This window comes from Amaranthus tricolor, chromosome 9 (genome assembly GCF_026212465.1).
Source record: "Amaranthus tricolor cultivar Red isolate AtriRed21 chromosome 9, ASM2621246v1, whole genome shotgun sequence".
In the NCBI taxonomy this organism is placed as follows: domain Eukaryota; kingdom Viridiplantae; phylum Streptophyta; class Magnoliopsida; order Caryophyllales; family Amaranthaceae; genus Amaranthus; species Amaranthus tricolor.
Window position 1 is genome coordinate 27,005,590 of NC_080055.1, and position 129,667 is coordinate 27,135,256.

General features: G+C 31.9%; 13 protein-coding genes and 1 non-coding gene across 18 annotated transcripts in view; 8 read left to right on the forward strand and 6 right to left on the reverse strand.

The window, feature by feature from the left end:
• LOC130823886 (ras-related protein RIC2) overlaps positions 1-2,215 on the forward strand; it is a 3,711-nt gene extending 1,496 nt beyond the window's left edge. Inside the window, exons 2-3 of one of the 2 annotated variants that reach the window (XR_009046651.1) lie at positions 359-865; positions 1,940-2,215. Coding sequence is in view for 1 of the 2 variants with exons in the window: in XM_057688710.1 (XP_057544693.1) it covers positions 359-791 (433 nt within the window). In the remaining variant the exon portion in view is untranslated. Of the gene's footprint in view, positions 1-358; positions 1,130-1,939 lie in introns of those variants that run through there. The other variant, XM_057688710.1, reaches the window with a different exon arrangement.
• Positions 2,216-2,393: 178 nt separating this feature from the next.
• Positions 2,394-6,195, forward strand: LOC130824036 (protein FAR1-RELATED SEQUENCE 9). Its single transcript, XM_057688905.1, has 3 exons — positions 2,394-2,769; positions 3,316-4,775; positions 5,680-6,195. Exons 2-3 carry the CDS (start codon positions 3,324-3,326, stop codon positions 5,845-5,847), a joined length of 1,620 nt encoding a protein of 539 aa, XP_057544888.1. The 5' UTR covers positions 2,394-2,769; positions 3,316-3,323; the 3' UTR covers positions 5,848-6,195.
• Positions 6,196-15,581: 9,386 nt separating this feature from the next.
• On the forward strand, positions 15,582-28,294 carry LOC130823896 (uncharacterized). Its single transcript, XM_057688726.1, has 11 exons — positions 15,582-15,888; positions 18,731-18,827; positions 20,072-20,133; positions 20,250-20,306; positions 22,333-22,392; positions 22,621-22,677; positions 24,045-24,087; positions 25,599-25,676; positions 26,683-27,007; positions 27,294-27,444; positions 27,546-28,294. The coding sequence occupies exons 1-11, from the start codon at positions 15,784-15,786 to the stop codon at positions 27,633-27,635; spliced, it is 1,125 nt and encodes a 374-aa protein (XP_057544709.1). The 5' UTR covers positions 15,582-15,783; the 3' UTR covers positions 27,636-28,294.
• Positions 28,295-29,519: 1,225 nt separating this feature from the next.
• On the forward strand, positions 29,520-31,175 carry LOC130823902 (receptor-like protein 51). The gene has a single exon (XM_057688733.1). The coding sequence runs from the start codon at positions 29,603-29,605 to the stop codon at positions 30,917-30,919; it is 1,317 nt and encodes a 438-aa protein (XP_057544716.1). The 5' UTR covers positions 29,520-29,602; the 3' UTR covers positions 30,920-31,175.
• Positions 31,176-32,691: 1,516 nt separating this feature from the next.
• Positions 32,692-35,214, forward strand: LOC130823898 (rho-N domain-containing protein 1, chloroplastic). Its single transcript, XM_057688728.1, has 3 exons — positions 32,692-32,850; positions 34,085-34,438; positions 34,643-35,214. The coding sequence occupies exons 1-3, from the start codon at positions 32,781-32,783 to the stop codon at positions 34,963-34,965; spliced, it is 747 nt and encodes a 248-aa protein (XP_057544711.1). The 5' UTR covers positions 32,692-32,780; the 3' UTR covers positions 34,966-35,214.
• A 128-nt stretch (positions 35,215-35,342) lies between these two features.
• LOC130823897 (probable LRR receptor-like serine/threonine-protein kinase At5g45780) lies at positions 35,343-42,166 on the reverse strand. The gene is made up of 11 exons (XM_057688727.1): positions 41,931-42,166; positions 41,686-41,821; positions 41,283-41,354; positions 40,274-40,417; positions 40,127-40,198; positions 39,986-40,045; positions 38,812-38,888; positions 38,590-38,733; positions 38,161-38,499; positions 37,068-37,459; positions 35,343-36,354 (listed from the first exon to the last, which is right to left on the reverse strand). Exons 1-11 carry the CDS (start codon positions 42,019-42,021, stop codon positions 36,049-36,051), a joined length of 1,833 nt encoding a protein of 610 aa, XP_057544710.1. The 5' UTR covers positions 42,022-42,166; the 3' UTR covers positions 35,343-36,048.
• Positions 42,167-45,036: 2,870 nt separating this feature from the next.
• Positions 45,037-47,399, reverse strand: LOC130824273 (60S ribosomal protein L30-like). The gene is made up of 4 exons (XM_057689210.1): positions 47,194-47,399; positions 46,964-47,069; positions 46,342-46,443; positions 45,037-45,335 (listed from the first exon to the last, which is right to left on the reverse strand). The coding sequence occupies exons 1-4, from the start codon at positions 47,212-47,214 to the stop codon at positions 45,229-45,231; spliced, it is 336 nt and encodes a 111-aa protein (XP_057545193.1). The 5' UTR covers positions 47,215-47,399; the 3' UTR covers positions 45,037-45,228.
• Positions 47,400-48,853: 1,454 nt separating this feature from the next.
• Positions 48,854-50,832, reverse strand: LOC130823964 (CBL-interacting serine/threonine-protein kinase 20-like). The gene is given in 3 exon segments (XM_057688804.1): positions 48,854-49,736; positions 49,739-50,082; positions 50,489-50,832. Coding segments are annotated over 3 exon segments (717 nt in total). The 5' UTR covers positions 50,650-50,832; the 3' UTR covers positions 48,854-49,524.
• Positions 50,833-52,510: 1,678 nt separating this feature from the next.
• On the forward strand, positions 52,511-53,576 carry LOC130824008 (protein DOG1-like 4). Its single transcript, XM_057688871.1, has one exon. The coding sequence runs from the start codon at positions 52,579-52,581 to the stop codon at positions 53,323-53,325; it is 747 nt and encodes a 248-aa protein (XP_057544854.1). The 5' UTR covers positions 52,511-52,578; the 3' UTR covers positions 53,326-53,576.
• Positions 53,577-69,856: 16,280 nt separating this feature from the next.
• Positions 69,857-75,048, forward strand: LOC130824534 (plant cysteine oxidase 5-like). 2 transcript variants are annotated; one of them, XM_057689583.1, is made up of 6 exons: positions 69,857-70,106; positions 70,572-70,783; positions 73,218-73,384; positions 73,493-73,640; positions 73,719-73,922; positions 74,590-75,048. In XM_057689583.1, exons 2-6 carry the CDS (start codon positions 70,684-70,686, stop codon positions 74,718-74,720), a joined length of 750 nt encoding a protein of 249 aa, XP_057545566.1. In that variant the 5' UTR covers positions 69,857-70,106; positions 70,572-70,683; the 3' UTR covers positions 74,721-75,048. The 2 variants fall into 2 exon arrangements, with proteins under 2 accessions (XP_057545566.1, XP_057545565.1); XM_057689582.1 differs by lacking the exon at positions 69,857-70,106 and adding an exon at positions 70,190-70,475.
• Positions 75,049-75,758: 710 nt separating this feature from the next.
• LOC130824533 (uncharacterized) lies at positions 75,759-81,731 on the reverse strand. 3 transcript variants are annotated; one of them, XM_057689579.1, is made up of 4 exons: positions 81,576-81,731; positions 79,118-80,369; positions 76,369-77,166; positions 75,759-76,275 (listed from the first exon to the last, which is right to left on the reverse strand). In XM_057689579.1, the coding sequence occupies exons 2-4, from the start codon at positions 80,285-80,287 to the stop codon at positions 76,231-76,233; spliced, it is 2,013 nt and encodes a 670-aa protein (XP_057545562.1). In that variant the 5' UTR covers positions 80,288-80,369; positions 81,576-81,731; the 3' UTR covers positions 75,759-76,230. The 3 variants fall into 3 exon arrangements, with proteins under 3 accessions (XP_057545562.1, XP_057545561.1, XP_057545563.1); XM_057689578.1 differs by lacking the exon at positions 81,576-81,731 and adding an exon at positions 80,676-81,200; XM_057689580.1 differs by lacking the exon at positions 81,576-81,731 and adding an exon at positions 80,467-80,908.
• Positions 81,732-93,646: 11,915 nt separating this feature from the next.
• On the forward strand, positions 93,647-95,465 carry LOC130823924 (uncharacterized). Its single transcript, XM_057688751.1, has 2 exons — positions 93,647-93,800; positions 93,877-95,465. The coding sequence occupies exon 2, from the start codon at positions 93,955-93,957 to the stop codon at positions 94,510-94,512; it is 558 nt and encodes a 185-aa protein (XP_057544734.1). The 5' UTR covers positions 93,647-93,800; positions 93,877-93,954; the 3' UTR covers positions 94,513-95,465.
• A 6,290-nt stretch (positions 95,466-101,755) lies between these two features.
• On the reverse strand, positions 101,756-112,973 carry LOC130823973 (protein LIGHT-DEPENDENT SHORT HYPOCOTYLS 10-like). The gene is made up of 2 exons (XM_057688825.1): positions 112,283-112,973; positions 101,756-102,071 (listed from the first exon to the last, which is right to left on the reverse strand). Exon 1 carries the CDS (start codon positions 112,821-112,823, stop codon positions 112,284-112,286), a length of 540 nt encoding a protein of 179 aa, XP_057544808.1. The 5' UTR covers positions 112,824-112,973; the 3' UTR covers positions 101,756-102,071; position 112,283.
• A 7,514-nt stretch (positions 112,974-120,487) lies between these two features.
• Positions 120,488-120,595, reverse strand: LOC130824696 (small nucleolar RNA R71). Its single transcript, XR_009046787.1, has one exon. It is a non-coding gene; the product is annotated as a small nucleolar RNA R71 (small nucleolar RNA).
• Between the last annotated feature and the right edge of the window lie 9,072 nt (positions 120,596-129,667).

A 129,667-nucleotide genomic window follows, 5' to 3' on the forward strand; every position in this document is an offset into this window, starting at 1 on the left:
TTTAGTATCTGTTTTCCTTGACTGCGGTTTCCATATTTCATGTGGACTAAATAGCCTATTTTATGAAGTAATAACAAGAGGAAACTGTATAACTGAAGGCAAGAAGCGTATTCCTATAGATTTGCGATTGGCCAGACTTGCATACTAAGGATTTGAGTTCATGACTAGCTCCTTTCTTTTTTCATAGTTACCATGGCTAGTTTATCTATCTTGGACATTATCCCACTACCAAATCTGAATTACCTGTTGATGCTGGGTCTTTGTTATCAGCTTCTTACAGAATGCTTCTGGTCTGTGATCAAATTCTAGGGCACTTGCCATTTACTATAATGATGCTCATAATCTTATTTTAATTTAGGTATCGGGCTATTACAAGTGCCTATTACCGAGGAGCTGTTGGTGCACTCCTTGTGTACGATGTCACTAGGCACGCCACATTCGAAAGTGTGGAGAGGTGGTTAAAGGAGCTAAGGGATCACACTGATCCCAACATCGTAATTATGCTCATCGGAAACAAATCAGACCTTCGTCACCTTGTTGCAGTTCCAGTTGAAGATGGGAAAACATTCTCTGTAACGGAGTCCCTTTATTTCATGGAGACTTCTGCGCTGGAAGCAACCAATGTGGAGAATGCCTTCACAGAAGTTCTTACTCAAATTTACCGCATTGTCAGCAAGAAGGCTATGGAAGCCGGAGAGGATGCAAATGGTTCAGCCGTTCCTGCCGGTGAGAAAATAGATATTGGCAAAGAAGTGTCTGCAGTGAAGAAAGGTGGCTGCTGCTCTAGTTAAGGTGCTTGTGGAGCTGCACAGTTTTTCTGTACACCTTGATATGGGCCATTTTTTTATATGGACCATCTTAGGAGGTAGAGTATGTTTATTTCATTTTTTTTGAGTGATCTTAAAATGTAATCTTTCATTGAAACTCCAAGAAACTTGTTGAGTAATCAAGTAGATGGATCCTTAACCAAAACTCTCATTATGTTGTGTTATTTTCGTCTCTTGAGTGGAATTTAGTATATGGTGTAAAGACCGACGATGTGTTGCGTTCCGTCTACACTTTTCGGCCCAAAGGACACTCGTGTAAGAAAACGTGATAGAATATATACAACATCCTAAGACTTCAATTATAAGTTTATACTTTTAAGTTGAGTTGATTTCTTGACAATAACCGTAGTAGTGAATAATAGGGCAAGTCTCCTTTGGCATGGAGCCAATTGTGCGTGCATGATGCATCTGCATTCTCAGCATGCCAAAGGAGAATCGCACTGTTATTCACCAAGCCCACATTTTGGGCATTGCTCTTGGTTTGGGCTAGAGATTTGATGAGGGTGCTATTTAAGCTGCTTAACTTCCTCTCCCAAATGGGAATGTGCCAAGATGATGAGTATATGCTGAAAAAAAATGCTGGGAATGTTCCTTCTCTGACAACTCTATTTTCTCCTTCATTATATCTAGACGTCTAGGGAAACTATATATGTTTTTAACTAAGTTTACATTTGTGAGAAATCGTCGTTTGAAGTGATTTTAAATTAAGGATTTTATGCTAATATAGTTTGTATTAATTAGACTGTTTACATTTATGTATGGAATACATTTTATAATAAGATCCCTTCATACAACGATTTATGGTGTTATTCCTTTTCTACATGTTAGAATTGCCATAAAATACAGAAGCATATGAATATCTATATGAGGAATAATATGCCATTTGACTTTATATTGGCAGGAGAAACAAATGGCATATGCTAAGAGACATTCAATTTTAAGGGCCTTTTTCTTGCACTTTAATAAGATTTAGGGGTGTTTTGTAAAAGACTATTTTTCTTCGCTTTTTTATTACTTTTTGACTTAATTTTTGCCTCTTTAACTAGTAGATCATCTAAAAGTGTTTGGTAAATAACTTTTGTTTCTTTTTTTTGGTCTCTCCCTTTTACTAGTGTTGTCCAATTGAAGAGTAAGCTTAGCAAGAGAAAGAGTGCTATCACTTTGATGCTGTGGACTGAGATTTTGTTTTAGATTTGGCTTCAGAGGATTGGACGCATTTTTAATGGATCTATCTTCCTACCTTGTCATGTAGCTAAGAATATCCTTTTTTATGTTGCTTCTAGATTAGATGATGATAGGAAGACTAATCTTATTGTTTAGTTTGTTTGGTGGCTTCTTGTTGTTTGGTTTTGGCCTACTTGTTTTGGCTTTGGTGCTTCCTTTTCGTGTTAAGTGATTTTTTTCCTTTTATAACCTTGGTTGTACAAGGTTTTTTTGGAATTAATAAATTCATTTTAATTGTAAAAAAAAATACTAAAGCATCTTTTTAATTAATTTTTTTGACTTTTTATCTATTTTTTTCCTAATAAATAATTAACAATTTATTTTATTAAATACAAATTTAACAGCAGTCTTACGCAACTAGCTTATGGTTTTCTCTAATCCACAAACAACTCCACAAAAGAATCGTTTGCCAAAGAGAGGCAGACAATCCTTCTAGCCTTCCCAATTCCCATCATGAGTTTGGCCCAAACCTTAAAGACAGCTAAGATCCTTGTGCTTCAGATGAAAAACAAACCCCTTAGACTTCTCCTTCAGTTTTTCTAGTCAAAATCTTCTCTATTCTCTGCCGGTGATTTTGAAAGATTCCGGCGACTTTAACTATGTGGCGGGAAACTTCAAGTGGGTTCCACTGGTTGAATTTCATGAAGAGCTGATGCGGATTACTTTATAGAAGTACTTCTATAATTCTTGGTTGCGGAACCTCGATTTTTCGTAGCAGGTGAGTGAATTCAAGCTCTAAACTATTATAGTAATTTCACTTATTAATTTCTGATGTTGCTTTTAATCATAGTTTTTTTAGGGTTAGTTATATCAGGTTTTGAGAGTTTGAAATTGTTACCATCAAGCATTTCTCCATCAAATTCCGACTTAGCTCATCTAATTTTTCTTAATTTGATGTGAAAGTTTTGAGGAATTTGTTTGAGAATATAGAGTAATTTAAAATATGAACAATGTATGTTTAAAAATGATAATTCTTGATTGGGTAAGTTATTTTTCACCTAATTTCGAATTCCCTTCTGAAAAGTTAAAATCTTTTTTCTGAAAACATGAAGGAATGTGAAAGCTAGAACTGTTAAGATGAACTATGAATTTTTTTACTGCTTGTTGGCTCAGAAATCTCTGTGTTAGAACCTGCAGAATTCAAACTGTTGTGTATTTAAAATGTCATGAAATATGCTTAGTGTTGTGAAGAATTATTTGAATATACCCAAAAAAGGCAAAAGAAATTGGAGAGGTTAACCGGTGTGAAAACGTAATCTTGCAGTGGAGTTGATGAACACGGGCAGTCAAAGGTCGATGGGTGGAGGGGTTCATGATGTATTGGATTGTTTGAAGCGAATGCACTCCGAGAATCCTAACTTTTATTTTGCAATTCGGGGTGATCATGATCCTTCCATTGCCAATATTTTCTGGGCTGATGCAGCTTCCCGGATTAACTATACCTATTTTGGTGATACTGTCGTTTTTGATACCTCATTCCGTAGTAATGGTTATAAAGTTCCATTTGCAACATTTACCGGAATAAATCATCATGGGCAGCCAGTACTTTTTGGGTGTTCTTTGCTGCTTAATGAATCAGAGGCTGCCTACATTTGGCTGTTCCAAACATGGCTTCATGCAATGTCGGGGAGAACCCCAGTCTCAATCACAACAGAGCCGGATGGGTTTGTGCAGAAGGCGGTATCTGAGGTCTTGCCTAATACACGGCTTCGTTATTGCAAATGGGGCATGTTCAGAGAGACTCAGAACCGTTTGGGTCATGTTTATCAATCACATCCTACATTTGAGGCGGAGTTCAAGAAGTGTGTTAATGGGAGCGAGACAATTGGGGAATTTGAATCTCGATGGAGGATGCTTTTGGAACAGTATCATTTGATGAATGATGATTGGATGCGATCAGTTTATGATGCTCGGCGGCAATGGGTGCCTGTTTATATGCGAGACACGTTTTTTGGTGAATTATGTGCCGAAGAATATGAGGGCAGAAACTTGTGCTTCGATGGATTTCTGACTGCTGATACTACCTTGCAAGTTCTGATCAAACAGTATGAAAAAGCCGCTGCTAGTTGGCATGAAAAGGAACTACAAGCTGATGAAGATACGAGTAATGCTTTGCCAATGCTAAAAACCCCTTCACCTATGGAGAAACAGGCTGCTAAATTTTACACCCGGAAAATATTTATGAAGTTCCAAGACGAGCTTGTTGAAACCATGGCTAATTCTGCAACAGAACTTGAGGAGTCAGAAAGTGCCACTTCGTTTCGTGTGGCCAAGTTTGGTGATGGCCATAGATCTCATATTGTCAGCTTTAATTCTTTAGAAACAAAAGCAAGTTGCAGCTGCCAAATGTTTGAATTTTCGGGAATCGTTTGTAGGCACGTACTAGCAGTTTATAGAGCTAAAAATGTCCTTACTCTTCCTTCGGAATACTTATTGAAAAGATGGTCAAGGAATGCCAAAGGTGGGGCTATATTGGATGAGCATTCTATGCAGGAGACAGTTAACTCACAGCAACCCCTGACTATTAGATACAATAACCTTCGACAACAAGCCATAAAATTTGTGGAAGATGGTGCAAAATCTATTCATGTTTATAATGTAGCTATGACCGCTCTGCAAGAAGCCGCAAAGAAGGTTGCTGATATGAAGAACCAAGGTGTTGGAATTACGCAAGGTGGCGCTCTGGCGAATGGTGACCATCCAATGGCATCTGGAAAACCTGTCGTAAGATCAACTAAAACTTTAGAAGCATTATTTTTCTTTTATTTTTAAGTATGAACCATGAATTTAACTCCTGTCTTAAATTCTTAATGGTGTGATTTCATTGCTCTCAGCTTCCTTCTTAGTTTTTGGTTGCTCAAAGATCATCCTACTTTTGTAGATGCATATAGAAAATAAGTAGTCTTTTTTTGTTTTACATTTGTTCACCAAGCCCTGATTAATCATAATGTTCATGATTAAATGCTTTTTTCATACAAAAGCATGTATTTCAATAGTTCTATGACTGGTTGGAAATCGGACACTTATTCGAAAATCTATGTATTATCTTTGATCTTATGTTGGCTGTGTTTTGTGTCACATCACCAACTAGGTTAAGTGATACAATTATAGATGACAACGACATAAAATGAGACCTAAATATAGGGGGTGTTTGGCAAACGGCTAAAACCTGGTAGCTGATAGCTGATAACTGATTACAATGGCTGATTTGACCAACAGATTTTATTAATTGGTTTGACCAGTTGATTTTAAACCCGATGCTATGAACAACTTGTTCAAAAACAGCTTAGTCATAACAATAAGTTGTTTCAACCAACTAGCTTACCAAACATTAGCATTGTCTGGTTCGACTACCTAACCCGCTATTTGTATCAAAATAAGCTAAAATTGCCCAATAAGTTAGTTTGCCAAACACCCTTTGAGTGATAATTTTAGATATAGATAAGATGGGATAGATTAAACTCGAGTGTATCATTTGACAATTAAAGTTCAGAAAATAATGCCATCTTGATATTGCTTTTTCCTTCAACTAAACGAATATCGTTCATGATTCAACGTATGAAATTACACTACAAGAATGTGATGTTACTTTATAATTTCTTGATACTAATCAACTCTTATGCAACAGGAGGAGAAGGTTAAGAAAATACAAGAACTAACAGCTGAGTTGGAAAATACAAATAAACGATGCGAGGTCTATCATGCAAACTTGCTTGCAGTTTTGAAAGATATGGAAGATCAGAAGCTGAAACTCTCTGTTAAAGTTCAGAATGCAAGACTTAGTTTGAAAGAGTAAGTTGCCATTAAAGTTCTTTATAGAATTTTCTTTGACTTATGATGTTGCATCTGCCGATAGTCGAAATCGAGAATATGTTATCAAAATACTAGCACATATTTTAGAAAGTAGGGTGTATTCAGATTCAGTATATCTGTATATGTAGAATCAAAGAAAAGTATAGGGCTATTTCATATTGTAGATAAATTGGCAATGGAGCATAGACTATTGGACTGTATAGCTGCCTTGGGTTTTAGTCTTTTAGGAAGATCAGGGGGTGTCTGATGGAATTCTAGTTGTGTTTCACAAATTACAGTTAAATTTTAGCCACTGATAATATATGAAGCTGTAGAATTTTAGTTGTGTTCGTTTAAGATGGTTTGGACATGTACAGCAACAATAAAGTATTGGCAATCTGATAAGGAAGACAGTAAGTGAGAACTTGAGGGATTTTAAAAGACGAAGAGAAAGACTGAAGATGACTTGAAGAGCAGAATTGGAAATAGATATGAAGAATTTTGATTTATATAAGTTGAGACGATATATAATCGAAATGAACGGGGGAGCATTTATGTGGATAATTACGGGAACTAATCTTTTAGTTCATTTAATCGATCTTAATTTGTTGGAAATAAGGCTTTAACATTGTTGGTGTTTTGGTATTTTTAGATTTGATAATATTAAGAGGCAAGCATGTCATTCAGGACTTGAGGTAGGATTAGGTTGCTACTTTGCAAGTAGACTTTGATCGAGTCAAGTTTGTTTCAATTTTTTAAAGTTAAGTTGACAATACTTTGGTTTATTCGAGTCTATATTCTATAAAGTGATAACTTACAATAAAATATTTTACATTATTTATTACAAAATAAAAATAGAATACTACATTTAAAAAAATAGTTTGTTGGCAACAATAATAGAGTTTCAAATACTACTTCAAGTCCAGATTTTGGATTGGATTAGTTATTGGGTTACTCAATCATATCAATTTTGAGTATATTCTTTTTTTCATGACTTATTTTCTCTACTCTTTTAATTTTACTACACAATATACAAAAAGTTTTTATTTCAATTTATGTAATGTTGCAAAATCTGAGGAACACGGTGTAGTATTCACTTATCTGCTACATAATGTAGAAATTTGTACAAAATAAGCTTTGTTTTCTAAAAAAATTTCCAAAATAAACTTGAGAAAATTTTATATCCCAAAACAAGCATCTCCCAATCCAAAGCCTTTGGTATGATAATGTTCATTGTTTCTATCAGCGTGCGATTACTAAAACTGGGTCAAGAAAGCCAGCCTAGTAATCGCCCGTTGTTACTAACACGGGCTGATTGCTAAGTTGACTTTTTTGATCCAGTTGACTGTCATTGACGTTGGATGTTAATGGTTTTTTGTTAGTATCAGCGGCCAATTGTTCGCATGTACCTTAATTTAAGCTTTTATTTGCATATGACCCGTTGTTAGTGACAATGGGCAATTACTTAAACCGAGTCAAAAAAGTCAGCCTATCAATTGTCTCCTATTACTAATAGGAGGCGAATGTTAGATTGACTTTTTTGACTTAGTTGATTGCCATTGACTTTAGATGTGAATGGTTTGCTGTTAGTATTAGCAGGCGATTGATTTTCCATATACCTTAATCTTAGCTTTTGTTCACATATGGCCCGTTGTTAGTGACAGCTGGCGATTACTTTAATTGAGTGAAAAAAAATCAGCCTAACAATCGCTTGTTGTTACTAAAAGCATGCGATTGTTGGGCTGACTTTTTTGACTCAGTTTAAGTAATCGTCCACTGTTACTAATAACGAACATTACCATACCTCAAACTTGGACTAAGAGACGCTTATTTAAGAAAATAAAAGTTTCTAAAACTCACTTTGAAATTTTTTTTTTTAAAAAAAAAGCTTATCTTATTTAAATTTTCACATAATAATTATCAAAAAATAACTCAATGACCAATATTAAATTTAATATCTTGTGATTGCATTGAACTACACTAATTCAAAGCAAAACATAAAATCTATATAGAAGTTGGTGGAGTAACTTCAAAGTAACTCAAGAAACATCATCAAAAACAAAAAGACAAATGATATGTTTCTCCTATTAATATTAGTTATGTGCATGATTAATTAGGTGGTGCACCCCTCAGCTTTGGGCCTTTGAATGAGACATGTTAACTTGAATTTAGGCCAAAAATATGTAGCAAATCATGTAATCAGCATTGTGCACTATTGTTTTGAGGGATACATAAGTTTATTGTGAAAGGACATAATAGGATAATTAAAACGATACATTTAATATATATAGATTAGAGATAAATCTTTATAAAAACCGTCTGTCTTATATGAAACCGCCTTACGGTGACACGATTTCAAAATAAAAAGCTCATATGCTAATAGTTTCTATTATTTGGCTATTTAACCCAAGTGTGAGGCATGTTTTACGATAACACCTTTTATATTGATCAATAAAGAAGTTTACCTCATATATTTTAACTTAGTTCGCAAAGAATAAGTTTAAAAAAATATGGCAAATAAATTTGGATAAGTCTAATAAATTCGAAAATTTTAAGTAAGAATTTAACTGTTGGGTGAGTTCAATTAACACAAACAAAAGGAAAAATAATTATATTATGTATCTCTTAACTTTTTATTTATTTTTAACTTTAAATAACTTTTAATTGAAATAGAAATAACTATAAATTCTTCAAAACTAAACATAATAAAATAAATCAATAACTAAAATAAGATTAAAAAACCAAAAAAAAACCACTCATAGTGCTTGTTAATATAAATAATAATACATCTTCGTACTTTACTTTAATGTTTTATTTTATCTTTTGACATATTCATATCAAATATATTATTTTTTATTTGTAACTTTTTTTTCAAACTTATCCTCTCATGAAATTCAATTATTTACTCAATTGCTAATAAATTATTATTATTCGTTTTTCCTTTGCTCACTCCTTGCATGTGATGTCATCCCTTTTTCTTAAAATAGAAACATGAAACATGAAACATTAATTAATTAATTCCATTGACATGTGTTTTGACAATAAATTTCAAATTTAATAATTAAAATGGTTACCAAATTACTCTCTTAACAATAATTTTATTTCTAGCAATAGAGACATTGATATTTCAATGCCGATCCCCCACCACGAAGCAATACTAAGGAACGTCCCTTTTATGCTTCCATGCAATGCAATGCAAACATAGAGTAATTTGCTCATCACCTCACATTTCTTTTTTCTTTTCTTTTCTACTTTAATCGAACAATATTATAAATTCTGAAAAAGAGTATAAGCTTCGATAAATGCTTTGTATAATCTTTAAACTTCGGTTAAATTTTTCTCGATAGACCCAAACAAATGCAAATTAATTATAACGACTTTAAAAAAATTTTATCTGTTGCTTAATTCAATTTTAATATATAAAAAAAATTTCAACAAGAAAATCCGTACGGCTACAAGCAAAGAAGACCTAGAATTAATCCAATCAAACTCCTATTATAAGAAATGAAAAAGAAAATCTTCCACTACAAAACTAACACATAATTAAAAAAAAAAATTCTTATGACAAAGAATTAAATTTAGGGCAAAAATACCTAATTTTTGAGCAAGATGACAGCTGGACATTAAAAGGAATAAACTTTTGACATGTGAAGGGCTCCAAAACAACTCGTGCTCAACGTTAAAGTTTCAACTTGATTATTATTATTATTATTATTATTCCATGTTTTAAAAAAGTGGAGCTTATTTGTCACTAACTCACAATACTACTTTTATTTTTTTATTTTACTTTTTGTATGTACAAAATATGTATTGTATAAAATTATAAAAATATAATAATAAAGAAACTATATATTCAAAATTTAATAAGATTTCACATTAATATATTTTAATTATTTATATAAATTTTAATTTTTTAAAATGTTTATTCTAAAATTAACAAAACGAAGCGGCAATAAATTTAGTAATTAAAATGAAATAAAGCCCCAACCAATTACAAATGTAATTCTACCCTTTTCACATTGTCAATTCAAAAATTGAAATATACTCCCATATAATCATTAATCAAATAACACTAGTGGAAAACGTGTAATCAACAAGTAGCTTGTAATTGTTGACATTTTGACTCTCAAAAAGATTCCTAGAACAAACTGGAACTCTAGATAAGTGGAAGTGGACATATATATATATATATATATAATTGGTTGCCATGATATTAAATAATGATAATAACGATATATTTTAGAATTAATTTTCATAAATGAATTATATCATCCTCATTATAATGAACCTAATATTTAAATTTGTGTTTTTGTCTTGATAATGTTTCATCATCATCAAATATCATATTTAATGTAATAATGCAGAAGACTTGAGAATATTTTTAAAAAAGAAAAAAATTATATATTTAATATTTAGGAAAAATTACCTAGAATTTATAATTTTTCTACAATAATCTCATCTATTAATTAACCATGAATAATCCCGATTTTTAAGGTTATTTTTCGAGAATAAACCCGATAACCGAATGACTTGTTGTAGCAAGTTTATTTTAAAAAGTAAGGGTTTTTCTCACTTATACCCACGTACTTTTAAAAATTCTCAGCTGTACCCAATAAATTTATCAATTCTCAATTGTACCCAATAATTAGTGTTAATTTAGCAACAATAACCATTTTTTACCCACAACTTAACAACAGTTATCTTTGGGTTTTGGTGGGAAATTTCTCTCCAAATGTCACGTGACTATAATCCCAAACACTTCATTTCCACCTTCCTTCATCATTTTCAATTTCCTTTTTCACTGAGCAATTCTAAAATGGTTACTGTTCAAAGAGTAATTCTAAAAAAAAAAAGAGTTGATATAAGCCATATTCACATTATAATGCTACTGGTAATGAAAAGCTTTGTTTAGTCATTGATATAAAAATTCATCTGATTTGTCATTAACTTCATATAAATACCATTTACAAAATGTTCAAAGAGTAATTCATAACAATATCCTAAAATAAAGATCAGAGTAGCAAAAAAAGATCAAACACTACAGTTAAGGGAATGAAAGGGTTTTTCCTTTAACCCTTGCTTTCCTTTTTTTAAAAAAAATCAAAAAATATTACTAACGCCTTAAATAAATCTAACTAACTGCTGTTAAGTTGTCATTAAAAAATGGTTATTGTTGCTGAATTAATACTAATTATTGGATACAATTGAGAATTGGTAAATTTATTGGGTACAACTGAGAATTTTTAAAAGTACGTGGATGTAAGCGAGAAAAACCCAAAAAATAAATAAATTAAAATAAAATGTCAAAAAAAGTTTAAAAAATGTTAAAAAAAACTTTTTTGATTTTTTTTATTATTTAGAATTTTTTATGTAAATTTTCAAAATTTTTCTTTAATTTTACATTAATTTGCATTTTAATTGTTTGGTGAATTACCTAGTAGGTCATCGGATTACCTATGTTTACTCTAGGCAAATATGCCATACAGTTAGAATTATTCATGGTTAATCAAAATATGAGATTATTATAGGAAAATCATGAAAATATTGAATTATTCTAGATAATTTATCCTAATATTTATGATCTTCATATTTTTCTACTATAATTTTCTTTAAATAACTTTTTATATTTATGGTATTTATTTTTTCTCTAATAAATTTATTTTTCAGTAAAATAATATATTTACCATCTAAAAAATCATATTTTTTTTTAGGAACTAAAGAAGAGAGGGAGTAACAATTAACAAATAGTTAAATACCATTATGGCATTATGTCTGTTTAAAAATCAGACATTATATACCCTACTTGCAATTGCAATCCTTATTTCTGCTTAATTAAGCATCCCATTATACATTTAGACCCCATTTAACAGCATATTTCTAATCTTTTTCTTGCTCCACTCCTCACCATTCACCAAATAGCTTTCCACCATTAATGGAGGTTGAAGCTTTCTTAAATCTCTTTGATTCTTATTGGTTTCACCTTAATTTATTCCAGACAAAACCATTCAAATCCAAAAAATTTCCAGAAATACCCACATCAAATTTAGAAATTCTAATTTTGCCAACAATTCATACTAAAATTCCCTTTCTAGAAAAAATTACCTCAAATTCCCCACAAAAATTAAGTGATTCTTATTCTTCCCCAAATTCTGTTCTTCTAACATCAAAACTACAAACCATTTTTTCTGGGAAAATATCAGAAGATTTTGAAGATTATTCAAAATCAGAAAAGGAAAAAAACCCAGAAAAAATAAAATCAAAATTGATTTCTTCTCCATTAAAGGGAATAAACCCAGAAATTACCAACAGATCAAGAAGAAAAAAGAAGGGATTAAGTAAGAGTTTATCTGACCTTGAATTTGAAGAACTTAAAGGGTTTATGGATTTGGGTTTTGTTTTTTCCGAAGAAGATAGAGATTCAAGGTTGGTTTCAATCATTCCTGGATTGCAAAAATTAGGAAAAAATGATGATAAAATTGAAAATATTGATAATAAATGTGGTAATAATTCATCAATATCAAGACCATATCTATCAGAAACATGGGAAGTAATGGAGCAGAAAAGAAAGGAAAATAGTTTGTTAAATTGGAGAGTTCCGGATTCAAATAGTCAAGTTCAAATGAAGGATTATCTTAGATCATGGGCTCATACTGTTGCCTCTACTGTTCGTTGATTATGATCGGTATTAAATGGTGGTAATGATAATGGAGACTATTTCAATAATTTTATTTTCTCCACAAAAATATTTATTAAATATATTATCATTTGAATATGTGGTATCAAGTGGTAATAGAAATTTGTGAGAAAACTGAAATTATGTTAATAATATGATATATATCATCAAAATTTAAACAACAAATCAATGCCCGTTACTACTAGTGTCATTAATCAAATAGATGGTAAATAGTTTTTGTTGTCCCTTTGGAGTTGCACCGTATAACATCCGAAGAACTCTCATTTTGATATGCAAGAAACTTGGGAGATACGACCACTGTCACATAATTTACTAGTCTCTTTACGAGTCGCGAATCTAAAAAGCGAATTATCGTTTGGTTTTGGGCTATTTTAGAGTCGTTTTGAACGAATCACAAAATAAAAAAATAAATTAATAGGCGAATTATATTACACCAGAAGGGATTGGGAGTGTTTGTCAAAATACTTGTCGAACAATTTATAAGCTTTATTCTAAAGATGATGTTTAGTAAATTAAGTGGTTAAATTATTTATTTTTATATCTGGACTAATTTACAACAAATTACTTCCAAAAGTATAGAGTCAGATAGTCAAATTTGTCACTCTTGCACAGAGGTTTTAATGTTTGCAGCTTTGCATAATAAGCTGTTTTTATTAATGTTGCTGTTATTTTTCCTTCACAATTGTAAATTAAGAAATGGAGGTTTTTGTTAAATGTAGGAATATATTATTTTCATTAAATTTGTATATTTTTTTAAGGAAAATTTAAGATGTGTAGAATGATTGGTCAAACAGTTGTGAATACCGATGACTCTGCAAATATATACTGTCTTTGTTCTGAATAATTTACATCAAAGAGATTAGTGTTGCTTTTTAAGAAAAAAGTGGATAATGGTAATAAATGAAGAGAGAGTGAATTATGTGGATGAAATTAAAAGATGGTTAAAGATGTATGGATGAGATTGAAAGAAAGTGATAGGCCATAGTCGAAAAATAAAAATGATGCAAAGTAAATGCAACAAACTAAAATAAAAAATGTTACAAATTAAATGGTAGGGACGAAGTATTAGTAGCGTCGAATGGAGATGGTTGAGTGTTGACAGTTGACGGTAACTGATCCTGGATGGCTGGCCATAAAAAACAACGGTACACTTCTATGAGTATATGACAAACTCGTGAATAATGCAGCAGTTAAGCATAAACAAATATTTGTGTTCTGCTAATTTTAATGAAAATGTATAGTAATAAAAAAATTATAAAAAAATTTGTGTGGATAAAATAAAAAAAAAATTAAAATATGCGTTTACAAATGAAATTTAAAAAGTGATGGGTCATTGTCTAAAAATAAAAATAATAGTATGATACAAAATAAGACGAATAATGCAAAATTAAATATAATGCTAAATTAGAAGGATGAAGAAGATACTCAGAGTAAGGGAGTGAATTTGCAAACTCAATTTGTTTTAATTTTCATTTTGGGTTGATTTTACTAATTTTGTAATATTTTCTAACTTAAATATAGACCCCACCACTTAGTCAAGTAACTTAACATCTCAATTACACATTTAAACCCTCATAAAATATTATCCACATAAAGCATTTGCTCTCTTCAATTAATATCATATTTTTACAAAATTTCATAGTACATTTTTTTTAAACCAACTCAGTTCTCTTCTTGATGAGACCATCTAATATCTCGCACTTATTTCATTGCATTTTTTTTGTTTTGTTTTGGATACCTCGAACTGTTTCATCACAATGACAATTATGTCCATTAATAAATATTTATATTTCTTTGGTTTTAAATAATAATGTTCGATAAAAATTACTTATTAAATAATGTTTTTTTTTTTGGAGTTACATGATATTTGATATTAAAGGTAGTGTACATTTGACCTCTAAACTCCACTCAGGGAGCAGTTAATGTTTAATGACTTTGAGGTGATAAGAATATTTTTGTAAGCGTCATAATTCACAAATGTTGGATGTTTACTATGTTTTATTACTTGTAATTAGCCATTTATTACTTGTAATTAGCTTTATTACATTTATCTATTCTTTAAGGGGGTGTTTACTACGTTTTAGAGTGAGAATCTTAATAATTTTTGAAAATAAATATTTTATTTTAAATTATAAATTTTAATTATGAAATCATAAATGAAGAATTTGAGAATGACAACATTTGAGCAGTTATTCTCAAATTTTCAACTTTAACTATTTTAAAAATAATTGTGGAATTTGATCCAAATTCAAATTAAAAAATTTTTAATTTGTCAAATAATAAATTTAAGTCAATTTCAAATTTTTAAATAAAATCATCATTCCCAAACAATACATTAAGGATCTTTCCATTGATTGAATTTTAATCAAGCTTCTACATCAATAAGACAATAATATTGTCTTCTAAATGTTGATCAATTGATCTTGGGATTTTCCCCACCTTTAAAATCTTATTTGTAAATTTTCATTTTGGTTTCAATTTGTCTATGCACTTCGCGTTTGAAATATTCAAAGTTGTTTATTTTTCTCTAACAATCATAAAACTATACAATTAATATCAAGTAAAGAACAGAATAAGGATATTTATACACAACTTTTTAAATAAAACGCGTTTATGGTGAGATTATCTCTATTAGAGTATCACATTATAAGATGGGCATGTTATTACTCACTAGATAAACTTAACACAAACTCTTTTCTTTGAGTTTCCTTACAAAAAAAACTCTTTACCTAGAGTTAATGTGTCAGATTTTCGTTTTAAAATTTTTTTTAAACAATTATACTCTCTCATATTCTTTTTAGTTGTTCCATTTAATTTTGACACACTATCCAATGTATTAATTTAATTCTAAATATATCTAATTGTGCATAATTAAAAATTATACAAATTTGATATTAATAAAACTTACATTGAAATGAATCAAACAAGATTCCACGTGACTATATTTTAACGTTTAAATTAAAAATAAAATAGAAATTAAAAGTGAATATAGATGGGACGTTGAAAAGAACAGGAGGGAGATTAAACCAATCTAACATACGCCGTCTCTCCATAAAAGCGATCTTAAGAAATAATTAATGAATTAAAATTCAATTAGTAATGTATCGATCCACAACTTAGTCTTAAACGTGTCACTCCAACGATGAATTAACACTAATTCTATCTTAGGGTCTAAACTCACTTCTTTTAACCGAAAACTCCATTCCCAATTCTCTGCTCACATCTTTCTCTTCTCACCCATTATTCATGGAGGCTTCAGGGACACCTAGACGGCTGAAGGGACACACTGATGCTGCTACTTTCTGCATTGCTTCGCGCCAACGTCCTGGTGTCGTTTTCACTGCTGCCGAGGTACTTACTTTCCTCGTATTTTTAACACTTCACCCTGGATGTGCTGTTTGAGTGGTAATGTAGATGGATTGAGTTCCTCATACTTTGAATCAAAAAAAATGCAAATTCAGTGTTGGATGATTTGTGGGTTACTTTAGTTTTTTTATATAGATTATTAAATTGTTGATAATGTCATTTGTGGGTTGTTTTTTTCGGGGTTTTCTTGATTTTGGGAAGTTATGAATTATGAGTTTGATTATTGCTTTATTGCTAGACGGGAGTTCAAATATTGGTTTTAATTAGAATGATTAAAACTTTGATATCAAGATCAGATGTTGTGTAAGTTAAGTTGTTTTTTGTAATTGACCAATCGAAGCCGATGTCATTGTGGCAGACGGGAAGGGATACATCTTAGACACTAAAGGTGTGTTTGGATTGAAGGAAATGGAGGGAAAGGAAAGGGAGGGATTTGGAGGGAGAAAGAATTCCTTGTTTGGATGGCAAAATGGGAGGGAAGGGATTTGGAGGGGAGGGAATTGGAAGAATTTGATGGATATTTTTTGTTAACGTTCCAATCTCTCTAAAGTTGGAAAGATTTGAAGGATAACTCCCATCTCCCTTCCTTTCTTTTTCATTCCCATTCCCTCTTATACAAACAAGAGCTATTTCACTTCCATTACTCTTCCCTTCCTTTCCCTTCCTTCCCTTCCCCTTCTTTCTCTTTCTTTTCTCTCCAAAATTATTATCCAAACATAGTGTAATTGCTAAGAAAACTAGAGAAGTATAATACTAGTTTTGGAACTCAAGTCACCTACATTAGATTAAATGGGTGACTTAAGTTCACCGAGAAATTAGGACTTAATACTTAATAGTGAAGGACCCAAGTGGAGTCTTGGGATTGGTCATGGAAGAATAATCATGGTACACATCAAAGAATAATCACTAGAGGATTTAGCCTTGAGGAGCAAGGCTTCAATCAACTTAGGAAAAGTGTAGGGAGAATGTGAAAGGCATTGGGGACCAAAGCAATACGTGGAACAAAGCTGGAAACGAATGACAGGTGCCGCTGCTTGAACAAGCAACAGCCCACAGTGACATTCTGACGCATTTTTTCTGCTGATTTTGTAATCTCGTATGCTGCCCTATGTTGCCCTATTTATAGTATACTATACCCCTAGGTCATTGTTTAGTAAGCCAAAGTCTCATTCATTTGCTTAATTACTCCCTATGATGTATTAGCCTCTCTCCCAAACACACACTTCCCCATTGCAAGTCCTATCAAGTTTGATCTTTGTCTTTTAAGCTCATAAACAATACAACTCTAGCTAAGTCACTAACTCAAGGATTATGTGGTTCACCCAACTCTAGCCTAAGTGTGGATGCAATGTAAGTTGCGTGAACCATGTAATCCTTGTGTTAATGTTGTTAATGTTCTGTTAATGCTTTATTCATCATTCATTTGCATATTTAGTTCATTGATTGCACCATAAACTATCCTTCCTTTATGCAACTTTCCTTCATGTATTTGACACTTCCGCTTACAAAATCTTCATGGAGCAAAATATGCTATGTTTGGATGTGAGAAAATAAAGGGAAAGAAAAGAGAGATAAATGGAGAGATGCCATTTCCTTTCATTTGGATACTGAGTGGGAAAAGATGGAAATGAAAGGAAGTTAATTGAAAGGAAGAGTTCCTTCACATTTGTATTCCTTTCAATATTGGAAATATATGAAATGCAAACACGTCAATCTTCCTTTCCCTTTGTTTTCCTCTCCTTCCTTTACATTTTACATTGTTATCCAAACACACTTAAAGTTGGAGCATTAGTGAATTTGATATCCTAGTTGAGGTAACTATTCAAAAAAAATATTTCATTATCAAATGTCATTAGGTGGCTCCCACCTACACTTTGTTTTAGCGGGGTTGGATTCAACCATCCTCTTTCTTTTCTTGTGGTAACGAAGTGATTGTTTCAGATTGACATTGACCTTTGATAACTTATTTGAGCTAAGTTTTTGGTGAAAATCTTGGTAAGACGTAAAGCCTAATGTGACACCAACCATTTCTGTATAGGACCCAAGTGTGTTTAGTAGGTTGGCTATAATGAAATCCAGTTGTTTTGTAAGCTTTATTATTTCTCGAGAGGAAGAATTAGTTTGAATTCGTTAAGGGATTACCAACCCTATACTGTCGTTAATTATGAGCTACCATTAAGTGTGTACAGTTTTATTTGCAAAACAATCTGACAACTGGCAAAGGTTAACATTGACTTACTTGTCTTTGTTATGTTTTTGGATCATGGGCATGTTGTGAGTTAGCTTGCCTTTAATCGCTTCATGCAATGCCTACATATTCTTTACTTTCTTAGGAATACATAACAAAGGTTCCTATGGTTGGGTTTTCTTTTGGATTTGTTGTCTCATAGAAAAGACATTTTCCCTTATCAAGATATAGGTTTAAACTTTAGCAGCTTTGTGGAAAATAGAAATTCTGATTGGGTGGCATACCTTACTAGCTTTGGTACTGGTGTATGGTGTTGTTTTTGACATTTTTTCTTAGAGGTGTAAACAACAGTGGGACACATTTTCCCATTGACTTGTTTTGGGCGACTCTTTCCCTCTCTACATCATGTACACAAACATTTCAATATGTAAAATAAAGTGTTTGAATTTCTTTTTTTTTTCTTCATTTTTGTTCCTATTCTAAAAAAGAAAAAGAAAGTGAAAAAAAATTAAAGATAGAGGAACAATAATGGCTTATTTTTTTGAACTATTTACATGAACTACAAAGTCATATTCAATGTTTTAGTGGTGGTTTACTATTTCACTTGCATGTTGCCGTTTTTTTTGTTTTTTTCATCAGGATGGTTGCGTGTGCTTGTTTGACTTACGATGTAAAGATGTGCAACTTCTCATGAAGTTCTCGAATGACCCTATATCTTCATTGTGTTTTAAAGAAGGTGTGTCTTTCTAATCTTTGGTTTTCTATCTTTGCTAAAAAAATGAAACAAGTTGCTACAAGTAACTTAGAATTGGGTATGGGTGGACCTCGTTGGTGTTCAAGTTTCCAACTTGGTCGTTTTGTGAAACATTTTGTGATTTTGGCCAAGAATGTAGTGTAAAAGCATCATGCCTATGTTGGGATTATGGAAGACTAGACTTGGATACTCGAGATGGATGAAGATTTTGAGTTACATAACATGACCTCCCCAATCCCCTTAGATGTCTTCATAAACCTCCATTTATATTCTTATCTACCTACAAAAAGGAAATTTAGTTGAATGTATATGTGCCTTTTATTCTGCACTGTCTGTCCTCCCCATCATCCTACAAGCTTGGACCTCGTTTTTATTCTTTAATGTTCAAAGAAGAGATGGTTGGGGAAGGGGGTTAGTGAGCAGGCTGGCATAAAGACATTCCTTGGTTATAATCTTGTGGAGTTGTGGGATAAGCATACTATGCTATTCAAACTTGTGAAAATAAAATGTGTTCCCATTAATATATTGTTTCATCAAATCTACACATCATCTACAAGTCACTTTCTTTTTGCTAGTGTGCTATAGACGTGTAGTTTCTTGTGAAACCACCTTAATGACGTGATGCCAACAAATGGAAAGCCAGTACACGAGTATCAAGAACTCAAGATTATTAGTCACAAGCTCACATTGAAGCCTTAAAGGTGAATGACAAGGCATTGCGAGAGTCATGGTGTTTGTAACTTGAGGTGAATAGTGTTTTGCATATTGATGCTCAAGTTATGAGCCACTTGATTGTGGTAACTAGTGTGATTATTGCGTCTCTTGTGGTTTATGGGTTTGATATGTTAAAGGATTCTAACATAGAGGTGAATTTGAGACAAATAAGTGCCCAACTTATTAAGTGCATTGACTTTGACTTTTGAGCATGCCCTGAGTGACACATACCATGTCTGAAGCATTAGGCTATTTGTATTTTGAAATGATCTACCTAATTGAAGTTAAACAAAAGAAGATACTCATTAGTCCCCAAAACACTGCTCCATCCTTTTTTGGTACTCTATTTTGATTTTCAGCTCTATTAGTGAAGCTCACATTGAGTATCCTATAGATCCACGTAAATATTAGTAATTTTTACTGTTTAAGATTAGCTTTAGATTTTATTGTTTGTGTACTTTTGAAATGTAATTTTATTCACTAATCCCTTATATGATCTTTGAATGACCTAGGGAATGAAAACATGATCTACCTTTCCTCTGGGGCAGAAGTCAGATGCTTTGATGTACAAATGGTACAAATCATTTGTAAAACTTGTGGTTGGAATTTAGAAGTAGAAACTCTTATGTTCCTTGTGTCTTATACTTTCCACATTCACATGGTTGATTTGTCTGAGGCCTTGATATTTAGGCTACATTTGAGAAGCCCTTGGAGAACTACAAATACAACAAAGATGAAATAAACCAGGTAAGACATTATTCTATAATATCTTTGCAACACTTAATTTGACAAGTTTTTGTCAACCACTTCCTTGCATAATAATTTTGAATATTAGAGACTCTTTAGCATTAATGGCCAAGTTCCTATCATATATACTTGTCATGAAAATAATGTATCTATTGTTCATCAAGAAAGTCAGGCTTGTAGCACATGTTGGAGGATAACTATCTGCTACTCGCAAATATTTGAGGATCCAAATTGCAATATGACACCTCTTTTTGACCTTTATCTCCGCCATTTAACTAAAAAAATGGGAAGAGTACTAAAACTTGTTCTTTTTATCACGTTGGCTTCTGATATCATGTCAAGGAATCGAATCAATTAAAAGCTTAGTTAATGGTTGAGAGCCTAAGATATGTTATATATTCTAACACGCCTCCTCACACGAGAGCCTTTGGGTTATAAGTGTGGATGCAACACAGACTTTCCTCTTACCCGACGCTAAATATTCCACTTTAAATGAGGGGTGGTTGAGATTCGAACTCGTGACCTCTTATCACGTTGGTTTTTGATATCATGTCAAGGAACCAACTCAATCAAAAGCTTAGTTAATGGTTGAGACCCCAAGATATGTTATATATTCTAACACGGCCCCTCACACGAGAGCTCTTTGGGTTAGAAGTATAAATGCAATACAGACTCTCCTCATACTTAGCGCTAAATATTTCACTTTAAATAAAGGGTGGTTGAGATTCGAACTCGTGATATGGACCCAACACAACAGGAAACCATGGTATAATTCTTTTTTTCTGTCTAGATTCCATTCTAACAAATTACACATTCCTCTGCTTATGAATTATGATTGAAGAAATCTTATTTGCTTGAATTTTCTGGTACCTTTCATGTATACCTGTATTGGATGATGTATGTGTAGCTTCTAATCTGTTTAATCTATATGCTATATTCAGAGAAATTGGGCAATGAGAGAATTTCTTAATAGGCATTGCAATGAATTGCCAAGCATTTTTGACGAGTTTTGCAGTTCAAAACTGGTTTAAGTCTAATGCTCATGAAATTGAGTTTTGCTGCTTGTAAGTGATGCTAGAAGCCATCACACAGTTTTTTTGCTGACTAGCTTATACTTCATGATTAACCAAAAGATTTAGTAGTAACGGTAACAATGAAAATGATACAACCTTTAATCTTTTTTAAGGTTTAACACTTCCCATTTGTTTTGTTACATTGTTTCGAACTTAAATTCATTGTGTTGTTTTCTGCACTTTTGGTTGTTTTTGATTTAAGTGTATCGGATTCGGACCATGGTATTGTACATTTATGTTAAAATCAAGTTCGTTTACTCTTGGTTGTCGTAACTGTTTACTCCTAGATAACAAGGCAAATGTTTATTAATATTTTTGAAATTAAGCTTTAATTTTTTGTTGTTTGAGTCTAATATGATTTAGGTGCTTTATGCAGTATCAACTTAACTACACATCTTCAACATTATTTAATTTTGTTTATCTTCCCTCTTTTTTGGCAAAGATTCAGTCAGGTATATAATGTTCGGATTCTATGTTACTGCGAAATTCCTACTTCTTCATGTTTAGTGTGTTGGATCACAACATTGAGACTTTATAAAAATAGAGTGAGAAACATAGGTTTTTGCTGTATGTCGAATCCTTTGATCCCTACTTGTGTCTGACACAACATATACAAGTTTGAGTGATATCAGGTCAACTTTTCATACTATGTTATTTATTTGGAGTTTAACACTTACACTTTAAACTTGCAAACTATGTTCTTCAATTTAATAAATGCTCGTCTTTGTGGCTTTTGTATTGAATGTTTTTTTTGTGGCTTTGTGATGAACATTTTTTTTGATTTGCGAGTCTTGTCAATCATTCTGGCTGAATTGTTGGCTATAGGCTTGTTGTGGACTTGTGGTGTGGTGAGGAAGTTATGCCCCAAAACCTTATCACTTTTAGCCAAATGTATAGATTGTAATAAATTCAATCTTGGAGCGGTAATAACACATCATTTTTGTCATATACAGATATCTTGCAACTCAAAGTCTACATTTCTTGCTGCTGCAGATGATAGTGGTGATGTGAAGGTACTAACCTAGTCATATACCACTCGATGAAGGTCATATATATTAATTGGTCTATGATTTAATCCCTGTTTCATATTTTTTTGCTACTTTATATCTTAGCTGTTAATCTTGAGTACTTGTGGTTTCGTTAGGCTGTTCTGAATACTAGTCAAGAATCCATTTATACCAATCATTACAGCTTTTTTTGCCACATCAGATCTTAGCTTCTGACAATGGTACTTATGGCAGATAATTGACATCCAACGGAAATGCCCTTTCAAGACACTGAGATCTGGTCATGCTACTGTATCCTTGCAATTTTATCTTGAAATCTTTTGGTTCATTTGTTGTATGCTTTTGATGAGATAGGTGTACAACTAAAGAGGCATACAGTATCATTATACAGTGATGCCCATACTCACCTTCCACCTTCTGCCATTTTGGTGTCCGTATGACATGACCCAGATATGGATCATGGATGAAGATTATGGGTTGGCATTGTCTGGGTGAAAATGGGCTTGTCGTCCAAAGAAGGGGAACATATGTGAGGGTTTCCTAAACCCTAGATCTATAAATTAGGTACCAAGCCTAAAGGTAAGAATAATCTTATAGTGAAGAGCATGAACCAGAGACGAGGAGAAAGAGAAAGGGGATTTAGAGAGAAGGGGAGGGAGAATGGTGATGAGAGGAGAGAGAGAGACAGAGAGAGAAATGAGACCCAATGAGAAGAGGAACGCCAAATAGAAACTGGGACATGAAAGTTTTCATCAAAACTTTTGACTTCCTTTTTTTAGTCTTAAATACAGAACAAAATCAGTGGATCTGATTCGATCAGAACTTTTGAGCTTCCTTTTCCAACTTCACATTACGCCATCAAACCTTTTGAACTTTCTCGTTTGATTTTTATGTGTTGACAAATTACCCTTTGGACTTTAAAGTCATTCAAAATTTGTCAACCAACTGTTTACCAGACTGTGCATTACAGCCGAAAAGCAAAATAGCTCCAGCATAACCGTACTGTGACCGTATTCTAAAGGTTTTTGAGCCTTCTACGACCGTAGGACTTGGAAACCCCAAAACCATCCTCAGTGACTGCCAAAACTGCTTTGCAGCCGTTACCACTACCGCGTCCGCTTCAGAGAATTTGCACAGAGATTACGACTCATTTAATATTCAAAAAAAATTCATTCTTTTTTCCCTCTCCTTCACACCTATATCCTAATGAATTTGTCATTCTTATATTCCATGTCTACTCTTATTTAACTAACTTTGTTGTTTACTAGTACAGAAAAATATTTAATCATCTTTATTGTTAAAAGAACTCAAAAAGAATATAATATAATAAAAAAAGCAATGTGTTATTTTTGTTGCCAAGTTCCAATCTGTATTTTGGACCCTTCTCAAGCGAGTCTTCAAGTCCTCAAATTTAGAATTTGACATGTCTGATACTTGAATCCCTTACTCGAATCCAACACCTATACCCGAGTCTGAGTGACAATTTATATATGCATTTGTTAACTTTTGTCTAATAGAGGGTTTGAGGTTGAATTTTGTATTTGACACATTAATGTTCTTTAATCTAACTTGAGTTTCCCTTCAATTTATTGATACCTCACTTATTCTTCTTCCAATAAGTTTATCTGAAATTTTATGACCTTGACCCAGCATTCTAGATATGTAGCAGTGCACAATTTGTTCCTTGGAAGCCTTGGGAAGGTGAATGTTGACTAAGTTCAATTTTTTCTTGGTAATTTAGAGGCTGCAAAACCTCTTTTTTGCATCATCTAAATGTAAATATCTCTTTTGTTTTAGATGTTGAGAGGTGCAAATCCAAATTTCTACAGAAGCTTTTGCTTTTACTGTAATATGTGGTCTGATCTTCCTATAGTTTGTAAAGTATATTAATGAGAATGAAGCTAGCTATAGTGTCCACAACTCTCAAGTCTTAACAATTATATCATACTATGGAATTAGAGAAGATTTCTCAAGCCAAAGTGGTTTGTTAAAAGGACAGTAGTTTAGTGTTTTCTGTTAAATGTTGGAGCCATTTGAAGCTTTGACTATTCACATACAAATGATTAGATTATTATCCAAGAAAGGTAATCATGGAATTTTTTGAGATATGTATGAAATAGCTTGGGAGGACAGTATGTGCCTTGGAAAAATTTGTTTTGGGGGATGAGATCTGGTCTGTGAGCTTGCTGGTGTATGAAGGAGGGTGAGTAGGTGTCAGGCTGCAATGAACTAGTATTATGGATAATTAGTTTACATAAGGGTAATTTAGGTAATTGCTAGGTTAGTGAAGACTTGAAGATTAAGTTATGTTTTATTATAAATAGGTGCAATCAGGGAGTTATTAGGTGTAACACTTTTAATACTCATTCGGGAGATCTCAAGCTTCTCTAATTGCTTGATCTATCTTTTCTTTTATTACTTTAGTATTGTAATCTTCCTTTTATCATCCAATTTATAATATAACTTCTCTTTTGTTCTTTTAATATTCATTTCCAGTGGTGATGTATTTTAAAACAAATAATGTTTCTTTATGTATCTAGTTCAAGAGCTTTAATTAAAGTAGAATTTTTTATTCCAGTGGTGAGCAATTTAAATTGTAGGTTGTCAAACAAAGCCTATGTATGAATGGAGCATTCCTCTAGCTTAATTTTATGGTTTAAGTTGAAAATCGTCAGTTTACTGTAGCTTTCTTGATTCATACTTCCTCTGTCAAAGGATGCAAGTGTGCACTTTGGTTTTGGTCATGAATTAAGGGGAGTATGCTCACAAATGCTCTTCACCTTAGTGGGATAATTAGGTTCCTACAAGCTGGTAATCCATAGTAGTCTTATGAGAGGTCAGGCAACGGTGTCATTTAATGGGGTAACCCTTGTCAATATAGGAAACTGTTGCATTCTTTTAGAATCATTCTGCAAAGGAAAGTGTTGCATCCTTTATGTGATGAAGGAAGTATATAAAATTTAAACTTTTTGAGTTTATATGACAGTCTAACTTCATATCGATGAGTGAAAAGCAACATTTAACTTGTGTTACAGTCACTTGTCATCACATTAGCATCTGATATAATTTAAAAGATGTTATGTGATGTCCATTAGAATTCAATGCAGAAACATCCCTTTTCTTGCAATATCTTGTTAGTGAAAGATCTTTTTTTGCATGCTTTTACTTGTTTATTTTTGCAAACTCTTAGTTACATACCTTACTTCCTGCAGTTATTACCGGTGGTCTGGATTCCAAGATGATCATGTGGGATTTCTCCAAGGGACGTCCATTCCTTGTGGTGGATTTTGGTACTAATATTCTTGGCATTCCCTTTATTGACCCACTTATTTATCCTTGTCCTCTACTATATAATTCAGTAAGTCAATGCTATTTGTTATATATGTTCCTTGAATGAATACTTCTTTTCCACCTTTGTATCCTGGGAGTTTGCCTAGTTTGATATCATTTCTTGCATATACCTTGCGGACATGTAATTATCTTGCTAAATTTCTTTTATTTTTTGGTTAATGGAAAAGTGTTGAAGATTATTCTTAATTCATCTTCTTCTGTTAAAGAGAATTGAAAACGATTTTAACTTGTAGAGTTTCATATCGAGCTAAATGATTAAAAGGGCTTTGATGCTTGTTATATATCTAGACCGAATACTGTTGCTCTGTTAAAGTTATTACTTCGTAGAAATTAACTTCTCAAATCTAGGTTGCTTCATTGCTAAGGTTCCATTCTTTTTGGTCAGTTAGTGTTTAATACATCGGCGATTTTTCTACCTATATAAATATGTATTATCTAAAGCCTATCAACGTGTATTTACTATTTATGAAGTAGATATCTTAATAACTATACATGTTTAGAGAAGATCTTCCTTCATTCCTCAACTAGTTAAGCCCACGTAATATTGGTAGAAGATTAAGAATTGAGATTGAACTCACTTAATACCCTAGAAATACAGTAACTTTTGAAGTAAATTTAAAAAAAAATTGAGCGCCTGCCTGCCTGGTCAGCATTTAGCATCAAAAGAAAGTCTACGTGCTGTAAACTGATGAAATTCTTAGGTGGCATGATATGCTATTTGTAAGTGGTGATCTGATGTGATTGCTTTTCCCTCCTCTCCCACTCCCCATCCTGGCATCCCAATCCTTTTTGGTTGTAAAAATTGGGGTTGCAAATTTGGGGAGGATCTGAGCAATGGTTCAGTGGTCTGAAGTTAGGCTTTATATCATTAAATATCAAATTGGAGTGAAGGCGTCCATCTGCTATTTAAACTCCACATTATGAGGATACTCTTTTGTGTTTCAGGGAACCAGGAAGAAATAAGTGGAAATACTGGACAGTTTTACAACCCAGCTTTTATTCATGCTATAGCCGTTCCTGAAATGGATATGTTGGACAAGTTAGGAAAGGCCTGTGCTGTTGCTAGAGGAGACGGGATTATCAGCTTACTTAATTTAGAAGCAGAACTTGCTGCTGTTAAGCCAAAAGGTGCCTCTAAAACCCAAAAAAGTCTAGGCAGAACAAGTAGTGCTGCTTCCGTACCAGATGTTAAGGCTGAGAACCAAAATGAGGTGCAAAGGTTGCATTTGGATCACACACTTGGAGGCCATTCGGCAGCAGCATCATGCGTGTACGTAATTAAACTTTGTTTTTAACTTTTCATCCTTTTAATCTATAGTAGTTTAACATAATTCTCCAACTAATTCGTTTTTTGGACTCTCTATTTGCTCAAAATGACCAAAAATAGCCCAAAACCGTAATTTGCCTTTTCGATTTACGATTAGCGAGGAGATTTTTGCGAATCATGTGACATTGGTCTCTAGAATAGAACAGCAGCAATCACGGGACACTGGTTTTGGCAAGATCCAGTATAGGGAAGGGTAATCTTTCTAATGTACTTTCACTTAAAATTTCAGGACATTTTCATCATTTGGAGAGAAAGGGAAGTTCGTAATCTCCGGAGGAAATGATAAATCAGTGAAGATCTGGGACTGGTCCCAGTGTCGTGATGAAACAGAAACGAGTTCGAACAATGCTGCTGTCTCCAGCATCAATTTGCCAAAAAAAGTAATATAGCTTCTTATGTGGTTCTTTTCTCGGAAAACTCTGCTCATTTATATATGGATAAAAATCCAAAATTTAAGAGTGAAATCGACTTTTCTTGGCAGGTTAATTGGCTATGCACTACCCCGACTGATACATCGAATCTTGTTGTATGTGACACATCTAAAGTTGTTAAAGTATATACCATTGCTTGAGTTTAACCGTTGGCATCGAGTCAGTGGCAGTGAATTGTAGACGAGAAATGGGTTGCACACGTATAGAAAGTTATCTCTAAAGCTCGTGCTGCTTGAGTTTAGGATATCATAGCTGCTATATAAGCAAGTTTTGATCAACTAATACCTGTGGACAACCGTGTGGCTGCCCGCTGCTGTCATTTTCATGAAACAAACGGGTATTTTGCTTACAGCTAATGCGGCCGTAGAGTTTGGAGGCCTTCAGCAGCTATGCCATGTACTTAAAGCGAGTCTTGGGCTCGTAGTCTGATTGTAGTTCGTCCTTTGTATCTTTTTTGCGATTTATTACATATATTTTTGATATGTAAGGCACCTAAAATGCCAATCTCATATTTAGGTGAAGGTTTTCCAAAGCACTATTTACACGAAACTTATATTAGCACATATATTTTCTTAGATTGTAGGTGAAATATTATTTTTCTTTGCAATAGTGAAAATTGCTAAGATTGTTAGTGTTTTTTAATGATTTTATTTTAAAATCACCAAGAATATTAATGATTTTACTTAATTTAGAAACTTGGTTTCTTTTATTCCTATTTCACTAAAACAAGGAAACTATAGGCACCTTTAATTTACCTCCTATGTATATTGATTAGATGAATAAAGTTTTGTAAATGTGTGCATATTGGAGTAATATAAGTTAGTAACTGTATTGTATGTCCTTCCAATACTCAATTTTTATATTTCTATTTACAAGTTTGCTAGTCTGTAAATTATTTTTTTTAATAAAAAATATAATCAAATGAAATTTTGTTATATAGTTCTTATAAATTAACTATTTTAATTTTTACTTTTTTTTGAAATTTTTGTTATTTTTCACCTATGTCTTATATAAAGCAAGAATGACTTTGACAACTTTCTTATAAATTAAGAGATTGTTATACTTTTTTAAGTTCGTTCCTCTTATTATTACAAGTCTCATTAGATCAAAAAAATAGTGGACTAAGTCAAGCCATGCCAAAGACCTAAATTGATAAAAGAGGAGTTGTGTCAATTGTGTGTTGTGTCAAAACTAGGCACAACACCTGTGCCTCGTGGATTGTCATGCTCACTCATGCACAACCTACGGCTACACAATTATAAAAGTACCTGATTTCTTTGTTCTATTAAAAGTTGCTACGTAATTGACTTGTAACGTGAAAACGTCCGGGGACATGAAGTATTTAGGACCATCACGAGGAAGGATAAGACATGCATTAATTCTAACTTGGGACTTGGGAGTATGAGATAATCCAAATTCCATACCACATCAATTCAAATCTTACAATACTTCCAAACTCTAGTCCAAACCCCCCAAAAGGCCAAACATTGATACTCCTCCTAAACTGAAAATTTGAAACTAATAAGTATTTTAAACAAAAATAAATAAAAAAAAGTGAACTTCAGATCTAACTTAATTTCAAAAATAAGCATCTTTATATTCGAGTCTAAGGTCAGATATGTTCGCAGTTACTAACAGCGAACAAAAAAATTGGTCAAAATTGTTTGTTCGCAATTATTAACTGCGAACAAAAGAGAGACAATGTCATAGCGTTAGATAGGAAAAAAATAGAAATTATGTTTTTTGCGGTTAGTAACTGTGTGCCTACCTTTTTCCGTCCCATTCAACGTATGACATTGTCTCGTTTTTGTTCGCAGTTAATAACTGCGAACAAACAGTTTTGACTATTTTTTACCATTTTTTTGTTCGCTATTAGTAAGGACGAACATACCTGACCTTAGACTCGAACATAAAGACGTTTATTTTTTAAATTAAGTTTACTTAAAGCTTTTTTTTTTTTTTTTTTTTTTTTTTTAAACTACCTATTTGTTTCAAATTTTCTCCTAAACTCATCTTCCTCACCACTAGACTGACTCCCCCTTCTCCTAGAAAACCTCAAAATCTCAGAAATCTCTTCTTCTTAGCTACATTCTTCCCCCATTCTTCCATGGAAGAACCTCCATTTTTCATCCCCATTTTCCTACTTTTCACCCTTCTCTTAAACACGCACCCAACACAAACTCTATCCCCTCCCATTTCCCCTACTAAACCCCCTTCAATTTCACCCACACCACCATCTTCTTCTTCTTCTTCCTCTTCACCTTCATCAACACTTGACCCTAAACAACTAAGAGCCCTTCAATCCCTCAACATCCCCACCACAAAAGACCCATGTTCAACCTCCAACTCAATCCATAATATCATCCATTGTGACAATTCCAAACCCTTTAGACATCTAACTTCACTTCACCTTATAAATTGCTCAGAAGATGTTTCTCTATCATTTACTGCCCTCAAATCTATATCTTCCCTTCACGATCTTCAATTCATTAACTGCCCAATTTCCCCCATTTCTTTCCCACCTGAATTAGCCTCAAATCTCAAGTCTTTCGCTTGTTTTAACAGCTTAAGAAAGTTAACAGGAGTTTGGCTTAGCCATTTGCAGAATGTTACAGATCTTAATGTTACTGGTGTTCTTGTTAAAGCTAGTAGCCCTCTTATTATTGTGGCCCACTTGAAGAAAGTGAACAAATTCATCATTTCTCATGCTAATCTTACTGGGAAATTACCAGGAAAATCATGGAATTCTAACATTTCCCACATTGATTTATCAGGTAATCATCTTAAAGGAAAAATACCCAATTCAATTACTCATCTTGAGAACCTAATTTCACTTGATTTATCCTCAAATCAGCTGATTGGAGAATTACCCACTTCAATTGGTGACCTAATTGAGCTGAAAAACTTTTCAGTTTCATCAAATTCATTATCTGGGTCAATTCCTGAATCTATTGTTTCAATGGCATCTTTGGTTTATCTTGATCTTAGCTCAAATCAGTTTAATGGGAGTATCCCTAAATTTTTAGCTGATATGAAGAGTTTGAAGTATTTGAATCTTGAAAGGAATAATTTTCAAGGGATTTTGCCCTTTAATGTATCATTTATTAAGAGATTAGAGGTTTTTAAGATTGGGGAAAATGCTAATTTGTGTTATAATCATACCACATTGTCTTCAAAGGTGAAACTTGGTATTTCTCCTTGTGATAAGAATGGACTACCAACGTCTCCTCCAATGAAATCGTCACCTTTGGGTGGCAATGAAGGCAACGATTACGACTACGATAGTAGCTCGGAGGATTCCACCACCCAAAAAAGTGGTGGACATCATGGTCCTAACAAGGTTGTTCTTGGAGTTGCTATTGCTCTTTCTTCTATTGTTTTCTTGATTATTTTCTTAATTTTATTATCAAGGAAATGTGCATGAAAAAAATTAGAGATTATTATTGGTAACTAAATTAGGTTTCATTATTTATTAGATTAGATTGAAAACTTGTTTATTTGAACAAAGAAAAAAGGGATTTTTTGTTTCAAGTTTATTAGTGGAATGGAGTATACATTTTCCGAAAAAAATTGGAAAATTGTTAGGAAAAAAGGGGGGATTTTTATTTTTCATCATTATTTTTTCCCACATTGGTGTAATTTGTTGGTAATATAATGGATTATTGGGTGTATAATTATTAGTTCATGTTATAGAAAAGTACTTCTCATTTGAATTTGTTACAAAAGGATGCACTTACTCTATGGAGTTTTACTTAAGAGTTAAACGTAAAAAAATGTGTTAGATGTATTTATTGTTGTTTATACAAGTTGTTTACTATCAAAGAAAAAGAAATGAGCATATCATTTAAAAAACTTAAAGACTAATTCTTGTTAGTAATGAATTTCATTTGGACTTGTAACTGAATAAATATTTTTCCTTATTATAATTGTATGGTATAAGTTGTAACAATGTAAAAAAGGAAAAACCAAGTTAAAGACAATGAACAAACATAAATAAATCATAAAATAGGTGAAATAAAAAATTAAAAAAAAAAAGAGAATTATAGGTGTTGCCTTGTTGGGTTGGCCCAAAATCAAATGGGCATGATTGATAATAATCTTATTGGTGAATGTATATTGTATAACAAGCTTTTTGTTTTAGATTGCTTTGACGTCTACCAATGTTATTGTTCTTTACGAAGTACTTTCTTGCAAAGTACTCCTATGGCTTAAAATATGTTCACTAATTAATTGGGGAATGTGGTGATAATGAAAAAAAAATAAAGCTCAATTAAAAGCTAAAATTGCTTTTAATTTGTATCGCTTCCGTTATAGGTGTAGTTTATCGTCTTCTATCTAATCATAACTTCTATAAGCAAAATCTTCTAAATACGACAAGATAATTAATTAACAGTGATGGAGATATATTAAACAAGATTTGAACAAGTTTCTTTTGTTGATTACAACCTTGAACTTTGGTTCATTCTGTTGGAAAGAATGAGAAGAGCCATAGCAAAAAGGCGACGGGGGAGTTGCATAGTGGACACGAGGAGTAGATGGGACGGAGTTTATATAACATATATATCGGAGTCTCAATAATTTGTTTAAATTTTTAGTTGAGAACAAAAAGTTACAATTTCAAATTTCACTCACCTTTCATTTAAAGTAGAATATATTGCAATATATTATTTTTTTTTTCTTTCATTTATATAGTAATTTTAATTTTAAAATGATGTTTATGTTGTTTTAATTATCCCTAACACTTCTTAACTTTTTAGGCAAAACTCCTCACCTATAAAAATCAAATGAATTCAGATTTGGAATAAATCTAATATAAGTTTAGTGCACGATTCTTCAATTGCCTTCATTGGCATAGTTGCATAGACAATTCACTCTACACTACAATAACTCACACCTACTTATTCATACTCTCTAAATCTAAGCATAGTATACACTATTTTTAGTGTGGATAAAGTACGCATAAAATCTAATCTCTAAATTTGAAGCTATAGAATTATACTCATAATAAGTAAAATAAAATAAAAAGGATTTTTTTTTTTGAAAATACGGTATTCTCACAATTCACATAAGTGATGAAATAAAACAAAGTACAACTTTTTTGATAATATTTTGAGTTTGATTCTTACCTGAGTATCATCTTTTCTCGGTCTACCGCTATAATTAAAAAATTGATAAAATAAAAAAGTAGAAAAATAAAAGGATTCAATTGAAGCTTGGCCAGTAATGAAGGCTAGATAATCCTGAATTCCTCATCCATCAGGAAGCCTAGTCTTAGTAACTCAGTAATGGATACAACTTCTGTCTCTCACCTCATCAATCCATTATTCACTCATTCCACCTCCATATTACTTCCTGGTAAACCCTTTCTGTCTTTCTTTTTCATTCTTCCTTTTCACTTCTATTTCTTCAAATTCCATGCTGATTTGTAATTCTGTTTCTATAAATTTATATAAGTTAAAGGGAAAATGTTAGAAGATGTTTATAATGTTCATGTGTATTGTTTCAAATCTTGAATTTGTAATGGATATGATTGGAAAACTGATTATGCTGGCTATGTGAAAGGTTTCCGATCGGACAGTCTTAAAAAATAGTTTACACTAGTTCAATTACTTTTGCTTTGATTCAAATGTTTAATTGGGGCAAAGTTGGAGAATCACTACGGTTTTGCTTTACTTTAGTGTAATTACTTGCTTTTTGATCTAGAATTTCGGAAAAAAAAAGTGTTTTTTTGTTCTGTCTCAAATGTTAAATCTTTTGCATCTCTACATGAATAAGTTATAAGCTAATGTACCACCAAAATTGTTTTGCTTGCAACTTACAAGAACAAGTTGGTCTTAGGATGAAAAACAAGTTCCTTGGCAGCTTTTTTTGGGTGTAGGGTAGACCAAGGGAAGGGGATAGCGAGAATGGAACCGTTCCTCTCGTGGGTGGTACATGCTCTAATTGAGACAAGATCTGTTCTCTCTGTGGCAGCTATTGAGCTCTCTCTGGTAGCATTATACTATTAGGATTTTAACTTTTTTATCCTTTAAAAAAAGTTAAATTAAATAATGTTAATAGCTAAATAACCCACGTGTGATCCCACTAGAGAGAATTTAGCTAACATATTAGTTTGATGCGCTTTCCTCCTATAACCAATTGGTTTTAGGATGGAACCTCAATAGGTTTATGTGCAGTCAACTTTCTTGTCATGCAGGTCTTGTTGTATACAAGCTCGATAACATATTTATCAGATGTGCTGCTCATTTTCACTTATTATACGCATAAGAACTTTCATTCTATGCTTGTTGCTACTTGCTTCTCATGATTCTTTCCATCATTAGTGCATGTGAGACAGTCACCCAACAGTAATTGTTAGACTTCAAACACTGATAATGGGCACTCCTACTTGCATCTTCTTATGTGAGATATGTATGTTGAATCAGGGATGATTATCTACATGATCTTCATGCTTGTTTCTTTTCTTTTCTATCTTCAAATATTCATCGTAGAGGCCCATATTCTTACTATCATTCTTTTTATGGTGTATGCACAATCGGGACTAGAATCTGAGTCATCATTTCTTGATGCAGCTTGTTATATTTGGCAGAGACTATATGCAGATTACTGCCTATCGTGTCCTGCAAAACACGATCATTTCACCTTAAAAACTCAACCGTAAGAGCTTACACAAATAAGAGGGAACATAGTCCTTTCTCGAGGAAGAGTGTCCTCGGAAGAGCATATGTAGATGATGAGTTCAGAAGATCTACACCTTCCGACAATAAGTCCATGAACAGGGAGAAATTAACAGTGTTGTTTAAGCGCATACAGACGGAAATCTCTCAAGGGGAATCTGGAACCGGTAATTATGTTGAGAGTTCACAGTCCTCAAATGATGATGATTCTTCTGTTGAAATATCTGTTCTGAAATTCCTTCAGCAATCAAACAGGGATACGAAAGGTGCGGTATTACTTGGGTTTTGTTTTCTTTATCTTAAAACACCTTTATTTGAGCTACCTGAACTCGGTTTTTTGTGATCTAAACTTTGGTAGACCTTACTTAGGCTTTGTTCTTTTCATCTGAAAACCAGTTAACTCCATTGATACTGTTTTGCTTTGAAATCGTGCTTACCTGTGTCGGTCTACAATTTGTTTTTTTTGGCAGATGACACTTCGAAACTGAAGCTTAGTGAAGACACCATAAGCAAGACAAATACCCGAAAACCTCCATCGACCACCAACTTCACTCGTCCAGCTTCCAACTTTGTGAAGAGATCACCTATTGCATCGTCATTGCCATTGCGAATCAATGAAACCGAGGTGAGTAATAGAGAGGAGTCTAGCTCGGCAGCTGATAAAGAGTTTTCGAAGATCGATAAAAAGAAGCTCAGTGAGCTTAAAGGCCTTGCCAAAGAGAGGGGACTTAGAGGCTATTCCAAACTAAAAAAAAGTGAGCTTGTACAACTATTGAAGTCCCAGGTAAAGTAATAACTAAGTGTCTAAAATTGTCACCCATTGCTTATGTTCTAGACATTTTAAGTTCTTGTAAGCCCCAAAGGCCAAAACAGAGGTTAATCCTATATGGACGCAGACCGAAGTTCATTGGTCAAGTTTTCTTTAATATTGTTCATTAATGTAAATAGAGATGGACATGGGTCCAGTGTCTCTTTGTACAATACTGTTCAATCTGTATATCACTCTGATAATGAAATCTGCAATTACCCTTTTGTTTGGCAATGTGTTCTTGTGGGGATGCACTGATGCTCATTTGTTGAATTGGTACTAATTCATTATTGGTGCTTGTGGGTTTGTTGACATCCTGATGGATTACCCTATTATTTGGTAAAGTATTCTTTTGAATTGTGATGATCCTCATTATTTATTGGTAGTATAATCCTTTGTAGTGCATGCCATTTAGGAGTACTATTTACTTCAACTGTCGCTTTGAATTTTCTGCAACTTAGATTCGTCGTAAGTAGTGGTGCTTAATGGGCTGGGTTCCTGCTAAAAGCCCACGACCAGGCCCACCTTAAAAGGGTCAAGCCTTTTAGTTTTTTAACGGGTCAGGTTAATTTTAAAAAGGTGGGGCGGGCTTTTAACGGGTAATCCGCTACATGAAGGAGCATGAACAACAACAACAATGTCTAAGCGCAGCGCCGCAGCGGTATCATCATCATCATACCTAAAATATTCTGCTTATAGGATTTCTATGAGCAAGATTTGGAAAGGGAAGGAAGACGGCAAGTAGTCGGCAACCCATACCCATGAGGACGATACGGCCAAAGAGTGTCTCGACTCAAGAAAGATCGCCAAAAAAGGTGCTTCTTGCGAAATCCCAAAAGATTGGGATCGACCGTGAAGGCTCTTTGAAAAATTGACTCAAGATGTCATATACTAAAACACCTTAACTAAGCTCTGATCCTAACCTGTTGTGCATATAAAAACATCTCAACTACCATTCTACTAAGCCATAAAACCAACAAAAAATGTTACTTCCATATAGACAATAACTTGCTAAACAAATAATTCACAAAATCTTTTGACAGCCAGATGAATAATTACATTATGGAATCATCTTGGCCCAGACAATTCCATATCTTCGAATACAAAGGAATGTTCTTCATCACCATGAACATCACTATAATTCCTAGAGAAAAGAGAGCTTCTGGCATGCAACTCTTCTACGGGCGCAGACGACCCTGTAATATCTTCTAAAACCTTCATAACTTCTGACATTTTTTGCCTCAAGCTTGGATTAGCTTGAGTACAACGAAGAGCCAATTCGACAAGTTTCTCTAGCTCGTCACAGTTGAAACAGCCCTTCAAATCTCGATCTATCAGCATGTCCAGCTTCTTTTCTTGATACAGCGCCTTCACCTATCAAATGGATTAAATAAAAAAATTAAGAGGAAATCTAAGCATGAGCAAGGAGCGCACAAGGCCCCCAAAATTCCAGGGCCTCAAATATAAATGTAAATTAGTTTGTATAATTTTTTATTTAGTTCAAGACTTGTTTTTAGGCCCTAAATTAAAAAATAGGAAAAAATATCAATAGTAAATCAACTTGTGCTTGATCCGTTGAAAATAAATCTATTTATTGTTTATTTTTAAATAAACCCAATTAGGTATATTTGCTAAAATATACTCACTTATTGTTTATAAGCATCTTGAAAGCTTCTTTGTAAGTCAGGCAATTAAGAATAAACAATATTTGAGTTTATTTTCAGCTATTATACTGAATAGGTGGGTTTACTTAAAAATAAACAATAGCTGGGTTTATCTTCAGTAAATCAAGCAAAGATTGGTTTATTTTGACAATTTTCCCATGTATATATATATATATATATATATATATATATATATATATATATATATATATATATATATATATATATAAACAAGGCCTAAAGAAATAGTATATTTTTGCTCCGCTATGGTAGAGAATAAAGGGCAAAGTATATATATCTTCGAATCACTACCTAAATCTCTAATCTCATTACTTCAAACTAAATCATCAAGGTTAAACATCAATTTCCTTGAACTAGTATATAATTTGATCAAAATTGTAAGTGATAGATGTATGAACTTACCCAATCAAGCTTCATTCCCTTTTGAGCTTGACCTTTACCGGCATCTATTGTTTTTTGCCCTGTAATGAGTTCTAAAAGTAATACACCGAACCCAAAAACATCAGTTTTCTCCGAGGATTGCCCAGTAGAAAGATACTCGGGCGCAATATGACCAACAGTTCCGCGCACAGCAGTAGTAACATGAGATTCCCGGCTGTCCAAGAGTTTTGCGAGGCCAAAATCACCCACAACAGCTTCAAAACTCTCATCAAGCAAGATGTTAGCAGCCTTTACATCCCGATGAATAATTTTGGGATTGCACTGCTCATGCAAGTATACAAGTCCACGGGCAGCCCCCAGCGCGATATGCAAGCGCTTATTCCAATCTAGAGTAGGCCTTTCCCTATTTGGGTCTGCAATATATATAGAAAATCGATTGCACAAATCAGCAGCACGAAACCACTCGCACATTTGTTACATATACATATATCCCTGTTGGATACCCGACAATCTAAGCATGAACCCATGTAAGATCCACTAAACGACAGCGGAATAATGAAATATTGTAATCTCGGTTAATATTTAGAGGTATATCTTCAAATAATGGAGATTCCGACTATCTTACACTACAAGCACCCGCAATAGTAAAACTAATACATCGGTCCATGCAACAAAGGTTTACCGAAACAAACGCTCTACTAACTAGAATCCAACTTTGACCGAAAGCATTTAGGAGAACCCTAGATCTGCTCATTAAAGTAAAGTGATGAGAATATCACAGTTATTGCTGCAATTTAGAAGAAAACTGATCATTGGCCATCTCGTAAATTTTGGGGCCCCTCTTATAATTAAGAAAAGGAAAAAAATAAAATACTAGTATATGATAGCATTTCTCTGTTTATTAAAATATTAATATTTGACTCTATTACGTATTTACTCTCGTCAAAATAGTATACATATAACATATGTACGCGGTAACTAAAACAATAAATCAAACAAGTATAAAAATAATTTTTTGGGCCCCTTTGATAACGGGACCCTATGCTATAGATCGCTTTGCACATGATAATCAACAGCCGTGCTGATAAATGATTGAAATAAGATAAACACCAACCTCTAAGCCGATCCGCAACACTCCCATTTGGCATGTAGGGATACACGAGCAGTCTCTCATTAGGTGTCATACAAAACCCATATAGACGTAGAAGATTCCGATGTAAAGCTAAACCGATCATCTCTACTTCAGTTTGAAACTGCACTTCACCAGTGAAACTGGGGTCTTTCAGTCTTTTGACAGCCACCATCGTTTTGTTCGGTAAACACCCTTTATAGACAACTCCAAAACCACCCTGTCCGAGTATGTTTTTGGGATTGAAGTTTCTTGTAGCTACTTGCAGTTCTCGAAATGAGAATCTCTTCACATGACCTATACTGAATTCATAATCTTGCTGCACTGCAAATTCCAAAATCAAAGGCTCACAAATTTCTTATAACCATGTCCAAGCAAAAAATAGTAAAAACGAACAAAAGCGCCAGAAATTACCATATGATGTCGTCAGAAGATGGGACTTGTAATAGCAAACCAATCCAATTACCAGCAATATAAGTACCACAACTGCACAGCCAAAGCCAACAGCGACTGGGACTTCCCATCGACGGTGATGGCTTGCCTTCGAAATACTCGTGTCTGAAGGTGATTAGGTAAACATGTAAATCAGAATTGGAGCGATGCTGCAAGGGGAAGGGGGTAGAAAGAGAGATATACCATTATTTACAGGCTTCACTCCATCCATGCAAATTTCGGGAGATGATGAAGAGCAAAGAAAAGTGTTCCCTGTTACGCTACACTTGCATAGGTAGTCTGTCAGTCTCACTCATCCAATCATTCATAAAAGTCATGTTAAAGGGATAAAAGGTCAATTTTTGGGGCATAATATTGTAGAGGTGTTCCATGTTCAATGATAAGAGAATATTTCAGCTCTTGTGATACTAATAGTGAAGAATGACATGAAGAATTGGGATCTAGACTCCCATATGAAAAAATATATAGAAATGAACGGAGAAGAACTTATGTGGATGATCATTGAAGCTGATTTTCTCAGTTGCAATTAAGTGTAAGATTGGACCAAATAAAGAACAATCTTTGTTATTAAGGATTTCTCTCTTTGATTTGTTTTGGTTTATATAACCGACCATATATGTTGGGTTTGAGGTTTCGAAATTGTTAGATGTTTTTAATAATTTAAATTACAAGTAAATTCTTTAAGATTCACTACACTGGTATCAGAGCCATTTGTTTAGCCCCATACAAAATATAAAAGCTTCAATTAATGATTCATTTCTCTAATGCATCAGAAGACATGATGTCATTTTCTCTATTCAATAACTTGTTCGGTTTAAAGTTTTGGCATTGTTGTTGGCTTGTAACATGTGGTGATATAATTTGGCCAAAACAAATTTTTGCATGAGACCGTCTCACCGTAAGACTTGCCTCATATTTGGGTTAAATAGGCCAATAATAGAAACTTTTAGCTTATAGGCTTCTTGTTTTGAGGTCGTCTCACCGTGAAACGGTCTCATACAAGACGGGTTGTTTGACTAATAGAAGATTTTAAGTCATCATTCGAAACATAGATATGAGTTTCATGAAGGGGCATAATATTTCTAGGGAAAGGCAAAATATTTACTATATAAATTTATGGGATATGTAATCTAAATAGATATGTATACTTGGTCTCAAATATATTGTGTACAGGCCGTTAAGGCGTTAACTGAAGGTAGACAATTTTAATGATCCCGTAATTTTCAATGTTTGTATGCAAAGAATGGCGCCTTAAACAGATGTACACACAATATTCAAGACTAAAAACCAATAGCTTAATCACAAGTCTATAAATTAGGACAAATATAGGTAGGTTCGGCAGTAGAAAGATTTATACCTGTATGCTTTCGCATGTATTCTTGGTGTCGGGCCAGTAAGATTGTTAAATGACAAATCCCTACCAATATAAATCATCAATTCAGTGCTAACTCTAAAAGGAGAGAAAATCAACATAGAAAATAAGTCACGAGGGACATACAAGAATGAAAGACCTGTAAGATTTGCTACGAGTTCAGGAACCTGTCCAGACAGTTTATTTTTACTTAGCTTCCTGCAAAGTGTAAGGAAATGAATTCAAATGCCACAAGGGAAAGAGCGTAAAACTGTAACATTCAGCCATACTTACAAGTAACTGAGTTGGCCGAGGTAACCAATCGACTCAGGAATCTCACCACTAAACTGGTTACCTGAGAGATCGAGAGTTTGAAGCTCTTGAAGTTTCCCAATCTCATATGGAATGGGGCCGAACAATTGATTGTTCTGCATTGAACTGTAAGAATGCAATTTCGTCAGTATGATTACTGCCAACCAATGTAAGTATGTGGAATTTCTTCACAGAATTCTAAATATTCAATTTTATGCATAAAATGAGGTGTCTAAGTGCCATACCAATGTTTGAGCATCAAGAATTGGACACGGTGTACATGAAGCAACATGAGGAGTCCGAGTAACATAGCATAGATGTTAGCCTATAGGTAAACACTTATTGGAACTACTACGGCTACAATTGAAATCAATCAAAACTATCACATTGTCTGTTTTCAGCAAATTCCGAATATGACACACAATGCTAAATTACCTTGATACGATTATGTGGCTCGCACCTAAGCTCCCACCTAGGCAGGTTTTGGAGGTCTAATGTATGCAACCTTGGCCTTGTAAAAACAAAGAGGTTGACACAACTTTATACAAATAAGAAGTGCATATGATTTAACAAACCATTTTACTTTAGTCCGTCATAATCTAAAACCAAAAGAAGTATAAATCTTGGTTTCATCCACTAGGAGTAAATACTTTTGCCAGAGTACAAGCCTCAAATGTCCATTTTCCTAAACAAATTTCTGTTACCCTCAAGCATTAGCATTGATCATGGAAATATTTATAAGAAAAACACATGATTAGCGATGACATTCCGTCACCACGGACATTGTCTAGGAGCTTTACAAAATACACACAAAATTGCATATATATTCATCATGAATATTACTGTCTAAGTAGTAATTCATAAAATAATCCAAAAAAGTACAAAATTAAAAGAAATGTAAATTGCTAATCCTAACAAAGCAAGTACAAAAGCACTAATCACATAAGAAGCATAGACTATAGAGTATAAGAATAATAACAAGAAGCCTTACACTGCGCGTAGGTGAGTCAAATTTCCAATACTAGGAGATAAGGTTCCTGACAAGCCCATACTAGCCATATCACTGCAAAACCCACACAAACAACAAATCAAAATTAAACCCTAAATACTCTCCAAGCTACTCGATCTTTCGATGAGCCGAGCAAATATTCTCGTAATTTATATTAGTTGTGCGGTTGTGCCATTTAACCCATATATAGTGTATCTAAAAACGTCAACCATCATTATCATACCCGGTGTATCCGCCTCATAGAAACTATGATTAGACTATGATTAGGGTCTGAGGAGGGAAGAAATGTGGCAACTCATACCCATAAAAGAGAATGCATCCAAAAATAGTCTCGACTCAAAAAACCTCAGAATTTATAAGTTTTGGAAAATGAATAGAAACTTACAGAGAGGTAACAAAACCCTTAGTAGAGCAAGCAACCATATTCCAAGTGCAAGGATCAACAGAATTTATATCCCACCCATTAAGAACATGGTACTTATCATCAATTATCTTGTTCTTAATTGACATCAATGCAGCAACTAGAAAAACACCCACAAATCAAAAACAGTGAAAAATTCATTCTATTAAGAAAAACGCAGAAACTTGAAGTGCGGAACTAAATTTTACAAAAGGGTTTTGCAAACTAACCTTCATAGTTAACACCCTTTGGAGAAAGAAGACTGTCTGAACCTCCAACCAGATCAAAAAGGTACAAAACCATTACAAAAAGAAGAAACATTTCCAGAAAAGACAATCATATAGTACTAAATCTTTTTGAGGGGAAGGGCAAAAAGTTGCTCACTAAAGTGGGAAGATAAAAAGGGGATGTTTTTGGTAGATCTTGTCTGAGAATGAAAGTGTCCCAAAACTGGGAGTGAGTGGTACTACCACAAAATACTGACTTTATTAGCTTTTGGCTTGGTATAAGTAGATGTGAAAAAGGCAGAACTAGAAAATAATGCCAATAAGTAATTAATTGCTAATAAATAAATTGAAAAAATTATTGTGAATAATTCAACCTACTTTTCATTACCTATTAATAATTTTTTTTTTAAATTTTTTAATAATCTTATTTTTGCTTTCAATTTATTGTCAATGGACCCTTCAAAGAAATGACCTGCTATATCAGGTTACCTCTCATCTTCTTTCTTCTTTCATTACCTGTCAATAATCTCACCTTTAAAATTTTTGTTCAATAATCCAACCTTTATTTTCTGTTTGTTACTATTTCCAAACTTATGAAGTTGATTATTGCATAAATAGTAATTGTCTTTACATACATATCCAATCAACTAGGGGTGTTTAAATATCTGACCCACTTGAACCGACTCGCCGACTCGCTTTGACCCGACCCACATGACCCACATCCTATATGGGGGGTCAATTTTTTTAAAAAATAATACAATTCGGATCTTGGTACTCGACCCTCCTTAATCGGGTTGGGTCATGGGCCACAAAATACATTGAGTCGAGTACCTGCTGATCCCTTATATATTATCTTTATCAAAAAGTTATTTACACATTAAAATTTTATACTCAATATAATTATAAAAAATTAATAATAGTCACAAGTTTTTCACTTCCTTTCAAAGTAAAATACCCCTTTAAATCAGTTGCAAAAAGAAATTGAGTATTTTTAAAAATTGTGGAATTTTTGATAATAATTGAAAAAAATGTGTTAAAGAAATTAAAAGAGACTTAACATGTATAGATGAGATATGTTGGATTATTATAAACTAGTGGCAAAGAAAAATTGAGTATTTAGCTTTTTAAATGGTCCATTGGCAACAAAATGAAAACAAAGGTTGGATTATTAAAAAATTCAAAGGTGGGATTATTAGCAGGTAATGGAATAAAGATTGAATTATTATAAAGAAGAAAGAAGATGAGAGGTAACTTGATATAACAAGTCATTTCTTTGAAGGGTCCATTGGCAACAAACTGAAAGTAAATGTTGTATTGTTAAAAAATTTTCAAAAGATAGAATTGTTGGCAGGTAATTGAAAATAGTTTGAATTATTCACAATAATTTTTCCTAAATCTACATTGATACCGAAAGGAGAAAGTGAGAAGAAATGGGTAGGCCCGAATTTGTTTAAAATTGACTTACTTAATTGAAAATAAGCAAATAACCATAAATAAAATTTTATCGATAAAATATTTATATATTTATATATAATCAATAATCGATAATTTACGCGACTTAAAGTAGAAGTAGTATATTAAAAGTCCACTTGAACATCCAAATAAACAGCTCTTTGTACAAGTACCCTATCCATTTGTGGTTGAAAAAGTGCAACTCTATATTAATAATTGTTATTTGCCAATTTGACAAATTATACTTATGTGAAGGGATTTAATAGGGTGATATTTTTGAAATTATAATTTATCTTTTTGTGTTTTACTTATTTTATTAATATATTTTTTTATCTTTATAGTGATTTACAAATTAAAATGATTTATAAAATCAGGATGATTGACTAGGATTTTCTAGTTGAAAAATAAGCTCAAAACAAAATTTCAAAGTCTGGAGATTTGAATAATGGAGTGACAAGTTTGTCCAAGAATTTGTTTAAGTCGAGAATAGGGGACCTACATAGACAAAATTTCTTAGACTTTGGTTGTTGGTACTATCTACTAACTACTACCCATACAATAGATTACAAATTTCTAATTTTGTTTTGAAATTATTCTGTTGATATTTGTTGACAAATACTAATAGTATCATGGGGCCATTTTTTGGTTGTATTAGTTTTACAAAAGAAGATCGACCTAATATTTTACTGAGTTGAGTACACTTTTTATTTATGACAAATCTTAAATGATCATTATCGAGGGTTGATTAAAAGGAATTTTTTAGTTATCACTAACATGAATAAAGATTGTTTAAATTTGACTCTTCAAACTCTACCCAGGTAGAAACTACTTAATGACAATGAGGTAATAAAATGAAATGTTGTAGGCAAAAGCAATTTTGAATGAATGACGCCGAGTTAATAAAATGAAATGTCCTTATAAAATTTATAATTGTCTAAAACTAGCCATTTTTTCAGAAAAAAAAAGAATTTTGTGATGAAAGAAAGACCTTAACCATAAGAAGAGTACTTGCAAAAGGTTCATCCGTAAAAAAACATAAAAAACAATAAAAACTAAATTCCACTTATACAAGCTGCAATATTTTTTAATAGTTTGGGCTATCCCAATTAAGTCATCTCACGATAAGACGACTTCAATAAAGAATAAATAATTTTTTTTATATAAATATTGCTAAAATAAAATAAATTTTAAATTAATTCAAAATGTCACTTGAATATCCAATTGACAATTTATCTCTCAATGATATGTTTTTAATATACTAAACTAAAATGGATCTAATATTTTAAGTTAACAAAAGTTCATCAAAGTAATTTGTTTTAACTTAATATTGTTGAAATTATCATACTTCGTTATGCACTTCTACAAGACTAGCATGCTCATCATGATTTCCTTCTGGCACCTAATCACAGATGGGTTGTAGTTCAAGGACGAAGTACAAAGGGAAAATCAAATGGTTGAAGAACCATATATGCACGAAATATGTAGATAATTATCCCTCCGGCTCACACATTACCCAATTGTTTCAAGATTGGCAGGCAATATTTAGAATAGTTTAGATTATGTCCGAATGTCCGATCAATAAGAACTTTAAAGATCCAATTAAGAACAAGTATACGACACTTAACACTGATACCGTTAGAAGCAATACGCAATTGGGTATCACTGATAATCAAACAATGGCATTCAAAAGGTTTAAAACGAAACAAAATACATAAATGCAATTTAGTCGCAAGATCGAACTCCCAGAACCAGATGTATGTCTACTTCCAGAAGATTAAAAACAGAAAAATAACTTCAAAACTGCTTTCTGCAAGAACTCACTGAAACAATCACCACCTAAAAACTAAATTTAGTGGTCAGGCATGCTCTTGATAATATCTGAATCACCAGGGTCGATAATACTGAGGCAGCACACCCTGTAGTACTTTCCGCAAGCAGTTCCGAGATCAACATTATCTGAAAAACAAGATTAGCAGAGTTTAGCACAATTGATTTCCTGTCTAAATGACAGTAAATTTGACCCGTTAAGTAACATATACTTCATTCTTGTCATGCAAGATGTTAGAGCTTAGAACGAAACAATTTAACTTTTTTATTGAATTGCATTTGAACATTAAAGGTGATAGATAGCCTCGGCCAAAAATGTAACTCTATGACATAGTACCAGTAATGACTAAGATTACTAAAGATGCAAAAAAAAAAAAAGAAAGAAAATTGAAAGGTAAATTGCTGTGTTTATTGCAGAAACTATTGATGGTAATTTGGTTCAAAAAATTTCCAAAGTCCTCACTAGTCAGCATCTTAACAATCTGCAGTTAATTCAAGACATTATTTCTGCAATTGCTAGTATAAAATCCGCAAGCTTAATTTAATTTTTCTGCTTTTGTAATCTGGGCTGCTTTTTGTGAGAGTCTTGTGCTTCCTTAGGGTGTGTTTGACAATAGGGAATTGAGGTTGGGGATTGGGATTTGGGGTAAGATTAAGAACGTTCCTTGTGATTTGGGTAAGTCATAAAAAAGACATTTTTTGCCATCATTGAAAGTAAAGAAGTAAAGAGTTAAAAGGACAACTTTATTAATATAATCAATTTTTATCTAATTCCTTATCTATTTTTATCACTTGCCGAAACATGAGACATTTATTTTCAAAATCTCAATTCAAGTGTCATCCCAAAGTTTCATTCCTAATATCAATTATAGTCTCTTAATTCTCATCCTCACATGCCAAACACCCCCTTATAGAAAGTGAGTTGAGCATCCTACATAAATCAGGGTGAACTGTTAGGTCCATAATCTCTGGGTTCTCAAATCTCATAGGGCTTTGTTGTTTATTTGCAATTTACACCCTTGGTTTTGGTAATTAATCAATCAGATTCAACCAAAATTGGTTCGCACATGACATATGAAGCCATTGTGAAATCAACACTAACAAAAATATAGGGATTAATAATATTAATACTTACTTCCATTGTAATGGTGAACTCCAACCTTAGCCAACATAGCATAATACTCTATCTCAGACTTCCTCAATGGTGGGCAGTTGTTTGAAATGATCACCAATTTTGCTGCAAGAATTACATGTGATATTCATTAGCATTCATTATAAGACAAACTCAGTTCAACTCATGTATATAACAACATTCCAATCACTCAATGCCATCAAGTTGCTCCAACAGTACCACCTAGACGGGGTTTGGGGGGTCACGCAACCTTAGCTTTGTTCTATGTTATAACAAAGAGCCAAACAAAATCATCTACAACTTCACATAAATAAAGAAAAAAATGCACACGTGATTTTAGAGCCACTTTTAAAAGTCAAAGAATTCTCAAACATTCCAATGAATTCATACAATACAACATACACACAGATTGAATCGAAAACGTTATCAATATAAACCAAGAAACTCAAAACCAGAAAATTAATCCCATGAATTAAAAGTCGAAGCAAATCAGAATTCAACATCAGGGAAATGGATGAACACTGCAAATAAAACGAATCTATTCATCAATTTTCAAATGAGAAAACCCTACATTAGCTAAAACCCATACAAAATACATATCTTAACAATTTTAAAAAAGCCTAACCTTTGGAACTTCTGAGGGTTTTAAGAACAGTTTTGGTACCAAGAGTGTACTTGCCACTCTTCATCACAAGAGCCAACCTGTTGTTTATACTCTCATGTGTCTTCTTCTGCAACAATCGCACAAAAACAAAGTACAATATTCAGTTTTTTAAACACGAAATGATCATAAATCAAACAGATAATCAACAAACAAAATAGAGATGATGGAGATAAGATAATAAGAAAGTTTACCGTCTTCTTGGAGGAAACCATTGTAGGAGAGTTTTCGGAGGAGAAACGAAATGGAGTCGGGAGAGATTTCTCAATTATGGTCGGCAGCAACCCTCGAGAACCCTAAAATTCGAAAAGAATTATACCTTTGTTTGGAGGGTGGGCGTTGGTAAAATGGACCTCAATCCGTACTGGAAACCCGCAAAAAATGGTTCATTGCTGACATTTGCCTAATGGGCCCAAAGTCAAGATAAGCCTAAATTGTGTGTACTTGTGTATATAAAAGAAGACTTATGATCGAGAATATTTTTATTCGGCTGATTCATGTAGATTTAGTGTAATAAAGTAATTTTAAAGTGATTATTTATGATTTTAAAATTATCAATTAAAAAATTGAGTTAATTATATAAGTATGTTTTATGATAAAACAATTTCATACAAGACAAGCTGAAGTAATTTTGTATGAGACAAGTTTGAGCCTAAATTTTAAAATAAGTATATGAAATACGATAGTAAATTTTATTTTTTATTTTTACTTTAGCTGGGTTATTTAGTCTAATTTATAACTTTCTTATAAGAAGACCTCCTAAAATAAAATTTTTGAAAAAAAGGAACCTACTAATACTACCATGACCTAATTTGTATTGGACTCAACTCGACTAATTCAAGAAAATTGAGACTTAAATATGGGTTAGAAGTATTAAGATCACCTTGATGACTATATCTGCATGAGTAATAAGGGCTAAGAGGGTTTAAAGATATTTTCTGAGAACTTTTTTTAAAGCCCAAGTCAGTAATAATCATAGATGAGTATCTAATAGGTCCTATTTCAATTGCACTATGACTCTTAACTTAGAGGAACTTTATTATAGTTTATTTATGGCGTGTGGCTTTATTAATACATCATGTCTCACTAGAGTATATAGAGTGATCAATGATGATTGAATGCAATAAATATTGTTCGTTGTTAGTAAATGTAAATCAAAGAGAAGCTTAGTTCAGTTGTAGAATTAGTCAGAATTACAATTCCTTGAGAGTAGTGAATGAAAGGTAATTAGGGAATGTCTGATTCATCCTTAAGATATTAATCTTATCAATTACGAGATGAAAGCTTCCTTAGAGAGTCAGCTACAACTTCCATATGTGGCACTCACTTGTTGATGTGTACTGTGTAAAGAAGCATTAAATATAAAGAATAACTTTATCATTATGGGATAGGCCATTTGCATATTCTCAGTAAAAAGTGTTTCTTATTCTAATCATTAATATAGACGAGTTTCTCTAGCTATATTGTTTCCTTGCAATTCTCATTTGATGTTTTGTTTTTTATGAGATCTATAGGAATCTTTTCGGTTTATAAGTGAGGGATCTGAATTCTATTTTATGAATCCAAATTTAAACACTTACATGAATATAATTAAGAAAGAAAGTTTTAAACCACATGAATGATAAATTATACTCCATATAGAAGTATTAGACATGATCAAACACCGGGCCGGGTGGAAAAATAGCCCATTGATGCGGGCCGGTCCAAAGTGTGGGCCTAAAAATTCTTGCCCATACCCGTAATATGCAGGCTTGCGGGCCTATATTATATATTATTTATACATAATTAAAAATACAAATTACAAATAATTGAAATAAACAAATACAATTGTTACATATTATACATAATTTAAAACACAAATTACAAATAATTCAAATAAACAAATACAAAATAATCAAATTATGTAACTAATTAGTGATTTGACAATCGTCATCTTCACGATCTACCTCTTCTTCCTCCTCTTCAACATTAAAAATGGTAGACCGACCTTGATGCAATATGGAAAAAAAGTGTTAGCATATGAAATAATCAAAATATGTAACTAATTGGACCAACTTAGCTCCTTTCGGGCCGGGCCGGCTCGCGGGCCAAACACCAATCCCAAATCCGCCTAAAAAAATTCGGGCCACTTATTTTCTGCCCAAACCCGCCCATCAGGCCATATTGGTACCCAAACCCTCACTTTTTCGGGCCGAACCGCCCATGATCAGGTCTAAGAAGTATAATTGGTTTTTCTTTTTATACACACAGGATAGTAGAATAGTATATATTCTTAACATGTATACACAATAACCAAATAGAAAAATGATGACAATTAATAAGATGACAAAATAAACATTCAATACAACTAATTTCTTCGGTAAATCCATCAATTAATAGCGGGTGCGGATACAGGTTCAGATACGGGTATATGTACGGGTACGGGTATAGTACTTTCAGGCGTAGACCAAACAATATCCCTTAAAGCAGGTTTCAATTCTTTGTTACAAAAATCATTATACTCTAAAGTGCCCCCACTTGCCTTTTTAACCTCTATGACTCAGATCCAATATTTTGTAAAGGAGTTTTTGAACTTCTGGTTGGATCCAACATGGACATCTAAAATTCCATTTACTAATCTTAAGATACAATTCCATAAGATTTGTGTCATGAAATGGTAAAAAACCAGATAAAAGTACATATAAAATAACTCCATATGACCAAATATCCGCCTTAGACCCGTCATACCCACGTTTATATGTAGAAGCCCGTCATGTCGCCTAGAATCACGTAATGCACTTAACTCAAAATCTGATATTTTGAGGTTACTATATTCATGCAAGAGAAAATTTTCGGGCTTTAAATCACGATGATAAACACCACGACTATGACAAAAATCAATAGCACTTATAAGTTGTTGAAAATAATGCCTAGCTTGATCTTCTTTTAATCTTCCTTTTGAGATCTTGTTAAAAAGTTCACCCCCTTTTACATATTCTATTGCTAAATATATTTTTGTTTTGCTAGCCATAACTTGATAAAGTTGGACTATGTTAGGGTGTTTAACAAGTCTCATTACCGAAATTTCTCTTTTGATTTTGTTAGAATTTGAGCAAAAGATTGAACAAAGAGAGATTGTATTGATAGAAAGAGTAGTGCCAGTACAAGACTACTCAGCCTTCTGTTTATATAGGCTTACAAATACTACAACAGAAGAACACAAAGGTTGTTATAACAAACTGACTACTTAATCACACTAACTAATTAGAACCCTTGGATTTAGCTTTCTTTATACACTTCTTGGATTGTGGATAGGAGTACATGGATTGCCAGATCATCAAAGATGAGCCTTCTAAATGAAGCACGTGCACTATAAATACAAGAAGCTTTCTCCTCTGAAGTGTGTGTCTGTTGAGCATCAACCTACTTTGAAGACCTCCCCTTGCTTGTGTACTGCTGTGCTGCTAAAGATTATCCTTGCAAAAGCCATATATTTAACAGATTTAGTTAATCATACCAACTTGTAGGACTTTTTCTTTATCAACAATTTTTATGGCTACACTTTGGCCTGATATTATGTGTCTACCATAACATACTTTAGCAAATGTCCCTTGTCCTAGCAATCGACCTAGCTCATATTTTTGAAACAAAATGGATTCTGTTTTCTCCATTTCTGATTTTGCGATTCGATTTTATGATTTAATTTTCGTTCAGAAATGAAATTTTGGATGAATTTAGAGGGTATTTAACACATGGAGTTATAATTTTTGGGTACTATTCCGAATTCGAAGATTTTTTGAATTGTGTTCATTTTCCAAAAAGAATAAGAGGAAAGAAAAGAGCTAAGAAGGGAAGAGGAGGACAAGAATCAAAAGAGATTGAGACTTGCCCTAATGAGATAGAGAGAGAAGTTTTGTTTTTGTTAATCACAGAAAGAATTTACGAAAATAGTGGATGACAAGAGGAAAAAAAACTAGTGGTTTTAATTTGAGTGTTAATGTATGTTATTATTCGAGTATTAATCTATATTTATGATGGCTAATAATTAGGATCTTGTTGGAAATGTTAGCTATTGGTTTTTGGAATATACTTGATAGTTGACAGTTGATAGTTGATAGTTGATAGTTGATATCTATATATTTGAAGGGATTTACTTGATACTTACATACTTGATACGTATATATTAGCATATATTTTTTAGCTTATACTTTTTGTCTCTCTACGCCTTTAAAATATTTTCTCATATCTAGTATTCCCTTCCTCCTATTTCATTTGCTAATAAAAAGAACTAAAGTCGAATAAATCAAGAAAATAGATAACATTGGGTAATATAGTGTGATTTTCTGAAAAGTGGATAAAATATGTGCTTGAGATGGAAATATATCAAAATGATTGTTGCTTGAGCGGTCGCTATATCATCTTAAGCGATGAACTAGCAACTATTTTTGGATCGTCCCTATTTCACTCATTGCTAAGAAAAATCTAAGGCAAAGTATAAGATGATGCGAAGAACGAACAACAAAAAAAAATCGCCGCTATTTAGCAACTAAATAGTCGGGCAAAGGATGGTGGCTAGGCACACAAATTATTTTCACTTCATTTGACGATGCAAACTATAAAAGAAAATAGAACATATTTCATATAAGATATATACTTCTAAAAAACATACTTCCTCCGTTATTATTTACTTGCAATATTGCTTTTTGATACAAGTATTAAGAAATGAAATGTCAATGTTAAGTGCATAATGTCTATAATACCCCTAATAATAATAATAATAATAATAATAATAAAATTATTTGTAAAGTTTCTCTTCATGAAACGAATTACCATAATAATAATAATAATATAATTGGTGAAAAAATTAATAATGTATAAAGTCAGAATAAGAATGGGTAAGATAGAACATTATATCACTACTTTTTTACAAAAAGAGTATTTAATGTTAAAAGTATTGTGTATCCTAAAGAGAGAAGTGTTACAAATATAGTAGAACCGATAAAATATATTTTTATCACTTTAATTTATTTTTCTTAATTTTCACTTTATTTTTTGGACAAAAAGAGTATTGCCTCTGCTTTTTTATCAATCTCAATTTGACATTGTAAGCAAAGGTGTTCAATTAGACCCGTTGATTCAAATTTACCCACCTTGTAACTGAACCTGATGTAATCCGATTTAAAAAATAATTTAAAATTATATAATAACAAAACTCGATTTTAAACCGATTCAAAATACCTAATTCGAAATCAACCTCAAGACTCGAACGAACATATTTAATTGTAAGTATTAATTTTTACCGTTGTAAATCATGCAAAACAAAAGTGAAAAAAAAAACTAATATCTAATGTTGTGTAAATTAAAGAGTAGTTGTATTCACTATTCACGTACATTAAAAGCCACCTGCCAAACCTCGAAACCACACGGCCCAAAACTTGCTGCGCGTAAGCCATGCATATCACTAATTACCGCCCACCTCACCATTTCTTTCCCTTCCTTCCTCTCTTTATATCCCTCTTTTGTCCCCTTATTTCCCTTAATTTCTTTCATCACAATCAAAATTAATACACCCCAAAATAAAATAAATATATCCTAATAATATGAATATTTCACCAATTGATCATAATTTCTCTTCTTTTTATGAAACTTGGTTAAAACAACTAGATATTCATCTTCAACAACTTGTTTTAGGTCATCAACCCAATTATGACTCCATTGTTGCAACCCTTATAACTCACCATAAAAACTTTTATACTGCAAAATGGGCCGCGGCCCATCAAGATATCTTAGCCTTTTTCTCTCCTAAATGGGCCAGCCCACTTGAGTTTTCTTTCACTTGGGTTACGGGTTGGAAGCCTTCTACAGTTTTCCGCCTTGTTGACTCGCTTCGTAAGACTCGGACTCCACTCACTAGTTTGAATCAACTCAGTGATGAACAGTGTAAAAAGATTAAGGAGCTTGGAGTGAAGATTAAGTTGGAGGAGCAAAGGGTTGAGAGAGAATTGGAAAGATTGCAGGTTTCAATGGGGGATTTGAAGATGGTTGAGTTAACTCGGTTGGTGAGTCGAGTTAATGAAGATAGTGATGAGTCGACTCGGATTAATGGGTTGGTAGATATAGCGCTTAAAGAGAAGTTAGATGGATTGGAAAAGGTAATGAAAATGGGTGATTATGTAAGGCTTAAGACATTAAAATGTGTTTTAGATGTGTTTAGTTCAAGACAAGGTGTGGATTTTTTGGCTGTTTTTGGTATGATTCAAATCCAAATTAGGAAATGGGGGAAACAAAGAGATGTTTTAATTAGTAATAATCTTGATGTTAATACTAATATAGCTTATCACACTTGATAAGGCTAATAAGGCTAGAGAATCCCTACGGACAAGACAACGATACAAGAAAGGAGGAAAGTAATCCTTTGATCATAAGGTTTGATTATAAGTTAGTTTTGGTTTAATTTTAGTCAATAGTGTTAATTTAGATCTAGGTTTGGATCTTAATATTAAAAAATAAAAAAGGGTTTTGATATAGCAACTTAAGAGGTTTAGAACTTTCTTCATTTTGTTTTTTTGCTTTATGTAATGAACTTAAGTTAAAATCTATGAAGTCCAAATATTTTGAGAATTTAAACTTATGTTCACTCCCTTTTAAGTCTTTAACACATACACACTTTAAATTTATCCTCAAGTCTTCTAAAATTAATATGCTTTTTTAGTTGATAATTATAATCAGGTATAAATATTTAGAAATACTTATATAATTATTTTTAGGGATATTCATGCTAAAATAATACTTTTTCCGTTTCCTATTACTTACACTAAATTAATTTTTGCACTATTTATTATTTTACGTTAATTTACATACTTCAGCTATCATACAAAAAAAAATCATGAGAGATCTTGTTTTATTCGTCTCTTTGCATATTTTCGTAATATGAAATTTTTATAATTTTTAATTTTTTATAACATTAAATATAAGCGATGAACTAAGTACATTCGATAACTACTAGACTAGCCCATTTTCTTTACATTTGCAGTACTTTTCATGCATGCATGTGTACTATGAGAATTGTTTTGCAAGTACTCTACAATCATAATAGGATCAAAATTTAAGTTTAATACATAGTCACAGAAGTGCTCGTTTTTATTAGTTTTTTATTAGTCACTACATATAGTATATTTCTCTTCATAAGATAATCACTGTTTTTAACAAATAATAAAAACTAACTTTTTTTTAAAAAAGTACTTAATTTGTTCACATGGAGTTGCATAATATTTTTGTTATCACAAAAACTTCGACGAGACCGTCACAAGCTGATACGAAGATATGGCCGATCCATGCCGGCCCATTTTCACGTGCGTGCATTGCTTCCCTCCATTTCCCCCTTTTTTTAGTATTTAATCAAAATTTATTTTCTTTCTTGATCGTTGCCATTTCTTCCTCTTCTTTCCTTCTCTATTTTATTTCCTTTCTTGATTCTTGCCATTTTATTTCTTCCTCTTTTATGATTGCTGATTGTTGATGATTCTTAGGATTGAAGAAGAAGGTTACAATAATATAGTATTAAAGATTGTTGATTCTTGCCATTCTGTTAAACACGTTTATATATATATATTTGTAAAATGTCCAAATTGAATATGTTAATAGTAAAATTATGACATATAAATTGACAATTGATGTTTAATGATTTCACTCAATTTTAAACGTATAAGCTTTAATAATCATTTCAAAAATTAGTATTCAAAGTCTATAAAGACATTGTATAGATTTTAGTTCAAATTGAATATGTTAATAGTTAAACTATGACATATAATTTGACAATGATGTTTTATAATTTAACTCAATTTTGAACTTATAATCTTCAATTATCGTTTTAAAAATAAGTATTCAAATTGTATAGACATATTGTATAGCATTTAGTTCAAATATAATATGTTAAAAGTAAAATTGTGACACATAAATTGACAATTGATATTTTATTGTCTAACTCAATTTTGAACTCATAATCTTTAATTATCGATTTGAAGATAAGTATTCAGATTGAATAGAGTTATTGCAACACATTAAGTTTAAATTGAATATGTTAGAATTAAAATTGTGATATATAAATTGACATTAAATCCTACTCTGTATTTCTTTATAATATCTGTAAAGTCATTTTTATGTCGAATTCATTTATTAAATCCTCCATTAAAGAGATTTTTGGAGTTTTATAAATGAAATGTCGATTTTCTTGATAATTTCTTAAAGATTTTCAGAGATTTATATATAATTGAATGAGCAAATCTTCACCATGTCGAATTCATTCATTAAATCCTCCATTAGAGAGATGTTTGGAGTTTTGAAGATAAATTATTTATTTTCTTTGATGATTTTTTTGAAGATTTTCAGAGATTTTGTAAATAATTGAATGTGCAAATTTTTTTGATTTTGTTTCCTAAATGTCGAGTTGAAGTTTGGCGGTTTGAAAATCAATCCGTGAATACCGTTTTTAAAATAGCAATTTTATATTTTCTCTTTTTTCTTTTTTTTTTTTTTTATTGTTAATGAAGATTGGGTTGAGAGGTAAATGGGCTGTCTCATATTTAGACGATCTCGGCCAAGACTAGCTGTTTTGTTATTATGAATTTGTAAGAGTTAACAAAAAAATCTTTACCTTTGTATATTATTTTCTTCTTACAATAACTAAAGTAAACCTCTCTCTAATGAATAATTAGCAACGACTTCTGTGCTTGAAGTTTTGCTCTTTGCTCCAATACATGATTTTCTGAACCATGTCTAATGGGATTGAAGAATGACCGACTTATAAATTAATTGGGTAAAAGTTTTGGCAAACAACTCGTTAAATTCTCTCTTTAATTGTGAATTTTCAAAATTTATATAAATTAGACTTTAGAAATGAAGTATATTTTTTTATGTGATGACTCTAAAATTTAGATATGCAATTTGAAAAGAGTATATATTAAGTTTTTGTTGAGTTGATTTATTGATATAGTATTAAAAACTAACGTAATAAGAAGTTATGGGTTCAAATTTTAACTACCTCTTATTTAAAGTGGAGCGCATTCAAACTTCTAGTCCAATAGATTCTCGTGTGAGAGGTCGTATTAAAGTATATAACATATCTTGAGACCTTAGCTATAAACTTAAATTTTTAATTAATTTGATTCCTTGACATTAGTAAGCCAGATAATTTAAAACAATTTATAAAGAGATCGAAGAGATATCATTTAAAAATAAAATCTTTTTAATTCCTACATTAACTTTAAAAAACAATTGTAGGGTGTATATAATTCTTAATCGATGTCTCATTGGAGTATATTATATATTTATGGTAAAATTATAAGAAACTATCTAATTTATACCTCTTTTTTAAAAAACTATTTTATGTAAAATTTTTTGCAAAAAACTACTTTATATAATACAAATGTTTACAATGACTGCCTTTTAACGAATTTCATTTGTTGACCGTTACTTTTAGCCGTTGACCATCGGGTGATACTCAGGTGACTTTAAAAATCTAATCCCTCTCTTAAACCCAGAAGTGGAATTCACATCTTCAGCTTCTTTCTTAAATCTATCCAACAATCTTACAGGTTCAAACCTTGCATCTTCAACAAAATCAAGTTCACCAATAATTTCTTTCAAGTACATCAAATTTTCACTCATAAAATCCATAACTTTTCTTGAATTCCCACGTCTTTCCATTATTAAACCTGGTAAAAAGGTTTGAAAAAACACCAAGAAAACAGAGAACACAACAATGGTGGAAATCCATTGAAGATAACCCAATCTCTTAGAAAGCAAAAACCTTGGAAATCTCGATCTGGGTCTTTGATGTTTAGGGAAAGAAGAAACTCTACCAATGTTATTATGGTTTTGTTGTTGATCTTTCTTCAACTAGAGAACCATAATTGAGAAGTAGTACATACCAGTATAGGTTAGATCTTTCAATGAGCGGAAGTGAAGAGGAATAAGGAAGAGAACGATTTGCAAGTGCGAAAGATTTGGGTGTTTTGGAACAAAGCTTCTGAAACCAAAGAAGCTCAATTAAGAAGAAGGATATATTTTTAAAGTCACGTGAGTGTCACGTGATGATCAACGGCTAAAAGTAACGGTCAATAAATGAAATCCGTTAAAAGGTAGCTATTTGTAAACTTTTGTATTATATAAGGTAGTTTAATTTTATATAAGGTAGTTTTTTAAAAAGGGTATAAATTAGGTAATTTCTTATAATTTTGCCTATATTTATTTATATATTTGCCACATTTAATCTTAGATCATCATTATACCCAATATCCTGCTCGAGAGCAGGGTCTGGGTGAGAGAAGTTGACGGACAATCCATACCTGTACTCCCCTCACTTGGAGAACTAGAGGAAAACGGTGGATTTTACCCACAAACAGAAGAAACCCTACATAAGATGATATGAGTGGCAACATTGTCTCGAGATAACACCTGCTTGCAGAGAAATACTAGATCTACATAAAATAACATAAAAATAAAATACAAATAAAATATAAAAAATAGATACAATAAAGCCACGATGAGAGAAAAAAAAAGGAATAAAAACGAAGTGGGTAAGAAGTAACTAGACACTAAGTCATAAAGGCAGCTAGCGAAACTGATAGTAGTCTAAGACACATTTAATATTATAATTAGCCTAAATTGAGTGTGATTCAATCGTGATGATTTGTGTATAAAAATTAGGGAAATTTCATGTGGTAACTATAACGTTTTGGGTTTTCCACGTGGTAACCAAATATTTTAAAAAAATCCACGCGGTAATCCTGAGATTTACCAAATTGTTCCACCGTGACCTTTTTGTAGATTAAACGTTAACAAACGTTAATTTCAAAGTTTTAAGGTTGTTGCACACCTATTTATGCGACTCACCATTTTAAATGTCATTAATTTCAACTTTTTTCTCAAGACAAAAATCCAAACTCTACCATCTTTGAATTTTGGGGAAAAATATAATTTGGATGAAAGATAGTAGAGTTAGAATTTATGTTTTGGGAGAAAAGGTTGAAATAGACCGCATTTGAAATGGTGAGTCGCATAAATAGGCGTACAATAGCAGTTAAAGCTTCGAAACTAACGTTTGTTAACGTTTTATGTGCAAAAAGGTCATGGTGGAACAATTTGGTAAACCTCAGGGTTACCGTGTGAATTTTTTAAAAGTTTTGATTACCACGTGAAAAACCCAAAACATCTGAGTTACCACGTGGAATTTCCCTAAAAATTATAAATAAGATGGTCAAGATCTTTAACATGTACTTAATAATATATTGTAGCTCGACTACTTGAATCGACATCTCTATATTTATATTCAGACGTCATAGAAATATGAATTTATTTATATAATATTATTTATTTTAATTGAACTATCATCACAATTTTAATTAAAATTATTAAGAAATTGATTCAACCAACAATTCAAGTTAAATGGTTAAATTTCAGAATATAATGTATTTACTCTATCAAAAATATATCCTAATAAATAAATTATAAATGATCATAACCAAGTAGCTAATATTTTCTTTGTCTCAGTGGCTCTTGCTATGCCTATAAGTACAGTACTTGTGAAAACTAAAAAATTGAAATAAAATGGATAAGTAAGTATGATTTATAGGCAAATAAAAGCGAATGATATGAATAAATAAATTTAAATATGTAAACGAGAATTATAAAAAACATAGATCTTTGGGTAAAAATAAAAATATAGCATATTTTATGAGACCGATTAAAATGAAAATTTTTGGAAAAATCGTGGTAGATAGGGAATATTCTCTATAGAAGTATTGCTAAATGCAATCTGATATTTATAGTATTCTTTTTGTCCCATTAAATTTTCACCATAGTTAATGGGAAAATCAAGAAAAAGGAAATAAAAATAATTATTTTGTGGTCATGGATGAAATGTGTGGATAAGCATTAAAATAAAATAATAAATTATAATAAATTATATTCGAAAATAAAAATATGCTAAATTTAATACTTTCTCCTGATATACTCGCTACATAACAATTTTGACACTATTTATCGTTTAAGTTTATTTTATATATTGCGACTAATGTGTTAGAAAAAAATAGTTAAATGAGATCTTATTTGAACCGTCTAATTATATACTTTTATAAAATTAAGGTTTTATAATTTTTAGATGTGTATAACTTAATATATAAATAATTAAAATAATATATTATACTGCATAAAAAAATACGGTAGCAAACTTTATGAAAGTGAGATAATATATAGGAATTGCCAGCCTTACTATAGCTGTCAAACTCAATATCTAAGCTGCGTGATCTGAATTAAATAGAGCTTCAAAGACAAACCGCTTTAAACCTAGTACTCGTACCCCACTTATATCATGGTATCTAATCAGAAAGTGTTAAGGTATACCCGTTAAAAGGGTCTGTTAAAAGGGTCTATTATTATCCACATGTAAGTTGTATTACATTAGAAAAAAAAATATGTCATTTTATAAGCTTCACGAGTAACTTCTACGACTACTACCCATTGATTTTACTAATAAATTTTTTTTTGGTTTGTCTGAAATAAAATTTCTTTCCTTTTAACTTGAATTGTCGGGACCCATTTTTTAAATTTTAATTTATATATTTATAGTCATACTCCTGCTGCTCCTGATCACTTCTGTTCACTTGCTTGTTTGTAATGCTTGCATCAGCCTCACTTCCACCGAGTTGGAAATCTATTCGCATAGGAAATTTTACATGTTATGTCAAGAAATCAATTCAATCAAAAACATAAGCTAATAATTGAGGCCTCGAGATATATTATATACTATAACATGTCTATCATATGAGAGCCCATTAAACTAGAAATGTGAATGCGCACATGCGCTGAATCATCGTCATCATCATCATCATTCAACCCAGTATATCCTGCTCATAGAAAAACTATGGACAGGGTCTGGGGAGGGAACGACGGCAGCAACTCATACCCATGGAGGAGAGCACGGCCAAAGGAGTTCCCCGGCTCGAGAAAGATATGAAGAAGTAGCTACATGGGAGAAAAAACCTATAAAAGAAAATAAGTAGACCCACCTACAGAATAAAAGGGGACAAGAAGACTAATAAAGGAATGGGAGGGGCGGGATGACAGAAACCTACAGAAACCTTTTACCTTCTAAATCTTCCCTCCACTCATCTAATTTATTACTAACCTCCTCACTAGTTTCTGCTACCAGCACTATATCGTCCGCGAAAAGCATGCACCACGATACCGTCATACATATAGCCCTGATGTAGCCCTGATGTAGCCCAACTTTAATCGGAAAAGGCTCTGTTATCCCCACCGGTGTTTGGATGTTGGTCGACACTCTGTCATACATATCTCGTATGGCCTCAATGTACACTGAGGAAATACCTATAGCCTTGAGGCTATCACAGATGACGCCTCGTGGTATGCTATCATACGCTTTCTCCAAGTCAATGAACACCATATGTAAATCCTTCTTTCGCTCTCTATATTTCTCCATCAGTCTCCTCAAAACATGAATTGCCTTCATTGTTGACCTTCCTGGCATAAAACCGAATTGGTTCTCCCTAATCACCGTTTCATGTCTAATTCTCCTCTCTATCACTCTTTCCCACAATTTCATTGTGTGGCTTAAAAGTTTGATACCTCTATAGTTCCCACATACTTGTGCATCGCCTTTGTTTTTAAACAGAGGTATTAGTGTGTTGTTCCTCCATTCTTCTGGCATCCTATGTGTCCTTAAAATCGTATTAAAGAGGCTTGTCAGCCAACGAATGCCCTCTTCTCCTAAACCCCTCCACACCTCAATCGGGATGTTATCTGGCCCGACTGCCTTCGTGCTCCCCATCCTTTTGAGAGCTTCTCCAACTTCCCCTGTGGTAATAGCATATGCGCTGAATATTCCACTTAAATGAAGGATGGTTGAGATTTAAACCTGTGACCTCTTGTCATGTTGGTTTCTAATACCATATCAAGGAACCAACTCAACAAAAAGCTTAAGCTAATGATTGAGATAAGAAAATATGTTATATACTCTAACAACTAACTCTGTATTTTACACTTTTTATATAGTGATTTTTTTAAATTTTTTTTAGTTATATGACGAAAAAATAGTGCACTGTAATTCTTATTAGCATAAAACGTTAGAGATTCAATGTTAATTAAATGAATTGATTTTTGTCTTCAATATCTCGCATCTTAAATAAAGTGGAAAATTCACCCTATACTCTATTGTTACCTCTACTAAGCTTTTTCAACCAACCCTATAATTATTCTCTCATAACTATTTTAACCCATCAATTTTTTATGATAATTGAAGTGGAGTTATGTCATTATGAAATGCACTTATATAATTAGTCTGTTTTTGTAATTGGTCACCTAGCTAGCACTTTTATGAGACTCGTGCATGAAGTCTTAAGATCATTTCTTGGATTTAAAATGGTAAGTAATCAATTAAACATACTAAATGTACAGGAGTCAGATAAATAGAGATGGTTGCACTATGAGACTGTCTCATTTAATAACTTACGAAGAAAGTTACAGGGTTTTTTTGTTTGAATTTGATGCAATAATGATGTAATTGCAACGTGATGTCTTAGTATGAAGGTTGTAATTTGTAATATTTTCCATGCAATGAAAAATACTTTTGGGTATAATCAGGGCTAGTCTTAAAAGGGAACAAGAGAGACTTGTGATTCGGATCCATTTAAAAATATTAGAAAAACGACATTTTAATACCGAAAAGAGTATATTTAGTTAGGGCCTGTAATTAATATTTTGCCCGTGCCTCACAAATCTCAGGGCCAACCCTGTAAAATGATCAAAGTTCTACATTGCATTTCATGAACCTTACAAAAAGCAAACAAAGAGCAAAGACAAACCAAAGAGCAACTCATAATCTGTCAATTAATGAGTAAATATCAGAATGGGAAATTATCAATGGTACCCCTGTGTTATTGCACTTTATTTTTGGTACCCCTGTATTTTTTGTAATTCCAATGATACCCTCAACATATCTTGCTAATTACAAACGTAACATTTTTTAAGTTTTTTCCGTTAAGTGGCCGTTAAATATTATAATAAAACCAACTATGGTTAGTTTCTGATTCATTTGCTTTCCCTCTTCCCTTTTCCTCCTAATGCATACTTGCTTACTTTGTCTTCATCATCATCTTTCTGGGTTGAGTACGCTATTGCTGAAGCTTCTTCTTCCTCATTGCTGCTTTACTTCACTTTGGTAAGTTCCCTAATCTTTCCTCCTTTCTTTCTGTACATGCAAGATGTTGGGTTGTTTGAGTTCTTGCCCTAACTGTCGAGTATAATAATGGTGCAATTTTTTTGATTTTGTTGCCTTAAATGTTGCGATCATTAGGGTTTTGTTCTTGAATTATGTGGTTTAAAAGTGTTCTGAGTCGTTTTGTAAGTACTAAACCCTAAAAATTAGGGACTTTTTGAATTTTGAATGTGTTGTGCAATGGATGATTGATGTAGACCTTTTTTTGTTTTTTTGTTAATAGATGGATGATAGTGTGGTGTTGAAATTTGTATACAAGGGTAAAGAGACGAAAGTTTTTGTTGATGATGTAGACCTAGTTAACTTGCTAAACATGATCATTGATTATTGGGATAAAGCTGAGAAGGAGGAACATTTGATGCTTGAACATCCCAGTTTTAGTTATGTATATAAAAAGAGACATGTTCAACTACTTGATGATAAAGCATTGTTGGGGATGTTTAGTAGAAATAAGGGTAAAGACAGTATTTGCATCCATATAGGGGAATCAAAACCTAATGCCCTATTAGATAATGATAGGAGGCTTAGGGAAACCTTAAAGCAGAATGCACAGAAGAAAGATTTGACACCCAATCCAACCCCTGCAGAACCTGATGATGAAGATGATGATGATGTTGTTATGATAATTCCAACCCCTAGTGCACCCTATGAGAAACAGCCTGTGTTGAATGTTGATGATGATGTGGACCCCATTTCAACCCCTATAATACCTTAGAAACAACCTGTTAATGATGTGGATGTTGATGTACCCTGTGAGGACCAACCTGTTATTGATGATGTGGATGTTGATGTACCCTGTGAGGACCAACCTGTAATACTTGAGGAACATGTTGTTGAGGATGATATGAATGTTGATGATGTCTGTGAGGAACCTGTTGTGAATGAAGATGATTTGCTATGGAAGTGGACGTCATTCCAACCCCATTGCAGATTGTGAAGCCTAAGGGCTGAAAACCACCAAAGATTGAGTTTAGGCCTAAACTACATGTTCTTAGAAAGCAGAGCAGACATGTTGAGACTGAAATGGAGCCTCCACCATCCTCTAGTAACATCAATGATGTGATCATTGAAAATGCTGAGTTTTTGAATGAGATAAACCAAACTGATGAAGTTAATGATGAAGCTACCGAGCCATCCAGAGTCAAGGTAATGATGAAGGTAATGTGGAGAAGACAACACCAAAGAGAACACCAAAGAAAACACCAAAGAAAACTCCAAAGAAAGCTTCTAAGACAAAGTCTAGTTTGACCAAAAAATTCCAAATACCACTTTGAAAAGAAAGGAAATTAAAAAGGCAGTTACTAGACAGTCTGTAAGACTAGTGCAACAGATTAAGGAAAAGGAGACTGTTGCTACATCTAGAACATGATCCTTGCTCAGTGAGAGTGATGATAAATCTTTCAGTCCAACCATGTCATTCCATAGTAGTGATAGTGACAGGTGCAAGCCAGTGTTAACTATGTTAGAGGGAATTAGGAAAGTCACAATGGTTAGGTTAGCTGCAAGGAGGCAGAAGTGTGAAGATTGGGAGAGGCTGTGTCCAAACATTGGGAAGAGAGTTCAAGTATTGTGCAATGGGAGTAGGTCTTGCAGAGCTTTTATGTCTAGTCCAGGGGAGTATGAGGTGATGGAGGGTAAATCAACTATGTCTGTCAATTTAAACCAACACACATACCTTTGCAATGTGTGAAAACTCACTGGCATACCATGTAGGCATGCAATGAGAGCTATTCTTCATGAAGGTCTTGATCCACAATCATTTGTTCATGAATGGTATTCAGTGGAGAAATATAAGTTGGCCTATGGTCGCAACATTAAACCTATCCTTGACTAAGATAAGTGGCTAACTACTGAGCACCCTACTATACTATCTCCTGTGATCAAGAGAGGTGTTGGTAGGCCTTGTAGGAACAGAAAGAAAAGTGACGATGAAGGAGGAAGGGAAAGAGGAGCAAGAGAATAAAATGTGGGAAGTGTGGAGATTTTGGTCACAACAAGGCCACTTGTAAGGGAGAGACAACAAAAAAAAGAAGTCAGCAAGAAACACTAATAAAGCTTCAACTTCCAAGAGCAAAGGGAAGTCAGTAGTAAAGCAGAAGGCATCAAAGAAGGGAAAGGGCAAAGTAAAGTGAATAGTATTTCTGTTATTTTATTGTAATTACTAAACTTTTGACTGAATTAGGATGAATAGTAGATTAATCCTCTTGTGATTGTAATTACTAATCCTCTTTTGTATGAATTATGTATGATTATGGATGAACAATAGCTTAATCCTCTTTTATATGTATTATGTATGATTATGGATGAATAGCTCCAACTTAGTATGCATATTGATCTAAATTTTTTGGTAATGAACTTGTGTTTTGGAACGAAAGATAAAGTACAATCTTACTTTACAATGGCAAGAACCAACATAATACCTAAGCTTACATAGATAGAAACCATTTCAATGCTTACAATCTTACTTACAATGGCAAGAACAAACAACAGTAGGTAGAACATTACAAAAAATTTCATGAAAACAACGACCTTAAGTAAGCTATCAACCTTCTTGGACAACCCTAGAACAGTAGCTTTGAGTTCATTAAATTGTTCCCCATTCATCATTACAGAAGTAGCCCCTTGAACCTCTAGAAGTGCAGCTTCATCAAGATTTTCCTTCAAATCAGCATCATAACCCCATTCAAATGCTTGGCACGAAATACATTTGTAGTAGATTCTTCCCAGATTGTTAATTGAACCCAACACCCTAATATCATAGAACTTTGTTGGGTTACAGTAGCATTTCTTCAACCTTACCCAGCTATTACCTTACCGCGAGTACCTTCAAGAAGCAGTCATGGAAGGAGAGAAGAAAGAGGTGAGGAAAAAGGGAAGAAGAAGAAATGTGTGCTTGAAATGGATGCACCTGGGTATATAAGCAATAAGAAACTAACCACGGTTAGGTCAAATTCAAAAATTAACGGCCACTTAACGGAAAAAACTTAAAAAATATTACGTTTGTAATTAGCAAGATATGTTGGGGGTACCATTGGAATTACAAAAAACACAGGGATACCAAAGATAAAGTGCAATAACACAGGAGTACCATTGATAATTTCCATTTATTTTATTATTGTCATTTATCACGTACATACATATTTGATTCCTATACTTAACACAACATAAATTCTCACTTAAATTTCATACTTTGATACTTGAGTGAGGTTTATTACCTCTGCTCAGTAAAGTATACTAATTAGTGTAGTTTATATTTATTTAGGTAGTACAATATGCCAAATAAGTACCTTTTCAGCAGAAATAATTAAACTAATTATGGTGTAAGTAACGTTAGTGGGTCCAACATCCACGTTTGTTCGCCGACGGGACTAATTACCGGTTTTTACTGTCATCATCGGATAGTATTGTAGGGTTTTCCCGCGAGTTTTATCACAAGTGGATAATTTCTAATTAATTTTTTAGGCGTGATTTCTAATTATTTAATTTCATGAGTATTATAAATTAGATTAATGGCAAATTTACCTTCTTTTTTTAGAACATGATACGTAACGATCTCATTATTATTCTGTTATATTTTTCTATTGTAAAATTTGAAGAAAAAATTGAATTTTATATTAGTAGTTTTATTTTGATTACTAGGCACTGTCAAACAATTTGGATTAACTTATACTTCTTCCGTTTTATTATACTTACTACATTTGATTTTTTACGCAATTTAATGTATTATTTTATTTATTTATATGTTGAATTATATACATGAAAAATTATAAAAAATTAATATCATGAAAGTATGTGATTAGACGATTTAAACAAGATCCTATTTGACTATATTTTTACTTACACATTAGCTACAATATATAAAATAAGCTTGAATTATGAATAGTGTCCACAACCAAAATGTAACAAATATTTCAGAACAGAGCAATTATTATGTTGATGATATTGATATTCCTACCTCCGTGCTCGTTAATTATAAATTTATAGGCAATTATGATTTGTATTTCCTAGCCCCTTGTCATCTGATCCCTAATTCAACCAAATTTTGTTGAATTTTTTTTGTTTCTTCTAAATCTTATCATTTGTATATTTTAAAATTTTATTGATAACCTTAAACAATAAATCCATGACGTGCTAGCTCCTTACTAGGTTCGCGTTTAGTTCCACATACACAAAATAATTTATTTTAAATGTATAAATTATGCAGATGGAGTTTTGTACTAAAGAAAAGACATGTGAAAATTTTATTTTATACGCACATATATCATAGGCATTTATTAGACATATATAACTTGGGCGTACCCAATAAAACAAAATAAAAATAAAAAAGGCCATAACAAGTGTCACAAAAAAATAAATATAAAACAGCGCATCTCCTGAGAGACTGTCTTTATAAGTAACGGCTCTTCAAGCCCATGCCCAATAATTAAAAAAAGAAAAAAATTTAAAAACTGACGCGCGGTTGAGCCTATTTAGATTTGGTGTTATAACCTATTAAAGTTGGTGTTATAATCTATTAAAGTTGGTATTATAACCTATTAAAGTTGGTATTTGGAGTTGGTGTTATAACCTATTAAAGTTGGTATTATAACCTATTTGGAAATACCAACTTTAATAGGTTATAATACCAACTCTAATAGGTTATAATACCAACTTCAATAGGTTATAACACCAACTCCAAATAGGATTACACAGCGCGTGTTTTTCTGATAGTTGTTTTCTAAGTAATAATGGGCCGGCCATCTAAAATGCGTCTCTTATAAAGACGGTCTCAACTAAGAATTTGTGAAAATAAAAAGGCCTCAACAAGAGTCTCAAGTTAAGTTTTGAAAAGAAAGTGAGCTAAAGTGGTTAAAGGTTTACTTCGTAGTTTAGCAGTGCGACATTTACGTATTTATAAATCTATTGTGACAATAACAAGTTTGCATTGCACTCATTCAGAATATCATGTTTCATAAGTATACTAAGCACATTAAAAATTGATTATCACTTTCTTGATGATGCAGTTCTAATTGATACTATTAAAATCATTCAGTAGAGCACGTGCTCGTCTTATTTGCAGATGATCTTTGTTAATAAGGATCAATCGAAAATAATATCTTTGTAATCACTAATGAGGGATAAGGTCATTGCATATATTCGACCTCCAAACCCTTTTTCGATAAGAGCCACTTAATAACATTGAGATAATAGCATGAACCCCCTACTCTAGTAAAGTTTGAGAAGGATCTTTTGAAGAAACAAGGAATTAAAGCCAAACAAATATGATAACAAACCTTGTTATACAACTTTCTAATTATATTGCATTAAATTTTCAATATTATTTTTATGATATCTAATACCAAAATAAACCATTAGACATATAATTTGTGATGTCAAATTTATAACTAAAATTAAATATGACTCAATGCAAAATGAGAATAGCTCGCATATAAAAGTCAAATAGTAGGTCTTATATGGACTTCTCTATCCCATCTCTCAAACTCAAATTTTCTTTGTGAATATTAAGACTATCATCAATTTTTCTTAAGCTAAGGGATTCTGTGACCGCACTCTCCTTTGCGGGTATGAGTTGTCGTCTTCCTTTCCTCCCCAAATCCTGATCATAGTTTTTCTATGAACCGGATAGAATAGGTATGTCCCTTAGCTTAATTTCATTTTTATAGTACATTTTTCCTTATGTTTAGAATAAAACTCATTTGTTTCTCTATTAAGAGAGTTCTTGAACCTATTGTTCAAGTTATTTCTATCCATATATTGGATTTTAATATGTCTTTCCATGTGAGAGTTTGGGACTATGTTTTTTATTTTATATAGCATACGTTTATTTTGTTGATGAAGATCATTGTGATGTTGAAGAACATTTCAATCACGCATCCACAAGAAATTGTATTCTTCTTAATTAGATTTAAAAACTCATGAATCAGATTCAAAGATTCTTTTGTTGGAAGGAAATAACGATGTGAAAGAGGTATTTAAAATAAAGTATTATATCATCTGCATTGTTCATAGTTTTATTAATTTTAATAGTTATTTTATTTTCAAATTGATCTATATGCTTGTTGTTAATTAATTAGATGTCGAATGACTTTTTATCAATTAGTTTATTTTAATTAAAAAAAAGTCTTGTGTGTCCACAAAATATTCCTTACTTTCTACTTAACTATTTGACTCTTTAAAAGGAAAAATACATACTAAAATTAAGTATTGATTGTTAGTTGTATATTAGAGTAAACGTGGACCAATATGCCAAAAGCCATTAAAAAAGTTAACAAAATTATATTTTCATTTTGATAAAGTCAACTTTTCACTTGACTAAAAGTCATTTATAAAATATATATTTTTTTAGTTTTTTAACCAATTAATAAGTCAACCAAAAAGCAAATGCAAAAACCATTTATCAAACAAGACCAAAATATTTATACTCAAAGCTAATTTTAAAAGCTAATTTGACCAAAATCTATAGTAAAAAACCAATTTAAAAATTAATCAATGGTTAAAATGTTTAGTTGATTTCATAAGTTACAAGTTATAAATCAATTGACTTAATCAAAATCAAAGCTAAAAGATATAAGTTATTCCCTTCGTTTCTTAAAGAAGTTCTCACTTGTCATTTTAGTGTATTTCAATTGTTGTTCTCATAAAGAATTTTTCTATTTATAATTTTGAACAAAAATAACCATATTCATCTCAATATTTTAATAATGTTTATGGTCCATACATATTTTCCACTAACTTCATTTTAACATTGTATATTTCTTATGTCCCCACATGTTTCCCTTAACTTTTTTTAAAACTTTTTTTTTATTAATTGTGCGCTCTATATTTTTCAGTAACTTTCTTTTATTATTTTTTTAATGTTTATGATATCTACTTTTCCTCCATTAAATTTTTTATTCAATAGAATATAATATCCAGTATTTAAAAGATTTCATTTTTCTTAATACCGGTAAATATTCTTTATGAAAACTTCATTAAGAAACGAATGGAGTAATTATCAAATATGACCTTAATAAGGATTAAGTTTATACAAAACTTTTTCAAGATCAAATTAGATGGAATTTTTTTAACATACACACAAGATTCTGGTTCAAATTTATGAGTTTTACTAGGTAAATAACAATGTTTTATCAATTTGGTAAATCACTTGTAGATGACAAGTATTCTTTAGTTTATGCTTTTAATGATTTTGTTTTTTTTATATTTTGATTATTTTATTAATTTTTTTTATAGTGATTTACAAATAATCATGATTAAATTAGATTTTAAATGTACACCTATATGGATATGATGCATACCCCTAGGCGACAATCGCGAGAACGCAACCAGATTCAACTCATGGCTCCTATAGGTATCAACTATCAACAGCCAAAAAAAGATATTTTTGTGGCATTTTAATACAAAAAACCAAATTCTAGAATAGAATCATACTCTTTACTTTTTGTTACTATTTATAAATTAATTTTAATTAGTATTTTATTTTTAATCTATAAGTTAAAATATAATTTATTGTGATTATTTTTAATTCGTCTCAATGTAATAATTATTAATATTAATTTTTCATAATTTTTAATTATGAATAATTAAAGATATTAAGAGTTAAAATATTACCTGAAAAAAATAAATAGATAAGTAAAATGAATAGACGGGAAATAAAAAAAATAAAAAAAAAAGCCGATAGTGCATCCGTTCGGCTCATGTCTGGGCATACCAGATTACCAGGCACCTCCTTTCCTTTGTTTGCCATGGCTATTTCTCTTCCTTGACATATATTCTTTTCCCTTTTTCCTTTCAGGCAAACATAGTCTTATAATCCCCGCTTTCCTTTCAGGATAGGTACTTTCTTCATTACCCTGATCTAATTTTCAAATCCCATTTATCTGCTTTCTTGCTGCTGTTTTTTGTTTATACTTGCCATTTTATATGATTTTGATGGGTATTATGGAATAATTTCTGTTTTTTCTTTATGAGTTTTTCATTTGTAAGTGTAATTTGATGTTTGGAATCTTATCTGTCTTGGGTGATTGATTTAGGGTTTGTTTGATTTCAGTATAACTTATACTGGTTTTGCATTTTCTTCAATCAATTGGGAAAAAAGATTAGCCCTTTTGTTACAAATCAATCAATGGTTACAATGAAGTGGAAACTGGAAACTTAGGTTACTTGTTGCTACTTACTCATGTCAAGTGTTCGTGGGTGTTGTTTGTATGAATTACCTTTTTTTTTATTTGGGTTTTAATATTGATGTGATTTATTGATGGGGAATTGGGTATACATCTAAGTAGCTATGATTCATTGCAGGGAACATTTTCATTGATCAACGTTGAAGTGATTGATAAAAATCACAACTTTTGGGTGTCTAGTACTGAATTTTGTGTGTGGTGGGCGGATTTTGTTATTGCTCGACCACATCATGCCCGTTCTGAAGAAAATATACAATGCTTGCAAGGATTCGTTCACACCTACTGGTCCTGCATCCGAGGAGGCTCTTGAAAGGGTTCGCTCAATTTTAGGTTGGCAAGTCTCTCTTAAATGAACTTTAGTGAAACTTCATTCGTCATAAACAACTACTGTTGTTCTTGAAGCCCCTCCCTTTTTTACCATATATATATATATATATATATATATATATATATATATATATATATATATATATATATATATATATATATATATATCCATGAACATGTATTTGAGAAGTATTTTTTTAAGGCATTAATGATTGTAGGTTTGCATCTTAGATTTGGTAAAATTGTACTTTGCCACAAGTTTTCGTTCAGTTATTAATTATTTCGGGTTGTGTTACTAGTTGGCTTTTGATGAGAAATACCAAGTAGATGCATAATGGAAGTTGTTATTTGGCATGGTATGAAACAACTATGGTTGCATAAAGGAGCAATACAACAACAATATTTCATTGTCCCAATGCCATTAAGTGGCTCATGAGGCATGAGGGGTGTAGCCAGATTTAATAATAATAGTTATAGAAATTTTCATGGGACCTTCTACTTGTAAGTTGTGTATTTATTTTTCTATCTTGCATCTGGTGAAACTTTGCCCTGGGTGCTGTACTAATTCACTCTTTAGTAGTCTTGACCTGTGACAGAATTTGAAAGATTCTTAATTAGTGAAGTTCTCATCATTGGATTATTTCTTTTGATTAGTATGGCTCATTTGTCTTTCATCATACCCCGACAAATTTATGTCCTTTTTTGTTTTTCTTTATCGTAATATTTATGCAAGATTTTTTGTTTGTTTCCACTTTAGAAACTTTAGTATCTAGAATATAAGATGTGAGCTTAAAGCCTCATGACAAATGATTAGGCCGGTATGCAACTCACACACTGAACCAAATCATCCTTTTTTAGGTAATTGTATTATGTATTAGTGCTGTTTGATTATCTGGCTGGTATAGTTTCCTGATTGGTGAGATTTTCAATAGTCGCTTTTCCTTTTTACCCTATGGCTGGGAGCAAAAAACCATCTCCTTTTTGCTAGAGTTCACATGATATCGGTGTTGTTTTCTGAGAATTTGCAGCTTGATAGCCGACTTACTCCAATGATATAGTAAAGAAGAAAGATGCATGAAAATTATGAATGGGTTTCTCAAGGTGTAAAATTTCATTGAATTTCTCCATACAGGAAGCACTATAAGGGTCTGTGCAGTGTAACATGATTCACTAGCTAATTCGCTTTTTGAATTCGCGATTCACTCAAATTTGTCCAAAAATAGCCCAAAACTGACCATAATTTGCTTTTTACGATTCGCGATTTACGAGGAGATTAGCGAATCATGTGACACTGGGCCTGTGCTTGTGTGCTTGAGCTTGCTCTGACTTTGAAATTTTGCTGTTGCTGATACATTTTTCTCTCGAAACCATTTCTCACCTGTTTGGAGTGTACATTTGTTTGTTCATGTCCAGAAGAAAAATGCAGGAATATTACGAATAGATTTCCCAAGGTGTCAAATTTCATTGAATTTCCTCATTGAAGCAGCATTGTATTAACTTTCGAGCTTTCTTGATCTCATTTTCAGGCTAGAATAGTGGAAAATCATCCTCATATCTCACAAAATTGGTGAGAGGCCATTATCTAGATTGCAACGGTGTCTTCAATATAAAATGTTGAGAATTCTAATCTTGCTCTTGAACTTTCCATCTAATTTGGCCTAATTTTAACGAATTGTATAATATGCCCATTTTCATTATAATGTTGTGGACCTTGTGGTATGTGCTTAATTTGGTTGTCTAGTCAACTTAGAAGTCAAGCAATGACTGTCTTGTGGATAAGTTTAGGTAAGTTCAGAATAGGGGTAATAAGTTCATAGATTCAAATCACTGTCACATGATTCACCTCCTTGCGAATTGTGAATCAAGAAAAACGAATTATGGTCGGTTTTGGGTTATTTTAGGGCCATTTTGAGTGAATCACGAATTCAAAAAGCGAATTATGTTACACTGGTTCAAACAAAGGCTACTAAGTTCATATTAGTGCAGATAGGTGTCATAAGTTTAGAACTTTCAATTTGGTGATATCCTTGCATATTTATTGTGTTCAGGCTAACAAGTTCAAATAAGGAATAACATGTTTAGATAATCAATGTATTTTTTTCCAGACTAGGGTTGGGCAAGAGAAGTGCAATTAGAATCGAAACCAGGACCTTTCCGGGGAAAGTGTTACCTGCTCCTACTGAGATAATTGATGTTGAACAAAGCTTATAGTGTTGATATGATAAACCCTTCATATCCACCAAAATTAAATTACCCTTGCAATTATTGTGTTTGCTTGAAGCCGTAGTTTGTGTAGTTGATGACTTTAAATTGGAGTTTAACCCACATGTTCCAAGGATTTATACCTTAAGGAGATAAGTTGAGAATGTTTCTGCTCAATTTCATTTTAGATGGTCATAACTTAATGGTTTAAACTCTTACTAAACTGTTCTTACAGATGATTTGAAGCCTGCGAATGTGGGTCTTGAGCAAGAGGCACTAGCAGCACAAAAATGGAAACCTCTTGCTAATGGTAGCAATGGAAGAAGACCACGTAATGGTGGTCATCCGCAGTATCCACCCGCAATAAAGTATCTGCACATACATGAATGTGAAAAGCTCTCTGTATGAATCGATTCTTTATTGAAAATGGCGTTTTTGTTCTGATGAATATCTTTCACTTGTTGAGTCTAACCAAGGACACTTAAAAGTAAGAAATTTCTCTATTTGCAGATTGGAATTTTCTGCATGCCTCCTTCGTCAATTATTCCTCTACACAATCATCCGGGAATGACTGTTTTGAGCAAGCTTTTGTACGGAACTTTACATGTTAAGTCTTATGATTGGGTTGACTTGCCTGAGCTTCCCGAGTCATCTTCAGGTATTTCTCCATCTTACTCTATGAATTGTTTTTATTGCTTCGTTCAAGATCTAACTTAATTTTCTTTGAAACTGGCAGCTAGACCTGCCAAACTGGTTAGAGACTGTGAGATGACAGCTCCTTGTGGTACAACTGTTTTGTATCCAACCGAAGGTGGAAACATTCATTGTTTCAAAGCCGTAACGCCTTGTGCCATCTTTGACATTCTTACCCCTCCATACTCCTCAGAAGATGGACGACATTGTTCTTATTTCCGGAGAGCGCCAAATGATAAATTGCCTGGTATTGGTCTTTTCTTCATTCTTGTTTTAGAGCTTTGTTTCGGTTCTAAGGAAATATTACTTTCCTCAGTTTGGTTTGATGGGTTAGATGTAATTTGTTAGGGTTGAAATTGGTTTCCCAAAGGCATTTTTTTAAAGAATGCCACATGTTCCCCCTATACCCGATGGCCTTAATTTCATCCTTGTGTTTGTTCTCTCCATCTCTCTGCATTTCTCTTGTAATTTTCCACCATGTGATGCTTAAAAGCTTACTATCCATTCCTTTGATTTCGCTTCTTGGCTTTCAAAGATTCACATTGAGAAACGAAATGGGGCAAATCAAAGGAATAAAAGGAGTATTTCAATTGAAATGTACTTGTCTTTAGAGTTGTTCATTCGGGTCATCGGGTCAATTTCGAGTCAGGTGTTTCGGGTCGGTTCAAAATTGGGTCTTGTGTTCACATTGGTTTTTCCATAATTGTAATCTCATTTTTACGCCGGGTTTGATTATAAGGTCGGGTGAATATCAGATCATCGGGTTTGTTTTGGACACCTCTACTTGCCTTTGAAAGCACGAGTCAGCTCTATATGTTTTCCTCCAATCGATACACAACCTGACCCTGTATGTAACATAATCTTGCTATCTGCCGCTCATTATTGATAGCCTTCATTTTTTTTACGTGTGCTAGATGATATTGCTCAACAACTTGAAGGTGTAAATCTCAACGAAATTGTATGGTTAGAAGAAATTCAACCTCCTGAGAACTTTGTGGTTTTTCGTGGACAGTATAATGGCCCTCAAGTGGTGAAGAAATCTTGAGTTTTAGTTGGCTCCTATATCTCATGTACAATATCATTGAGCAGACCGGCTCTAAACGATGGGAACGGCCATTTCAGCCGATTCAAGGGTTTCTCATGCTTTGAACTGCAATAATTGCTTTGAAGAAGCGTAGACGAGCCTGAAAATATCGAGAGAGGTGTTATAACTTGTACATATGGAATTTTCACATGGATCTATGACACTTCTTTGTTACAGGTGATGGATTGAGAGTCTACTTAAACTTGTTAAATCCTACCATCTTACCTTGTTTGTTTACCTGTATTATTTTGTGACCACTATTTATCTATACGGATTTTCTATCGTATTATTCTTTTTGTGTACATCAGTAGTTGAACTTTCGCTTTTGGTGAACTTTCTGTATGTTTTGGGCGTGTGGATGGTCGATGAGTGTGGCGAGAAATCGTTCAGTGTTGTTAATGGTAATTGCTTGTTTTTCAATGTTGTTGATGTGACTGAAGTCTTGGAGACTTAGAGTCATTGGAGTCATATTTTGACTCTAGACTTGCCAAATTCGATGAATTTCGATTAGGGTTCTAATATTTTGAATTCTATGTATTTTGTCTGATTTATTCCTAACTATGAGTTTTACGAGAGGAATTTTAGAAGAAAAAGTATTTAAAAGGATCATGAAAAACTCTCTTCTATCATACTTACTTTAATTCAAAGTATATCATTAATTGAGTCTAAAACTCTATAGATATCATAATAGTAAAATTCAATCAAATACGAAAAATAAGCATGGATTTGTTTTGGACTCGAACTCCATGCTGGATCTGTGAGCCCCTATTTGGGTCCTGGATCCATGAATCCGAATTTTCCTTTAAAAAAGGACACGAAATATATTTTATCGCATTTGGAAAATGTCACGAAATTTAGGCAGCCTCAAATTACAGTTTAAGATGTTAAATTTATAACCAAGAAACCCCATTTAGCCCCTCTTGTTAATTTGAAATCAAGCAAAAGGTGATCATTCTAAGATGTTATTTTATAAATTTTGACCAAAACAAACACCATATGTATTTGTAAATCAGAGTAATTTGCATTAGAATAATGGAATACATGTTGTACATACAAAGCTTAAGCTTTCAAACTATTAAAGAACACTCTTAAAGATTTTCTTTTTTTTTTGACAAATGAAAATGATGCTAATTAATTACTAACAATGTTCATCCTATTACAAAATATCAGAACAAAAGCTGTGTTCTTAAAGCAGTGAGTATAATTGGTTCACAACAAATCCACTTGTTGCAAGCAAATACTTCTCCGTCTCTTTAATTTTGCAATAGCACAAAATCAAAGTGGAAGCTTCTTGTGTTGTAGCAAAATGGAACAGATGAAATATAGCTATAGGGCGGCAAACACGTGATAAATTAACCAGCCTCCAAAAATAATGAAAAGAAAATCTGAAGATTGTTGAGGATAAAACATAAATCTTCAGTTATGGTAAAACAATCCTTGTGTAATCCGGTGAGTAATTAGTATAGGGACTTTACTTCCATACCCGAGATTGCTGATAAACCCGAGTTACCAGTTCCTGCAAAGATAAGTGAATGCAGAATGTTACCTTAAATAGAAAGCACGTATTTTAGGGTATCATGAAAAATTCACATTGAGATGATCACTTTACCTCTGAGTAACACCCATGATCTTTGCGTAAATGAGAGCTTTTAACGATAGTTTCCCACTTGGCACCGGAAGTTGGTGTTTTGATGTTCGGCTTTCTAGACAAAAGCTTCGAGTTGAGACTTGAGTAAGAAACCGAGTTCCTTGGTGAAACCCGGGGGGACACTGATGGTAATTGTCGAGAAAGCCAAGACTCTGATGGCGATTTGGGTAATGGGGGTGTGAGTGAAGGCTTGGTAGTGTCGTCGGCAGATACTAAAACAAGATCCCTGCAGCGGTTTGTGTGTCCTTCACGCACCAGCGGGCCACTCATGCCTCTCGCCTTCATAAGCTCCAACCGTCCTCCATACCCTAATCTTACAGCCTCTTCAACTGAATCATCGAATACCTGCCTCTTGTTCTTCGGCAAGTTCAAAATCGACTGAGAGACTTTGGTGATATTTACAGAATCTACATACACTGTTTTTTCGACAACTGGGGTTCTTGTGCCTGAACTTCTAGCCTTTCTCCCAGGTTCCTCCGGTCTGTTTGAACCCTTTTGAGGATTCTTTGATCGGTTATCCTCAAAGGAGTCGACCCGTTTGGGAACTGCCAAAAATCCAACACCTTTTTGATGGAGAGAATGCGGTGATTCATTCTGAAAAGGAGAAGCATTGCTCCTCCTGGAACTTCGGTAGGGAGAGCCGCTTCTAGTCTGCAACTCCCCAGAGTAGAACATAGGCCTGCTATACGTAGGCGGCTTCTGCAGCTCACAACTTTTGTACGCTTGACGGATCTTTTGCTTTGGATTATCATATGGATCCTGTTGAATGTATATTTTGTTAAATTAGGCTGGACTTGATGTGAATGCCAATATATTAACGGGGAGACATAAGGTGCACACACTTCATAAGCCAAGCAAATATATGCCATCTCAAAACCATATGGCTATGGGAAGAAGGACTACAATAAGTAGTGATAGACATTTAAGGGTATGGGTCGGGTCTGGACCCTACCCGGATCCGGACTCTAATTTTAGGGTAGGGTCCAGACTCGGACCCTGATATTAAGGGTCTAAAAAATTTAGACCCAGACCCAGACCCTAAGAGTCTAGAACCATAAAAAGTTTATTTTCTTGAGTAAGATTAAAGGGTCTAAAAATTAGAACCGTATATATATATATATATATATATATATATATATATATATATATATATATATATATATATATATATATATAGATGAAGGATCAAATAAGAAGGATTTTAAAATGAGAAGGATTTTTGTTTGGTTACTATATATACAAAAAAGGATACTATGTTATATATTAAGAACTTTATAAAAATTATTTCATAGTTACCTTTCTGTATAACATAGTTACTTTTACAATTATGAGTTTTTGGTTCAATCGTGACCATATATTTTTTTATTATGTGAAATCAAAGGTGTAAGTCCTTCTTACCCTTTTCATTTTCAACCCCTTCTCAATGGATCCCTCCTATATATATATATATATATATATATATATATATATATATATATATTATAAAGTTCATTGTGTATTCGATTGGTAAGCCTCTGGATTAACGGCTCAAAGACATGCCTACTATTGCTTAGGAATCAGTTCAAGAAATTTTTATTGGGATACAGACTTGGAAACTTATCAGGATTCAATTGTAGAATTATTTTTTCATATCTAACGCTCTTCTAAGCTGTTGTACTTGAAATTTTATTTTTTTTTTTTGGTATTTTACGTTGAATTGTTTGTTTGATGTTGCAACCCTGTGTTTTGCTGCTTTAATAGAACGATTATTCTCCATTTTTGTGACATTACATGGTTTTATTCTGAGATTTATGCTGTAAACTTCACAAATATTTGATATTTCATAACTGTTATATTGCCGGAGAAAGTCAGTCAAACTTTTCTTTTTTCTGACAACACAAAATACCACTCGGGTCAAAAAAAATTTGGGGAAGATGATGAATAGTGTTAGGATATTGAAATTCTGATTTTCATTTTGGCAAAAGAGAAAAAAAAATTATGGAAAAAAAAAATAAATAAAATAAGGAGGGATTAAATATTGTTTTATACTTAAGCCTAATTTATTTTATCTAATGTTACAAATTATACTCTCCAACCCAAAAAAAAAATTAAAAATATAAAAAACAAAAATGGTCCAAGGGTCGGGTCCGAGTCTACTCGAACCCAGAACCATATAATATTTTTTGGACCGAACCCTATGGGTCCAAAAAAAATAGACCCTTACCCTTAAAAAAGGTAGGGTCTGGGTAGGGTCTTAGACCCTTATCCATCCCTACCAATAACTCATAAAGTGTGCATACCATCTTCAATTTGTCAATGTGAGATAAACCATCCAAACATCCACCTCACATGCGAACCCCCGACAAATTCGCATGTGGAATGGTAGGAACGCCATTCTTTCGGCTCTAATACCATGTTAAATAGGCTAGACTGAATATTAATGCCAACATATAAACGGGGAGACACGAGGTGCGTACACTTCATAAACGATGGAGATACATACCATTCCAAAACCATATGGCTATGGAAAGAAGGACTCCAAAAACTTATAAAATATGTACACCATCTTCAATTTGTCAATGTGTGACAAACCATCCCAACATATTTAGCATCATTTAATAGTTTCCGTACATATAATCATACAAACTCAGATCATTTTTGAAAAATTTCAGCCTGTTCATCATAAACAGAAGATTATAGAGATAGATCATAGTGAAGGGTAGTCAATTACCTTAGCGGTCTTTTGACTAGTTGATCTCCGGGATTTGGTTTTTACCAATTTGCTGAGTTTACTTGCAGAAGACAGAGCACTTTTGGATCTATCCTTCATAGATGGGAGTGGATTAACAAGACGCAAAGCGTTCTTCGAGCAAAACCAAGGAAGGAATCCACAAGCTTTGACTTTGATTGATATAGTGCTCCTCCCATCATAGCTATCTTCATCGCTTTCTTCGTCTGATCCAATATCTTGACCCATGTAAGGTACGATGTTGCACATGCTTCGAGTAGGCGGAGGCGTCATAGCTCTAGGAACCGAAGCTTTAACCTCCTTTGATTGCTCAACAACTACAAGCTGCTTCCTAGTCGCGTACTGAGAAGGCTCGAGTGTCATTGCTTTAGCTGCAGGTAAAAAACGGTTCATCATAAAGTCGCGAGCTTTTGGATCAGTAGGAAGGTTGTCAGGAAGTTTGGTCTCGAGGCGTTCTGATGCACTCAACCCACTTACACTACAGTTGATAGAAAAGGACTCGTGCTGAGAAAAGGTCTCGATTGCATCAGAAAATGTAGCATTGTCATCTTCCGTCTCAGAACTTTCAGTCGGTTCAGTTTCCACTTTCGAAGTATCCCATCTAGCCACACCATCAGTCGAGGAGGAAAAATTGGCCCTTAGGGTCTTAAGCTCCCCCGAGATTTTTTTATGAGGTCGTGGGGTGTTAAGCTCACCCAAAAATTTGTTAGGTCGAAGGGTATGAAGCTCCCCTGAATAATAACGGGGTCTTAGAATATTTAGCTCACCAGAAAATTTGTTTCGTGGTCTAAGAACTGCCAACTCCCCGGATAACATATTGGGTGTTCTAAAACCATTCGATTCCCCTGACCTTTTTCCAGGAGGAAAAGGCATAGTAGGAGGAAGCTTAGGAAGCGTAGGAACCTCTCGAGAGCTCGGTATGTGAGATTTATCTCCACCTTTTGCTCTCCCCGGAATTTGCTCCCACACGAAAGGAACAGATCCCGGTTTCACCACCTCATCCAAATTTATGTCTAATGATTGAGAACGAACTGAGTTCAGATTCTTGGGAGGAGAATCCCTTTTGTTCTCGTCAGTAGACGAGCGCAATGGAGATGAATATCTCCTTGCAGACATTAATGGAACACTAAAGTTAAGTTGTTTTTTCTCCATTACTTCAAAATTCAATTCACCAAACAAATCCAACAAGGTATGCTAGATCAAATCCAAGCATATATATGCTATGTTAACAAATCTGTGACATTAAAACACAAAACATAAAACAAGATCAAAATACATATAATACATATAATTAGAGCTTCAAACACAAATGGAAACAAATTGAACCATACCAAAAAAAACCCACAAAATACAAATCAAGAATTACTCAAAATCATGGTTTTAGATTGGGATTACTTTAGTAAACATTTAAAAATAAGAAAAAGAATTGCAAATAATCTCAATTCTATTCAGTTTGCTACATTGCGTTTTTCAATGTGAGAGCTTTTTAACGTAGCAAAATAAATGGAACAGAGGTAATTAGTATTAGGCCAATCCTTACCAAATGAAGACCACAAATGAAATCAAAGAGCAAAATCAAAAGCATAATGAATTAATGATAGCAGCAAAATAAAGACACCCCATAACGAAAAGAAACAATGCATTCCAATAAAATTGCAACCAAGAAAGTGGGCTATTTAATATGCTGAATTGAAACCAGAAAAATGGTTTCATACACTAAAGAAATATGGGAAAAAGATGGGAGAAAGGAAGAAAAAATGAATTGAAAATGATACCAACCCGAAATTTAGGTTTCCCATGCAATCCACCCATAACCTAATCCAAGCAAAAGGGCAATAACTATGACATTGACCCATATCACAATCAATTTGAAGATGAAGCATAAGAAGAAGTCAAGAACATGAGTTGTGAAAATCATAAAGTAATTTCATGAAGAAAACTAAAGATTAGCATAAACCCAAGAAAAAGGGTACATAAAATCACATTTTTAGACATACCCATAAAATATTTTGCAAATGGAAAGCATAAAGCACATTTCAAAAAGAAAACCAAAGATTATTAGCATGAACCCAAGAAAATGGGTACATAAAATCACATTTTTAGACATACCCATTTAAAATTTTGTAAATTTGTGCTAAAATTTAGTAAATATAACTAATTATCTATCAAAAATGTAAATGAGTACATAAAAATCACATTTTAAACATACCCATTAAAAAAAATTTGCAAATCTGTACTAAAAATCATAAAGTAAATTTCAAAGAAAACTAAAGATTAGCAATTTAGCATAAACCCAAGAAAAAGGTACATAGAAATCACATTTTTAGACATACCCATGTGAATTTTTGCAAATTTGTGCTAAAATTTAGTAGTAATTATAACTAACAATCTATAAAAATGAGAAGGAAAACAGAGAAATAGATTGAAAACAGAGAATTACCAATGGTGTGATAATTGGAAGATGATGAACCAAAGTGTAAATGTAGCAAGAATGATCGGGTGTTTGAGGGTAATTGAGTGGAAATGAAGGGAAGAACATTCAAGGCAAGAAGAAAGTGAAGAGTAAAGAGGGGTTAAAGTAAGCAAGTGTTAGTAAGGAGTAGGCATGGCCACGGTCCGGGTTGGTCCGGTTCCGTTCCGGTTCCATCCGGTTCCGGTTCCACCCGGTTCCGGTTCCATTTGGAACCTGTCGCGAACGGTTCCGGTTCCGGTTCCGGTTCCGGGCGGTTCCAAACGGTTCCTTAGCGGTTCATGAGGCGGTTCCGGCGGTTCCAACTCACGGGACGGGCGGGTCGGACCATCGGTTCCATTTTAATTTTTTCTTTAAATTTTTGTATAATAAAAAAATACTATAATATCGCGGACGTACCTTTGATGATTACTTGATTATTAGCGAAATTCATTGCATGTCAAGTTGTCATCGTTATTGAAATATTTACTAAAATGAATGGAAAAAAATTAATTAATAAGAAACGAATCAATGATAATGTCGATAAAGATGATTAATAAAAAAAGAGGGAGAAAATGGACTTGAACCTAGTACCCAAATGAATACTAAGCTGCCTACGTATCCCGAAGGAATCAAAGCCCACGTAGTTCTTTGTCATACCTTTTATTTATAGTTGTTGAGTGTTGATTCATCGTTGTCGCTTGTCGGATTGATCCTATTCGTCTTCGTCATCATCATGTGGTTGATATTGATTAGATGCTTCCGCTGACTCTCCTCCTGACGATGATGAAGTTGTATCCATCATCATCCATGGATCATCATCGTCGTCTTGATCATCATCGTTCCTTAGTCCTTGTGTTCGTATCTCCGCTTGGTCCCAATCTTTCTTGCAAACACATATTTGAATACTATGTGGAGCAAGACGAGATCGCTTTTCATCCAGAACTCTTCTACCTGCACTAAAAGCAGACTCCGACGCAATAGTGGACGCGGGAATTGCAAGGATATCCTTTGCAATTCTCGATAAAATGGGAAATTTAAAAGATTTTTCTTTCCACCACTCCAAAATATTATAGACACTTGGGTCTATTTCAAAGTGGTGTTTTAGATAACTATCTAGTTCTAAAAATGTGGTCGAGGAAGAAGAAGATCCTACAAAACTATCATCTTGCGTCATTATGTTAGCAATTACTGAATTATAGAAAGAGGGACGAGCCGAAACGCTAGCACGCCTAGACATATCGCGTTTCGGGTTATATACACTAGCGTAAAATTCATACAGTTCAGCTAAATATTTTTTACATGTTCCGACATAATAAGCTACATCGGAAGACGGGCGATCTAACGCTTGATAATAAAATCCTATTACTTTGGTTAGGACCTCGGTTTTAAAACGTGGGTCCAAAATGGTTGCGATTCCATAAATGTAAGGAAAATCGGTAAAATATGATTTCCATTTTTCCATCATTTCAGCAAGAATCGGCCTTAATTGTGGGTTAGTATCTTCTTGTCTATGTTTAAGCAGGTGATAAAAAATAGTAATACATTCACTTATTACTAAGTGAACGTTCGGTTCATAAACATAAGAAAAAATCTTAGTCGCGTGGTCATACGCTTCTAATATGTTATGTACACCTATTGCTAATTCCCAAGTTTCATCAGCTATGAAACTATCTGTACACTCACTATATAGTTGTGTTATTACTGGGCGATAAGCAATCGCCTTTCTTAATAAATCGTTCGTTGACCCCCAACGTGTAGGAGTATCTAATGACCAATACACTTTTTTAAGTTGGTATTGGTCACATAATTGTTTATATCTTCTTTTAATCTTTCCGATCCTAAGCCATTTTACTATATCCCTAATTGGTTCTAATAATTCACTTAATTGTTTTATACCTACTTGACAAGATAAGTTAACTATGTGCGCACAACAACGTATGTGTAATAAGCTACCCCCAAGGATTAAACTAAAGGCGGGTTCGTTAAATAAAAGTTCTATACATTTTATGTTTGCGGTTGCATTATCTGTTGAACAACAAAATATTTTATCTAATAAGTTCCATTCCCTACATATCTCTATTAATCTATATTTTATGTTTTCGCCGGTGTGTCTTTCTGGCATAGTCTCAAAAGCAATTATTCTTTTTTGAATAATCCAATTTCGATCTATCCAGTGTGCTGTTACACACATATAAGATTCTAAATGTGGGGGAGCAGACCATATGTCAGTTGTTATGCTAACCCTACCATTAAACGATTTAAACATTTCAACTAGGCCATAGCGCATTGATTCGTATAATTTAATTGTTCGTCTTTTAAGAGTGTTCCTAGGGATTGCTCTAAATTGTGGTTGCAATTGTTGTCTAGTGAGACGCTCATATGCCCTACTTTCACCGTGGTTAAAAGGCAATTCATCGCAAATTACATACCTAGAAAATTCATCAATCATGTCATTACGATTATATCTAAAAGGCATACCTGTGTTGGGAATGTCCCATTGTGTCTGTCGGCTTCCACTTGTGGTCCCGCTGCCGCTTGATGCATGAGTTTCTTTTGTGATTCCATGCTTCTTTGCCAAATGTTTGTTAAAAGATCCCGTTCCACCACCTAACACGTATTCACAAAACACAATAAATAAATGTTTATAAAATATGAATATATAATGTATGAATGTATTATGTATGTATAAAAAACTTAAAAAGTATTTACCTCTGGCGAAATTGTATGAAACTAAGGGCTTTACTCCTTGACTTTCACAAATTTGACAAGTGCATAGGAACATATCTGGATTCTCGGTTGGTTCTTTTGTGAAATACGACCACACATGTGAAACAGCTCTACCACTAGAAGGTGGCATTGCCGGAAAAGGTTGTCTTATTGGTTCATCTTCATCTAAATAAATAATTTAAAATTATAAAACTATAATTAAATAAATAAATAATTTAAAGTTTAATTAATTTGAAGAATAAAATTATAAAACTAACCGATAGTTTGGAAATTGACTCGTTTACCACGAGCTTGTCTTTGTTGTTGTTGTTCTCCTTGTTCTTCATCTGATCTTGTTGATGACTGTCGAGATATATGTACCCCAATTGGGGTCGTTGGTTCTTCTTCTTGTTCTTCTTCTTCTTCAATTTGTATATCTTTTTCCACTTCTTCTGCATATTGATGTAACTCCGGGTCGTACCCTTCCGGATAATTAGGTTCATAATTATAATTACTAATGGAGGGTGTTGTTGATACCGACGGAGTAGAAGTGGCCTTTCTTTTGGAGGAACTGGAACCTCCTAATGATTTTGCCACTTTAGTAACTTTTTTTGTGGCTCTTTTCAAAAATGAAGACATGATTGATAGTATAGAAGTAAAAATAGAAATATAGAATTAAGAAATAAATAAATGATTAATTATGTAACTAACTAAATTAAGAAATAATTAGAAGACTAATTATGTAATTAAGAGAATAATTGCGTAATTAAAGAATTAAGTAGAGAGAGTAGGAGAAGAGATGAGTTGTGAATGAAAATGATTGAAAGTGATGAGTATTTATAGGATGGATTCCAACGGCTCTCTAACGGCTCTCTAACGGCTAGTTTGGCTCAACGGTTCCATGGAACCGGTGGGCCGGTTCAACCGGACCGGTCCCGGTTCCGGTTCCGGTTCCGGTTCCATGGAACCGTTGAGCCGGTTCAACCGGACCGGTCCCGGTTCCGGTTCCAGAACCGGTTCCATGGAACCGTTGGACCGGTTCTCCCGGACCGGTTCCGGTTCCAACCCGCGGGTTTTTTGGCCCGGTTCACGACGGTTTTTTCCGGCGGTTTCACGGTTCCGGCGACTTTTTTCCGGCGGTTTCACGGTTTCGCGGTTCGGGGCGGTTCGGAACCTGTCGCAAACGGTTCCGGTTCCGGTTCCGGTTCCAAGCGGTTCGGGACCGGTTCGGTTCCGGGTAACCCGCCCCGTGGCCATGCCTAGTAAGGAGTAAGGACTTAGGATTTAGAGTTAAGACTTAGAGTATGCTTTTTTGGGCTGTTTAATACATTTGTTGAATGAAAGAGAAGAAAAAAAATACTACACAATTTGAAACAAACATAAAGTTAATTTTTTTTAATGAAAAAGGTAGATAATGATAATAAATAGAGAGAGAACGAATTATGTGGTTAAAATTAAAAAATAGTTAAAATATATAGATGTGATTAAAAGAAAGCAATGGACCATAATCCAAAAATAAAAATAATATAAATTAAATGGGACAAACCAAAATAAAAAATACTGAAAATTAAATGGGAAGGAGGTAGAGGATAGAAAGGAGGAAATTTAGGATTGATTGAGATTTGGTCCTTACTTTTCTCCTTATGTCACGGGACCTACTTTGGATTGATTGAAAAAAAAATTATAAAGAAAATCACAACTTTTTGTATGTCATCATGACCCATTTTATATTTGTGTTAAATCCCATATAATATACATATTACGTGAATATGAATTTTTTATTAAAGTCGTCTCGTTGAAAGAAAAAAAATAGTCTTTCACAAGAGTAGTTAAAGTAAATATATTTTTGAGTACAAGGTAGGCTAAAGAAATGAAAAAATTAGGTCTTAAAACGATTATGAAGAGAATTAAAATTAAGACCTTACATAATGAAAGTGATACATGCTTTCGGTAAAGAAAACACTTCATTCTAATCAAGAAGAGAAGAAATATCAAAGTATTTGTAAATATAACTAATTGCTTTTGAATCATTTTTTTTAAACTAAACATCTTTATAGCAATAATTAACTTATCAATTGATATTTTCAATTGGTCAAATCAGCCAATAACTCTAATTAATATTTATTGCCTAGCATACTTTAAGCCAAAAAGATAAAATATGTCAATTATATGCAACTTATCCTAAATTGTATATTCACTAATAAACGAATAATAATTATTAATTAGTTTTTACAAATATCTTCATTAATAAATGGCTGGTGTATTTCATATAAACAAAAAACTTTTCAATAACAAAAGCTAATACTAGTATGGAACTAATAACTAATTGACCATAGCCAAAAACTAATTATCAAATATTTTCTTTTGCCTTAACATTTCTAAAATCAAATCATCACAAATTTTAAATTATGAATTAAAATTATAAATAAAATTTAAAAACATTGGAGTATATTTATGGAATGGGGTAGAGAGAGGCTTGTAATTTAGTGCTCGAGCCAATAACAAAGAATTGGATTATAGTGAGGTGTGGGGCGTAGAAAAGACAACACCGCTCGTTATTAACGACCATTACCCGATCATTCATCATGATTTACGATTTTTTCTCACATGCATACACGACAAGTGTTAAAACTGATCTAATAATTTGATATTTATTCGATTTTATAATTGAATTCGATTTTAAAATGAAATTTAAATTATATAAAAATTAACATTGACACAATTTCAATTTTAAACCGACCCGAAACATTAAATTTAAAATGTTTATTTCAAAATCAACCCAATAATCCGAATAAATACCTCTACTAAATTTACAATAAATTTTGAAAAAAACTCTCATTAGAAAATTTAAATATTGTATACTTAATGGGATAGAGGGATTACAATACTCCTATTTGATTGACCTAACCGTGGCCTTGTGGGGATTTGAAAACTTTTTTCATATCACATACGAGTTCGATGCTCATAAGTTGCACTTTCTTTCCTCATCTTTAGATCTTGTGTTTGATTATTTCTTTGTAACCCTGCTCGAATAAATAGTTTCATTTACAAATAAAGTTTATTTTATAGAAAAAGACTAATAGTTAGGTGTTTCGATTTAGGATTTTTTGGGTTGATTTCGATTTAGAAGTTTCGGGTCGGATTAAAATCGTGATTTGCGTCCACATTGTTTTTTACGTATTTTTGCATTCATTTTTAAGTCGTTTCAAGTCGTATTCGATTATAAGATCGAATAAATATTAAATTGTCGAATCTGTCGTTTTGAACATTTCTACTAATACTTATGTATACAAATGAGACGAAAACCATTGAAAAGAAAAGTTAAATATGTACATATGAATTGAAAAAAAAGTGTGAACTAAAAAAAGTATGAGTCATCAACTCATTATTATCAAAATAAAAATGAGGGAAATATAATAACACATACAAATCCAAAAATAATATCTACTCATAATACTCCCTTTTTCAATCATATTTGGCATGTCTTTAATATGCAAATAAAGTGAAGATACTAGGATGTTATATGGGTTTGATTTTGGTGAACTAATGATTAGGTTAATCTATTAATTATGACAATTTCAAATTACTTCTATCTTATTATTCCTTAATCATATTTGTGGGATACTAGTATAAAACCTGTGCAATACACGGATTTCTTAGTGTAAACATCTATAAAAAAAATTAGATTTTCAGCCAATAAATAACGGTTGCCCAATAAATGCAATTTTGCCTCAGCCAATACGAATAAATATAGCTTTTATGTTTTGATTAAAATTTTGTGTTTTAATTAATTATACTAAATTAAAATTTTGTTTAAGATAATCAAAGCTTTTGTGTTTTAAAATGCTAATAATATTATTCTAAAAGACTTCATGCAAATTATATTGTGGTTTATTTTATTAATTAATGCAAGTATTTATCAATTATCAATCAATTTATGCAAATTTGTCTCATCCGGTAAATATCAATCAATATAAACAATCAAGGCAAATTTGTCTCAACCAGTAAAAAAGGATATACAAATGGCAATAAAATTGTAAAAGTGTAAGTTTTTTTATTGCAAAAATCATAGTCAATCATCATTTAATTTGTACCAAACTATATTAGAAAATAAATTACAAACAATGACAACATTATGTTTAACTACCATTTGTTAATTTACATCAAAATTATTAGTTTGTACTCTCTCCGTTTCCTTTTGTTATTCTCATTTAGAATATTCTATTTTGAAGAAAGAAATTCGATTAAGATTTTTAAGACATATATAGATGATAAAATATATCCATGTGAGATCTTCTTAGATTCGTCTTAAAGTATACTTTTTAATTATATATTTTTTATAATGCGTATTTAGAGATATTAAGACTCAAAGTTTACTTCGAAAACTGTTCAAAAAATAAATGGAAAGAATATTAGGAAATGGTGGGAGTATGATGTTTATGTTTATTCCTAATGTTAAAAAGACTATGAGAAAGAGTCTTAAGTTTAGACTAATACTTACGTGTACCATAGTGATCTTTTTACAATTAAGTGTTTTTGCTCAATTATGACTTTAGATTTTTATCTTATTGAAATTAAAGGTATATAATTCTTCTTATCCTTCATACTTTGAACACCCTTTTTATTAAAACCCTCCCCCCCACACACACACATATATATATATATATATATAAAATTTAGTTATTTTTGTAAAATTGACATTTTTTTTTTAAATTCTGTAGAGAAATTGACATGCTTACAAAAATTATTTTCTACCTAATCCATTAATTCAAATAAAACACATGATAAAACTCTTAAAACATGTCATTTGTCATTTTTCAATAAAAGTTATGCGTTGCTATATAAAATAGTTTGAATTTTACAACCAAATTATTAGTTGTAGAGTGGAATATAGCTGTCACCAAATCATACATTGCTGTGTAAAAATTTTTAAGAGTTTTTAACTAATTACATATTTGATGTGATAAATTTTTTTTAAAAATCTATCTTTAATATTTAAAATCATAGCTAAAGTAATAAAAAAATTTTGAATATCATACAATTACATTTCAACCTTTAAAAATTTCTAATTCTTCTATTATATTGTATGGTAATGGTTTTTAAAATATTTTTAGAGTATGAAGTGAGTATGTGAACAAAGTATAAATTAGAGATTATCTTTGTATGATTAAATATGAAAAATATAATGTAGATTAAAACTAATGAAAGTATATAATTTGTTCTATTTCATATACTTGCTACATTTGACTTTTTACGCAATTTAATGTGTTATTTTGATCATTTATATATTAAACTTTGAACATATAAAAGTTATAAACAATTAATATTGTGAAAGTGTGTGATTAGAAGATTTAAGAAGATATCATTTGACTATATTTTTTTTACACATTAATCTTAATATATATAATAATTAATATGTTTGAACAATGAATAGAATCAATAGATAATTGTAATATAGCAAGTATTTCATATCGGAGGAAATACAATAGAGTAGGAGTATATGTCATTTTCTAAAAAAATAAAAATAAATATGTGATGTCAAGTCTTTCGGAACAAGGACCATTAGAGACATGTGCAGGTAAACACACTACACTGTCCTCCCATGTGTTTGAGTAAAGGTGAAGAATGACCGGTTTAGTCTCGACTAGAACCTAAACCGATATAATAATAATAATAATAATAATAATTTGATAGTTGATACTCCTAGAAACAAGTAAAATTGAAGAACTACTCTTTAATTTGAGAGACCGTTTCTCGATGCGACGAATATAAAATATGAAATTTATATGCAGATAATTTATGTTATTGAGCTATTTAATTTATGTATAAAACACATATCGCGATAAAAACTATCTCATATAAAAATTTGTGAAAATTAAAATAAAATGGATCCATTAGATCTCCCTTTTCAAAGAAAGCCACAACTCACATGATCTTGTTTCTACATATTCAATTTTCATCTTCCATCCATGTTAGTGTGTTACCAAATGTTTGGTTGGTCTCTTAATATGGTATCATTTACCCTTTATTTAAAATAAAATATTTAACATTATATATGAGTTAGTAGGATATGTGTTGCATCCATATTTTTAATCAAAAAGATTTTCATATAAGAGATATAATAGAACATAAAACATACCCTGTTATGTATATCTTAACTGTCAACTAAAATGTTTAACTAAAATAATATTATAAAAAATTATAAAATAAAATGAAAAATTTTAAAAACTCAACCTATCGATCGGAATGTACCACTCAATTTTCAAAAATAAATGTTTCATGGACCCAATCGAGAATTGCCCTCGCAACCGCAATTACCTGATTATGAATTGTCTTATGCGACGTGTAAACATATGGTTCGGTCCTTTCATCAAATTAACCCCTCATAGAATATAGAAACATTAAATACATACTATCATAAAGTTTTTAAAATAGACTCACCATAACTATCTGATCTTATAATTAAATTTAATTTGATTCAATTTTAAAATAAATTTATCATTGCGTAAAAATTAATATGGACATATAATTTAATTTTAAACTGAACCGAATCACTTAATTTGAAACTAATCTGATAATCCGAATAAAAGCTTTACTCATATAATGGCAAAATTCATGTGTTGTTGTACTTGAACTTATTTTATGGTCCAATCATGGCAAGGATATTCGACTTTGCTCAATCTCGGGCAGTACTTAGAATATAGAAAATGATAAAAATTCTTTATACAGTTGAAGTACTTACTAGAATTTAATAATTACCGGACAAAAATAATAATGTAGTGAAACACAAAGTAACATAATCGAGATATATGAACATATTTCCAATTACAATACACTAAATTTGGAAATATTCACCTAAAATGAAAATTTGTTTTCATATATATAGTGACAATCTTAAATTTAATTAATCTTTTTAAAAATAATTCCATAAAGTAAACAGTTTTATAATTACAAATTTATAATGTTTTCAACAAATTTTATAATATTATATCAATACATGCAATAAAAAAATATAATAGTGTCAAATCTATAAACGGTGATAAATTTAGAAAAATTTCAACATAAATATGTTAAGATATTTAACCTTACTATGTACGTTTTGAATTTTTTTAAATTTATAAGTTAATACTATAATTCTATAAATCAAGTCCTTATGCAGTTCATAAATTAGGTCAATTCTGATGGTGATCCTTTTAGTTATGATGGTGGTATTGAATATTATGTTAAGTGTCAATGAACCAATCCAACCAAAAGCTTAAGCTAATGGTTGAAAGTCTAATATACGTTATCTACTTTAATATGCCTATTCACACGAGAGCTCTTTGGGCTGCAACACATACGCTCTGGTGTCTAACTTATAATATTCTATTTGAAATGCGGGGTGCATGAGATTCGAATACATGACCTCTTGTCACATTGACATTATTAATATGTTAAAGAACGAATTTTAACCAAAAGTTTAACTAATGGTTAAAAGTCCTAAAATAAATTAGTTACTTTATAAGAAAATACTTCAAAATGAGTATGACAACCAAAAAAAAAAATGAGGCAAATTAATATAAATAGAAGAAAAACATAGAACTATAGAAGAAGCACGTGTTTTGCTTATGGCCCTTCGACTAATGAAGAATTCTACGTGAAACTAAATAGCCCAGGAACATGTAGTTCTAATCCATTTATAGGCCGTTACATTAAGTCAAAATCATACCAATCAACCCTAATCATTTCTTAAATATGCTATTGGGCCATTAGGCCCCTAACCTTAGAAATCTATTTTCTTAGTACAAGTTTATATTTAAGACGGGTTGGTCGAGAGATAGTTTTGAATATTTATATAAAGTTATTTAGCACCATTAAAATAATTAAAATATTTTTTTTACACTAATTCTTAAATGAGACAGTCTCACGGTGAGACCATCTCATTTGGGCTTGCCCAATACACTCATTCTGTCTTAAAGTGATTACTTATAATGCTAAAGTGATTACTTATAATTTTAAAATAATTATTTTTTATAGTTTTGATTACTTATAACCTTAAAACGATCACTTACGATCTTAAAGAAATTAATTAAAGAAATAGGCTAATATATGGGCCCATTTCATGGTGAAACAGTCTCATACAAGACGAGCTGTTTTTTTATACTGAAATTAATTATTTCTAATTGTTTAATGTTACACATATTATTTTTAGACGTTAAAATTGACTCTTAATATAGATATCAGATCACTTAATTTTTTTAGTTTGAGCCACTTGTAATAACTTACATCACTGTGATATTTTCTCGTACAAAAATGCTTTTAGAAAGATTCCTTTTAAGTAGTCCTTGTAGAATGAATGATAGTAATTTAATTACTTAGATTCCTTTTAAGTAGTCCTTGTAGAATGAATGATAGTAATTTAATTACTTTTTAAGATCTTATTTGTTGTACTTGTCATTTGAAATATGTGTAGAAATCTAGCGGAGTAATAAAGTATTGAACGCATATGTTATTGTGCAACTATTGATTGTTGAGATATGTTTTGAAAATCATAAATTGTAATTATAGGGTGAGAAAAAAAAATTGGAAAAAGTGAGGGGTATACATTAAAAGAGAAAACTATATTACATTTTAGGGTAAAGTTGTAAATATGTGATGTTATTTTGACAAAATGCATAAGACAAATGGGTCATTTTAGTGAAAAAAAAACATGTACTAAAATTATAAGAATCATAAACGAAGATACGTTGTTAAATTTCCGGTTTAGAAAAATGAAAAAAATAAATACAACAGACATAATAGTAAGTAACGTAAAGATAAAATTCCTGTGTTCCTATAAAATTGCTTTATTACACTAAAATATCACATTTTAAATTAATTAATATTAAAAATTTAAAATAATTGGCAAGTACATATTTATAAATACCATGTTATTGAATCTATTGAAATTACTCAAAAGAAGTGCTAAATGAAATCTTTGACGCAAAATACAAGTAGTATTTTATTTTCTCCATGCATAAAACTATATAAATAAAACTACATATACTCTGATGAAGTCGCCTTATCGTTAAATGACTTAACAATTTTAATTGGGTCAATTCAAACTAATTTAAAAAATAACTACTTTCTGTACAAATGGAAATTTAATTTTCATCGTTTTTTTACTAATGAACCTTTTATTTGAACTTATCTCACGGTGAGACGATCTCATACAAGATGGGTGCTTTATCTATGCTTCCCTATGCCTCCAAACTTAACACACAAAGTCCAAAACACCCCAAATTATTGAACTTGGTGAAGGGTAAGCAATGGACCCTCACCCCCAACCATTTATATTCATCCATCCAAAAGACCAAGTACACATACCCCATACACATACTCTTCCTTTCCTTCCACCTTTCCCTTTCTTTTCCTCCCTCTTCCACCACTTGAATCCCATCAATGAAGTCCCTCCAAAAATCATAATAATAAGTATTCCCCAAATAGACTATCAAATATGATCACTATTCACTGGAGGTGTACATTCAGGTATTTAATCCTCCCAGATTAATTTCAATTATTATGTATAAGTAAATATTTAAACACTTTGATTTAGCTTTTGCAGACAATTTATTTCAAGTCGAATTAAGTCATATCAGATTTCGATTAATCAAATTAATTTTGTTCGAAAAATAATAAAATAATGAACATGATAAGATGTTGTCTATCTTGCATCCTCCCGTGCGGGGCATTGGATGTAATCCGCATCATCCACACAAACGGCCGCGTGGAGGAGATTTCCGGCACGATACGAGCTGAAGAAGTAATGAAAGCACACCCCAAACACATCCTTAAGAAGCCAACTTCACGTCCTAAATCCGACGTCGTTCAAGCTGTTGACCGTGGGCCCACTATTGTAGTGGTCCCACCTGATGCTCAACTTCAAAAAGGGAAGATTTACTTTCTTATCCCTGTTCGTGATCATCAGAAGAAATCGAAGTCGTTGTCATCATCATCACCGTTGATTAATGCATCTAGGGGATCAACGGCTAGGAGAAAACATAAGATGATTAGTAGTAATTCAATATCAATAAAAGGTGGTAATTTGGTTTTAGCAAATGGGGATGGAGATAAGTATTTGAGTGATATATTAAGTGAAAAAGTTATTCATACAGAAAAAAAAAGAGGAAGAGTTGCTGTTTGGAGACCTAATTTAGATAGTATTTGTGAGACTCACAGTGAAACGGCTTCAAGTAATTAATATAATTTATTAATTTAATTTTTTAAAAAAATTTTGAGGTAAGGTCGAGAATTTCTTACTAACAAGAGGAGTCGTATGATTGATCCTACTCCTACCTACAGGAAAATCAAACTCCTATTATAAATTTAAAAAATATTCTTTTATTCTAGGTAAGGTCAATCTATGCATGATTTTCGTTTATAATTAAACATATCATTTTGATGTGTGTATTTTTTTTTTCTTTTTATTTTTTATTTTCGACTATTAATTATTTTTAGAAAAAGAAAAAAAAAAGAGGAAGTTTTTGTTATATAGATCATGAACATTTTTGTGTGAACATATGACATTGGGTAAAATTGGAGTAATTATACTCTAAATGTTAATTATACATACATACTCCTAATATTTTATGCTATTTAATTATATTGTTTTATAAATGAGAGAATTATATATGAAATGAAGTATTTTTGTATGAATATTATTGTTTATTAAAGAAAAAACTTAATCAACTACACTTCTCTTTATTTATCTTTGTCAATTGTATTTTTTTTTTTTTATTATTTGAGATGGATTGAAAATATTATGTGTAGTTCAAATTATAGAGTTATATTAAGCAAACAGCCTATTTTTAAGAAATCAAAATTTGTACACAATCCAAAGTCTCACCATACATATTTTAAGGAAAAATATGATTAAAAAGAAAGTGGTTTCCACAATGATAACCAGTAGATGATTTTGCAATATGTTGCTTCATGTTCTTGGTCTCCCAATTATTCCAATTATGGGCATTGTTTGCTCTCACAAGTCATAATATGGACCATTCACAAGACAAATTAAAGTTTGTATTTATAGTTTCCTACTATATTTGTTTATTTGTTCTTTCCATTTATTTTTTGAGTTTTCATTTTGAATTTTAAAATTTCTAAAAATTCATATTAATTTAGTATATTTATATTGAGACGAATCTATCAAGATCCCACATAAATATGTTTTTCATATAAATAGATTAGAAATCATAATTAAAATTTAAAATTAAAATTTAAAAATTTTATTTGAGAAGAACATATAAAAACAGAGGGAGTACTAATATAGGTGGATATTGAATTGAAATCATTTTTCATTCTTATGTATATTTAATCAATTTATATGTTATAGATTTTCATAATCATCAAATCAATTTTTTACCCTATTCACTATTATTATGCACGTACTAATGAAAAAAAATAGTACTTTGTCATCTTAGAGAAGTGTGCAATGCTAGAGTGTCAATGTGTCATTAACGAACTTTTTTAACCCAACTTCGTTAATGTTAAAAGTTCTTTAGTGTATTCTTTACTCGAAACAAGAAACCTTTAGAAACAAATAACAAAAAATAAAAATAACAATAAAATTGAAAATAACCTTTGATTTATTGTTTGAATCATTTATAAATTTATATATTATTTCTATATATGCTTCCAAATAGGCATAATTTTGTTACCTTAGCCAATAGACTTTAAATGAAATTGATAGCGGATCATCATCATATCCAGTAAATCTCGTGTATAAAGTCAGGATCTGCAAATTGATGGCAGGTAATAAATTATATTTTAAATAACATGAAAATTTCTTATACTTGATGATTAATTTTGAGTGAAAGTAAATTTATGGAAAATAAATAACAAATGAATCAATAGAGTTAATCTTTTTCAATCCCTCTAAATTTATAAAACAAAATTTAATAGTAATAAGAAAATTAAAAGAAACAATACCCAGCTCATGGGAATGATCAACATCAATAGTCAATACTCCTAATACCTGCATAAAGTAAAATTATTTTTTATAATATGCTCTTAAAAAATAATGTTACAAAAGACTCCTTTTTGAATAAAAAAAAATCAATGCCAATAAATTAGTAAATTTTTTAAAATAATTGCTTTCATAGACATATGATTTCTTATACTTTTAGAATGCAAATATACAATGTCTCCAATAAATTTTTTTTCAAAAAAAGGTACAATATTAATTAAAAAAAAAGAGAGAAAAAAGTCTGAATTAAATGATAAAATAATGTTAAAGGCGCCGCAGAAGAATAAAGTGTTACAAGTGTCATAATTAAAGTAAATTAATAGGTAACAGAATAATTAAGTTAGATAATTAAAGAAAGATTAAAAAAATAAATGTGCTTGTAAATTAAGTAGCACAATGAGGGGACATATTAAGGGGTGTTCCCTTGGCTATGGCCCTGGAGCTGGAACTGTGCCTCCCACGGCCACACGCCCGCACACTTGACACTAGTGCTCTAATGCTTTGCTTACCTCATTTTCTACATCAACTTATTACTCTCTTCGTTGCCTTTGAATATTCCTAATTTTCAATAATAATTTTTTCTGATATTTTGGTTAGGAGAATAAATATTTTGTGAAATTTGTATTGCTATAGTGTATAACTTATTATTATTATTATTATTATTATTATTATTATTATTATTATGTGGTCTCAATCATCAATTTGAGTTTATAGTTGAGTTGTTGGTTTTTTAATATGGTATCAGAGCTTGTATGATAAGTGGTCATGAATTTAAATCTCACTCACCCTTATTTAAAGTTGAATATATTCTGCACGAGGTTTGTAGAGGGCATATACTGCATCCATACTTTTTGCTCAAATGATACTAGTTTCAAGGGACATGTTAACATAGTCCCTCGTATTCATCTTCATCTTAAGTGTCTTATTCACTTTATGAACTATCCAATACACTTATTCAATCATTAATATATTTACTTATGTACAATTAAAAATTATAAAAAATTGATATTAAAAACTTTATATTAAAACGAATCAAATAAGATCCTACAGAACTATGTATTAACTTATAGACTAATAATAAAATACAATTTAAAAGTAATAGATAAATAGTGTTCTAAAAATAAATTGGACACTTAAGATCAATATGAGGAAATAGATAACATATCTCACCTAAAATGAAATTTAAGGGCTCATATCCTTGTTAGTGACATAAAAATTATTTAGATTCAAATTCACCTTTAATTCATGTGTGTGTGGATATGAATCCCAATTAAGTTGAGCATTGTTATGTCAATTGATAGAATATTTTTAAAAGTTATTTAGTTGGTTTTGGTGAAACTAGTTATCATTATCATCTTATCTACTGTATTTCGCTTATAGAAAAACTATGGACAGAATTTGGAGAGAGAAGGACGGCGGCAACTCATACCCATAAAGGAGAGCGCGGCCAAATGAACCCCCTGTCTTGAGAAAGATAAGAAGACGTAGCTACACGGAAAAGATAAATTAAATGCATATAAATAAAATAAATAGGTAGAACCAACTAAAAAAAACTAATAATAATAATAATAATAATAATAATAATAATAATAATCGGTGAAACTAGTCGCATAGTCTTAATTTTATTATGACTATAATGTATATATTTGGGCTATTGTTATATGTTTGAGAATAATGTGGCAAAGCAACGGTAGTGATCTTGATCAATAAAAATCAATGGTGAAGACTTAAGTGCATAATATAAAAAGAAATGAATTTAAAAATAAAGTTGAGAAAATTTAGTGTAACAAGAACATGAAACTAAAACATAAATCAATAATACAACATTTCCCAAAGTTCGTTTAGTATGGACCGAATTTTTCCTAGATCTTAAATTACTTTTTATTGACCGATGAATAATACTCCCTCCTATTCACTTTAGAAGTCCCATTTGACTTTTTACGGATTTTAAGGAGAGTCAAAAGTGGGACCCTAAGGGTAGGAAAGAGAGTGATATTATGGGTTTTTTAATGTAAGGGAGGAAAATTAGTATGGGTAATGGAGGGTATAATTGAAAATAGGATAAAGCTACTAAGGGCATAAAAGTCAAAAACCCATACCAAAAATAAAAATTGGACAATTAAGATGACTTGACCATAAAAGAAAATAGGACACACAAGCTGAATAGGAAGGATTAATAGAGTTCAAAAACTCAACAACAATGGTGAGACATAAAAGATAAACATAAATCTCTGTAGAAGTTTGTGTTTGCCCCTTAAGTCTTTTACTTGAATAATAACTTACGGTCCAAAATCCACCTTGCTTATGAAATCCTTCATCGTCAGACCTCTTATGAGTTCATGAAGAACTTTATTGTTTCTTACATAAAGTACATTCTAGGTTTAGGAAGGACATATAAATGAACCTTGTTAAATCCTTATGTCAATTATATGTGCATTTTAATTGTTTATTTATACATTGAATTCTCTAATTTTGTTATAAAAATTCAAGCCTCAATCCAAGAGCAATTACGATTACTCTTGGGCAATTTAATATTGTATTTTCATCCTTGAAAATTCATGCACAACATTTTAAATTTTTTGTTCTAATTATTGATAATAAGAGATTATACTCAAAATTAGGTTATTTGATTTTGTATGATATGTTTAAGGACATTGATTTAAAAATATAACTTCAACGAACAGTGATTTAAAAATATAACTTGAACTAAAAAATCAAATGAAAGACGATTTTTATCTCAATAGCAACATTTATTATATTTTACAGATTAAATTCGAGTTTAATTCTCATTAACTCTTCCACTAACTTATTTTTGTGAAATAAAAATCAAATAGCTAATTATTTTCTCCATTCCTTTTTGTTGACTTTATAGATAGGTGATTGTGGGCTGTGGCATACCCAACCAACAGGCATAAACTCGGTAACACAAAATGTTTTGATTAGGCTTGTCAGGAGAAAATTTGAATAAAATAAGATTATTTAACAACTTAATTCCAAAAATAAGCTCTGTGAAAATTTATTTCCCAAAATAAGCGTCCGTACATCCAAGCCTAGCCTTGAGTTAAGTCGCTGTTACTAACAGCGAAAGATGAAAAAAAAATAAAAAAAATTAAAAGACCAAAGTCGCTGTTACTAACAGCGACTTAAGGACTTGACCAGTCAACTCCTTAAGTCGCTGTTAGTAACAGCGACTTTAAGGTTAACTGGTAACTCTTTAATCTCGTCCGCTGGAATAAGGAAGTAACTGAGAGTTGAAAACTTAAAACGCACTAAGTCGCTGTTACTAACAGCGACTTAAAAAAAAAAAGTTTTTTTTTTAAGTCGCTGTTAGTAACAGCGAAAGTTCCCGAGGCTAGGCTTGGATGTACGGACGCTTATTTTGGGAAATAAGTTTTCACGGAGCTTATTTTTTGGAATTAAGTTGTTAAATAATCTTATTTTATTCAAATTTTCCTTGTCAGGATGACTTGGCCCAACCTAAATATCTCTGCTTGACCCAATATGACAAGTGGCCATTTCAGTTTACATGAGCCTTATATAATATGGATATAGGCATATAACATAGAACACTTTGCCCGATCCAGAAATGAATGGTTTACACAAATTCTTATATGAGACATATTTAGTATATGATCATTTTTATTGGACTTACAATTTTAAAATATCATTTATCATCTTATAACAATCACTTACAAGTTTAAAATGATCAAATATAATATTAAAGTAATAACTTTTTATAGTCTTAAAGTAATAACTTATAACCTTAAACTGACCACTTTCAATCTTAAAGTGATCAATTAGAAAAATATGTTGATTGTATAGGCCTATCTCATGATGAGACGTTATTTAGTTTAAATAAACTTGTTTGTTAGAACTTGTATCGATAATTATAGAGGTTTTGTTATATATATTATTATATGAACAATGATTGTATTTGCCACAAACTTTTGAATCATAATAATAAGGCAAAATGTTAAAAAACTACCTAGCATATGCCCCATTTTGCAAAAAACTACCTTAAATAAATTTTTTTGCAAAAAACTACCTTATATAATACAATTGTTTGCAAAACACTACCTTATAACGGTTTATGGCCTTTGACCGCTATCTTTAACCGTTGACCAGCATGTGAGACGCACGTGATGCATTACTGTATTTAATTTTAATTTTTATTTTTTTAATTTTTGTTTTTATTTTTATTTTTATTTTTATTTATTATTATTATTAGTATTATTTATTTTTTAAAATAAAAAAATAATAATAACAAAAATTTAAAATAAAATAAAAATAAAAACAAAACTAATAATAATAATAATAAAAATAATAAAATAAATAAATTAAAAATTTTAAAAAAAATTTAAAATAAAATTATTTTTTTTAATATTTTATATTTATTATTATTATTATTATTTTTTTTTTTTTTTTTTTAAAAATAAAAAAAATAATAATCATAAAAATTTAAAATAAAATAAAAATATAAAGAAAAGTAAAAATAAAAAAAATAATAATAAATATAAAAATAAAAAAATTTAAAAAAACTAATTTTATTATTATTATTATTATTATTTTTTTTTTATTTTTTTTTTTAATTTTATTATTATTATTATTATTATTATTATTATTATTATTATTATTATTATTATTTTATTTTTTTTAATTTTAATTATTATTATTTTTTTTAATTTTTGTTTTTATTTTTATTTATTATTATTATTATTATTATTATTATTATTATTAATTTTTTTTTTTTTTAATTTTTTTAAAAATAAAAAAATAATAATAATTAAAATTTTAAATAAAATAAAAATAAAAACAAAAGTAAAAAAAATAAAAATTAATTTTATTTTAAATTTTTTTAAAAATTTTTATTTTATTTATTTTATTATTATTATTATTATTATCATTATTATTATTATTATTATTATTATTATTATTATTATTATTATTATTTTACTTTTGTTTTTATTTTTATTTTATTTTAAATTTTTATTATTATTATTATTATTATTATTATTATTATTATTATTATTATTATTATTATTATTATTTTACTTTTGTTTTTATTTTTATTTTATTTTAAATTATTATTATTATTATTATTATTATTTTTATTTTTTTAAAAAAATTAATAATAATAATAATAATAATAGTAAAAATAATAATAATAATAATAATAAGAATAATAAAAATAAAAATAAAAATTAAATACTGTAATGCATCACGTGCGTCTCACATGCGGGTCAACAGTTAAAGATAGCGGTCAAAAGCCACAATCCGTTATAAGGTAGTGTTTTTGCAAACAATTGTATTATATAAAGTAGTTTTTTGCAAAAATTTTTATTTAAGGTAGTTTTTTGCAAAATGGGGTATATACTAGGTAGTTTTTTAACATTTTGCCTAATAATAATCATCATGTAAAGTTGAAAATATACATAACATCGGAAAAAGATGATTATAATTCATAATTAACTTAATTCTCTCAAATTCTCAAAGGAATGAGCTTTGCATAAGTGAATAAATACAAGTAGTATGATAGGCCGCCACCAACAACACATAATGTGATCTTGAAAAATTTGGAAAAAGTATACTACTAATATTACAATATAGATGTATGATACAACGTCCTGGAGATAACCAAATCCTTATACATTCTTTTCATGATATAACTTACCTTATTAGCCCTTATATATAATAGAGCGAATGAGCGAATGAGCGAACGAGCGAACGAGCAAGTGCACGAGCAAAGTGCTTTCACTTGAACGATTTGATGTGCATGTTTTTCAGTCTTCATGCTAGAAAAAATCAATACATCAAGCACTATTAGAAGATCATATTTGTCGAGTCTTTCTCCAGTCAACCATTTAGTTTCAATCATTTTTATATACATATAAACATACGCAATGGAATATTTTAATCGATAATTTAAAAGGATTTAAATTAGTATTCATACAAAAGATTGGGAGGGTTAGAATTTTAACACCCAATATTTATTTTGGCTCTCACATAAAAATCCAAAAGTTTTTTTTCTATAATAAACATTAGATAATAGACAATATTTTGGTTTTAAATAAAGACCTAAAAGTTTTTAGGGGGCTAGATCATTTTAGGTATTTTCAAAGATTCGCCTCACCATATACACCTGATTTAATTATATAACAGGACATTCATATATAATTATTTATGAATATAATCAAGGAAATTATGATGAATGAAATTATTAATAAGTGGAATTAATCAAATAATATTTGCTTTAATTAATTATAATTATTATTTCAGAGAAAGCTACTACTTCGATCAACACATAAAGTTTAAAAAAGTTTAGCTTAAATATGATTCTAAACGTTTAAAGATAAACTATATTAAACCACAACATGAAATTCTCTTTATTTTTTTAATACTCCATTAATAGTGATTTTTATTTCTCGTATCTTGTTATTAGCCTGGTATTTTTTTTTCTTGTCTTCTCTTGCTTTACTTTTTTTTGTAGGTCTTTTTTGAGTTGAGAGATTCTTTATTTCGCCGCATACTCCTTTAATTTATGGGCATAGTTTGTTATCTTTCATCCGGCCTTCCAGTTCATGATTTTAGTTTTTATAGGTGAAATACACTAAATATGATTATGATAATGATGATGAATAGTAATTTTAAAAATTAGTTAGAAATCATACTAAGTCTTATTTTAACAAAATTATAGTATAAGTACTATTCAAAAAAAAAAAACTAAAATTTATAATTTCACAATTCAAGTGCTATTTTAAAAAAATAATACTAAGATAGTGATTCTTATTAGCATAATCAATCTTTAAAATATCATGGTAACTGTGTTGATATTTGTCAAGTGCAAATTGAAAAATAATTTCACATTTTTTTATTAGAATATCCTTATTTCAAAAAAAAAAAAACATTTCATCAAATTGGTTGAAAATTTAGATACAAGCTATAAAATTATTATCTATTTATCGTTAGTCATGCATCTAATTTATTTTATCTATATTATTAATAATGCGATATGGTTGGGCGAGGGAGAGGGAAAAAAGTGTAAGATGCACTAGTTAAGAATCAAATTTATAATTAGGGATGGGCAAGGGTCTAAGACCCTATTCGGTCCCTATTGGACTCTATTTTTTTTTTTAAGGGTAAGGGTTTATTTTTTTAGATCTTAAGGGTCTGGGTCCAAAAAATATTATAAGGTTTCGGGTCTGGGTAGATTCGGACCCGACCTTTGAATCCTTTTTATTTTTTATATTTTTAATTTTTTTTGGGTTGGAGAGTATAATTTGTAAGTTTGAGAAAATAAATTAGGCGTTTATAAAACAATATTTAATCCCTCCTCATTTTATTTTATGTTTTTTTTATCATAATTTTTTTTTCTTTTATGCTGCTGCAATAGGGTTCCCAACACACTTCTGCCGCCACCTGTGTGCGCCGCTCGCACCGCCGCCTTCTACTTCAGTTTGTGCGCCATAACCACCACTAACATCCTCACTTTCTTTGCTCCTCTACTCATGCATTTAGGCCACCGCAGCAGGCCCCAAACCGCGCACCACCATTTGTTGTCGCAACTCCGGCCTGCCGCGTGCCATACCATCATATACTATCACCACTTCCATCGCCCTTATTTCTTCTGTAATTGGTAAGGATTTTTATCTCTTATGTGATTTGAAACAAAAGTTAGGGTTTCTCAAATTGATTTGGGGGTTTTGGTTTACTTGATGTCCAATTTGAGTTTTAATTGATTTATTGTAAAATTTGATGAATTAGGTCAAATTATGTTAGTTAACTTGAGTTATGGAGTTGGATGATTGAAGTTATAAATTAGGTTCATATTAGGGTCTAGTTTTAAATCCTTTAATCTCACTCAAGAAAATAAATTTTTTAGGTATGGTTCTAGATCCTAAAGTTCTAGATTTTAAGGGTCTGAATCCAGACCCTTACGGTCTGGGTCAGGGTCGAAATTTTTAGACCCTTAATATCAGGGTTCGGATTTGAATCATACCCTAAAATTAGGATCCGAATCCGGATAGGGTCCAGACCCGACCCATACCCTTAAATACCTACCCCTATTCATAATATTCAACTGTTAATTTGAAATAATTATCAACTAAGCTAGGCCACAATCTTTCATTAATATAGAAATTAGTGTTCTATCTTACTATCACTTATGTAAGAGTCAAATTATTTACTATGATACAAGATATGCAATATTAATGTGCCAAAAACACGTTGGCTTTTATGATGCTATATGCTCTCAGTCTCACATTTTATTCACTCATATTACTCTGTAACTTAAACTCAAAAATTATAGGAAGATAAAATGTTAAATTTAAAGGATTTACACTATGTTTGAATAAAAGGAAATGAAAGAAACGGAAGAGGAAGAATTTGGAGGGATGAGAGATCTTTTGTTGGATAACAAAACAAGAGGTAACGAATTTAAAGAGATTGAATGAATGATTTTTGTTAAAATATTAATCTTTTTAAAGTTGAAAAGATTTGAAGGGGAAATTATCTCAATTTTCTTTCTTTTCCCTTCTCTGTTAAACAAATAAGAATTACTTTTCTTTTATTTCTCTTCGCTTCCTTTCACTCCCCTCACTAAATTTACTTGTTAAGATGGTAAGAAATAATTAATATGAATGAATAAAATAAAGACTTTTTGCAGACAACCATGCATTGAGACTTTATCTATAGCTTATAAAGTTGATCATAATATTTTTTTGCAATAATTTGACATTATTTTATGCATTTTTGATTTTTTGATTTTTTTATTTACTTTAAAAAATAAGACTAGCTAAAGAAGCACTCTTTTCCTATAAATCTGTCGATATTACAGTTTTTATCTATTCTATTTACATATTACATTTCTATTTTAGATAATATTCATCACTTTTTTTAATACTTATATACACATTTTCTCAGATAATTTTCTTAATGTTTGTGCTATTATTACTTGTTGTAAATTCATACGAATGAGGTTCTATGTTTTCATTTAAATATGAGTTGACTTTCAACCTATAATGTGATTGTGATGCTGAAAAAATTGGGTATCTTTCGCTGCTCTGATTTCTGAATATGGAAATTAGGTCAATTAGTAGGAGTATATATTATATAGTAATATTGTTTGTGCCTACTTGAAATATTAGGAGGCCACGTGAAGAATATGAAGGATGCATTACTCTATTAGTTAGGGCTAGGGTTTCTTCGTCGCTTATTATATATACCGGAAAACTTTTATGTCTCTTTGTATTAGTTGGCGCATGTACTAATATTTCCTCCATTCTAATTTATTTCCCACATTAAATTTAGTAGTACTATTGATTTTTTAAGTTTATTTTATAATTTACGGTTAATATGTAAGAATAAATATAATCAAGTGGAATCTTGTTTGCATCGTTTAATCATAAAATTTTTTATCACCTAATTATCAAATTTTTATAATTTTTAGTTAAATATAATTTTAAGATAAAAATGATCATACTAATCAATAAATCAATAAAGATAATAAAATTACAAATGTGAAGCTTTTATATATGTGTTGCTTATGTGCATTAATTTTATTGAAAAGCTAAACTTCTTAGGTGATAATTGATTATAAGTATTTATATTTTAAACTACCAAAGGAATGAAGCTTATTTCTTTTTGATGATTGACACAGAAATTAAATGAAGCCAATTTAAATGTCGATTTGATACAAATAAAGCCCTAAGCATATTTTTTTTATTGATGATTGACAAAAAAATAATTAAGTCAATGTAATTGCATTTAATATTACATATGCTTTTTTTAAATACTACTCATTAAATTATAAATTCCTTATTTCTCATTTTCTAATTATCTAATCCAAACTCTTGACTTTAACCTTCATAAGCATCTTAAATATTTCTTTTTTTTTTTTTACAAAAAGGCTATAATAATCGTGTCTTTAGCAGCAAGCCTAGTATGAGACCGTCTTATCGTGAGACGAACCCATACAAGCAGCCCAAAGTTAAACTTACATAGCAGTTAATTAAATAAATAAATTTTTTCATTAAATTTTAAGAAATTAAAATTTGAATAGCCCATATTAAATCATCTCATAGTGAAACAGTCTTAATAAAGAATTTATCTGTCTTTAGAAATCTAACTTTTTGTACCTATATAAAAATATAATTTTATATAAGTAGGAATTAATGTTCATACTAGAATTGGAGATTATCTATATCCTAGACTCTTCCTATCATTATTTAGAATTGAAGTTTCTAGTTAGATTATTTTAGTAGTATTTTAAGTAGTTTAATCCTTTAATAGTAATTAGACTTAAAAATGCCTCATAAATTTTGTTCTCTATTGTGTGATAATTAAGATTGCGGTTAAAATTAAAAGCTTATATCATATTAACTTCATGACATGATGTAATTATTGTTTTATAAATATTAGGGAAGATTACACTAAAACCAATAATCTTCATAAAATTTTAAGAGTATAGTTACATATTTGATTTAATTTGTATATATCAATTATAATCAGTAAAATATTATAGGAAGATTATTTACAATATTATATTCAGGAACATTACATTAAAAGATTAGGAAAAATGACTTAGTATAATTTAATTTGGGAAAATTACTTTTAAATCTTACAATTTTGGAGGGAATAAAGTAAATAAGAGGATGACATGTATCATAAATTAATGGCTTTAAAATATATACACTGTATAGTATAGATAGAGATATATTGATGTATAAATTACTATGGAAAAATAACCTAAAATAATTGAATTTTTTATAATAATATTTTTTTATTAACCATAAAGAATTTCAATTTTAGGGTCACATACTCAATAACATTGTTGCCCAAATAATAATCGGTATATTACAAGTTAATTGCTAAAAAAAGAAAATAAAATTAAAATAAAAAATATTTAAAAATAAAAATTAAAATAAATAATAAAATAATTAGCAAGTAGCCAAATATCCTCTATAGTTGAGATTATTCATGTCTAATCAAAAGTTTGAATTATTATAGGAAAATCGGTTAAAGATAGAATTATTTTGGGTTATTTTTTTCTTTTAACTACTATAAGTACAAATAATGCAAGACTTGCTTTATTAAAAAAAATAGTATTCATTAATCATTACAGTCTATATTTTTAATCAGACAGCTAAATCTTTTTAGTTCTCTGTAATCTGTATACATAGTACCATGTCTTAGGTATTGCCTCTGTTCTAATTTAGCTCCAACATTGGAAGTATATACACTATTTACTTAGCTTCTTTAATTTATGATTAATTTTTAGTCTATAAGTTAAAACATAGTCAAATGGAATCTTGTTTGATTCGTCTCGGTGTAAAAATTATTAATATCTAGATTTTATAATTTTTTATTATACATAATTAGAGATATTAAGGATGAAATTAGTACATTGAACTGCGTAAAAAATTCTTATGTTGCAACTAAAACGTAAGGGAGGATGTATGTTTCAGCAAGAAGCACCGTGGCATACAAAGTATACATTCCTCTCCACTTGCAATGAAGTAACACAAATCAGAAAAATTATGATGGGGAATCTTTTTAAACTTTTTGTCTTAATCAACAGAAATACTACAGGAATATGACGACGTAGTTTCTCTAGCAAAAAGATATAACAATTATTATTTTTCACCATTTTTTTGTTTTCTCGCCACTTCAAATAAAATTACAAATTTACTCCTAAACTTTAAAAAATTATAAATTTGCTCCTAGACTTTAAAAAATTACAAATTTGCTTCTAGACTTTAAAAAAATTACAACTTTGTTACTGGACTTAAAATTATTTATTTATAATAATAATAATAATAATAATAATAATATTTTAAAAACTAAATTAAATATAATAATTAAAAAAAATAAAAATTTAATAATAATAATAATAACAATCACAATAATAATAATAATAATAACAATCACAATAATATAATAATAATAATAATAATAATAATAACAATAATAATAATAATAATAATAATAATAATAATAATAATAATAATAATAATAATAATAACAATAATATGAATAAAATTAATAACAAAATTTTTTAAAAATAAAAAATAAAAAATAATACCAGTCGCACAAATAATAATTAAATAAAAAGTACGACTGGTATTATTTTTTTATTTTTTTTATTTATTTTAATTTTTTTTGTGAATTTCGAATTATAAAATTTCTTTTGTTTGATTGATTTATTTTTTAAGTTATTGTTATTTAAATAGTAATAATAATAATAATAATAATAATAATAATAATAATAATAATAATAATAATAATAATATTTTAAAAAATAAATTAAATATAATAATTAAACAAAAATAAAATTTAATAATAATAATAAAAATCACAATAATAATAATAATAATAATAATAATATTAACAACAACAACAACAACAACAACAACAACAACAACAACAACAACAACAACAACAACAACAATAATAATAATAATAATAATAATAATAATAAAAATAATAAAAAAATAATAATAATAATAATAGCAATAATAATATAAATAAGAATAATAAAAATTAAAAAAAATTATAAAAAAATATATATAATACCAGTCGCACAAAAATTGTGACTAGTATTTTTTATTTTTTTATTTATTTTATTTATTTATTTTTTATTTCGAATTATGAAATTTTTTTTGTTTAATTAATTTATTTTTTAAGTTAATGTTATTTAAATAAATGTTGTAATAAATTATTTTATTTTAATATATTATTATATTATGATAACGTTATTATAATAATTAGTTTTGAATTTTAATAATTTATTTGAATGTTTAATTATTTTTTAATATAATAATAATATATTAATTAAAATTTAGTTGTTAATTAGTTTTTAATTTTTATTAATAATTTTTTTATTAATTTAGTTGATAATAGTGTTATTAAGTCCAGTGACAAATTCGTAATTTTTTAAAGTTCAGAGGCAAATTCGTAATTTCATTAAGAAGGGGGCGATAAAATAAAAAGGGTGGCGAATTATAACAATACCAAAAATATAGATGTAATCCAATATTTTGCACAAATCGAAATTCGAAAAAGAAGGTAGCAGATATGCTATACCCGTACATACTCCCCAGATAGATGGGTTTCGCTAAGAAAAATGTGAGTGGCATATAGATGTATATATATTTATTTATAATTTGGCTTACAGAAAATAAAAAATTTAAGTAATTGGAAATATATTTACTCTACATGGATTTAGTTTATCACAAATTCTTGTGAGAAACGGTCTCTTTGAGAAACCATTTTTAATTAGGCCGATCCACTATATATTTTTTTAAAATATTGTAAGTAATCATTAAGAAATGATTAAATAGACATTTAAGATATTAAAAATAGACATTTTAGATATTAAAAATAGGCATTAAGGATACAGTAAGTATACATTAATCTTTAATAGACTGGTTTTAAAATACGTCTCTCAAAATTGCGGTCTTTCAAGAAACTAGTTATTTAGTTTATACTATTATAAAATGCATTAACTATATTATGCTAGTGATTTAGTGGAGTGAATATCAATAAGGAGGGTGGATTAGTGTACCGGAGAGTAAAGAGCAAGTTCAATTAGTTACGTGAAGAGTGAGGGTTGATGCATAATAAATCTGTGTGCACTTAGTCGATTGAAGAGTGATGTTAAAACATGTTGCCACTTAATTATACAATTAATTTTAAGAAAATTATCTTGAATAATCTAATTTTTATAATTTTCTAATAATAATTCTATCCATTAATAACTTATAAATAATCTTAATTTTAAAGGGTATTTACTAGAGTAAACTTGGGTAATCTGATGACATATAGTAGGTAATTTACTAAAAAAGTAAATTGAAAATTAATGTAAAATTAGAGATTTTTTTTAAAATTTAATGAAAAATTATAAAAATACTAAAAAGATTAAAAGACTTTTTAAACATTTTTAAACATTTTTTTTGATATTTTATTTACATTTATCTTTTCTAAAAAAAAAACTTGCAATAGCAAGTCATCCAGTAACCGAATTTACTCTAGAAAAAATATCTTCAAAGTTGGAATTATTCATGTTTATTTAATACATGAGATTATTATCGAAAAATCATGAAAATGTTGGACTATTATTGGTAATTTTTCCTTAATTCTACAGACATGTATGCCTGTATTAGGGTAAATATTTAAGGAAAAACAAATAAAAATATATAGAAGTAAAGATAAGTACATGTATGCAAATTTAAAAGGGAAGATGAAGGAAAAATGATACAATTGTATGATGGTGAAAAAAAGGGAGAAAAGGGGAAATAAAATCAACATATGATATTAACTTTGGCTCTATGTTTACTCCCGTAGTCTTTTCTTCTCTCCCTGTTTTAGAGAAATGTGAGAAAATTTTTTTGTTTTATGATATATCCTAACTTTATTTCGTATTTATAATATAAATATTGCTTCTTTTCCTAAACGAAGGAAGGGAGATAATCGTCTTATTTAAGGGAGAAGTAGGGAAATATTTTCTCTCTATAATATTAGGTTAAATTGAATGTTTACCCCTAAAATAAAAAATTTGATTCCTCCGCTTTCTTTTTTCATCACTTTATAATCATTTCTTAGCCTTGATAATATTTCCTTATTTTTTATCCTTGAATAGTCTTGTTTTCTTAGTTTGACTATTATTTTTCTGATAAATATTTATTTTAAATAATAGTTGCAAGCATGATATTATTGTGTATAATTAGACTGACTAACTGTAAAGACAAATTATTATATAAGACAGTTAACTATAAGATGTACCTCATATATAAGTTGAATGATCTAACTATCTAATACAAATCATAAAATATAATTAGCTCCTTAATTAAAGATCATTTCCTCAAAAAAAACGCTTTCTCACATGAAAATTATACTACGAAACTAAGAGAATCTTTTCCAAAGGAAAATAAACATAAAAATTATATTTTAAAAATATTATTGTACGTGTGTTTGAATACTATGTTATCACATGAAAAAACATCATATCTTAAAATCTAGAAGTTTTTAATAGTTTTATTGCATGATAAGAGAGAGAATGATTGCTTCTTAAGATAGTCTTAGAGTGGGACACATACAATGCGACTACATAATATAGAAGTAATTAGTTGTATTGTTGAAGGTAATAAAATAGGGGGAAATTTATTTTTTTTAATTTCTATCATGATAAAAAATAAAATTATTTTAATGTACATTTATAAATTTGAATGTGTCTTAATAATTATATTCATCAAAAATATTCTAAATATTATATGTATGTCGATGTTAAATATATATAGAGCGCGTGCATGCTATGCTCCACCCAAACGCATGTAAATACAAAAGATGATTGAACTGAAATTAATTTATATTCTCTAGAGGGGGTAATTTTATAGTGATTGATTTATAAGCCAATCACCATAATTAAACAATTTCAATTATTGATTTTTTTCATTATAAAATCAGGCCATTGATTTTTCATAGTTTTTATAAAATAATTAATTGTAAATAAAATATTTTATAGCATATGACTATATTTTTTTTATATTTAGACATAAATTAATAAATATTTTTAAGTAATCACCAACAACATTGTTTAATTAATTTTATTAATTTGTAAATTATTTTTTATTCTATTTTATTAGTTTGTGCCTTTAAAAGGAATAAACAACTATAAAATTACCCTACTAGAGGACCTAGTTTTCAAGTTAAAGACAGTTAGGGTTTCATATCTATAGATCTTTTGTATGTTTACTTATGCGTTATGATCTTTTGTCCAAATATTATATTTGTATTTCTACAAATTAATTATTGTTTAAGCGTTACCAGATCTAAGAAATTATAGATGGTTGATTAACGATTTAAAAGTTTAAATTGATAGTTGATATACAAGGATGAAGTTAATATATATATAACGCAAATTAAAATGAACTTTTTTAAATATTGTCTAACAAATTTAAAAAGACAGAAAAAATAAAATTTGAAATTCGAGAAAAATATATAAATATACCTTAGAAGTGAGGGTTTGAAGCAGAAGAACCTTCGGTTGTTTTCAAAACCTTCTTCTTTTTCTTTTTCTTCTTGTAAGGAATCCCTCTTGCTTTAGATTGACAATCCTTAACTTCCCTTAAGTAAACCCTAATAGTCCCATTTCCAAACGGGTTCATCTCAGGGGACCCACCGTGTTCCTCAAAAGCAGCTCTGAGCCGTCCGATCAAAGCATCAAGGCTGCCCCAAGCTTGCCTTAATGGGCAGCTACATGGGGCAGGAGGATCCGGCTGCCCGAAAAAGGAACACCCATGTAAGTGAACCTTAGTTTTTCCAAACTGATCAAGATACCTAAGAAACTCTAGGACATGATGGCACGTGCACTGTGACACTGGCACGGGTGGTCTCATGTTCCTTAGGTATTGTCCAAAAGTGTTCCAATCCCTTCTTTTTTGTGACTCGTATCGACTCAGAGTCTGAGTTTGAGTCTGAGTCTGAACCGGAGTCGAAGTTGAAGTTGAAGGTGATGCAAATTTTGTGATGTTTGTCATGGAGGAGAACATAGTATAATAGTTTTAGAGTGTAAATTAAAATATGTAAATATAGGTTATTTGTTATTATTTTTTTTTTGGGATTTTTTTTTTTGAAAAATAAAGGAAAGGAATATAATAATAGAAGTATAAGAGGAGGAGACAAAAGATGGTGAATGAGGCAAATGAAGTGGGGGAAGATGATGATGGAGGTCACATCTTAAGATTTGAGAGAAGGAAGATCAGACAATATTTGAGTGGGTCCCATTTTTGAATATTAGGTGCTTCTTTTGGTTTATTGCTTTCTTTTCCTCTTCATCTTTGTCTCTTAATTTAATTTTTCTTGGGGGATTTTTATTCCTTTTTGGTAATATGATTGTAGCTAATACTAGCTAGCTAGAACATTTATAGATGTATGATGTGAATCATGTTTGGTCCTTTTTGGCCGATTTGATGATTATTTCTTTTGTTACAAGGATTTTGGGATGAATAATTCATGATTTACTAGAAGAAATTAAATGAGAAAGTGATTCAATATTCTAAACTATATATAATATATGTGATATTTGAATCTAGCAAAAATCAAGAACTTTTCTTGTTCTTGGTTTGCATATTTTATGGAGTAACTTGTTTGATACTAAGGAACATGGGTGTAGAAAAGAGGGTTTTTGAAAAAGGTAAATCCAAAGAGAAGCTGTTGTGTCTTGTCTCAGTTAAAGTATGTATACCTTTTCTAAGTAAGGTATTAAATTAAATTGTTATTATTGCCCTCTCTCTTAGCCTTTCCTTCCAAAGAAACAACTTACAGGTTTAAAAAGAATGACATTTTTACCTAATAAAAAATAGGCTTACATGTAGGGGGAGTGTTTAAAAATAGCATATACGTGTGATCTCCTATTTAAGAATTATAGAAATGTTAGCTATTATATAAGATTGAGAGACTATTTAATTCTCATATCATCCATTAGCTTTAAGATGAAAACTCATCACATTTATGTGTAATTAACTCGCATATTGTATTTGTCTTGTTGTATTTGAGTCCAATAATAAACTTATCGTTTTTAATAATAATAATAGTCATGCAATTATGATTAGATTTACGCACTTAATTTACGCATTTAATTTGAATTTAAAATTTAAATTTATGAATTTTTGATAGCTGTGCTAGATGGATGGGAAAAGAGGAAAAAGTTAAACTAAAGAGGCAAACATATGCTATAATACATCCTAATGAAGTTTGGAAATTTTAAGGTGGAAGATTTAGACCAATCATGTATTAGATGGCCAATTAGATAGGAATCCAATGAGATAATAATAATAGTCATGCAATTATGATTAGATGGCCAATTACATAGCTTTTCTAAGTATTGTCTTAGTTGGAGTAACTATTGTTATCTCTGAATAAGATTATAGGTTTGATTTTCACTTAACTCTAGCTATTTCCTTGACTTATTCTAGAGCCCACTCTATCGCATAAGTGACATGAGCAACGATTCAAGATTCTGTTATTTTTAAGGATCTGAGAAAATTAATTTATTCGATCTTAAATTAAATATTAAAATACAATATTTAATTTCTAGTAACTCATGTAAAGCTTGATATAATCTATAGGTCAATATTTATTCATAATTAATAATTTATTAGCTTGATAATAACTGCATGTTAATTAATTTGATAATTACCCTATTAATTTTGGGTTTCTAACTAGTAGATACTATTTGATTTTTTCATTAATAATAATTATTTAATCTAAATAACTAAGTATTAGAAGTATTATTAATTCTATTAAAATATTTATATTTAACTTTCGCTGAGAGTCATTAAAAATTCAAAAAAACACCCTAACTTACTTTATAATATCAAAACATAAAAAAGTTGGCCAATAGATACTAGTCCCCAAGTTTGTGGACAAAACTTTTGATTCTTAATACAACCCTACATTGTTTGCTTACATGATTAATTGTAATATAAGTTGAAGAGGTATTAGTAAATTAAATAACGGTAATTTATAAAGTTAACAAATTATTTTTATTGTAATTTATAAATCACTGTGATTGATTTTTATTTATCTTTTTGTTTTTTTTTATATGATTATTATTATTTTTTTATTGTAATTTATAAATCATGGTGATTGATTAGAAATTATTAATAATGACTTATTGCTTACGTTTATAGGCATTTATTTATTTTCACATTTATAAAAATGAAGTAAATAAAGAAATCTAGCTACTATTGAAGTGATTGGATTTGACAGCAATAATAAAAATGAAGAACCAGTAAAATGGTTCCCAACTGTTTTTTAAGGCAATTATGAAACAATATTCTAGATTGTAGTATACTCTTTCCTGGGTTTTTACTGCTAAATCTAACAATACTACAATTTCAATTGTTCTTTATTTTAAAATCCTTCCTATAGGTTTTTACTTGCACAGTTGCACTCAAATTAAATATTGTACTGTTAATCATGCTATATATATTTATTTTACATATTGCATAATTCTAAATATTAACAATCCGATAAACACAATTAAACTGCGTAAAAAGGTGTTTGGGTGCAAGTATAAAAACGGAGAAAATATAATCTAAAATATTTGAAAATAGTAAATATTTTTTAGTTATATCAAAACTCAAACTTAATATTAAGTTTAAAATATTTTATTCAAATAGATTTATCACAGTGGGTATTTTTACCCCTCTTTTATTCTTTTGAGTTTGCTATTGAAGGTGAGATTTTGTAAAGATAAAATATCACTTTTATTGAAAAAAAAAACTCAAATGGATAAAAAAGGGATTGATATCTTAAAGTATATAGGCTTCAACTATCAGTTGAGCTTCCGGTGCAATATTTATTTCTTAATAGTGTTTTAGAAGCCTAACATGAAAAGAGTTCAATAGATTAAATCTCACCCTCCCTGATCATTTAAATTTAAACTTTTAGGACAATGAACTCTTACATTGTACTCCATAAGGTAGCATATTAGAGTATATACCATATTATGCGGTCTCAATCATCAACTTAAATTTTTTATTCAGTTGATTCCTAGACATAAATAATTGACTTTGTTTATTATTGAGCTTAGTTGCCATAAAATATTCTTGTTTTTTCATGTAATATTATTGGCCCATTTAAAATTTTGACCCGGACTGTTAAAACTTTAACCCGGTTCGATTTACAGCTATAGTTTAGACTTTAGCATGCCGAATATAGTGGATTCTGCTTCAGATCATGCATAAACAACCTCCAATAAATAGGATTATAGTAGCAGTGATGAATGCCAATGCCCGGTAAGGTTCAATACATTAAGCTTATTTATAAAAATAAAAACTCAAAATAAGTTTTAGAAAATTTTAATCCTTAAAATAAGTGTCTTTATATTCGAGTCTAAGATTAAAGTTTGTTCGTTGTTACTAACAGTGAACAGAGAAAAAAAATTACTTTGTTCACTGTTACTAACAGTGAACAAAGTAATTTTTTTCTCTGTACACTGTTAGTAACAACGAATAAACCTTAATCTTAGGCTCAGACACAAAGATGCATGTTTCGACAATTAAAATTTTCTGAAGCTTATTTTGAAATTGCTTTGTTTAAAAAGCTTATTTTATGGTTTATTTCACATTGTGCAGTATTAACTTTCCACTTTCAACTGGTCTTGGACGAGACGGCCTCATAATGAGACCATCAATTTAGGCCGCGCGTGTAACAACCTAGGCATTTTTTCATTTTTTAGGCATTTTTCAATTTTGATCTTAAAGATATCAGTTTTAACCTTAAAGATATCAATTTTCAAAATTGATACCTATAAGGGTCGAAATTGATAAATGTCCAGAAAACTAAAATGTTGTTATACACGCGAATTGAGCCGGCCCAAATTGACGGTCTCATAATAAAACCGTCTCGCCTAAGTTTTTTTTGTTCCACTTTATAGGTTGTAAGATTGTTAACCAAATATTCTGGATTGGGCCTAAATTTTGGGCCACACTCAACCGTTGAAAAGCTATTAAAAGAAACACAAATTCTTGTCTTTATAAAAGACGTGTCTCAAACGGGCCGACCCATTATTAATAAAAAAATAACTACGTGAAAATGCGCGTTGTGTATTTCTATTTGAAGTTGGTGTTATAACCTATTGAAGTTGGTATTATAACTTATTAGAGTTGGTATTATAACACATTAAAGTTGGTATCTCCAAATAGGTTATAATACCAATTTTAATAAGTTATAACACCAACTCTAAATACCAATTTTAATAGGTTATAATACCAACTTTATTAGGTTATAATACCAACTTTAATAGGTTATAACACCAACTCCAAATAGGATCAAACGCACGCGTCGGTTTTTAAATTTTTCTTTTTTTTTTTTTTTTGTTTTTCGATCTGGGCCTGGAGAGTCGTCTCTTATAAAAGACGGTCTCTTAGGAGATATATTGTAAAAGAAAAAAAAAACACTTCATTTTGGAAAATTGCCTAGAAAAAGAGGTTGACTACATAGTATAATTTGACCAAAAAATAATAAATTTTCAAATGAGATGGTTTCACAATGAGATCTTATCTATTGAATTGACTCAATATACACTTACTGTTATAAAGTGATCACTATAACATTAAAGTGATAACTTTTTATGATCGCAATTTTAAAGTGATCAATTTTAAAAATATAAGTAAACAACTTTTTATAATATTTTTTATAAAAATTAAGTTTATTTAACTAAAAAATTAGAAAATGGAAACTACTCCTCATTGATAAGGGAAAACTTATGTAATAAAAACTTGGAGAAGCTAAAATGTGTTCATTCAAGTTAAACTGAAAGTTGGTTGAGTGAGAACGTTCAAGGGGGAATTGATAATGGAAGAAGGGATAATTGTGTTACGCTAAGAGGCTTAAATGTTAAAGAGGGTTGCATTGATGAGAATTGCGAATAGAAGTATAAAAAATCTTAAACGCCATAAATAGTGGCTTAGTTGTGGGTTTGAGGTCGTACTTGCTTCAATTCATATTCGTTCGCTCCATATGCACCTGCTTTATATCTGCACGCCTTGTATCTACACTATGCTACTATATACTACTACTTTTATATGTTAGCTAGGTACTCCTCTGGTTCTATTTAGTTTGCATCAAAGAGAATATTACCGTTTTTTAAGAAAAAGGTGAATAATAGTAATAAATGAAAATAGAGAATAAATTGTGTGGATGAAATCAAAAAAGAGCTAAAATGTATGGATGAGATTAAAAGGAAGTGATGTGTAATTATCCAAAAATAGAAATAACGCAAATTAAGTGAGGCGAACCAAAATAATAAATGCTGTAAATTTAATTATTAAAATTTTTCATTCTACACAATTAAAAGTTTTTGAAGTATCTTGAACTATATAAATATAACCACGTTAAAAAGATGAATTTTTAATGTTAGTTCACTTATGTATATAATATGACGAATTATTCATTATATAAGTTTTAGCTTTAATCTGTTAACGTATATGGTTTAGATAAAAAATATGTTAGATTAATTTATAAGAAAGAATAATAGTATGAGTCACATTGATGTAACTATGTTACATATATGAGACGAGTTTAAGGTGGGTTTATAAATGTAATGAATATATCCATTTGAATAGTGGACGTAGATGCTTTTAGCGTCATACCCATGAAAATAGGTGAGGGTTAATGATGTGCATGTTTTATATACTATTTCTTACCATTCCCCCATTGCATTTTCATAGCATTTCTCGCGTATCATGCTTCATTTTTCCATTGGTTTTTATACTTGGTTGGAGTGTTTGTTTCCCATCTGTTTTGTAGGAATAAAGCTCTAATTAGGCCAGGAATCGACCCTCGGAGCGAGATTTGCAAGTTGAAAGGTCGTAAGCTACTCGAAGTATCAATTTTGTGCTGACAAAGACACGCACCCGGGCGGGTTTCCACATACCCGGCCGGGTCAGCATCCAATACTTAGAAGATTTTTGAAGAGGTTTTTTTTGGCATAAATGCTATCACACGGACCCGGGCGGGTATCCACAGACCCGGCCGGGTGAACCTCTCAAACCCGGGCTGGTTTCCTCATACCCGGCCGGGTCTGTTCCAAAACTTAGAAAATCTTTGGTCTTTGAGATTTGGCTTTGCCTCGTACCCGGGCTGGTTTCTCCATACCCGGTCGGGTCCAGCGGTTATTTTTTTTATAACTTCCGGTAACCTCCGATCTTTTTGGAAGGAGATATATATAGCATTGGAAGGGAATTTTAGGGCACGTTGACTTTCTCTGGTTTTTTTCTTTTCCTGAGGGTTTGGTATCAATGGGGATTTCTATTATTTCTTGCTTTGGAAGATTGTAAATCAACAATCGGAATTTGTAATTTTAATTAATTTAAAGGTATTTCTTTCAATCCTAATTTCTTGTTCTCGTTTATCATCGTTATCATTGCATGATTATCTCTCCATTAAGTTTGAATTTAATTTCCTCCATGAATTTCATTTTTGAATCTCTTGTTAGTTTTAATATGCTTAGTGAGTAGTTTTATTGCTAGGGCTTGGTGAAACTATGCAAAAGGTCATGATTTTTGTTTGATTTTAGGATTTAAACTTGGTTTGTCTAGGTGATTCAATTGATAGGTTTTGTATTGATTGCATGTTTGGCCAATTTGCAAGTTTTATTCACTCAATTCTATAAGCGAAAGTTGCGAGTTTGAGTGAAAGATTTCCTTCTTTGAACAGTTAAGCTTTAATCGCGATAGCTTCTTTTATTGTTTGATTGTCGAATTTGTTTGCGAGAGCAACACATTCCTTCGCCTATATTCATTCCTATCCCAATTATTGTTCATGAATCATGATCGATGCATAGTGAATCCTTCTTAGCCCTAGGTTTTTAATTTTTGAATTTCATTCATCTCTTGTTTTTTGCATTATATTAGATAAACAAAAAAATTCCAACATTTGATTGTTAGCGTTAGTGAACTTGGTTCAAATTGTGATTTTACTTGTCCTTCCACAGTGGTTCGACCCTACTTACCCAACTATACTAGTTAGGTGAATTAGGAATTATTTTTGGTAGCAAAACGACCTATCAAAATTTGGCGCCGTTGCCGGGGAAGGGCAACAATTTTACTTTTTGAATTTAGCGTTTGCTTTTGCTAACCCACTCGAGGAACAACTGTTCTTCGAGTGTATTTACGTTTGTTCTAGTGTTTTTGTGCATGACCAGGAGCACCAACAAGCAACCTTTGCTTTTTGATCCTGAAGTCGAGGCAACTGCTCGTAGAACACACGCAAGTGCAAAGAAAAGGAGAGCGGAGGCTCGTAAACAAGCCTCTCAATCTCTTGACATGGCGGCTCAGGCTCCCGAGAGAACTCTTAGGCAGTCTACACAGCCCAAGGCTAGCAATGTTACCGCGGGGATTAGGATGCCGACTACTAATGCTGGAAACTTTGACATCAAATCCCATGTTATGAATATGATCACAGGAAATCAGTTTTATGGTCTTGACAATGAAGAACCCGTTGATCATCTGCAGAAATTCCTTCAAGCATGTTCTCTACAAAAGATTACTGGGATGACTGACGACGAGCTCTACTTATACCTTTTTCGTTTCTCTTTGGCGGGCAAGGCTCAACGTTGGTATAACTCTCTTCCCAACACCATTACTACTTGGGCGCAATTGTCTGATGCTTTCTTAGTGAAGTATTATCCCGGTTATAAGACTCACGACTACAGAGTTAAGCTCTATAGTTTCTCACAAGATGCGGGGGAAACTTTTCATGATGCGTGGGAGAGATTCAAAGATTACCAATATATGTGCCCACATCACGGTATTGAGAAGGAATTTCTTATGCAATCATTTTATAATGGTCTTGATAATGAGACTAAGAGGATGGTAGATGGTGCGGCTGGCGGCTCTTTCATGAACAAACAAACTTCTGAGGCTATTTCACTCTTGGATACTCTTGCTGAAAATCAATGGAATAGCTCAACTAGGCGCGCAGCTCAAGCACCAAGGAAGGGGAAACATGAAGTTGAAACCTATTCCCTTCTATCATCACAAATTTCAGCTTTGAATGAGAAGATCGATGGGATGCGCATGAATGCTAATACATCTATGCCCGTCAATGCTATGGCTACCTCTAGCCAAGGTGGAGTTGCTTGTGATTATTGCGGTGTACATGGTCATTCTCTAATGGAGTGTTCTGTAAATCCCAATGGAGCTATGGGAGTGCCAGAGCAAGTCAATGCTTTTCAAGCTCGTCCTCCTTTCAACAACAATAGCTACTATCCTGGAGTTCGAAATCATCCTAACTTGTCATATCGCAGCAATAATGTGTTAAATCCTCAACAACAACACTATCCACCACAAGCACCACAACAACAATATGGGCAACATCAGCAATATCAGCCCAATCAAGGACCACCCGGTTTCCAAAGGCCTCCTCAAGGCCATCAACAGCAGCAATTTCAGAATCAACAACCCCAATCCGAATTAGGGGAACTGAAAACCATGATGGCTCAAATGGCCAAACAGCTCGAGCAACTCAGTACTCATAATAAGATGCTTGAAACTCAAGTCGCTCAATTAGCTGCATCTAGCTCCTCTAGACAGGCTGGAGCATTACCTGGCCAACCCACTCAACCACATGGAAAGGAGACCGCCAATGCAATCACTACAAGAAGCGGGATGAGTTATGATGAGCCACCCATGCCTCAAGAGGGAGAGTCAAACTCGAAAGATGAGAGCACTTCTGAAACGAGTACTAATGAAGCATCTTCTGAGGCAGTGCAAGAGAAGGAGAAAGCGAAAGATGAGGCATTGCAAGTGCCTCCCATCAAACTTCCTTTTCCCAACCGCCAAGTGAAGCACAAACTCGACAAGCAGTTCGGTAAGTTCTTGGAGGTAGTGAAGAATTTGCAGGTAACAGTTCCTTTTACTGAATTAATCACACAAGTGCCTGCTTATGCTAAATTCATGAAAGACATTTTGACTAGGAAAAGAGCTTTTAGTGAAGTAGAAACAGTTGCTTTTACTGAACAATGCAGTGCTTTGCTACAAAATAAATCCCCTCCAAAACTGAAAGATCCTGGTAGTTTTTCCATCCCCTGTCACATTGGAACATTATTTATTGATAAAGCTTTATGTGATTTAGGAGCTAGTGTCAGTGTGATGCCTTTTTCTGTCTGTTCTAAATTGAAAATGGGTGATCTAAAAGTTACTAACATTACTTTACAAATGACCGACCGTTCTGTTAAATATCCTTTGGGTATTTTAGAGGACGTCCCTGTCAGGGTAGGTAAGTTTTATATCCCTGTTGATTTTGTTGTTCTTGACATGGAGGAAGATTGACAAATTCCTATTATTTTAGGAAGACCTTTCCTTCATACGGCAGGAGCAGTAATTGATGTGAAAAATGGTAGACTTACACTTTCTGTGGGGGACGACAATGTAACTTTCAATTTGAGCAATGCTTTGAAAAGTCCCATGCTTGAGGAAAAATGCTATGCTATTGATGTAGTTGATGTGATTTGTTATGATAACTTGCCCCTAACTCTTATGAAAGATCCTTTGGAGGCCGTTCTTTGTCTTGAATCTTCTACAGGTGATGCTAGCATTTGGAAGACTGAAGTTGATGCTATTGAACAAGCTCTTTGTAATGAAGAGCTTAGTCACAGCGAGAGCAAGAGAGTGCAGAGGTTAGTTCGGCCTATATGCCAAGTTGAAGTAAAGAAGCCTGAACTAAAACCTCTCCCTTCACATCTTAGGTATGTTTTTCTTGATGAGAAAGAGCTCCATCCTGTCATCGTCAGCACTACACTCAATGATGCCCAACTTTCCCAACTTTTGGATGTTCTGAAAACTCATAAGAAGGCCATTGGGTATAGTGTTGATGATTTGAAAGGTATTAGTCCCGACTTTTGCATGCATAGGATTCATTTAGAAGAAGGTCATAAGCCTTGTATTCAACCACAAAGGCGCTTAAACCCCAACATGCAAGAAGTAGTGAAAAGTGAGGTTTTGAAACTGCTTGACGCAGGCATTATTTTTCCTATAGCTGCATCTAAGTGGGTAAGTCCTGTGCAAGTGGTTCCAAAAAAGGGTGGGATGACTGTTGTTAAAAATGATAAAAATGAATTAATTCCCACTAGAACTGTCACTGGTTGGCGCATGTGCATTGATTACAGGAGACTGAATTTAGCTACTCATAAAGATCATTTCCCTCTCCCCTTCATTGATCAAATGCTTGAAAGGTTAGCTTGTCATAAATATTTTTGTTATTTGGATGGTTATTCTGGATTCTTCCAAATTCCCATTCATCCTGACGACCAAGAGAAGACAACATTCACTTGCCCTTATGGTACTTTTGCATATCGTAGAATGCCATTTGGGTTATGTAATGCACCAGCTACTTTTCAGCGTTGCATGATGAGCATTTTTTCTCATTTCATAGAGTCTATCATGGAAGTTTTTATGGATGACTTTAGTGTGTATGGTAGTTCTTTTGACTCTTGTTTGACTAATCTCACTAAAGTTTTGAAAAGATGTGAAGAATGTAATTTGGTTTTAAATTGGGAGAAGTGTCACTTTATGGTGACTGAAGGTGTGGTTCTTGGCCACATTGTTTCTGATAAGGGCATACAGGTAGATCGAGCCAAGGTACAGGTGATTGAGCAATTACCACCACCAGTCAATGTGAAAGGGGTAAGGAGTTTTCTTGGTCATGCGGGGTTTTACCGCCGCTTTATTCAAGATTTCTCTAAAATTGCTAAACCTCTAACCCAACTTCTTCTTAAAGATGCGCCTTTCGACTTTACTGAGGAGTGTGTTGAGTCTTTTAACAGGATAAAGCAAGCTCTCATAACCGCACCCATCATTCGCCCTCCAGACTGGGAACTCCCGTTCGAGATTATGTGCGATGCTAGCGATTTTGCGGTTGGAGCTGTGCTCGGTCAAAGGAAGGACAAGGTCTTGCATGCCATTTATTATGCTAGCAAGACTTTGGATGAGGCTCAGGTCAACTACGCCACCACAGAGAAGGAACTCTTAGCTGTTGTTTATGCCTTAGAAAAATTTAGATCATATCTTCTTGGTTCCAAGGTTATTGTTTATACTGACCATGCAGCTTTAAAGTACCTTCTTGCTAAGAAGGAAGCCAAACCAAGGCTTATCAGGTGGATTCTCTTACTTCAAGAGTTCGATATTGAGATTCGTGATAAGAAAGGAGCAGAGAATGTAGTTGCAGACCACCTGTCGAGAATCAGGTATGACGATGGTAAGATCTCCTCCTCTATTGACGATTCATTTCCCGATGATCAGTTATTTGCAGTCACATCACAGGGTCCGTGGTTTGCGGATTATGCTAACTATTTGGTAGGCGGCATTTTGCCTCCTGATTTGTCCTACCAACAAAAAAAAAGGTTCTTGCATGATGTTAGATATTATTTTTGGGATGATCTTTTTCTTTTCCGTGAGTGTGCAGATGGAATTTATCGCAGGTGCATTCCTGAGTGGGAGGTCCATGGGATCCTCCAGCGCTGCCACAGCTCACCCTATGGGGGACATCATGGCCCAGATAAAACCGTTCGCAAGCTGAATGAGTCTGGTTTCTTTTGGCCCACGATGTTCAAGGATGCTCAGTCTTTTGTTATGTCATGTGATTCTTGCCAGAGGACCGGCAACATTTCGAGGCGGCATGAGATGCCCCAAACCGGTATTCTTGAGGTCGAAATTTTTGACGTTTGGGGTGTCGATTATATGGGACCTTTCCCATCTTCTAATGGAAATTGCTACATTTTGGTTGCCGTCGACTATGTCTCTAAGTGGGTCGAAGCAATCGCATCTCCCACCAATGATTCTAAGGTGGTCATCCGGCTTTTAAGCAAGGTTATATTTCCGAGATTTGGGGTCCCCAGAGCTCTCATTAGTGATGGTGGTTCGCATTTTCATGAACGAAAGTTAGATTCTCTTCTCAAGAAGTATGGAGTTTATCATCGTACTGGACTTGCATACCATCCCCAAACAAGCGGTCAAGTTGAGATTTCCAACCGCGAGATCAAATCTATACTAGAAAAGGTGGTTGCAAATTCTAGGAAAGATTGGAGTATGAAGCTTGATGACACGCTTTGGGCCTACAGAACAGCTTTCAAAACACCTATTGGCACTTCCCCATATCGGCTTGTGTACGGAAAATCCTGTCATCTTCCCGTCGAGCTAGAGTACAAAGCTCATTGGGCAATTCGCGAGCTTAACATGGATAACAAGCTAGCAGGGGAGAAGAGGCTTCTTCAACTTAATGAGCTGGATGAGTTTCGGTTGTCCGCCTATGATAGTGCTCGGATTTACAAGGAGAAAACTAAGAAATGGCATGATAAGAAGATCCTTCCAAGAGAGTTTGCAGCGGGAGATAAGGTGTTATTGTTCAATTCTCGACTCAAGCTTTTCCCCGGCAAGCTCAAGTCTAGATGGTGTGGTCCTTTCTTAGTTACTAAGGTGAATAAGTTCGGTTCCGTGGAATTACAAAATGAGAAAGGTGATACTTTCAAGGTCAATGGACAACGTTTAAAGCTTTACTATGAAGGACATGTTGTTGGTATGATAGAGGTTATCCACCTTCATCCTTTTACCTGCTCTTAAGGGGGTTGAACAAGAGGGTCGTGCGGGACCTTAAAAACCAGCACTTGTCGGGAGGTAACCCGATTTGTTAGTTCACATCAATTTCAAAAAAAAAAAAAAAAAAAAAAAAAAAAAAAAAAAAAAAAAAAAAACTGGGAGTGTAATGGCAAGCAAGCGGGCACGCGCTTCGGGGTCTACCTCACAACCTATCGTTCCAGCCATTGAGCGCGATGAGGATTTTCCCGACGTTATTTTCTGCAGTGAAGATCAGCGACAAAAATTTCAACATCTCAAAGGTCGCATTGTGTCATCTAAGTGGATCGATCGTTCAGCACTCGAACGATTAGGTATACTCGAACCCACACGCGATTTATTTGCTTCTCTTGGTTTATCTACTTTGTTTAATGCATGTCATAATACTCATGAGCATCTTACTTTAGAATTTGTGAGTTCATTGTGGGAAGATATTAGTGATAGGAGCAAACCTAAGTTGCGGTTTCGGCTGCTCAACCGGAATTTTTCCTTGACCGTTTCGCAATTAGCTAAATGTTTTAGCCTCCCTACGGGAGGAGATTTGCGAATACCCCAAGGGGGTGAGGCATGTGATCTATTTCGCCGATTAACTGGTTTGACCAATGTTAACATGTCACACTTGCATATTAATCAAGTTCAACATCCATGTGTGCGTGTGTGTCTGAAATTCTTTAGTTCATGTTTGTTTGGTCGAGCCGATCATCACTCCGCTCGTAGTTTGGATTTAAACATCTTAGCTAGGTATTTCTTGGCGGGAAATACAGACATCAATATTAACATCCCTGTTTTTCTTTGGAAACACCTGTTATCCATTTCCCGCCATGCTATTTCTTCGAGCCAGGATGTTGTTATTGGGGGTTTGGTTACTCGCATCGCGACTAAATTTCAAATTCCTGATGATGAGGTTGTGAGTGCTGATTGTTTATTATCTTTACAGCACCTAGGTCAATGTGGCTATTTGGTGGAGGGTAGTCAGGGGGGTTTTCGGTGGAAAATTCATTCTCGTCCCCCGTTTTATATTGATATGCCGACAGAGGATTTACCATCTTTGGAGCCCAACCGGGCTCATTACTTATTTCCTGCGGCTTTCCCTGCTGAGTCCTCCGGAGCTCGTGCGGGACCTCCGCTGGGACCATCCCCGGTGGCTCCCCAAGGGTACTCCCCTTTTGAACAGCTCATGATTGACAATTTCAATGCTATGCAATTATCTCAGCAGCAAATGGCCGCCCAATTGACCTCTTTGGACGCTCGATTCACTCACTTCGAGCTCCAATCCCAGGCTGCCTTTCGACCACTGCTTGATTACCATCATCAACAAGGTCATTTTCATGCCGACGTTCAGTATCCTGATTGGTATTTCCCCCCTCCTACCTATCAGGAGGATGACGATGATGATGAGCAGCAGGATGATGGCTTTGACCCCATGGGTTAGTAGGCTCTTGCCGCCCTCTCAAACTCTGAGGACAGTGCTTGATTTAGCTTGGGGGGGGGTCTTGATTGCTGCTTTGGCTTACTCTCTTGTATATTCTATTGCTTTTAGTGTAGTTGTTTTGGTCGGAGTTGGTTGTTTCTCTCCTTTTTGCAGGTTCTTTTGCAAGTCCCACTTTGGATAACGTAATGATTTTCTGTACTTCAGCTTGCATTAGGAAGTTTAGTGGTGAGATCTTCCCCACTCTTTCCATAATTTATCCTTGAGTGTTTTTACTGCTTTGTTAGGATTGTTGCATGGTTTGTACCACTCATTAGGAGTGGGAGTTTACATGTGACCAAAAATACTGTACTGTTTTCTTAGTTGTAATGTATTTCTTTCTCCCTCGATACCCCTTTGGATTCTTGACAAAGTATGTTTCCCTGTACCCTATGGTTGAAAAATTTTTAACACATGTGATTACTGAGACCGGTCATTGCAGACTGTTGGATTCCTTTTCCGATTCCTGGGTATTATTGAAACTTGTATTTTTGAGCTTTATTACCTGTTGTTTGGAACAAGGGAGAGTTTACCTTGTAAGGACTTGGACTTTGATTTCTATCTTCCTATTTTCTTCTTGAGTGATTAGTTTCTGGTGTGTCGCTGATCTCCATCTTGGCTTGGTACTGGTCTTGTTAGCTGTGTAATCGCATGATGAGCATGATAGAAGGCGTTCATTTGTTAAAAGCCATGCCACATTATTTCAGAAGACATAAATTGCCATATGATCCTTTATTTTGAGGCCTACCTTTTCTTTCATGACTAACCACATTATAAACCCTTTTGACCCTATTTGATTAACCCAAGTCTAGCTTGGGGGAGCAGTTGGTTTGTTAGTGGGCGATATATGTTCCATCATTCGGCTCACATTTGCTCGCACGGAGTACTTGAGTTGGGTTGATTATTTCCCCATTGTTGGAGTGTGCTTATCTAGTTTGTCATATATCATCCATTCTTCATTGTTATATGTTACCATCTTTTCATAGGTCATATTCATGTAATCCTCTTCATAGTTTCAATTTCAAAAAAAAAAAAAATAAAAAAAAAAATAAAAAAAAATAAAAAAAAATATAAAATAAAAAAAAAATAAATAAAAAAAAAAAAAAAAATTACTACACACGGACCCGCCCGGGTACCTTCCACCCCGGCCGGGTTTTGAAGAAGCAAAAAGTTATGAGTCGAAGTTGTTTGGAGTTGTTTTAGCCTCATCTTTAGGCTACGTTACTTTTTAGATTATGCTCCCCTAAAATAGACTTCCAGCCCGAATATTTCCAAATTTGATCCTACCTTTGACCCAAAACCTCACTACAAGCCCAATAAAGACCTTCTTGATAATCGTGCAGTTATATGTGCTTCCTCGACTTAGTACCTTGCCAAGATCTGAGAGTATGTGATGCATTTCGAGTCGACCTTTATAGGCTGAGTGACATTATCTACCCTTTAAACACATGAGTGTTGTTGAGATGGGAGGGTGCCTTATTAGCATTTTAGGCTACAAAAACTGATTCATATGCACATCTTTTGCATATTTATGGGCGGAGAGCGATCGAGTACATTTTATACTCGCCACAAATAGAGGAGTGTCCACCGTGAGAACTCTTCCCTTGATTCCTCGTTATTCCTCAGTGATAAGGCTTGAATTTGCTTATATGATATTTCACTCTTGGATCGGTATTGAATTAATTGGATGCTTTGATTGAGAGGATGTGATCACAAGTGCTCTGCGATGTTGCTTTTATAGGGTGAAGCATACTTTTATTCTTAGAACCTTGTCCTGTTTGCTTGAGGACAAGCAAAGGTTCGGCTCGGGGGAGTTTGATGTGCATGTTTTATATACTATTTCTTACCATTCCCCCATTGCATTTTCATAGCATTTCTCGCGTATCATGCTTCATTTTTCCATTGGTTTTTATACTTGGTTGGAGTGTTTGTTTCCCATCTGTTTTGTAGGAATAAAGCTCTAATTAGGCCAGGAATCGACCCTCGGAGCGAGATTTGCAAGTTGAAAGGTCGTAAGCTACTCGAAGTATCAATTTTGTGCTGACAAAGACACGCACCCGGGCGGGTTTCCACATACCCGGCCGGGTCAGCATCCAATACTTAGAAGATTTTTGAAGAGGTTTTTTTTGGCAGAAATGCTATCACACGGACCCGGGCGGGTATCCACAGACCCGGCCGGGTGAACCTCTCAAACCCGGGCTGGTTTCCTCATACCCGGCCGGGTCTGTTCCAAAACTTAGAAAATCTTTGGTCTTTGAGATTTGGCTTTGCCTCGTACCCGGGCTGGTTTCTCCATACCCGGTCGGGTCCAGCGGTTATTTTTTTTATAACTTCCGGTAACCTCCGATCTTTTTGGAAGGAGATATATATAGCATTGGAAGGGAATTTTAGGGCACGTTGACTTTCTCTGGTTTTTTTCTTTTCCTGAGGGTTTGGTATCAATGGGGATTTCTATTATTTCTTGCTTTGGAAGATTGTAAATCAACAATCGGAATTTGTAATTTTAATTAATTTAAAGGTATTTCTTTCAATCCTAATTTCTTGTTCTCGTTTATCATCGTTATCATTGCATGATTATCTCTCCATTAAGTTTGAATTTAATTTCCTCCATGAATTTCATTTTTGAATCTCTTGTTAGTTTTAATATGCTTAGTGAGTAGTTTTATTGCTAGGGCTTGGTGAAACTATGCAAAAGGTCATGATTTTTGTTTGATTTTAGGATTTAAACTTGGTTTGTCTAGGTGATTCAATTGATAGGTTTTGTATTGATTGCATGTTTGGCCAATTT

Excerpts from the sequence above, each read along its gene's own strand:
- LOC130823902 (XM_057688733.1), top strand. The coding sequence starts at position 29,603 with ATGGAAGAACCTCCATTTTTCATCCCCATTTTCCTACTTTTCACCCTT.
- LOC130824036 (XM_057688905.1), top strand. The coding sequence starts at position 3,324 with ATGAACACGGGCAGTCAAAGGTCGATGGGTGGAGGGGTTCATGATGTA. Across the intron at positions 4,776-5,679 it reads TGGCATCTGGAAAACCTGTC|GAGGAGAAGGTTAAGAAAAT; the intron begins GTAAGATCAACT and ends CTTATGCAACAG.
- LOC130823896 (XM_057688726.1), top strand. The coding sequence starts at position 15,784 with ATGGAGGCTTCAGGGACACCTAGACGGCTGAAGGGACACACTGATGCT. Across the intron at positions 15,889-18,730 it reads TCGTTTTCACTGCTGCCGAG|GATGGTTGCGTGTGCTTGTT; the intron begins GTACTTACTTTC and ends TTTTTTCATCAG. Across the intron at positions 27,445-27,545 it reads GCATCAATTTGCCAAAAAAA|GTTAATTGGCTATGCACTAC; the intron begins GTAATATAGCTT and ends TTTTCTTGGCAG.
- LOC130823973 (XM_057688825.1), bottom strand. The coding sequence starts at position 112,823 with ATGTTCTCCTCCATGACAAACATCACAAAATTTGCATCACCTTCAACT.
- LOC130824533 (XM_057689579.1), bottom strand. The coding sequence starts at position 80,287 with ATGGAGAAAAAACAACTTAACTTTAGTGTTCCATTAATGTCTGCAAGG. Across the intron at positions 77,167-79,117 it reads CTAGTCAAAAGACCGCTAAG|GATCCATATGATAATCCAAA; the intron begins GTAATTGACTAC and ends TACATTCAACAG. Across the intron at positions 76,276-76,368 it reads ATCATGGGTGTTACTCAGAG|GAACTGGTAACTCGGGTTTA; the intron begins GTAAAGTGATCA and ends TTATCTTTGCAG.
- LOC130824534 (XM_057689583.1), top strand. The coding sequence starts at position 70,684 with ATGCCCGTTCTGAAGAAAATATACAATGCTTGCAAGGATTCGTTCACA. Across the intron at positions 70,784-73,217 it reads AAGGGTTCGCTCAATTTTAG|ATGATTTGAAGCCTGCGAAT; the intron begins GTTGGCAAGTCT and ends CTGTTCTTACAG. Across the intron at positions 73,923-74,589 it reads GCCAAATGATAAATTGCCTG|ATGATATTGCTCAACAACTT; the intron begins GTATTGGTCTTT and ends TACGTGTGCTAG.
- LOC130823898 (XM_057688728.1), top strand. The coding sequence starts at position 32,781 with ATGGATACAACTTCTGTCTCTCACCTCATCAATCCATTATTCACTCAT. Across the intron at positions 32,851-34,084 it reads CACCTCCATATTACTTCCTG|AGACTATATGCAGATTACTG; the intron begins GTAAACCCTTTC and ends TATATTTGGCAG. Across the intron at positions 34,439-34,642 it reads ATCAAACAGGGATACGAAAG|ATGACACTTCGAAACTGAAG; the intron begins GTGCGGTATTAC and ends TTTTTTTGGCAG.
- LOC130823924 (XM_057688751.1), top strand. The coding sequence starts at position 93,955 with ATGAACATGATAAGATGTTGTCTATCTTGCATCCTCCCGTGCGGGGCA.
- LOC130824273 (XM_057689210.1), bottom strand. The coding sequence starts at position 47,214 with ATGGTTTCCTCCAAGAAGACG. Across the intron at positions 47,070-47,193 it reads TGGTTTCCTCCAAGAAGACG|AAGAAGACACATGAGAGTAT; the intron begins GTAAACTTTCTT and ends CGATTGTTGCAG. Across the intron at positions 45,336-46,341 it reads AGTTCACCATTACAATGGAA|ATAATGTTGATCTCGGAACT; the intron begins GTAAGTATTAAT and ends CTTGTTTTTCAG.
- LOC130823897 (XM_057688727.1), bottom strand. The coding sequence starts at position 42,021 with ATGTTTCTTCTTTTTGTAATGGTTTTGTACCTTTTTGATCTGGTTGGA. Across the intron at positions 40,199-40,273 it reads CTCGGCCAACTCAGTTACTT|GAAGCTAAGTAAAAATAAAC; the intron begins GTAAGTATGGCT and ends TACACTTTGCAG. Across the intron at positions 36,355-37,067 it reads AGGGAATGAAGCTTGATTGG|GTGAAGGCGCTGTATCAAGA; the intron begins GTAAGTTCATAC and ends TCCATTTGATAG.
- LOC130824008 (XM_057688871.1), top strand. The coding sequence starts at position 52,579 with ATGAATATTTCACCAATTGATCATAATTTCTCTTCTTTTTATGAAACT.